This window comes from Mustela lutreola, chromosome 4 (genome assembly GCF_030435805.1).
Source record: "Mustela lutreola isolate mMusLut2 chromosome 4, mMusLut2.pri, whole genome shotgun sequence".
Taxonomy (NCBI): Eukaryota; Metazoa; Chordata; class Mammalia; order Carnivora; family Mustelidae; genus Mustela; species Mustela lutreola.
In genome coordinates, this window is record NC_081293.1 from 37,794,524 (window position 1) to 37,938,702 (window position 144,179).

Consider the following 144,179-nt stretch of genomic DNA (forward strand, 5'->3'; position numbering starts at 1 on the left):
CCCATGGTGCTCAGTGCTGAAAAGATCCTGGGGAATGAAACAGACCTGCCCCAATTTGCGCATTAAAAATGAGGCTTGTTTCTTAAAAGTGTGGGGAGATGGCTGTTGATGGAATGCTCTTTTCTGTGTGTCAAGAGGGTCAGGGTGCTGACTGAGATGACGAGGCCCAGAGGAATGCTCCTTCTTCAGGTCACATCCACGGCCACAGCTCCCTGTGCTGCACGAGTGCTTTTCCCATTGGCTTCTCTCTCTGTTTTCTCTGGGCCGGGAGCTGCTATGTCTTCTGGTAAAAGCATTTTCTCTTCTTTCCAAACCCGGACAACTGCATGTCCTTTGGAGCGAGCCTCCCCTCGGCCCCTCTGAACCGATAGCAACTTGACTCTCTGGCTGACTCATCCTCTGTTCGATTCTGTGGCCCGCAGGGGTGTCCATGAACTCTTCACATGGGGCCAATTCACAGTTAGACACCTCAAAAGCCAATGATTCTCAGGAATTCAATGGATAGATTAATCTTTCTTTGCATGAGTTGACCTGGAAGATGTCCCAGGGTCCAGACCCAGGGGAACTGAAGCGAAAACGGAGGCCTCCCGGGTTCATGGGTCCATTAGGGTTTTCTGACTGCGCCAGGCCCTCCCAAGCACTAATGTGACTTCTCAGTGTTAGTATCACATCACAGGTTATGGTTGTCTGATTAGATCAGCTTGCCAAGATAAAGGTCCTGATATATTGGCAGGAGACTTGGATTTTAGAAAACACATTTCCTCATATTTAAAGTTTTAAGCCGTCTTTTCTCTCCAGCTTTGTGGTAGAAAATACCTTTGGCAAAGTCGGGTGGGCTGGCGCCTGTATCTGCTCAGCCCCAGGAGGACTGGCTCCTGCAGGAAGAACCTGCTTCTTCCAGATCTGATCTAGAAGTCTCCTTAATTGTGTGATCCGTAGTCAAACATAACATCCTCTGGCCAATGTGCATTCTATCTACGTGGCTCTTTGGTCCCATTGCAACCCTGCTTTCACTTTGATTCTCTAAGCCAGGAGGTGGATGGTTAACTGAGACCTCTCACTAGGCCCAGCTGTGAGCTGGCGGGGCCCATCTAGAGCCAATGGGCCACCCGTCTAGGTGGTAGAGGGTCACAGTCAGGGGCAAGGTTGAATTTGAGGTTTGCTACAGTTTCTAAGTGAATTTTAATTTTATTGTCATAGCACCATTCTGACTCATTGACCCTCTAATATACTTTCTTGAGCAGGAGTAGAAGGGTCAGAGTGTCACGATGTGTGCCAGGAACTGCCTTTATCCTTGGGCTTCCCCAGAGAGTGTTGGCTTGGGGGTCCAGGGAGAGCAGTAGCACGAATGCTGGGGCTTCGAACACTCAAAGCCTGACCCCCTTTCTTTTTGTAAATAGCAAATCCACCTGAGATTCTGTACATTCTGAATGAAGAATGAGGGTCTTCCACTGTGTTGAATAGCACTGAAATAAATAGTAAATAGCATTTACAACTTGAAGTGTGACAAATTCACCACCAGCTGGGCACCCAGACCAAATGGCTTTCACGCCGCGGTCAGGCTGCTCTGGCGCAGGAGTTGGGGTGCGCGGCAGACCTCACACCTCTGACAATCTTAACCAGATGGGGTGAGGGCCCTTCAGGTGGGTATTTAATTTCTAGACTTTATAGTATAGCCACACCATGAAATCCTATTGCCAGTATTTGAAAACATGCTTTTGGAGTTATTTTAAGACACAGGAAGTTGTTCATGGTGCAATACTAAGTTTAAAAAAAGAGGTAAGATCCAGAACTTCTTATTCAGTTTTATGAAAGAAATAACAAAATAACTGATCCCAGTTTTGTTATTTCTATATATGTCTATGGCAAAACCATTCATATTTTGAATGACGAGTCTATTGTAGGTACTTTCCAATATCTTTCAAATGTGTATAATGTGCATGAATCGTTTTTATAATGAGAAAAGACACATTAATGAAATAGCATAAGATTAACAAAACTTTTATTATAGACATAGAACAATATACTGAGTTACCATCTGTGGCCCTATTACCCAGCTTAAAAAATGGCCAGCTCTTGGCTAATCTTGTTTCATCTGTGTCCTCATCTACTACCCCATATTACTATTTCATTAATTAACAGACTATTTTTAGAATAGTTTTAGTTTTACTTATTTTTATTTATTTATTATTTTTTAAAGGTTTTATTTATTTATTTGACAGAGAGAGATTACAAGTAGGCAGAGAGGCAGGCAGAGAGAGAGAGGAGGAAGCAGGCTCCCTGCCGAGCAGAGAGCCCGATGTGGGACTTGATCCCAGGACCCTGAGATCATGACCTGAGCCGAAGGCAGTGGCTTAACCCACTGAGCCACCCAGGCACTCCATTTTTATTGTTTTTTTAAAGATGTTATTTATTTGAGAGAGAGAGAGGGTGAGCAGGGTGAGGGGCAGAGGGAGCAGGACAGGCGTGGAGCTGGATGTGAGTCTCGATCTCAGCACCTGGAGACCGTGACCTGAGGTGAAGTCAGACAAAGTCAGACACTTAACCCACTGAGCCGCCCAGGCACCTCAAAACAGTTTTAATTTTATAGAAAAATTGAGTAAATAATATGTAGAGTTCTCACATATCTGCATTAGTGTGGTACATTTGTTATAAATGTGGAACAAATATTGATAAATTATTATTAACTGAAGTCCATGGTATATAATAGGGTTCGCTCTTTGGGTTGTACAGTTCTATGAGCATAAGCTTTTTATTCACAATTGATGGTGCCTAGGACTGTAAATATGTCTGAACTAAATCAACCACCTGAAGTACCTAAATTGCTTTCTACCAGTGAAGTGATGAAAAAGCCCATTGGAACTACCTGAAAATTACCAAGTTGAGAAAACAGCAGACCATGCTAAACATCACTACTCCTGGTGCACAAGAGAACCCAAGTGCAAGTCCTCAGTTGGCCAAAGTGTGGGAGGAGCTGCGGGTGGGGGAGGAGCCTGGGTCTGGCCACAGCAGGGAGGTGGGGGTTTGGTGGCTGGAGAAGACAGAGCCTCCTCTTCAGGGAACAGTTTCTTTAATTGGAGCACAGTTGTTGTTGAGGCAGTGGGAGCAGGAAGGAGAGTACAGAACTTTCCATGAGCAAGACTGGGGCCAGAACCTACAAGGGAATTAAAAAAATAAAAACGTAATCCTCTGGCATCCTAATTAAAATGAGGATTTCTCAGCAGAGGAATGGGGGGCGGGTGGGGCATGTGCCTGGTCATTACCTCACTGCTGCCCTACAGCTCTTTCCAGACACCTGCCAGATGCTAATTAGTCAAATCCTCTGGAGCTGGGATCCAGGTGGAATGCTGTGGGAGCAGAGGTCATTTCCCCCAGGACATTTGGAACAAGTCAGAGTTCAACGGCCCCTTCTCCCAACCAAGTATTAGACTATTTCCTACAAGCACGAGGGGATCAATAATTGTCACAGACAGCTGACTTAGTCCCTAAATCTGTCACACCAGTTGTTACAGAGACCATGTTGACTACTTGATATTCAACATCAGCAACAAAGCTTTGTTGTGCTTCTAGGCATGCTGGCACTGGGCTGGGCTGTGGTTATCCAGTGGGGACAAGGCAAACTAAGCGTATGCCGCATGGTGCTGACCTTCCATTGTAGGTGCATTCTTTTTTTTTTTTTTTAAACTTTTTTTAAAAAAAATTTCTTTTCAATGTAACAGAATTCATTGTTTATGCACCACACCCAGTGCTCCATGCAATACGTGCCCTCTATAATACCTACCACCTGGCTCCCCCGACCTTCCACCCCTGCCCCTTCAAAACCCTCAGATTGTTTTTCAGAGTCCATAGTCTCTTATGGTTCATCTCCCCTTCCAATTTCCCTCAACTCCCTTCTCCTCTCCGTCTCCCCATGTCCTCCATGTTATTTGTTATGATCCACAAATAAGTGAAACCATATGATAATTGACTCTCTGCTTGACTTATTTCACTCAGCGTAATCTCTTCCAGTCCCGTCCTTGTTGCTAAAAATGTTGGGTATTCATCCTTTCTGATGGAGACATAATACTCCATAGTGTATACGGGCCATATCTTCTTTATCCATTCATCTGTTGAAGGGCATCTTGGTTCTTTCCACAGTTTGGCGACCACGGCCATTGCTGCTATAAACATTGGGGTACACATGGCCCTTCTTTTCACTACATCTGTATCTTTGGGGTAAATACCCAGTAGTGCAATTGCAGGGTCAATTAGGAAATTGCAGGATCATAGGGAAGTTCTATTTTTAATTTCTTAAGGAATCTCCACACTGTTTTCCAAAGTGGCTGCACCAGCTTGCATTCCCACCAACAGTGTAAGAGGGTTCCCCTTTCTCCACATCCTCTCCAACACATGTTGTTTCCTGTCTTGTTAATTTTGGCCATTCTAACTGGTGTAAGGTGATATCTCAATGTGGTTTTAATTTGAATTTCCCTGATAGCTAGTGATGATGAACATTTTTTTCATGTGTCTGATCGCCATTTGTATGTCTTCATTGGAGAAGTGTCTGTTCACTTCTTCTGCCCATTTTTTGACACGATTATCTGTTTTGTGTGTGTGTTGAGTTTAAGAAGTTCTTTGTAGATCCTGGATATCAGTCTTTTGTCTGTACTGTCATTTGTGAATATCTTCTCCCATTCTGTGGGTTGTGTAGGCGCATTCTTTAATACACCAGGTGAGTTTCTGCCTCAGGGACTTTGCATTTGCTGTGCCCCCTTCCTGGGATGTTCTCCCTCCAAGTGTGTGCACACTCTGCTATGCCCACTGTCAACATGGACAAGGATGAGTTCTCTCTGTCATTTACTGAATCTAAGGACTTCCATTTCTGGAATATTGGGAATGCAAGAAAAAGTTTTGTCTTGAGCTGGAGAAATTGTGTCTTTCTGACCTTATGAAATCTCTTGAGAATACTTAGAGATGATTCTCCAAGGGGACATGAACTGATCTCCACTCTCTTAAGTGATCTACCAGGAGGAGAAGAGAATCTAGAACTTTCAGGAAAAACATATATTGGAATGGTGCCCATTCATATTCATTCAAAAAAATACCTCCTGGGACACCTGTGTAGCTCAGTTGGTTAGGTGGCTGCCTTCGGCTCAGGTCATGATCCCAGCGTCCTGGGATCGAGTCCCACATCGGACTCCTTGCTCGGCGGGGAGCCTGCTTCTCCTCTGCCTCTGCCTGCCACTCTGACTGCCTCTGCTCTCTCTCTCTCTCTCTCCCTCTCTGACAAATAAATAAATAAAATCTTTAAAAACAAAACAAAACAAAACAAACAAAACCTCCTGAGCACTGACCATTTGAGATGGTGAGTGAGAAGGTGTAGATACCACACAGAACCAAGTCCTTCCCTTAATGAGTTCATGGTCTAGACGAGGAGAGAGAAGCTAATTGAGTGGCCAAACAAATAATTATAAAATCATAACTGTGGTAAGTGCAGTGAAGGTGAGCTGGACAGTTCTAGGAGATCTGTCTGCTGGGGAAGCCAGGGAAGGCTCCCCAAGGAAAGGGATATTTGGCAAAGGATAGGAAAGATGAATTGGAGAGGTGTCAAATAGGGCTATAAGATTTCTGGCTTTTACTACTTGATGGATTGTAGGATGCCAGAAGATGGGAAGATCAGGTGTGGGTAGGGTAGAAAAAATAAGTTCTGCTTGCGACTTTAGTCTGGGGCACATTTGAGACACTAATCTTAAGAGACAATATCATGGAGACAATTGAATATTACTAGATATGTCACAGAGAATACACAGACAAAAATGTAGAGATCAGAGGAGTGACCTGTCAAATCACCTGGCAAGTGGTACTGAGCCTTAGGGGTTTACAAGTTGGTCTGAGCAAAATGTTTAGATGAAGAAGAGGGGCCTGGGGCAGCCTGAGGAGCTCCAGCTTTCTAAGTTGTGGAGGCCCAGCTTGCCAGGAAGGCAGAGGAATTCCCAGATCATCGGGGGAGAAGCAGGAGAGTATGGCATGAGTGAGGTTGAGTGGGAATTCTTTGTACTATTGTTGCAACATTGACCTAAGTCTGAAAATTCAAAATATACAGTAAAAAAACCTCACTTTTGTTAAGGCTTATTAGGATGGAAGAGGTCACCTCTCCATCTTGGATAATGGTCCCTTATCCATAGGGACCTTCCTTTATGGGCATTATTTCCCTTTACGTTCTCTTTAAAGAGACCATTTAACTCTCTGAAGTGTATATGCTCCTCTTGATGCAGTCACTGCTTCCAGACCACTTATCACCCTAGGAAATCAACTGTTAAAAAAACAGTAGATTATTTAATTTTTCACCCTTTATATTTAAAAAAATACTACTGCCTTGTTAAATGCACACTATATTTCAGTGTATCCCCACCTACTTACTAAACAAACAAAACTCCTATAGTGGAGAGCACTGGACAAATTGCCATCAGTGCATGCTGGTCAGGGCAGGCAGGTTTTGTGGTAACCAACACGGAATCCTAGTGGCAGCAAAGACCAAAAGTTGACTTGTTGCTCCAGTGTCACATCTAGTGATGTGATTGTCAGAGGCTCTGCTCATGGTCTCCCCTCCAGGACTTGGCTCCTTCTCGACACTGACCTGTGTGGTTACCACAGCAGATGGGGATAGATAGGGAGCCAGGCAGCTCTGCAGCTTGGTCCTCTAGCCCGGGCACTATGCTGTCATTTCCGCTCACCTTCATTAACTGCAAGTAGGCATGTGGCTGTGCCTATCTTCAAGAGAGCATGGAAGTATCTTTCTGTGTACCTGGAGTAGAAGAAATCCAGAATGGTGGCAACTTGTACCACGCATTTAAAGGTTCTGCCACAGAAATGATAAAAAATCATGACATTGTAGGGACCTCTGGGTGGCTCAGTTGGTTAAGCATCTGACTTCAGTTCAGGTCATGGTCCCAGAGTCCTGGGATCAAATCCCATGTCAGGCTTCTTGCTCAGTGGGCTCCCTGCTTCTCCCTCTGCCTGCTGCTCCCCACTCCCCTCTGCTTGTGTGCACATGGGCCTCTCTCTGTCAAATAAATAAACTGTTAAAAAAATCATGACTTTGCAGGGGCGCCTGGGTGGCTCAGTTGGTTAAGCAGCTGCCTTCGGCTCAGGTCATGATTCTAGGGTCCTGGGATCGAGCCCTGCATCGGGCTCCCTGCTTAGCAGACAGCCTGCTTCTCTCTTTCCCTCTGCCTGCCGCTCTGCTTACTTGTGCTCTCTCTGTCAAATAAATAAATAAAATTTAAAAAAAAAAATCATGACATTGCACCAGAAACAACCAATTGCTTACTCAGGATCATCCATTCTTCTCTACTTTCTTACTACTAGAACTTTGGTATGTCAATGCCCACTGAAAAGTAATAAGCTCTGCAGATTCCCCAATATCTATGGGTGGACATATGACCCAATTCTGGCTGTTTGGATAGAAACAGAAGTCACTAGGTAGAGCTAAAGCAAAAACAATTTTTTTTCTTATGGTCAGACAGGACTGGCCCATGCCTTTGGCCCTCTGTCCTTCACATCAACATCCATCATCCTTCTTCCATTCTGGTAAATGGACATAGTGCTTGGGAGTGCAGTTCCCCCCTGTAACAGACACAGAAATCTCATGCTAAGGATGATATTCAGGACCACAGATGGGGTTTGGATCCTGGGGACACTGTGAGCCTCCAGAGCCACTGTGGACTACTTCTCCCACATTGTTACAGTAGACACACAAGCCAGCACCGTTGGGTCTTTTGTTACTTGCAGACAAACCAAATCCTCAATGATGCAAATGCAGTATTTTTTATTACTATATGCCATAAGTAATGACTTCATATTGTAGCATTCTGTGCATTCAGAAAATATTTACAAAAGTGTCACATTCCCACCATGCTTAGCGAAATAAGTCAAGCAGAGAAAGACAACTATCATATGATCTCCCTGATATGAGGAAGTGGTGATGCAACATGGAGGCTTAAGTGGGTAGAAGAAGAATAAATGAAACAAGATGGGATTGGGAGGGAGACAAACCATAAGTGACTCTTAATCTCACAAAACAAACTGAGGGTTGCCGGGGGGAGGGGGTTTGGGAGAAGGGGTTGGGATTATGGACATTGGGGAGGGCATGTGATTTGGTGAGTGCTGTGAAGTGTGTAAACCTGGTGATTCACAGACCTGTACCCCTGGGGATAAAAATATATGTTTATAAAAAAGAAAAAAAAAAAAAGAAAAAAAAAAGTGTCACATTATCTTTGTCTTCTTCAGGCACTTAAATGATATATAACTTCCTATATTGAATTTAGAACAACTTTTATATTGTAAGGCTGAAGGAAAATTAAATATTATCAAAGGCCTACACAGAAGATCCACTTTGGAAAATGATGAGCTGTATACATTGATCTTCTTGGAAAAATGAATCAGTCTAACCTAATAACTTAAGGCATTAAATGTAGTTATTCAAACATTGACAGTTATAAATACAGCAATAGTTTATGTTCCTCCTCCAATTAATCAAGTCACCCATTATTAATATAAATTATTCTTAAGATTATGTTCATTTAGCAATACATGTATTGACAGCTTCCCTTTGAAAAAAATTTAAAAATAGGGAATGCAACATTAAAATGATACTATAATAAAAGAAACTTAGCTAACTGAGATAGCATTTTGGAAATCACTAAGGAAATAGCCCACTATTTGAAAACGAGACGAAAGTTTAGTCGGGACCAAAATTAAATTCGTTCCTTCCCGAATTTCCTACTAAACTTACATGTCCACATGAATGTCTGTTTCACCAGTTCTGCTTTATCATGAATTACATAAGAACTTATTTTAATGTGTTTGCTTTACCTTCTAAAAAGCATTACACTAGTCACCTCTTATCCAAGGTTTTGCTTTCTGTGGTTTCAGTTCCCTGTGGTCAACTATGATCTGAAATAGTAACTGGAAAATTCCAGAAACAGACAATTTATAAGTTCTAAACTGTGCACCAACCTGAGTAGCATGATGGACTCTTGTGTCGTCCTGCTCTGTCCTGCCTGGAACATGAATCATCCTTTCATCCACCATATCCACGCTGTATGCGCTGTGTACCTATTAGTCGCTTTGGTAGCCATCTTGGTTATCAGATTGACTGTCTCTGAACACACTGCTTGTGTTCAAGTGGCCCTTATTTTACTTAACAATGGCCCCAAAGTGTGAGTAGGGATGCTGGCAATTTGAGAAGTTGTAAAGGGCTTTCTCAAAATGTAAAGGTGTAAATGCTTGACTTAATAAGCAAACAAACAAACAAAAATCATTGTTACCCTTGCTAAGATCTATGGTAAGAATGAATCCTCTGTGAAACTATGAAGAAGGATAAAGGAACTTGTGTTGGTTTTGCTGTTGAACCTCAAACTGTAAAAGTTATGGCCATGGTGTATGATAACTACTTAGTTAAGATGGGAAAGGCATTAAATCTGTGGGTGGAAGACATGAACAGAAGATGTGTTTCTATTGATGGCAACATGTTGAGCCAGAGAGCATGGTATACCTGGGGTTTGGTGTGATTCATGCTTTCAGGCATTCAGTGGGGGTCTTGGAATGTATCCTCCATGGATATGGAAGGACTTACTATATATTAATCTTCTCATTGTATTGGCTCATATGTGGAGGACTCTTAGGAGAAGCAGTTCCAGGTGAAAGAGCCCCACAGCTACACCTGCAGCCTTCCTGAAACACCTGTGGAAGACTTTGCAGGTTGAGCTGTTATCTTCGTTTAGGCAATCTATCCAGGTCAGTGCCCTCTTTGCAATGTTTTTTTAATGACTTAGCCCTAGACCTCTTTGATAACTTGCTCTGGCTTCAGAAAGAATCACTCTATCTTATAATGTCCTCATCGAATCGCTGACAAGGGCCTGAGAATTGCTTTTTCAACGGTCAGGTGGGGCCAGTAGTTACTTTTGGATCAAGAGTGCAGTAAGAGGAATCCGGAAGGATTATGGTTGCTTGCAATTTTGGTATTCTTTCTAGATGTACCAGACTGGTTGGTAGGGGGAGAGGTACGTGATAGTGAGGGATGCTGGTTAGAAGACATGTCCTCCTGGGCTTTAGGCACCTCAATATTTCAACCCCCCACATGTCTACTACATTAGATTATTTCTTGAATATTTCTTGTTTTATTTCCATGAAAATGTGTCTTGCAGATGCACCATGTCATTGCTGGGTGGCCTGGATCTAATCTAACCTCCTGCAAGAGCTTTCCCAGACCTTACCTGTCATAGCTATAGATACCGTTAATCTTTTGTCCATGTCCTAGGGGGCTTGTATCTTGAGCCTGCTTTTTCACTGGACTGCTAGCTCTTAGAAGGAAGACTTTGTTCTTAACTGTCTCTGATGCGCTGGTGTTTGGCCCACAGTGTATGGACCCAGAAGGAGCTTCATCTGTGCTTGAACAGAAGGGACATTTGTGATTTTCTCCATCATGTGGTGAAAGACCCCTCCCCTAGAAAGACCCCTCCCTTAGTAGACAGATAGGATAACTAACCGCTTGTTTGCTTTTCTGTGAACCGCTGGCTTTTAGGCGTAAATTAGGTTATTAATTGCTCTTTTGCCCTTCTGTAACTGCTTGGCTTATAGAAATAATAGAAGGCGCCATGATGGCATTCCTACCTTCCCCCTTCTTGTTCCCCCTCCCTGCCTCTCTCCTCCCGCGCGCGGGCCCTCAGAACCAATCAGCTTGTACCCCCTTCCCGCCTCTCTCTTTGCGCGCGGATCCCCAAAGCCAATCAGCAAACTCCACGTATGCCTTTTTCAAAAGTTCTAACTGTCAACCAATCAGTTTCGCCCCACCCAAAACTTGTTTGTACCTGTTTATAAAAACCCGGCGCCACCACAGCCGGGTGTGCTCAGCTAGCAGGAGCTGCTGACCACCCGCAGGCGCCTGCGTAACAATAAAGAACCTCTTGCTGATTGCATCCAGTGGCAGTGTTGGATTCTTGGGTAAGGGGATCCGCGGGTCTTTCATTTGGAGGTCCCACCGAGATCATCGGACTCCTGCCCACGGATCCAACTGACTCCCACCGGGAGGTAAGCTGGCCAGCATTTAAATTTTAAGAACTGTGTGTTTTTGTCTCCTGTCTCGTGTTCTCGTGTTTTTGTTTGTCTCTAGTCTTGTGAGGCCTCTGTTTGACCTATACTGCAGGTAGCGGTATAGTGTTTGTACAACAGCACGCGTTGTTGGATTGTATTTGTAGGCAGCTTGAGAAGGAGCTGATGAGCTCGGACTTCTCCCCTGCCACCCTGGGGGACGCCCCAGGGATTAGAGGGGCCCAATTTTTTGGAGCCCCTCATTTGTCCTAGGGTTATATCCGTTTGTCCGTTCCAGAGGAACCCCTCGGCCCTGGACGGAATTTGTCCACCGCAGGGAGATCTCGAGGCTCCTCTGGGCTGGTGGAAACCTTGCTTTCGGTAGTATACCGAAACCGCGCAGCGACCTTTTTGTTAATGGTTTTGTGTGTCCTACTCGTTGTCCTTATGTTATGTCTTTAAATGTGGATATATGTTCCTTGTACTGGTTATGAAGGTTACATTCTGTTTAAAGGGAGGGTGTCTAACCCGTTTGAATCTGAGGAATGCCTGACTGTATGAATGTTTATGTGGCTCCACCGCTTCGGCTACGGAGTCTGAGTGGGCTGCACCCTGATTCTCGCGGAGCGTCATACGGCATAACGGTCATCTACTCCATGGAGCAGCCTGGTCCGGGGTTTATACGAATAGACCTTAGCTAAGACGCTCCTAAGTTCCCGCGAGGGACGCGAGCAGGACAGCACCTGAAAGAACCCCCTCCCTTTGTCTGCGACATCGTACATATCGGGAGGGAATATTAAGATAGGTATTAAGAGCTAAAACCAGATTCAATGAGTCAGCTAGTAAATTTCCTCCAGACTTATCGGATGATAATTACGTAAATGAGCCACCTTCTAGTAAACCCAGGTTGCTGGGCCATCCCTAGCAAAGGGGACTCTGGCTTTATTTCTCTCTGTTTCTCCTAATAGATGTGGGAGCTTCTCCCTCACTCACTTCCCATGTAAATGGCTAATACTGGAGCCAACTGGGGTTGGTCTAACTCGAGACAGAGACTATAAGGAATATTCCCAAGCAGCTGCCGAAACTCTCTTTGTTTCGGGGAAGTTTCCTTGTGTTCTCTGGCCTGACTTGGACTGCCTAACCCCTCCCCCCTTGCTGGTGGGAAAGCATGGCGTCTGCTCCTCTGTTGGGGCTTAGGAGCTCCAAAACCGGGAATCCCTTCTCTGCCTCCTGGCGGCGCTTTGTTTCTTCTGTTTCCCCCTTACGTGTTTCTGTACCAACGTGTGTGCAGCCTGCATGACTAGCTTCTAGATCATGCACCACGGCTCCTTCTCTCTCCACTGTCAAGGAGCAAGAAGAGTACCCCCTGGACCTAACACCCCCCACTCCAGATCTTCCCACTTGTGTCTCAGGTAAACATTAAAAATGGAGTGGGCCCAGGTGGAATGTAAATCAGTGTTGGAACTAAGTTAAGTTTATTAATTTAATTAAGATAAGACGTGTCTTTGAAGTTACAGCAGTAAATGTGAAACTTTTATTCTATCAAAGTTTACTGAAGGTCAAATAAGCTTGTGTTACTTGTTAAAATCTGTTAGCAAAGAAATGACTAAACTGATGGTTAATTGTCTATCTCAAAGTTCTAATGGGTAATTGCTAAAGTAGCTTTCAAAGTCTTTGGTAATCTGAAAGTTTTAAAGTTTTGCTTGGATGACAAATGGAATTAAATTGCGGACATCTAGGTCTTAACCAAACAGGATAAAATGCTAAGTCGTTAATTACTGAATGTAGGTTTGTGCTTTTGACTTCTTACTGCAAAGAAACTAAGAGTTTAAATCTGTTGGTAAGCTTGTTTTCTACTTAACTGATTCATAAATTGCCACCTGAAGAATTCTGTTGTAACAGTTCACAATTGGTTAATAACTAAAGGTGTTTCTAAGAATACAAAGTTCTGCTTAGTGTAACTAAGACTGATGGAAATAAAAGGAAACTCTGTATGTAGGAAAGTAGGAGATATGTAAGAAAGATTTAAGGAATGGGAATACATTTTGTTGAAGGTAAGGGAAGGTAATTTTGTCCTAAATGAGATGGTTGTTTGGAAGGAAATGGCTTGGGACAAAACCTGAATGCAAAGGAAAGTTGTAGAAGGTTTGTGAAGGGAAATCTTCAGAAAAGGAATTTTAGCTATGGTCAAGAATGGATTAAGATTGAAATGAATGGGTTTTAAAGGTACATTGGTACAAGACTGAAATTGTCTGTTCAAAAGGACAATGTTTTCTTAGATCAATTGATCTGCTGTTAAGAAAATGTAAATGGTTTTCTCTTTGCCTGCCCAGAAAAACCAGTTTCTATGTTCAGTTTTTTTTTTTTTCATTTTTTTATTTTTATTTTTATTTTTTTTTATTTTTTATAAACATATATTTTTCTATGTTCAGTTTTATCAGGTGTTTAACATCCCTAATTATATTTAGGCATGTGCTTTAAAACTTCATAAGATTTTAGCAAATGTTGACAAGATTTAAATTGTAAATCTCTTTAACTCAGGCTTTTCCTTGGTATGTGAAGTTGCTCATGAAGTACTACTGAACCAATGATAAACCTTGGATTACATTTGGGAAAATACTATAACTATTCTAGAGATTCTACGCACTTCCTAAAGTTTTAACGTTTTGAGAGACCACCGCTTGATACTGTAATTATGGAAATGTTATGTATCACAGAAATAACCTGATTTCCTTGCAGCTAAATTGTAAACTCCCATGTCTCTTTAGATCTAACCATATCTATTCTGAGTTTTTGTAATTTATAATTGTTTTAATTCTCTGGTAAAATGAGTTTTATCTTCAAGGAGGTTCCTATAAAGGACTTTCAGGACTTTCAGGACAAATACAGATATTTGATATACTTGAAAATCCTAAAATTGAAATGGGTAAGAATTTCCAGAACTGACTAAAGCCGAATTCACCAGAATTAGTAACACGGGACTAAATGAACTAAAAGATTATAGTGTTGTGTCTCTTAATGCTTTATCTTAACTTTAAACTTTGTTGGTTCTCTTTAATGTTTGCTCTTCCAGACTAGGGATACTCCCTCCTAGTTATCTGTAACTTCTAGAGATGTAAAAGTGCTCATTTGTAAAAGTGCTCAAAGCATTCAACTTTTCTCTCTATATGAACCCTCTGAAACCAAAAGGTCTCAGTAAGTATTCTTTCTTCCATGGCAATCAGTCATTTGCATAAGTTCAATAAGAATCTGTTCTCCTTGTAACAGGAAAGAATTGGAAACACGGGTTATTTTACCAAGGCTTTGACTGGGATGTCATATTTGAAAAGACTCAGATATGACCAGACAGCTTTAAGGAACTAAGGTTGACTTTATGAAACCTGGAGCCATAAAGCCCCTTGGGACTGTTGGCCTGATACCTTGCTTACAGAGTTCCCAGCAGCCTCACCAGGTGAGTAAAGAATGTCACTCCTTGGTAGGGCAGTCTCAGGAAGAGGAATTCGCCCAAAGGTATTGCAGGCATGCCCCATGGCAAGTACAGGGCTTGGCTTCTGGCCTGGAGAGGCTACTAAAAGTTCAACCTAGAGATTCCTTATACAAAGTTCCAGCAAAGCAGATTCTAAAAGATCTATTGATCACAGTCACTGTTCTTGCTGAGCTTATGTAAATAATTAGGCCAAGTTTGTTAAAACTGGACTTGTTTCACAAGTGAATTAGTCCTGATTTGGCTATCTCTGGAAATGAGGGTTATTTTAGAGAGAAAAATTGTTTTAGTAACACACCTTTATGGATGTTAAATTCTAGATTTGATTGTCTTTAAATGTTTGTTTACCTAAGCTAAACAATTTGAGGTAAACTTCAGAGAAGTTGTACAATAGCTTCTTTAGTCGATCTTACTGTTTTGTGGGGATATTCGCAGACCCCACGGTACATGATTAAACAACTGGAAAATGGGATTAATTCCCTACAATTATATAACTTAACTAACACCTTATGTGTGGCTGGGATAATGAAATTGCCTAAAAACCACCATACCACACTCCATAGGATTAACTATGGACTTGTGGAGATAATGGATGACCCCACTTTCTTTATGAGTGGATTGGATGATCCATGGGGGACTCCCCTGCTCTCTTGACAAGTTTTCTCACTTGCCAGTGATCCTATGTAATCAGGATATTGTTAAGGCTGGACCACTCAAAGGTCTTATTGGTTTCACCCCTTTGTCATATTTATCCTAGAAGCCACCTCTGTTGAGGTGCAATTGCAAATAGATGCTTTAGCAAAACCTAGAACAGCCCTCCTCATAAAAAGAGCCTCAAAGATCACTATAAGACAGTCCCTGACTGTAATGACTTCACATCAGGTCCAGATTTGTCTTAGGGATAAGTCTCTCTCTCTCTCTTTTAGTGATTGGTTAAGTTCCTGGTTTGAAGGAGGACTATGGCCAAATCTCCTTCTCGGGCATCTCATTTTTATCACCTCATTAACCTTAATATGTTGCTTTGTTCAATGTTTCTCTACTTGGTGCCGAGACTCCATTGCTGCAATGACTTCACCATGACAGACGATCCTTGTCGCATGAGAGGACGCCTCTTCACTGTCAGCACAGGATTCGGCTGCCTCCGCCTTTCATAACTCCCCTATACATTCCTCCACTGATCAATATTGACCCCAGTAGGTAGGGACAGCTCTACGCCCCTATTCAGCAGGAAGAAGTTACAGAAGATGAGACCTTCCACCTTCAACCACCTTAAAGATTTAAGAGTCAAAATTGTTCAGGGGGAAATGATAAAGAAGCAGGAGGCTGGCTGAGGATGGAGAAGGGGCTGATGCCTTGCACCCCCTCTTCACCCTTCTCCACCGCGAAAACTGGTTCAACAGATTGCCTTGGTTTACTACTTTGTTGTCATCTATAACGGGCCCTCTCATCATTCTGTTATTAATTCTAACTTTTGGTCCTTGTGTCTTAAACAGGTTAGTACAATTCATTAAAGATCGCCTGTCTGTTGTTCAGACTATGGTACTGACACAGCGATACCAACTCCTCAAACAAACAGAGCCCCGGACTAGCTCAATGCAAGGGCAGGGCATGCAAGAACAAGACGAACGAACGGATAGAAGATTCTATCCATGATAAAGAAAAAGGGGGGAATGAAAGACCCCTCCCCTAGAAAGACCCCTCCCTTAGTAGACAGATAGGATAACTAACCGCTTGTTTGCTTTTCTGTGAACCGCTGGCTTTTAGGCGTAAATTAGGTTATTAATTGCTCTTTTGCCCTTCTGTAACTGCTTGGCTTATAGAAATAATAGAAGGCGCCATGATGGCATTCCTACCTTCCCCCTTCTTGTTCCCCCTCCCTGCCTCTCTCCTCCCGCGCGCGGGCCCTCAGAACCAATCAGCTTGTACCCCCTTCCCGCCTCTCTCTTTGCGCGCGGATCCCCAAAGCCAATCAGCAAACTCCACGTATGCCTTTTTCAAAAGTTCTAACTGTCAACCAATCAGTTTCGCCCCACCCAAAACTTGTTTGTATCTGTTTATAAAAACCCGGCGCCACCACAGCCGGGTGTGCTCAGCTAGCAGGAGCTGCTGACCACCCGCAGGCGCCTGCGTAACAATAAAGAACCTCTTGCTGATTGCATCCAGTGGCAGTGTTGGATTCTTGGGTAAGGGGATCCGCGGGTCTTTCAGTGGTTAATTCTTTCTCTGTCCCATCAATAAGTGAAGATTAGTTTGGGATCTTTGGAGTGGTCTATGGACCTTGTAAAATTTAAAATGGAGAGAATCTTGGTTAACAGAAGAAATGGAGAAGGACAAATTTCTAATCGTCTTTGCCAAAGGTCAAGGCATTGCTTCTTCTCTGAATTGCTCTGTCTTGCTGAAGCTGAAACTTCCCTTACTTTGGGACTGATAAGAGTAATTTAGGGCAGATAAGATAAGAGCTTCTGGGAAGCTGTCACTGCCCACTGGATTGGCAGTAATGCTGCAGCAAAATGATTATCCAAGACTTTTTTTCTTTCTAGTTTGAGTTATTAAAACAACAACAACCCAGAATTACCTGATTTAAAAATAATAGATCAAGATCTCCTTCTGGCAACTACTGAAACTCAGAGTATACAAAGGGAGCCTCAGGGTGTCACTTGAGAAACTATTTATTTATTTTTATAAAGTTTTTTAAAATTATTATTTATTATTTGACAGAGATCACAAGTAGGCAGAGAGGCAGGCAGAGAGATAGAAGGGGAAGCAGGCTTCCCTGCTGAGCAGAGAGCCCGATGCGGCACTCGATCCCAGGACCCTGGGACCATAACCTGAGTTGAAGGCAGAGGCTTAACCCACTGAGCCACCCAGGCGCCCCTTGAGAAACTATTTAGACTGCCCAGCATTTGATGGATGTAATGATTCACCACCATCTCTTTGGATCTTTTGTCATTAGTTGATTATATGATGGAAATTAGAATAATCTTGTGCACTGGGGCCAAGACCTCCTAAAAGGGTAAGAGCAAAGTTATAAAAATTAAAAAAAATTTTTTTATTTTTTTTAAAAGTTCTAATTTTATTATTTGTTATTATTATTTTAAAATAATTTTTTATATATTTCTATAAACATATAATGTATGATTAGCCCCAGGAGTACAGGTCTGTGATAAAAGTTCTAATTTTAATTCCAGTTAGTTAACATACAGTGTTATATTAATTTCAGGAGAACAGTAAGTGATTCAACAGTTCCATCATCATCCTGCACTTATCACAAGTGCACTCCTTAATCCCCACCACCTATTTAACTCATCTGCCCACCCCCACCTCCCCTCTGATAACCATCAGTGTGTTCTCCACAGTTAAGAATTTGTTTCTTGGGGCGCCCGGGTGGCTCAGTTGGTTAAGCGGCTGCCTTGGGCTTGGGTCATGATTCCAGGGTCCTGGGATTGAGCCCCGCATCGGGCTCCCTGCTCAGTGGATGGCCTGCTTCTCTCTCTCCCCCTCTCCCTGCCACTCTGCTTACTTGTGCTCTCTCTCTAGCTCTCTGTCAAATAAACAAATAAAATATTAAAAAAAAAAAGAATTTGTTTCTTGATTTGTCTCTCTCTCTCTCTCTCCAAAGAACAAACTTTTATGTACCAAGTCAGTGAGGCTTATGGAAGGCTTTACCTTTAAAAAAAAAAAAAAGTGAAATTGACTATGTTAATTTTTAGTACACCAAAAGAGGTTGAAGTAATAACCTGAAAGGCACAATCTTAACTCCTTGGCCCTGGACCCCTCACCTTGTGTTCCCTAGCCTCAGCATGGAGTGTAGAAGACTGATCAGAGAGGCGTGTAGCACCCCAACCCTCTTCTCTGGACTGAGATGCCCCTTACAAAGCTGGATAAGGAAAGACCGCTTGAATCAGACCTCCTCTTGGGGTCTTATTTCTGTGAGGTGTCGGGGTTTATTCCATCCAGGGGAGTCTGGTAGTAGAGGACACGTGTCCTTCTGCATGGAACATGGGAGTCTCAGACCCATCAGGCCTAGTGGACGGGCTGAAGCCTGGGAGGCAGGCTTGGCCTGGGTGAGGGGAGGGTGGGGGGAATGAGGAGGGATGGGGGTGGGGCCTCAGCTCTGGGCTGGGCTGGGAGGGAGGAAGGGGTAAGACGGGCCTTCCAGGTGACTGCGGGGGCCCAGAAGACTCTGGAAAGGGCCAAGGCCAAGGCCAAAGCCTTGTGTGGCCCTTCTGGCAAGCACCAGTTTCAGGGATGTTTGTATCCATCTTAAAGTACTCTAAGATACCGTAATTTATTGCTCCACTCTGAATACCTTTCTGTAATGCTGTCCTTGCATTGGTACAGAATTGTGTGTTCACGGCAGCGCTTCCCATTCCCAAGGAGGCTGGGTAGTCCCCCTGACCCTGGGGAGGCTTCAGGGTGGCTCCTTTGGACAGTTTCAGGCAAAGACCAAGCACAGTCTGTTGTCATGAGCCACCGTTTGCTAAGGACAGTCTAGTTTCTGGAGGGGGGCATGGTTTTGCATGAGGAGAGCGCAGCTCCTTCCTGCTCAGACTGCACTAGGGCCCCCAGCGTGCCATACACCACACTTAACACCCATCTGTGTGTCCAGGGGAAGGACTCACTGCCTCTGCCGGTGGGCTGACTTTCCTTCCTCACCCCATTTACTCCTGATCCACTCCTTCATCCCCCGTCAACACCAGCCACACTGTGCCCTGACTTCCTCCTTTATCAAAATGAGATACTCATTTTGGGAGTAAGAAGGAGAGAGAATGGCTATGGATGGAAAGAACTAGAGAGTGCAAGTATCTGTGAGGCTAGGATGGGAGCCTTCTCCTCACAGGTGAGGGGGAGCTCCATGTGTTGTGCCCAGCATCACAACCAGCCAGGAGCAGGTGTCCCCTCACTGTCCATCCCATTGTTTCCTTGGAAGAGGCAGGTGTGGATACTGGTATAACAAGGTTTCTCGGGCTGTTCCCAGTTGTGAGCAGTTGGTATTTGGGAGTGTATTACATTTAGGAATGGGGTTGCTTTATGCTCTGGAGTGTCGGAGGAAGAAGGGCTTGGCTGGGACTGATAAGACCTTTATTTAGACATTATATCCTTTCTTTTATATACTCTTTGATATGTATATTTTATGTAACATATGTCTGTAATGAAGTCCAATGTCAAAATGACCATCCATGAACTTACCACACAACTTGAAAGGCTATGTTTGTGCTCTTTCCGGCTCTCATCCCTTCCTCTCATGAAATCTGAATTTTGTGTATATTATACCCATAACTGTTTAGATGTATTTTTTAGATTCTGCAGATGCTTGGCTTTGTTCAGGAGCATGCAGCACGGTAGTTGTAGGTGATGGTTTGGAATCAAACTAATTGTGTTGAAATCTCATAGGAACCCCTTGCTAGGGGTTATCTTCTCTGGACATCCTTCCTTCATCTTGAAATGAGAGTAATCCTTCCCACCTCATCTCCCTTTGAAGGTTGCCTGAGATGAATAGAATAAGCACCGTTAGAGAACTTGTATATTCCTGGTCCATGATGGATACATGCAAATGTTATCTCTTCCCCTCCTTCTGCCCCTGACATCCCTGGGAACTCTTACAAGGACACTCACCCTTCACCCTTCACCACTGGCACCTACCCTAAGCCACCAGCCTTAAAACAACAGAGAACAAGAAACCCATGGGGCGAACAAGAGCTCAAGACTGTATTTACAGCCCTTAATCTGTCCACACAGGGAAGACAAATGAGCTGGGTAGGGGACAGTGGGTGCCATTACCAGTTCATTAATTAGCAGCTTGATTGGCCTTGGCAGGAAATCATTCATCAATTTCAGAGGAGTAGAGAACTGCAGAATCTTCTAACTGTTTTCCCTCATTCAGATATGCAGTCTACCAGAGCATTCCCTCCCACGGTGCCTTATCGAGATAAGTGACAGGGGATGCTGCTGCCACGTGATCTAATGAATGCAAGAGCCCTGAACTCAGAAGGGGGCCGGGGCCAAAGGCTTCCAGGGCTGGAGAGCTAGGCCAGAAACCCAAAAAGATAAAGGATGACTTCTGGAACAAGATGAGATGAGTAAACTGTTTGCTTTGAGCATGGACAAGATGTTCCAGAAAAATCCATTTTGGCTGCCAAAGTAACCCTTTTGGAGTTCACAAAGAAACTCACCAGGGCTCCCATGTGCAAGCTCAGTGTGCAGGACTTACATATAATGTTTCATACAATCCACTGAAGCAGGCTTACTAAAATTATTGCACAAAGGAGGAACCAGAGGCCCAGAAAGTAATAGTTATTGTCCAAATTGAAATGTCTAGAAAGGCTAATATGGATTCCAAATTAACATGTGTCTGATCCCAAACTTCTGGCCTGCTCTTGACAGCATCCTGTATCCCTCAATAGGGTGACAGGTCACCATAAACAGGCAGCCGCCGATCAATAGGATCTTGACCACTGATTGCCCTCTGCCTTTAAACACCCATGGGTCCTTTGTGCCAAATAGATGCATCTTTGGACTCTTTACTTGTCTAATCTTTAGAAGTCCATTCTCTCTGGTTATAATGATTTCAGATTGCTGAAGGTTTATGGACAATGACACATTCATCATGAAAGATGAGAGAGGGAAGTCCATCATTTCCCCTGTGCTGAGAAGGTCAGAGAGACTGTCTCAAACAATTCATGTAGGCAGGAGACTTTCAGGAGAAGGACATGGCTGGGAGTTCTGACAGGCAAGGGAAGGAAGTGGAGTGGGAAGGAACAGGGGCAGCTATCTGTAGGGAATGTCCAGTCTAGGTTGGTAAGTACAGGCCGTGAGATGTCAAAAGAACGTGCAGGACACATTGCTTTGAGCCATCTGGACTAGGCTGGAAGGAGAGGAAATGCCACAACCTGGAGCTTCGTGGTCCTGTGACTGGGTTTCTGTCCTTCCAAGAGCAGCCTGTGCAAACTGTGGCACCTGGCCCGGGTGTAGGGGGGCAGTATGGTGACTGAGGTGTTTCCCCAACAAGTGACCTAGGGGTGGAGGGAGCTACTGGTTTTGCCAATCCATTGTGCTTAGGGTGAGGGACACATGAACAATATTTAGGAAATATCTAAATTAGTCTTATATTTAAAACTCTAATTATTGCCACAAAACCATATGTGATTTTTATTTTCTAATATAATTAGGAACCTGTTTATTAATATCTGGAAAGTAGATATTTAGACTTGGGAAACTGAGGTTAAGCATTAAGCTACAATTTCTTTCTTTCTTTCTTTGTTTTTGCTACAATTTTTTTCTTGTTTCACTTGAATTCCATCCCTTCCATCCTTAATCTCCTCAATGGATTATTTAAAAGAAAACCCAGATATACCATTTCACTGATAAATTCTTAACTATGTATTTCTAAGAGAAATGGGCTATTTTAACAAACATAACCATTTTACCGTTATCATACTAGAACTATGAAAAATCCTTAATATCATCTAATATCCATTCAGTGTTTAAATTTCCCTGATTCTTTTCTTAATTTAAAAAAAGGAAATAAAACAATGTGCACTAGATATATATCAACCAGAATTTCTTCCTCCTTTTTCCCTTGTTATTTATTTGTTGAAGAAGCCATCATTCATCTTGTAGAATTGTCCACATTCTGGATTAGTTGACTTCACTATATGGTGCTGTTTCTCTATCTTGTTTTATGTAAATTGATAATTGGATTTAGAGACTTGATCAGATTTGGATTTTTTTGCAAAACTATTTCCCAGTTGGTGCTGTGTCTTTCTGATTGCATCTCACCAGGAATACTAGAAAGCTAGTGACTTTCCTTTTCGGATGTGAAGATTCATCAGTGGGCTCAGGTGATGTCAGTCTGATCCATCCAATAAGAAATTTCTTATCAACTTTCCATCCAGTGGTTTTAGATGTTATTGATGTTCATTGTCAGGTTCATTTTAAAGTTAAGGTTGACACTTTAACACAGTATTTTGCATTTATTAGCTGAAATTATTCTATAAATAATAACTTTTGGTCATCAATGGTTGCTTTTCCCCAAAGATGGTTTATACAGGAAAGTCCAGATAAATGCTTAATTCTTTCTATTTATTTACTAGTTTTCTTTTCTTCTTCTTTTTTTAAAAGATTTTATTTGTTTTATTTGACAGATAGAGATCACAAGTAGGCAGAGAGGCAGGCAGGGAGAGAGAGAGAAAAGAGGAACCAGGCTCCCTGCTGAGCAGAGAGCCTGATGCGGGGGCTCTATCCCAGGACACTGGGATCATAACCCACTGAGCCACTTAGGCACCCCTTCCTCTTTTTTTTTTTTTTTTTTTTTTAAGATTTTATTTTTTTATTTGCCAGAGAGAGACACGGCAAGAAAGGGAACACAAGCAGGGGAGTGGGAGAGTGAGAAGCAGGCTTCCCACCAAGCAGGGAGCCCAATGCAGGGCTTGGTCCCAGGGCCCTGGGATCATGACTTGAGCCAAAGACAGATGCCTAATGACTGAGCTGCCCAGGCAGCCCTATTTACTATTTTTCAAAATAATAATCTGGTTCTAGTAATCTCCAATGTGACCAAAGCAGTCTTTTTGCTGTCATTATACACAAATGAAATTTAACTTCTTTGATATAGTTCAACTCATCACAAGCATTTTTTTTTCATGTTTAAATTGTCCCATCGTGGTCAATGAGAATTCTTTCAGATTAGCCTTTGGATCCTTTTGACATTTCTTTGGTAGTCTTGGGCGAGTTCTTTGTTTTCTGGTATAAGAAAAGTAGTCTAGAAACATCTTACATATTTTCTGCTGAGATCTGAATACTAAAGTCTGCGTGCTGGGTGATTATTACTATTTGGTTTTCATTGCTTCTAGACATTTTCATTGGAAATACATACTTGCACAGGACTAGAAAAGATATATTTCTTTTTATTAAAAAATATTATGAGTTCATACTTATATTTCTAAAACAAATGTAAGATTACAAGGATTTTGGGATGCCTGGGTGGCTCAGTTGGTTAAGCATCTGCCTTCGGCTCAGGTTGTGATCCCCAGGTCCTGGGATCAAGCCTTCTGGCTCCATGTCCACTTCTCCCTCTTCCTCTGCTCCGTGCCCTGCCCCCTGCTCATACACACTCTCTCTCATACGTTCTCTTTCTTTCTTTCTTTTTTTTTTTTTAAAGAGTTTATTTATTTATTTGACAGACAGATCACAAGTAGGCAGAGAGACAGGCAGAGAGAGAGGGAAGCAGCCTCCCCACCCAGCAGGGAGCCTGATGCGGGGCTCAATCCCAGGATCCTGGGACCATGACCTGAGCCTAAGGCAGAGGCTTTAACCCATTGAGCCACCCAAGTGCCCCACACGTTCTCTTTCAAATAAATAGATAAATCTTGAAAAAAGATTATAAGGAATTATTTAACTTATTTGATTTTATGTTAATTTTCTTCACTCTTACACTAAAAGTTGTTGATTTCCAATAACACCATGGTGTGTGTGTGTGTCTCTGTGTTCATGTAGCTTTAAAATAACAATATCAACAACATCATTTATTACCAATAAAAATAAGATTATTGAGTCCTTTAAAAATTTTCTTTGTATTCTTTTTGTCTTTAAGATAAATTTAGTAGAGGTGAACAGTTTCATTGAGTGGAGAGAGGGCTAGGAAGAGAGAAAATCCCAAGCAGGCTCCATGCCCAGGGCAGAGCCCGATGTAAGTCTCGATATAATGACCCTGAGATCATGACCTGAGCTGAAATCAAGAGTCAGAGGCTTAACCGACTGAGCCACCCAGGTGCCTGTCACATGTAAACATTTTAAAGGAATTAAATTTTGTTTTCTTCGTTTCATTTATTAAATAACAGAAAACAGTATTTATATTGTCTCCTTTCTTAGATAAGAGCTAGCATACTCTTCAGCACCTTGCCTTTTTTAAAAAAAGATATATAACAACATCTAATGAACTTCCTTACTTCTTTTTAGAGCTATAAAATCCTCTATTATGCAGATGTACCATCATTTATTTAACTTGTCCTGACTATGGGCATGGCTTACTTAGCTCAGTCCTTTTCTGTTTTATAGAACGTTGTCATGGCTTTGTGCATGTGTTGTTTTGCTTTCTTTGGTAACACAATGAATGACCTTAGAAGTCATCTTTGTTACAATATTCCAAGAGTTAGGTAATTAGAGTTATTCATATAGTATACAGAGATTTCTTGATTATTATTTTGCACCAAAGACTACTAGATTTGTGGAAATAGGGCTGGACAGAATGATGAGCCAAATGGGCATGCTTGTTCTCATGGAGCTTATGACTTAACAGGGAAAGCAAGTGATTAATAGTGGAAATAACATAATTAAAATGTGTGATAAACGATGTAAGGAAATAAAAGCAGCAATCTAGAAGAGACCAAGATTGGAATGAATAGCAGGGAAAGCCTTGAGGAAACAGCCATTAGGTAGATGACTGAAGGAGGAGTCAGGCATAGATCAGGCAGAGATGTGGAGGAAAGACTTGGCAGGCAGGGCAAGACTGGTGGGAAAAAGCGCTGAGGCTGGAGAAAGGATCAATTTCAAACAAAAGGACTGTGAAGCTGGATCTTATAAGCAAGAAAGAGAATGGTAGGGGGGTGACATTAGACTGATGAGACTTTAGACTTTAGCCTAAGTTAAACAGGATGCCACCAAAGAGTTTAAGCAGGTGTTATGAACCTTTTTTTTAAATTTTCAAAAAACCACCTTTTCTTTAATTGTGTTATGTTAGTCACCATACAGTACATCCTTAGTTTTTGATGTAGTGTTCCCTGATTCATTGTTTATCCACCACACCCAGTGCTCCATGCAACACGTGCCCTCCTCAATACCCACCACCAGGATCACCCATCCCCCGACACCCTCCCCTCCAAAACCCTCAGTTTATTTCTAAACCCTCAGTTTAGTCTCTCATGGTTTGTCTCCCCCTCTGATTTCCCCCAATTCCCTTCTCCTTTCCATCTCCCTATGTCCTCTGTTTTATTCCTTATGGTCCGCAAGTAAGTGAAACCATATGATAATTGACTCTCTCTGCTTGACTTATTTCACTCAACATAATCTCCTCCTATCCCATCCACATTGATACAGAAGTTGTGTATTCATCCTTTCTGATGCAGGCGTGATACTCCATAGTATATATGGACCGCATCTTTTTTATCCATTCGTCCATTGAAGGGCATCTTGAGAACCATTTTTTTTTTCTTCAATATAGTGTTCCACCTTGGGGCACCTGGTTGGCTCTTGATTTTGGCTCAGGTCAAGATCTCAAGGTCATGACATGGAGCCTTGGGTCAGGCTCTATGCTCAGTGGGGAGGCTGCTTGAGATTCTCTCTCTTCCTCTCCCTCTGCCCCTCCCCCATTCTCTAAAGTAAACAAATAAATCTTTAAAAAATATGTATTGTTCCATCTTCTATGGAAGGGATTGGGGAGGGATAAAAGTAGAAGTACTAAAGTAGCCGGGGGGATGATTAATTACAAGTGTCCAGGAAATCCATGACAGTGGCTCAGCCAAGGTAGGGGGCTGGTGGAGGTGGGGATGAGGGAATGGGTTGAGCCCTTTAGAGGTAGAATAGGCCATAATTATTGAATGGAAGGTTTGGACTGGATGAGAATGATGAAGAAGGTGTCCAGGATAACTCCTCAGTGTTGAGCACAAGAAACTGGCTTACTAAGATTGGTGACATTGAAGGAGGATCTGATTGGGGGTGGGAGAGACCATCACTCTGGTACATTTCGAGGTGACTATGAGACACCCAAATGGAGATATAGGAAAGGCATCTGAGTGCATATATTTGAACCTCTGAAACTATCAGTCTGGAGGCTGTAGACATACAGAGGATAGGAGAAAACTGTCCAGACAGAGGAACCAAGTGAGAAAAGGGGCTCCAGGACTTAATCTGAGAAATTCCAACAAGGGCTCAGGGAGAATGAGGTGCTGTCCAAGAAGGTGAGATTATTTTTAGCAATAACAGCAGTGAATTAATTTTTCTTAATAATTTATATTCACAACATTCTAGAACAAAATAGATCTGAGATATGTAGTCTAGCCTCACCAGTTAATTGAAACAAAGGAAAAAGAGAAGTTGGAGAATTCTGACATGATTATTTAGCACCATCTAGCCCTGTATAGATAGCCGTACTCTTGGGATAACATTGACCTCCTCACCAAAGGAGGAAATACTAGGTTCAGTTCTGCCCATGATTTCTCAGCGATTTCATCAACATATAATTCATACCTTATTTTTTCTATCTGCAAAATTAGTTCAATCTTTACTAATAGCTAATTCTCTGTGGTGAGTCTAACACAAGGTAGAAAAATTAGCTTGCAAATGCAAAAAAGAAATGTAAAGAAAAATTAAAACTATGTAGGGGCTCTAAGAAGCCCTTCTCTAGGGTGAAAGTTAGTTATGTGTTCCCTGGTGTGCTAAAAGTACTATGACTGTCCTTGAACGTCACCACAATCTTCTTTGGAGCAGTTGCCATAGTACTTGTAGGTCTTACTGGTCTGAAAATTGATCCTATTGACTAGAAGAGGCATATGAAGCTGTCTCTAGTCATTGTTAATCCTGTTTGCCACATTTTCTTCTTTTCCTTCCTTCTGAGCATATGAAGGATTATACTTCTTGGTTACCTTGTGATTGTGGGGCCACATAATTCCTTCTGGTGAATGAGTTATGAGTGGAAATGATGCTTCACCTCCAGGACAGAGCTTTCAGCTGCTGATGTGAGATAGTTTCTAGTGTTCTTGCCCTCAGGCACAGTGACTGGGATCTTGGAAATAGTGGCTCTCTATCAGACCATATTCCTGAGTGACTATGAGGACAAAATCCTCCTTGCTAACCCAAAGTGGACTTGTAGCAGGAACAAGATAGTAATTTTTGTTATTTTAAACCACTGAGATTTGGGGGTTGCTTGTTACTGTAGCATAACTTAGTCATGTGCTGACTGATACTTGGGCTATTTTATTGTGTGCTTTACAGGGGCTAAATGGGCAGATTCTACATTTAGTTCTTCAGGGAGACGTACATACTTCCATTTCCCTTATTCCAGACTTTTTTCTTCAAAGGCACTTCACAGGAAGCAGAAGTTCACATTACTACAGCCCCTTCATCTCTGGGCCTTTAATTTCTGAAAGAAAACCCAGATGTAATTTTTATAATTTGCAAAATTGGGTTCTAATGTTGGAGAGGAGCACCCCCACCCAAAGTCTGAACCAGGAGATCTGAGGTCACTTGAATAATTAGTTGCTATTGTTAATGATTGTATCTGTGATTATTATTTATATATGATAATTACTATATCATTATGCTGTGTAGCATCTGATGACCTTTTCATGGCCAGTCAGTTCAATATGTGACCCTTCCCATTAAAACCGTGGCTATGAGAATCAGCAGGATGAGGACACTCCTGGACGAGGCTGCAGGGTCCTCATAAACACAATCACTCCAAGTGTTGCATGGCCACCATGTTTTGTGGCCTGTCTCAGCTCAGACACCCAAAGGCTGATTAGAGGGTAATCTCTGGAGCAGAACATGTAGACAGCTAAGTGGAGCTCTGTATTACAAGCTGGGATCAATTAAGTCAGAATTCACTGGCAATAGGTCACAGGTAATGAGTAGGGATAGGGTCCCCAGAAGTGCCACTGAGTATGTGGCATTACATATGGGGCCCAAATATTGTTAAGTAGATGCAAGTCAGGAAAAGATATTCCTGAGGGAGGCCACTGCTTTCACAAAGGCTGAGTGAGAGCCCAGTGCTACCTGGCTATAGAGATTATGGATAAGTGGGATGGAAGATGGAAACAGAGGTCAGGGAGAAGCATGAATATTAGGTGTGGACAGCATGCTCTGCTCAAGACTTTGGGGTATTATGTGGTTAGCACATGTCATGGCAGATTAAGAGTCCATCAGAGATGTAAGAAGCTGAACTCAGGAAAACCAGCATCAGGAGTGGGAGGCCAATCCAGCCCTGTGGCAGAAGAGTTGAAAGGAGGCAGGTGTTGGTGTGGGAATGTAGAGGTGGAACTACATGAACTGGTTCTTAACTGGCTGAGGAGAATGAAGAGAAAGAAGTTTGGTTTCTGGCCTGAAGACCTGGGAGGCATGTGAAGTCACTGCAGGGTGTGTGACATGATGTTTCAAGGAATTCTGGGTGAACTCACATTGGGGCAGGTTGAATTTGATCTACTAGCAAAACTCACAAGAAGTTTTATGAGATGACAGTTTGATCACTGATACAGAGTTGAAGGCAGACCAATCATAGCTTGAAGGAAAAGGAGAGAACATTAAAAAAGAAATAGAAATAAGGGGGCATGAGACCAGGTGGCAGACTAAGACTGAGCACAAATGTCAATGAAGTCAACTGCTGCAGAGATTTCCTGATCCACACCTCCCATTTCTATTAAAATGCCCTGAAGGTACACAGAATCCCTGGAAAAGAAATGATAAGGAAACTAAGTCTATGTCACAGAGAGAAGTGGACTGAGAAATGCATCCCTGTAACCCTAACCAGGACTTTGAAGACAGCCACCAAGAAGCAGGATGGTTCTTTACTTGCCCCAGTGGCTGCCTGATACCCCTAGTGGGACTACCATGGTCAAAGTATCCAGGAGCCACCCCCGAACCTCACGGTGATATAATAGGAGCAGAGGAGGCCTGGCGCCATCACCCCTGTCCTGCATGCTCTGCTACCCATAGTCCTGCCTTTGTGAATCCGTTCCAAGGCAATAACACCCAGCCTGTGACTCAGTGGGGGCAAAGGGCCATGTGAGGGACAAACTGGGTCTCTGATTTTGGAGCTCCTTCCAAAAGAGTGATAATCAGGATTGTGATTAGTGATAATTAGTGATTGAATTCCATGTTTACCAGTTACAAACTGTGTGGAGCTGGCTAAGTCACTCAACCTCTTCAGCTCAGTTTTCTCATCTATACAATGGGGATGATAGTAATAGCACTTACCTCTATAGCATCATCATGAGGATTAAATGGAAGAATGCATATGAAGTCCTTAACATGGTGCTTTGAATATAGCAAGCGCTTAGTGACTGATGGCATTATTATTTTTATTTGTCAAAAGAGAAAGAGAGGAATCTAGAGGAGAAAAGATATGAGTGCTGCATGATGATGGGTACAGTTCATTCACACAGAACCCTGAGAAGGTTGATAGGCTGTACCTAACGCTCTAACCATAGAACCTGCTAGTCGATGGGGGGAAACACTGCCTCACTAGGATCCAAGATCCAGCTCCACCCAAGTGACTGCTCTGAAGGGAAAATAGGGCTAAGGGTTCTATCTCTCAGCTCTCCAGACAGTCTTTGGAGGGGACCATTGAGCTTCTCAAGGGGAAGGATTGGGGCAGTGACCCAGGGCAAGTCACATCTAGTGTTTGTTGGCAGGTGCCAGGCCTGGATACAGTTTTTTCCTGTGTGAGAAAATATGAAAAAGAAGTTTCCATGGAATGATTCCACAGCTTAAAGAGAATAGCGTGTTATCGAGAAGTCTTAAAGAGTCGGTCACTAAGATCATTCACAGGGAAGAGATGAATGTTTTAGAAAACATCTGTTTGATAGCCTCAAAAAAGGAGACAAGACTTAAAAATCTATGGAACAAGAACAAAAAGCCACAGGGAAAATATGAGTTATAGGGAAGGTAGCGCCAAACATCAGGAATTCCAAATGAGAAAGTTCAGGGTTTTGTTCACCTACTTTTATTTGTCTTGGTGGAGAGAGGTCTATGTGAAAGAAGATGCAGAGGCAGGATGGGCCTGCTTCTAGCAAGGGCAGCCTTGTGAGTGCTCCCAAGAAATATAGAAAATAAACTGCTTAGCACTGAGCTGAAACTTCTTGTTACCTCCATCTCCAATTCCAGATCCATCCCTACTGCCTACATACTACTGGAAACTCACCTAGAAATAGGGAGTGGCCCCAAATCTTGATTTTTCCATTCTTTGATGTTAGCTGGAGAGATTCTAACTGGAAACCAGCAGTCTTAGAGCCTCCCAAAGCTGTGCAGGCCTCCCTTTATAAGGATAATCAGGCAGAAAAAAAAAATCACCACACACCTGGTTTCATTTGGCCTCAGGAGCCATAGACTGACTCGAAGAAAGAGGAGAAATTTTGAAAATCTGGATTTTCTTTTCTTCTTTTTTAAAAGATTATTTATTTGAGAGAGAGGAGGATAGTGGAGGAGCAGACAGGGAGGGAGAGGAGGAGGGAAAGAATCCCAAGCAGACTCTGCACTGAGCACAGAGCCCCAGGCGGGGCTCTATCTCAGGACCCATAAGATCACAACCCGAGCTGAAACCACGAGTCAAACGCTCAGCTGACTGAGTCACCCAGGTGACTCTGGATTAGAATTTTCAATAAAAATGTAAAAGTACTGTGAATTTGTGAAGGAGAACAGTCTGTGACAAGAAATTGATGGGTTTGAGATGAAAAACAGTTACAAATGAAAATGGCCCAGAAGCAATGATGAACAGATCAGGTGTTGTAGAAACTTGCATGAGCAAATAATTGGTTGGCAACAGCCATATGGCTATTAAAGCATTACATAAAAATTCTCCCGCAGGAAAAGGAAAATTGTAGAGGTATAAAGATGATGAACACAGAGATGAGAGGCTGAGGTCAGATGCACGGAAGTCCACCTATATGTAATGGGGATCATAGCAGGGGAGCCACGGGTGAGGAGCAGCACACACACAGAGTTGCGGAACTGTAGACATGGGTCACATGGAAAGTTCAAAAATGTTCACCAATAGAACAAAACTAGAAATAAATGACAGAAGGGCAAGAAGACATATTGGAAGCTCAAAAATGCTTTTTTAAAAACCTCTTTATGTCACAGAGAACATCCGTATGGCAATTAGAGACTATTTAAGGAATGATAACTTGGAGTATGTGGTTGAAACTTAAGGAACAAACAATTATTTTACTGAAACTGTTCCAGAAACTGCTGCAAAAAGGAATAAAATTGCCCAATCCCTTTAATGGATATGGCATGAGCCTGATAACATAAAAATAGCATTAAAAAAAATAAAACTGCAGATAACAATCTTCAGGATGAATGCATTTAGTGTTGTATAGATATTGATTCTATTAATATGCTGTCTTAGTGTAACCCTAGTCTATATCCCAATGTGATTGTTTTTCAGAAATTAACCAAAAGAATCTAAAGTTTATCTGGAAATGAAACATGCAAGGAAAGCCAAGAAAACTCTGAGAAAGAAGAGGGTAATTATCTGGTAATTGTTCTATAGCCATTAAAGCATATCACAGTGTTTCAGTGATCAGAATAGCCTTGAACTAACCTCAGAGGAGAAGAACCAATGGGGAGAGATGGAGCAGAAACATACATCCAGAAACAGATGCTCCTAGGCAGGAAGATTTCTAAAATAGTAAAAATCTTGTTTAAATCAGTATGGCAAGGGTTTATTCCCCAGTAAACTATATCAGGACAATTACTTACTTATTTGGCAAAATACTAGCAACAAAAATTACAACAGCAGTAATAAATTTAGATCCTTATCAGATTAATTAAATATAAAATAACAAAGCCATCAAAATATTGAAAGGAAATCCAGGAGGATAATTTTATAATCTTGTGATGGGGAAGGCTTCTTGAATCAAAATTTTGAGTCAGAAACCTTAAATGAGACTTTAACAAAACTGACCTAAAAATAAGAACACTGGGAAACAGTGCTGTTTGGGAATGTAATGAACACAACATTTCTGAATGGAAATTTGGTGGGATGTGTCAAAATTTAGAAAGTGTATTTGCTTTTACTTGGCATTCTCTCTCCTAGGGACTTATCCAAAGGAGATAATTGTGCAAATGTATAGACAGATGCATTAGTCAAGATTCTTCAGAGAAACAGAACGAATAGGATATTGTTCTGTATTTCTTTTTTCTTCTTCTTTTCCCCCTCGAAGCAGACTTTCTGTCTGAGAGTACTTGGCAAGATGCTGGGTCCATCTGCAGGACAGACCTGCCTGTTAGTTTAGACCCCATTCCCCACCCTTTGCATAGCCTGGGAGCTCCTGGTGGTTGGATTGAAGTGAAGAGGATTTTACAGAGAACAAAGGAAGTGCCACAATAGTCTAGTGCCTAAAGAGAATCTGAGGTCTGTGAAGCTCCAAAGTGAATCTGAGAGTCCATCAAACAGAGAGTCTGGAAGAAAAATGCTAGTATAGAGCCCGAGTGCAGAGAGCAGGGTTTGGGAGCCTGAGGCATAAGGTGAGAGCAGGTGGGTTGAGGTAAGTAGGAAGAAGCTAAAGCCTCAGAGCAGTTCATGTTTGTGATTTCCTAGTAAATTCCATCCAGGGATTGGGTGAACTTAAAGGACCAGGAATGGGAAGCTTGCCCTTCTATATAGGACAGGGCCTCCACTACAAAGTTTTGACATATTCTAGGATATTCCTGATGGGATGCTGGATTCTGAGTGTTGCCTGCAACAAGGGAGAATGTATTCCCATTGCCATATCTTCCTGACTACCTTGCTACCATGGCAGGGGATTCTTTCATTTCACTATGGATTTATTTAGGTATCTAGAGTCCTATAAGTGAACATGAAGTACAATACTTCAATTAACATTTTTGGGCATACCTCTTGTGATAGTTAATTTTATGTGTCAACTTGACTGGGCCATGAAGTGCCCAGATACCGGGTCAAACGTGATTCTGGTGTGTTTGTGAGAGTGTTTCTGGATGACATGAATATTTGAATCCACAGCCCCCAAGTAAAGCAGATTGCCCTCTCCAGTTTGAGTGGGCCTTACCCAATCAGTTGAAGACCTGAAGAGAACAAAGGATTGACTAGGAGGGAACTCCTCTGCCTGACTGCCTTGAGCTGGGCAGTTTGGAACTACCCCAGTGGCTCTCCTGGGTCTCCAGCTTGCTGACTGCAGATCTTGGGACTTCCTAGCAGCCATAATCCTGTGAGCCAATTCCTTATGACATATATAACATATGTTAGCATCTATAAATATTCCTCTGTCCAGGAACACCTCACTAAATTCCTTCAGTGATTCTAGGTCTTCAAAAACAAAGCCCTGGATTAACATCCTGCAATTGATATCTACGCATCTGGAACATCTTTAAAAGTGTAATCTCAAAAGTGAAGGAAGAATATTCATATGGGGGAGGAAAAAATACCTACAACAAAACAAGACATATAATATCTCAATAAAGCACCCCTCACCCCCTGTATGTCTGGCTGTCCACACGCACCTATGTGTGAGCATACTCCTGCCTCTCCTCATGCAGGAATGTCACTGCGTGTCCTAATCATACATACTGCTGCTTCTGCTCCATCAAACCTGTAAATGTTCCTTGGTGTTTTGCTATTGGTTGACTTTATAGTTATTCCTGAATAATGTTCAATTGGCAAGAGGTTTTAAAGCAACAGAAAGCCCAAGGTTTAATGGATTTACCATCTCTGTCATTTATGTAAAATGGCTTCCAGTAAGGAATTCTGCTACAATTGGCTGCCAGTTTACTTAAGGTCCAATGGAAGATGAAAATAAACAAGGATTAATCCTGAGAACTTTTTTGTGGAATTATGAAAACAGTCTGTTATAAAACACATCCAGATGTCAGCCAGGACTGAGTCAATTAGAATAATAGCTTCAAGTAAAATCAACAAAGGTCAGCCAGTCAGGCTGAGGGGTGAAATCTCCAGAATGCCCAGTTCAAAGGGACAGGGGAGGCTGCTGTTATGCTCCAGCCTTGAGCTTTGTCTATGAAACATAACTGCTCAAATGATCTATAAAGAAGAATTTATAGATCAACATAACTTCTTAAAAAGATTAATTTTGTCACAGTTTAGGGCAGGTTTATAGAGGAACAAAATAAGAAAGAGTGTGATTTGAGAATGAGAAGAAACTTTAAAAGAGTAAAATTAAAAAAAAATCCTTCCTCTATATTTGACAATTATTAAATTTTTATATCAGTAAAAAAGTTTACTTTTATAAAGACCTATCAAAAATTTTCCTATTGATACACTAACCCAATTTCTAAAGATACACATAAAGATAGTCATTAGAATATTTAATATTAAAGCCTCTGAAGTAGTCGAATCTATGGAATATTGTTTACAAAATTATGGTACAATTGTATGGTAAGACAAAATGCAAATATGAAAGGGTGATAAACCTGTTTTTGAAAGATAAACTTGTGGAGATTTTCTGCTAGGAAGACATGCCTAACATATATTAAGTTTTAAAAATTGCTTTTTCATACTTACTATGTATTAGATTTTTTTTGTTAGACATTTGTGTGTGTGTGTGTCTGTCTGTCTGTGTGTGTGTATAATTATTTATTCTTTACTAATATTGAACTAGGTAGATATGTACCTCTCAGTCTTTAGCAAATAATGCAAAAATTTACACATATGTACAAATACATAGATGTAGTCATACAAAACTGAATATTCATGATTTCAAATTTGACAAACATTTTTAGGTAAAAAGTGGACTATTAATACTAAATTAACATCTCATTCAAAGTTCAACCTGAGATATAGATATATTCTATATAAGACTATAAAAAAGGGTAATATAAGTAAGTCATTAAATCTGACCACTTTATTAGGTTGAGGTGGAATGAAATACCTTCTGTTATCATGTGGAGAAATAAGCAATCAAAGCACATAATTCAGGCCTTAAAAACGAGTTTATTCTAAATTGCCCAATAGCAGGACCCAAAGAAAGTTATTCTGTCACTTAAAAGTAAATTGCTCTTTTAAGTACACTGTAGCTCACGCAGAAAAGTTCTTTATGCAGTACTTGTTTAAGCAGATCCTTTTGTACAAAATAGAACGATAAATACACCATTATTCATCCATCCTTTTATTAATAAATCTGTTATGGTTCTCTGATTGACCATGTAGGGAACATTCTAGAAAGAAGCCATTGTTTGTGATGGCTACCTCTGGGAGTGCAGGGGCTGAGGCAGAAGATCTATTTCTTTTGTATTACACTTTTCTATACTATATGAATTTTTTACTTTGAGCATTACTGCTCTTAGAAACATTTCATGAAGATTAGTTAAAAGGAGCAGGAGAGGGAAAGAAGAAAGAAGGAGGGAGGATCTATTGAAGTGGGAAACCTAACTAATGGGACGTTGACGATCTGGTTCTTAAGGGGAAGTAGGACACCTGTGAAAATATTGAAAGCCTCTGAAAATGTTAGAAGTTAAACAGTCACCACAAGAGAAATAGTTTTGCTCATTATGCTTTCTCCAATGAATGAGTAATTGCCTAAAAATAAATGTGTTACATCAGTTCAGCATCTACTGTGGATTCTGACAGCCTGTAGTATCTCATGTGTCTGATGCTGACTTGACTTGGAAATTTACCTTTTGTTTAAAAGAACATGTCCAATATTTCTGTCCGTGGAAAAGCTTTCAAACATTAAGGTCCCTGTTAACTATCTTATTAGGCTTATTTGCTACACTGGAAACCTTTGGCTTTCAAATACCTTGAGAGTTTTAGATAGAACATGGCTCTGTAGGCTCACTTGTCCCAGAAACCACCTGTGTCCTTGCAGACCAACCTGGAGCACAGCTGATGCTCTTGCCTCTCTCCCTATGCTATGTGTTCCAGCACGGATGACACATATTTTCTGCCAAGAAAGCCACTGGTTGATTATCAGTCTACTGATAATTGTGGATACATGAGACCAAATTAAACTTTTTTTTTTTTTTTTAAAGATTTTATATATTTATTTGACAGAGAGAGATCACAGTAGGAGAGAGGAAGGGAAGAGATCACAGAGAGAGGAAGGGAAGCAGGCCCCCTGCTGAGCAGAGAGCCCGATGTGGGACTCGATCCCAGGACCCTGAGATCATGACCTGAGCCGAAGGCAGCGGCTTAACCCACTGAGCCACCCAGGCGCCCCCAAATTAAACATTTTGATGTGATGTTTCACATACTTAAGCACAGAAGATCCTTCCATTTGAGGGAACTTAGGACTCATAAAAATGGGGCCCAAAGCATGATCCGTGATACTACAGTCTGTTTTCCACTTCATTTGGCTCTTGGTGACAAACTCTTTATCACAATGACTATCTGTGAAGGTTAAAATCTTTTCTTATTAATTTCCATGTGACAATAGCCTTTGAAAATATAAATATGCAGAAAGAGAGCATTCATTTTTACAGTTATATGATGGAGTGTGTGTTTTTTTTTTTTGTGTGTGTGTGCATGTGTGTGCTTATGTTTGTATACACGTATCCACAAATGGGAAGAAAGTACAATAAATGAAAAGGAATGTTTTTTTTTCCTGTTAGAATTTAAGAAAAATACCCAATATAAAGAATTTCCTTTTCCTTTCTTCCTTATACTGCTGGCAAATGAAAAAAATGAAAAGAAAAGCAAAAACTTTAAGCACTCAAGTTCTCTGGGCTAAGGGAAGGATTCAAATATTGTCCAAATCCTATATGGCCACAAGGCTTCTACAATTTATGTAACATGGTACAATATGAACTCCAAGTAGGCTGCAGAAGTTAAAGAAATATATCACCATTTCTTGAACAATTACTAAAAATGCAATGCAATGAGGTATTGCTAAAATGCCAATAGGTGAATTAAAATGGAATTCTGAATACTTCAAATAAAGAGTGAGGAAAGTTGAGGATAGTTTATTTAAAAATCCTTTGGGGTTAAATAACAGACCCAAGATGAATGCTGATAGAAAACTAAATTTGTTCAATAAACAAAAAAGCAAATGAATAGGTTGGAAACATTCTGTACCCCCTCTCCTGGAAAATTAAAGAATACAGTGTGCAGAATACTGATAAAAATCCTTCTGCTTCAGTAAGATACCAAAATGTCTTACCTAAATAAGAAATTTAACAATAACTACTTATACTCTCAAGCAAATGCAACCATGAGCTCTGTGACCTAAAGAGGAAAGAATGAAATGGAAAGAAAATTAATATATGAAGGAGAACAATTCTAAAATTTTAGTACTAATGACTTTTTAAAACTTGACATTTCAAAAATAGAACTGGACATGGAAATTAAAAGGATAATCAGGCCCAGAAATTTGATAACCTGTATGAAAGGCACTAATTTCTTTCAATAATTAAAAAAAGATTTTATTTATTTATTTGAGAGCATGTGCACCCACACGCAAGTGTGTGAGAGAGACAGCATGAGTGGGAGGGGCAGAGGGAGAGGAAGAGAAGATCTCAAGCAAACTCCATGTTGAGCGTGGAGTCCCACACAGGGCTCATGAGCCAGGACCCTGAGATCCTAACCTTAGGCAAAACCAAGAGTCAGATGCTTAACCCCTGCACTACCCAAGCACCCCTAAATTTCAATACTTTCATTTATTCTTGGTTTCATTTCTTGATTCTGTCTTGTTCTATTTCTTTGTTTACTTGTGTAATTGAACCCCTGGATTTAAATTATTTTCTAGTTTTTGACATCTGACAGGGCAAATCTCACTACCTTCCCTTCCCCCAACTATTTTTTTCCCCTAGTGCTTCAATTTATTTCAGAAGCTGCTTTAAAATAATTTTTTTCAGGCTATAAAGAGAAGAATGATGGTACTCAAGAATTAGCAGACCTACAATTTTAGCATTATGGGCAGTCACTTCCATACAATAGGAATAAATTTTATTAAAAAAAATTTTTTTAAAGATTTTATTTATTTATTTGACAGAGATCACAAGTAGGTAGAGCAGCAGGCAGAGAGAGAGGGGGAAGCAGGCTCCCTGCTGAGCAGAAAGCCTGATGTGGGACTCGATCCCAGGACCTTGGGATCATGACCTGAGCTGAAGGCAGAGGCCTAATCCTCCGAGCCACCCAGGTGCCCCTATTTAAAAAAATTTTTTATAAAGTCATTTTTATTTTTATTTGTTTTTAAGTTAACATATAATGTATTATTTGTTTCAGGGGTACAGGTCTGAGATTCATCAATCTTACACAATTCACTGTGCTCACCATAGCATGTACCCTCCATAGTGTCCATCACCCAGCCACCCTAATCCTCACACACTCCTCCACTCCAGAAGCCCTCATTTTGTTTCCTGAGATTAAGAGTCTCTTATGGTTTGTCACCCTCTCTGGTTTCATCTTGTTTCATTTTTTCCCTCTCTTCCCTACGATCCATTGCCTTGTTTCTCAAATTCCTCATATCAGTGAGATCATGTAATTGTCTTTCTCTGATTGACTTATTTCGCTTAGCATAATACCCTGTAGTTCCATCCACGAGGTTGCAAATGGCAAGATTTCATTTTTGATGCCTGCATAATATTCCATTTCATATATGTACCACTTTTTTTTTTTAAAGATTATTCTTTTTTTAAAAAAAATATGTATTTATTTATTTGGAAGACAGAGTTCACAAGTAGGCAGAGAGGCAGGCAGAGAGAGAGAGAGAGAGAGAGAGAGAGAGAGAGAAGAAGGCTCTCTGTTGAGCAGAGAGCCCAATGTGGGGCTTGATCCCAGTACCCTGGGATCATGACTTGAGCTGAAGGTAGAGGCTTTAACCCACTGAATCACCGAGGTGCCCCTGTACCACTTCTTTTTTAACCATTCATCTGTTGATGGACATCTAGGCCCTTTTCATAGTATGGCTATTGTGGACAATGGTGCTATAAACATTGGGTTGCATGTGCCTCTTCGGATCACTACATTTGTATCTTTAGGGTAAATACCCAGTAGTGTGATTGCTGGGTCATAGGGTAGTTTCATTTTCAACTTCTTGAGGAAGCTCCATACTGTTTTCCAGAGTGGCTGAATCAGCTTGCGTTCCCAGCAACAGTGTAGTAGGGTTCCCCTTTTCTCTGCATCCTCACCAACATCTGTCTTTTCCTGACTTGTTAATTTTAGCCATTCTGACTGGTGTGAGGTGATATTTCACTGTGGTTTTGATTTGTATTTCCCTGATGCCGAGTGATGTGGAGCATTTTTTCATGTGTCTGTTGGCCATCTGGATGTCTTCTTTGCAGGAATGTCTGTTCATGTCTTCTGCCCATTTCTTGGTTGGATTCTTTGTTTTTTGGGTGTTGAGTTTGATAAGTTCTTTATAGATTTTGGGTACTAGCCCTTTATCTGATATGTCATTTGCAAATATCTTCTCTGATTCTGTCAGTTGTTTTTTGGTTTTGTTGACTGTTTCCTTTGTTATGCAAAAGCCTTTTATCTTGATGAAACTCCAATAGTTTATTTTGCCCTTGCTTCCCTTGCCTTTGGCAATGTGTCCAGGAAGAAGTTGCTGTGGCTGAGGTTGAAGAGGTTGCTGCCTGTGTTCTCCTTAAGGATTTTGATGGATTCCTGTTTCACACTGAGGTCTTTCATACATTTTGAGTCTATTTTTGTGTTTGGTGTAAGGAAATGGTCCTGTTTCATTTTTCTGCATGTGGCTGTCCAGTTTTCCCAACACCATTTGTTGAAGAGACTGTCTTTTTTCCATTGGACATTCCTTCCTGCTTTGTCAAAGATGAGTTGACTATAGAGTTGAGGGTCCATTTCTGGGCTCTCTATTCTGTTCCACTGATCTATGTGTCTGTTTTTGTGTCATTACCATACTGTCTGATGATTATAGTTTTGTAATAGAGCTTGAAGTCTGGAATTGTGATGCCACCAGCATTGCTTTTCTTTTTCAACATTCCTCTGGCTGTTTGGGGTCTTTTCTGATTCCATACAAATTTTAGTATTATTTGTTCCATTTCTTTGAAAAATGTTGATGTATTTTGATAGGGGTTGCATTAAATGTGTAGATTGCTTTAGGTAGCATAGACATTGTCACAATATTTGTTCTTCCAATCCATGAATGTGGAATGTTTTCTCATTTCTTTGTGTCTTCCTCAGTTTCTTTCATGAGTATTCTATTTTATGAGTATTTTATGAGTATTTATGAGTATTCTAGTTTTCTGAGTACAGATTCTTTGTCTCTTTGGTTAGACTTATTCCTAGGTATCTTATGGTATTCGGTGCAATTGTAAATGGGACCAACGCCTTAACCTCTCTTTTTTCTGTCTTCTTGTTGGTGTATAGAAATGCAACTGATTTTCGTGAACTGATTTTATATCCTGACACTTAACTGAATTCCTATATGAGTTCTAGGGGTCTTTTGAGTTTTCCACATAAAGTATTCAAAGAGTGAGCATTTGTTTTCTTTGCTGATTCAGATGCCTTTTATTTCTTTTTGTTGTCTGATTGCTGAGGCTAGGACTTCCAGTACTATGTTGAATAGCAGTGGTGATAGTGGACATTCTTGCCATGTTCCTGACCTTAGGGGAAAAGCTCTCAGTTTTTCCTCATTGAGAATGATATTCACTATGCGTTTTTTCATAGATGGCTTTTATAATATTGAGATGTATACCTTCTAGCCCTACAATACGAAGAGTTTTAATCAAGAAAGGATGCTGTACTTTGTCAAATGATTTTTCTGCATCTATTGAGAGAATCAGATGATTTTTGTTCTTTCTTTTATTAATGTATTATATCACATCGATTGATTTGTGGGTGTTGAATCAAACTTGCAGCCCAGGAATAAATCCCACTTGGTCATGGTGAATAAACCTTTTAATATACTGTTGGATCCTATTGGCTAGTATTTTGGTGAGAATTTTTGCATCCTTGCTCATCTAGGATATTGGTCTATAATTCTCCGTTTAGATGGGCTCTTTGTCTGGTTTTGAGATCAAGGTAATGCTGGCCTCATAAAATGAGTTTGGAAGTTTTCCTTCCATTTCTATTTTTACAACAGTTTCAGAATAATAGGTATTAATTCTTCTTTTTCTTCTTGTTTTTTTTTTTAAAGATTTTATTTATTTGTTTGATAGTGAGAAAGAGAGAGAGAGAGAGAGAGTGCATGCACAAGTAGGGGGAGCAGCAGGCAGAGGGAGAAGCAGGCCTCCCACTGAGCAGGGAGCCCAATGCAGGGCTCGATCCCAGGACCCTGGGATCATGACCTGAGCCAAATAAAGACACTTAACAACTGAGTCCCCAGATCCCCCAGGTATTAATTCTTCTTTAAGTGTTTAGTAGAATTCCCCTGGGAAACCATCTGGCCCTGGACTCTTACTTGTTGGGAGATTTTTGATTACTACTACAATTTCCTTACTGGTTTTGGGTCTGTTCAGGATTTCTATTTCTTTCTGGTTCAATTTTTGTAGTTTATATGTCTCTAGGAGCGCATCCATTTCTTCCAGATTGTCAAATTTCTGGCGTATAGTTGCTCATAATATGTTCTTATAATTGTTTGTATTTCTTTGGTGTTGGTTGTGATCTTTCCCCTTTCATTCATGATTTTATTAATTTGGGTCCCTTCTTTTTTCTTTTGGATAAGTCTGGCCAGGACTTTATAAATCTTATTAATTCTTTCAAAGAACCAGCTCCTTCTTTTGTTGATTGTTATACTGTTCTTTTGGTTACTATTTCATTGATTTCTGCTCTGATCTTTATTATTTCTCTTCTTCTGCTGAGTTTAGGCTTTATTTTTTGTTCTTTCTCCAGTGCCTTTAAGTGTAAGGTTTGGTTGTGTATTTGAAACCTTTCTTATTTTTTTAGAAAGGCTTGTATTGCTCCTCTTGTATTGCTTATATTGTCTCCTCTTAGGACTGCCTTTGCTGCATCCCAAAGATTTTGAACAGTTGTGTTTTCATTTTCATTTGTTTCCATTAATTTTTTTAAAAAGATTTTATTTATTTATTTGAGAGAGAGACAGTGAGAGAGAACATGAGAGGCGAGAAGGTCAGAGGGAGAAGCAGACTCCCCATGGAGCTGGGAGCCCGGTGCAGGACTCAATCCCGGGACTCTAGGACTGTGACCTGAGCCGAAGGCAGTTGCTCAACCAACTGAGCCACCCAGGTGCCCTCCATTAATTTTTTTAATCCTTCTTCAATTTTCTGGTTGGTGCATTCATTCTTTAGTAGGATGCTCCTTAGCCTCCATGTATTTGAGTTCTTTCCAACTTTCTTCTTGTCATTGAGTTCTAGTTTCAAAGCATTGTGGTCCAAAAGTATGCAGGGAATTATCCCAATCTTTTGGTACCAGTTGAGACCTGATTTGTGACCCAGTATGTGATCTATTCTGGAGAATGTTCCATGTGCACTAGAGAAGAAAGTGTATTCTGTTGCTTTGGGATGGAATGTTGTGAATATATCTGTGAATTCCATCTGGTCCAGTGTGTCACTTTAAACCTTTATTTTCTTGTTGATCTTTTGCTTAGATGATCTGTCCATTTCTGTGAGAGGGTTGTGAAAGTCCCCTACTATTATTGTATTATTGTCATTGTGTTTCTTTGATTTTGTTATTAATTGGTTTATATAATTGACTGCTCCCATGTTAGTGGCATAGATATTTAAAATTGTTAGATCTTCTGTTGGATAGACCCTTTAAGTATGACATAGTGCCTTTCCTCATCTCTAATTCTAGTTTTTGATTTAAAATGTAATTTATCTTGTCTAAGCATTGCCCACCCCCACTTTCTTTTGATGACCTTTAGCATGGTAAATGGTTTCCCACTCCCTAACTTTATTTACTTATTTATTTTTAAAGATTTTATTTATTTATTTGACAGACAGAGATCACAAGTAGGCAGAGGCAGACAGAGAGAGAGGGGGAAGCAGGCTCCCTGCTGGGCAGAGAGCCCAATGTGGGGCTCGATCCCAGGAACCTGGGATCATGACTTGAGCCGAAGGCAGAGGCTTTAACCCACTGAGCCACCCGGGTGCCCCAACGTTTAGGCTCTCTCTTTGCTCAGAGGATCCCTTTCAATATTTCCTGTAGGGATGGTTTGGTGTTTACAAATTCTTGTAGTTTTTGTCAGTCCTGGAAGCTTTATCTCTCCTTCTGTTTTCAGTGACAGCCTAGCTGGATATAGTATTCTTGGCTGCATATTTTTCTTGTTTAGTGCTCTGAATATATCACACCAGTGCTTTCTGGCCTGCCAGGTCTCTATGGATATGTCTGTTACCAATCTAATGTTTCTATCATTGTAGGTTACAGACCCCTTGTCCCAAGCTGCTTTCATGATATTCTCTTTGTCCCTGAGATTTGAAAGTTTTACCATTAGATGTCAGGGTGTTGACCTATTTTTATTGATTTTGAGGGGGTTTCTCAGTGCATCCTGGATTTTGATGCCTGATTCCGTCACCAAATTATGGAAGTTCTCTGCCATAATTTCTCCAATATAACTTCTGCTCTTCTTCTTCTGGGATCCCAAATGTTCTAATATTATTTCATCTTATGGTATCACTTATCTCTCGAATTCTACCCTCATGATCCAGTAGTTCATCTCTCTTTGTCTCAGCTTCTTTATTCTCCACCATTAGGTCCTCTGTGTCACTAATTCTCTCTTCTGCCTAATTTATTCTAGCAGTAAGAACCTCCATTTTTTATTGTAACTCATTAATAGCCTTTTTGATTTTGACTTGGTTAGATTTATTTCTTCAGAGAAGAATTTTCTAGTATCTTCTAGCTTTTTTCACACCTAGCTAGTATCATTATAATCGTCATTTTGAACTTTAGTTCTGATATCTTCCTAATGTATATTGATTAGGACCCTGGTAGTTGGTACTGCCTTTTGTTCTTTTTTTTGAAGTGAGTTTTTCCATTTTGTCATTTTTTCCAGAGAAGAATAGGTGAATGAGAGAAGAAAATGCTAAAAGGTTAACAATGGCCCCAGAAAAATATACACGAAACAATTCAGAAGAGAACCAAAACTGGAGGAAAAGAAAAAAAAAAAGAATATGATAAGGTGGTGAATAGAACAGAGCCACACACTAGATTTTGGGTATATTTTGGTCTGTTAGAAGAATGTGTCTCCCAATATTTTAAAGAATGAAAAACTTACATATATGCAAAAAATAAGGTTAAATGCGATGAAGAGATAGAATATGACTGTAAAAATGAGAGATAAAAAAGATTTTAAAAAAGGAATTGATATTTGTTGAAAAAGGAAAGAAGAAAAATAAGAAAAAAATTAGAAAAAGAAAAATGAATAAAAATTTAAAAATTAACATTGAAAGACAAAAGGATCATGGGGAAAAAGCCTTGAATTCTATGTGCTCTATTCCCATAGTGCTGGAGTTTTGCATTTCTTATTAATTGGTAAACTTGGTCTTTTCAGGGAGGAGCTTGTTGCAGTGATTCTTAAATGTCTATGCCAGAGGCCAAATTGCACCACCCTTGCCAGGGACCAGGCTAAGCAATCTGCTCAGATTAGCTCTAGGTAGGTTTTTTCCCCTGAAGGATTTCTGCACAGCTTTGGAGGACAAGAATGAACGTGGCCACCTCTCAGTCTCTTTCCTGGAGGAGCTGAGAACTCTGGGCCCCCCTGCTCAGTACATCTTCAGAAAAGCAGTCAATCATTCCCATCTCCCTGGTCTCCAGCTGTGCTCTGTGCTCACCCAACTTGTGACCAAGCATTTCTCCCATCCAAGTACTAACCAGGCCCGACCCTGCTTAGCTTCCGAGATCAGACGAGATCGGGCGCGTTCAGGGTGGTATGGCCGTAGACTGTGACCAAGCATTTCTATCTCTGGCAGACAACCCCCATTTGGAGTCTCCAAATCCAGTAGATTCCTATGGTGTGCTCGTGCAGTGGGGTCCCATGCTGTTCCTCCTGGGGGAGGAAGGAAAGGGGAGTCTCTCTGGATCTGCCACTTGTTGGGTCTCTGCTGGAAGAGTAGTGGCATGACTGTGGCTCAGATCATGATTTATGGCAACCCCGAGCTGAGAGCTCACTGCTTGGCTCCATCTTTACAGCTGGCTTCCCTGCTCTAATACCTGGGAGCTCTGCTGCGCTCAGGTGCCTCTGGTCCTTCTGTGACCCCAAGGGTCCTGAGACCACACTGTCCCCATGAGGGCTCTGCCTCCTCCACCCCTACTAAACCACTAGAACAATGTCCCTCAGCAGAACAGGCTTCTAAAAGTTCTGATTTTGTGCTTAGCTGCTCTATCACTTGTTGGGAATTGTCTGATGGAGGCTCCCCCTCACCCCCTACCACACGGTCTTCCCAAATATTCCTCTGATTCACTTCTCTGCGTGTGTGCCTTCCAGAAAGTAGTCGCTTTTCTGTTCATAGAATTGCTGCTATTCTTTTCTTCAATCTCTTGATGAGTTCATAGGTGTTCAGAATGCTTTTTGATAACTATCTAGCTGAATTCCTGCAACCTTCCCCCAACTACTTATTTTTCCTGGTTATTATTGTATATCTAGTTTTGATATTAAAAGTTATTTTAACCAAGTTTCTAGAAAGGAAAATGTTTGGATTTTTATCATGATTGTATTAAATTAATTATTACTATATGACATATCCTGCGAGTTCTTCTTCCAGACAAAAGCATGTCTCTCCATTTACTTCAGTCTTTTATGTCTCTCAAGAGAGTGGGTGAGGCCTTTCTAAGCAAAACAAAACAAGACCTAGAAACTATAAGGGGAAAGACTAAAGGATATGAGTACATACAAATAAAAATAAAATTCACCAAGGAAAAAATGGCAAAAATTAAAAGACAATGTCAAACTGGAAAAATATTTGCCACACACAGCAGAAAAAGAACATGTTGCTAAAATAAAGCCAGAGATTACAAATCCATCACCAAAATACCAAAACTCAATGGAATAATTGACAAAGAACCCTCACAGGCAATCCATTGAAAAAGATGAGACTAAACTACCTCCACCACTACCACCAAAACCAGAGTCCCATCGTTCACCTAACAGACCGGCAAAGAGTAAATTTCCTTCTAATAGCTCATTTGGCAAGAAGAGAGGAAAATGCCTCCTACACTTATACTTTGGCAGGAGAGCACGTTTGTGCATTGCTTTTGGAGAGCACTTTTGTGGTTTCTCACAAACAAAGGACAGATTCTTGGACTGTACAATTGCTCCTCTAAGAGTTTATCCTACAGGCACGCTCTATGTGTGCAGAAAGGCACAGAAACAAGGGTGTGGCAGATCTGTAAAGGCAAAAGATGGAAAGCCCTTAAATGCTGATCTGTAGGTATTTGGTAAGATGCATTATCATTCCTCCATAAAATAAAATACAACACAGTCTTGAAAAAGAATGATTGGTCTGTAATTGGGCTGAAATGTATTATTGTAGTAAAGAAAAGCTTGATGCAAAAAAAGTGGGCACTGGTTGCTCTTATTTGATGTGAAAAGAATATGAAAAGATACACAAATGAACACAGGGGTTTGAATATGCAAGGACATTTTTGGAGGCACACAAACACTAATAGGATGGGTACATCTTACAAGGAGTTTGGGAGTCTGGTTTATGATGGAGATTTTTCTTCCCTCTTCCCTCCCTCCCTCCCTTTCTTCCCTCCTCTCTCTCTCTCTCTTTTACTTTTATGTAATATTCCTAACACATACTTATCTTACTTTTCAATAAATAATGGGGATTAGATAAAAATCCAAGAATGAATCAGAAATATGAATCATCCATGTTTGGCAAACAAAGAGCATAGAATCTCTCTTTCAGAAATACATTTCTAAATTTCTGAATTTGCAAAGTTGGTTAAGTTATGAGTTCCTAAGTTTTGCAAAAATTTTATTTTATTATTTTTTTAAAGATTTTATTCATTTGATTGGCAGAGATCACAAGTAGGCAGAGAGGCAGACAGAGAGAAAGGTGGAAGCAGGCTCCCTGCTGAGCAGAGAGCCCAATACAGGGCTGGATCCAAGGACCCTGGAATCACGACCTGAGCTGAAGGCAGAGATTTTAACCCACTGAGCCACCCAGGCGCCCCACAAATATTTTAATTCAATCCCATCATGCTTTTAAACTTTGGGAGCAGGTGGTTTGAAACCCAGATGTGAGGGGAACTGCTTGTAGGGATCAGATCACTTTCAACTGGAAAAAAAGAAAAGAGAGATTTAGGTTGATTAATCTCGGTGAGATTAACCTTTGCAGAGAAAGTGAGACTGACAGGGTGCTGGGGGAGGTGGAGGAGAGGGACAGGAAGCAAGACACAATGACAGGGCTGGGTGGAGTCTGCTATCATGCAGAAGACTCTTGTTGAGACTTTGCATTCTCTTACTTCAGCCTCTTAGGAATATGCATTTACAAATGATTCTCTGGGGGTGCCTGGGTGGTGCAATCAGTTAGGTGGTGGACTCCTGATTTCAGCTCAGGTCATGACCCCAGGGTCTTGGGATCAAGCCCTGTGTGGGACTCTGCGCTCAGCCAGAGAATCTGCTTCAGGATTCATTCTCTCCCTCTACCCCTCCCCCTACTTGCTCAGATTCTCTCTCGCTCTAAAATAAATAAATCTTTAAGAAAATGATTCTTTGTTCCTTTTCTGTAGCTGAGTATTATTTTTGTTTGAACTCTCTTTGGCATAATAATTTTAATTATTTCCTCAGCTTTTGGTTTGACAAAGGTTAGAGAGTCAATTTCTTCTTACTAAAATTTTCCCAGAATCCTGGCTGTAAGGCTATCTGTGGGAATCATATAGAAATAGGTTGTACTCTATGAATGATTGCTCATACATCCTTTGTGAGTTCTGAGAGTGCTGAGAGCTTTTCAGAATAGTCTGGAGATAATACCCTAGCCTTGTCCATGCTCATTTTTGAAATAAAGCAGATGTGGAATAATTAGTTGTTGGTTCCATATTTTTAGAAGACATGAGTGATTTTTTTCCCTCAAAGGATGCACAAAGCAGATGCATTTCACTACAGCAGGAGGAGCATCGTAATAGGAACATGCGCGGTGGCTTATGGGAATGGAGTGGAAGGAGAGTGGGAAGGACTCAGATGAGGAGGAGAAATTCACTCGGGGAGAATGGTTGCAGGATGGAAAAGGAATGGAAAATAGATGGACTGGAAAATGACCACAACCAGGTTAAAAACACATGTGTAAGAGACTCCTGAGGTCACTGGACTCTCACTGTCAGGGGTTCTTGGTAAGAGAGAGATGAGGATGTTTCCCACTCCTCTTTCTCTGCTAAGCCTCTCCCTTTGGAGGCACAGAGGCCTGGCTCTCAGGTATATCTCCTCTACTTACCAGGAGCAAATCATCTCTCAGAGCCTCCATTTTCTCATCAGTGAGATGGAAATATTTAGCACCAACTTCACAAATCGTGTGCTTGGCCCATAGCAGTTCCTTAGTAAATATGAGTTCTCTTTACTCCTCATGGATCCTTTCGGTCCTAAGTGTCACTTGTGAATCAGCATAGCATTCAGTCTGCCATGTTCTGAATTCTTATCTTATTGAGCAAATATAACCTTCTAACACCCTTAAGTATTAGTCCTTGACTTTAACAACGGAAATGACCATTATTCTAGCAATTACTCCTCACATAGGCTTCTAGATCCTTCTATCATATGTATCTTGTGGCCCTGCTAAGCTAGGATTAATATGGTGTCCAACAGATAAATTCAGAAATGGGGACTGAGGTGTAAGTGACAGGCAAGGTCATAATAAGTGATGAGCACAACCAAACCTCAACCAGCATCCTCTGATACTTACCTAAACTGGTAACAGTCCCTTAGGGAGGTCATTAGACATCAGAGTCATGTGGTTCTCCGCTTTTCAAATGTTCTTCCTTTATGCTTGTGGAAACCCATTTGTTTTCAGGATTCATCTCAAGGTTTTCATATTCCAGGGATTTTTCTGACACCAGTGCAAGGTGTGTGTGTGTGTGTGTGTGTGTGTGTGTGTGTGTGTGTTGACACTGTGTATAATCTGGATGTTCTGGCATTTTTGTAGGAGACCCTTTGGAACTCAATTCTTCCTTGGCATAAGAAGAAGATGTGGGTTACAGCAGTGATTGTGTTTTTTGTTCTTTAGCAAGGAAGAGTGAGGGGCTGTGGGCCTCTTCATAGAAGATGGATTTTGCAGGCTGTAACAGAGGAAAGGGATGTGGGAGTTTGTAGGTGCTCTGGGAGAAGTCTCTTTTTTCCTAGAAATTATTTATGCTTCCCTTTATAATGCTTCTGGAGGAAGAGAAAGAGAAAGTCATTTCCTGCATGAGATAAGAGAGTTTTGATTGGGTGTCTCTATTGAACCAGCCCCAAATGATAGGAGAATTATGCTTGGATGTCACTATTGGCCCATCATTTCAGTCCTAATAAAAGTAATAAAAGGTGCCAGAACCCCTTCACCCCATTTGAAATGGTTGGTTGCTGGTATACCTTGGTGAGGCTCAGCTTTGGTATGGGTCCCTCCCCCACCCCCACACCCCCGTTATCTTCCCAGTAGAGGAGACAAGCTAATTTGGTACTGGACCACTGAACATGATGTCTGAGTGTTCCTTGTCACCAAATTTGGTGATATTAAAGACCTTTTGTCTTGACATTTCCATCTCATTGTGATGAAAAGAATCAAAATGAGGTTTAGCCTGCAGGGGAGTTTTGGCATGTTGGAGAGCTCCTTAACCACAGTGAGCGTGCCTTTTTGGAGCCAGAAGAAGGGGACAGCTGCTGTGTTCCTTGCAAAGTGCTCTAACAACTCTGAAGCCAGAGCTGTACCTGGTGACGGTAACAGTGACACATGGTGAGAACGAAGCTTCTGTCTAGGGAAAGGTAGGAATAAGCATAGACCCAAGGTGTGTGCTAGCTGGAGTGTGAGCACAACACCAAGAGTCTGGATGCTGGAGGACAGAAGCCGAGGGCCTCCAAGGCCCTCCCGGGAGGTTTCATGGAGAAGGCTTAGACCATAGAGAGGATTTCTTCCCCAGAACTCATAGAAATAAAATGGCCTATGCTGAGTTTTAAGGTAGCACTTATCACAGAGTTTATAATGGATTAAAATCTAACATGGGAGAACTTGGGTCTAGGCTCAGAGAGCGGGATCAGAAAGCCTCCTGCTTCTATCACCATGAGGTGGAGTAGCCTCTGGGCCTATAGTCAGTGGCCACAGCTGGTCCCAGGGAGAAGGAGGTTCCAGGCCTCAATGGGAACCACAGGGGCATGTCAACTCTGCCAGGTCTCTCCTCTCCGGAGCTGGCCACCCCACTGGCGGCCTTGATTTCAGGGGCCCAGAAAGAGGGTGTGGCCCAAAGTGCAGCCCAGAGGGTCATCCAGGGCCCAGCTCCCTCTGTTGGTGTCAGCGAGAATGTGGAGGAGGCTGGGGTAAGGCCGTCTGTTAAAGGCAACTTGAAGTTAAAAACAGTTTCACAGAGATTGTAGGCAATTTATAGGCAAGGAAAGTGAGTTGGAGGAGTCAACAAAGAGTAGATTAATGATTCCATTATTAAATAACTTTGGTTTCTTTCTGGAAATTAGTGTTCTTCTCTTTAAAAAATGACAGCTGGCCTTTTCTGTAAACATTGCTGCCTCTAAGTTTTCTCTCTGAAGCCGGAGCTATTTGGCGCACTGTAAGCCTGTCAAATGTATGGAGGGACTCTGTGGTTCATCACGGAACTTCCAGAAGCAGTCATTTGTTTTTTTCCATTGGTTGTGACATTCCATAACTAAGGGATTAGTGGACCCTTTAATGTTCTCGGTCTTCCTAAAACCCTGAAAGGAATTCTTCCCAGACTCTGAAAGATGCCCCAGAATGAGTTTTTTTTTTTTTTTTTTTTTTGGTCTTGATGAAGCTTCACAAAAAGGAAGATAGATAGCTAGGGTCATGCATCATGTAAATTAGACACTGCAAGAGAATCTCTTTCAGCATGGAGAATGAGTTGGCTGTGGCAAGTCAAGGAAGGACCATTTGTTCTTCCTGGGAATCGTATCCCCTTTAAAGACCTTTAGTCAGTGAATCAGGAACTCCTTCAGACATAGCAGCCTGGTGGTACCGTTGTTTTGCATATAAGTTTTCAATGAAATTTCTCACTCTCGGTGATAATGGATAAAATCCTTCTTTTCAGGAATTTCACCATCTAGGTGAAGAAATGGGGTGAAGATAAAGGACTTTTGGGGAAGCACACACAACCTGGTGTTTATCCATGTGTTCTGAGTGCTATTTGAGTGGAGAGACAAGTGACATTCCTGTGGTCTGGGGTCACCAGGGACAATTACTTGGACTTGAGTCAGATCTTGAAGATGACATTAGTTTCAGCTAGACCAGGAGGAAAAATCACTTTCTCTGAAACACTGGGTGTCCCAAGGACCCCATGGGGCTGCTTTTGTTTTCACTTTCTAGTCCCTCTACCCCAGGGAACATAGCACCACTGGGGGTTGCTATGATCGATGTCCCTCAGGGACCCACCAGAGCCATCTCAAAGCCTACTGAGTCAGTTCAAGAGATGAAAGTGACACTACTCAGCCCAGCTCTTTCCTTTTCTGCAGCACTGAGGGGAACTACTCACCAGGAATCTAGAGTTCTCTGCTGCAGAGAAGCTGCTGACTTTCTGATAAGTCTTCAGACTGTTACTAGCATATGAGGGGAAACTATTTTTCTCATTTATTCTGACGAGGAATTAGACTTCTTAAGGTTTTTACCACTTCCTTATCCTATCACTTAGAGTTTTATAATTACATAGTGAAATCGCCCAAACTTCCTCGGAGACTTTGCTTTCTTTGAAAACACAAACATGGTAGAGAAAAGTAGGGAGCTAGAAAACCCCTCTTCTGCTCTGAGTATTAGAGGATATATATATATACTTTTTCCTGGGCAATTTTCTCAAGGAAACAAAGAAAAGCAAGCCAACTTTGGACTGTGGGTCTGTATCATGGCAGGAGAGTGAATGGCTGAGTTGTCTGGAATTCTAAGGTTTGTAGATGCATCAGGTAAAGGGTTGTAGGTAAAAAGAGGATGGGAGAGAGCCCCGGGAGCAAGGTGGGTTTCTAAAGACTTGCATGAACAGGACTAGGGGCCTCAGAACTACTGTTCTGTGTTTCTGTGGTGGGTGATAGGCTGGTCCAGCAGCTCTGCAGCTGGTAACGTCCCTTCAGCACAGAAAGGAGACCTGGCACCATGCACTCGGACATCAACTGCTTCTTTAACTTCCAGTGGGCCTGGAGGAACATAAGGAGCCCTTTCGTTCTCCTGCCCCTACTGTTGTGCACCACATATGAAAGAGCGAAGGACCCCAGCTTCTGAGAGGCTGGGTCTAGGGAGGGGCTGAGCCTGGCCTCAGACCAGCAGGGGGAGTAGGACACACAATGGTGGGGTGGGGTGGGCTTGGCAGCCCACAGCACAGTCTCAGTTAGGAGCAATGTTGCCATCCTACCAGTGCCCTCCTGTGGCAGTTTTAAAATACGGCCCCCAATTCTGTGACATTCCTCCTATGAAGAAGCGGGGTCTTTGATACCTCACCTTGATGTGGGTGAGTTTTGACTGTTTCTACCAATAGAATGTGGCAGAAGGGGAGCTGTGTCACCTTTGAGGCTGGACCATAAAAGCCTTCCACCTGGTTCTCTTGGAATGCTTGTTCTCAGGACATTCCCTCTGGGGACAAAGCCAGGACAAAGTCCTGATGTGAGAAGCCACACAGAGAGGCCGTATGCGGATGCTGCAGGTGACAGACCTTGCTGACCTCAGCCTTTGTGTCATCCCAGTCCAGATGCCAGAGGTGTGGATGGAGAAACCTCAGCAGGGATAGGCCTTTCCCATTGGTTCCTGTCTGAGCTCTGAGCCACAGAATCTGAGAGCATAGTAAAACAGTCATTGTGTGATGTCTCTGGTATGGGGACACTGGTCACATAGAAATAGATAACCCACACACAATCCAGACACTTTAGTTACTTCACACCTGTGGCATGTGCCTTGTCTGCTTGCAAACGATGAACTAGACCACTGCCATACTCACTCGAAGGGAAAAGAAAGGAAAAAGAAAATGTACTGTGCAGCTTGGGAGGAGCTGGGACACAAAGGAAGCTAGGTGTTACCTTGATAATTAGAAGAAGCTGATCAAGTAGATTAGAAAAGAAATTTTTTGGTGGGGGGGGGGGTAAAAAAAACCAACCCTAGTTATCTTCAGAAAAACACAGGCAGTCAAGGATAGAACGTGTAAAAAATAAATCCATGACCCCCTAGCATTAAAATTAGGAACAAAATTCTCTATGAAACACAGGCTAATTTTAGCCTTTTTCTGTGTGCAAATATGAGTGTAAGAAAATATTTCCACACATGCACAGCCCAGAAGGTGTTTCCTCTCCAGACCCCTGCCGAAGCTTGCATGGCTCACTGATGGATAAGTCAAGGGGAACGTCCATGAGAAGCTGTAGCGTGAAACAGCGCAGGGCTCAGTGATGCAGGAATAATGGGGGTCTTCCTGGGGTCTCCTCTCGCCCTGCCCCTCCTCCTGACACTGCTCATTTTAGTTCCTCGACGTCTCTTCTCCATCTCCTCCTACCTTCACTGCCTCACCCCTCTTCCAGTCCTCTGACTGCAGGAAGAATAACACAGAAGACTGACCACATGACTCTGAAGCTTAGAATGCCTCCAGCCTCCCTTTCCAGCCAGTGGTTCAACCCAGGGCTGGTTCTGCAGAGGACTGTCCCCTGTGGGCTCTTGTCCTCTCCCGGCGCAGTGGTCACCCCCCCCCCCCCCCCAGGGAAACCTCCCCATCCACACACAGCCCATGCCAGGCCCCACACTCCCAGCAGCCAGCATGTTCTCAGGGCACTGGCACAAGTGGTTGTACCCCTGAGGTCACAGCTGTTGCCACTGATGCCCTGGGAAGGCAGCATACTCTCAGGTCTGCCTGTTTTCCCAGCCTGCTTCACCAGCCCTGTGAGAGCAGGTAGCGCGTGTGCAGTCAGCACTGGTTAAAGAAATGAGCGATGAGCTTTGGCTTCAGTTCAGTCCCCTGCCATGTTTCCTCTTCCTGCTCGTTCCTGGGTGTCTCCACGTCGGGCCAGCATCTTGTCGGCCTTTGTGAGTGGTTTGCATGTTATGGGCCCTGCACAGGGTAAGTGTGCAGTGATGCTATGGGGTGAGGCAGACGCAGTTCTGGCTGGCAGTTTGGGGATGAGTAGAAGGTCACATCTTGACCTTTTGTCCTTCAGTTAGAGAGCCACCATCTGCAGGAAGTCTGCCCTAGCTTCCCAGGCAGGGACAGATCCCTTTCTGCTCCCTTGGAGCTTTGTAAAAAACTGCAGTATGATGCTGCTCAGCACATTGAATTTTAATGCGAGTTTACGTCTCATTTAACCTAAGCTGGGTGCATTTTAAGGCACCAGAATTGAGTTTGATCCGTCATGTGCACAACAGCATGAGGTCTCTGAGGGAGATGGATAAATGCTTGTGGAATGAAGGATTAGATCAGGATATTAGAGGAGATGCTCTATGGGGTGGGAGCCAAAGCAGCCCATATCCTGCCCAGCCTGTCTGACCAGAGGCTTGCTCTCCTGTCCATGTCCAGGCTCCTGCCTGGGTCACCTTGGGGAGCTCATTTGAGCTCTGGGCTTTGAAGACATGATCTTTTGCTCCTAGGTATTGCACAGGGAGAAACTAACAAAATCTGGGAAAAGTGGAGTATTGGGGAACTATCCAGATGGGCATGTGGGGTTGGTGTGTTTCAGGGGATACTGTCTAACCTGTCCCACCTGCCTGTGGAAGGGAGAGAACAAGTGTGTGAGCAGAGCCCACACTTAACCTTCAGAGGAGTTTCCCACCCCACTCTCACGAGCACAGGTGTCCCAGCACACTGTGGTTTATATATATATATTTAAAAAAAATTTTTTTTTTTTTTTTTTTTTTTTTTTTTTTTTTTTTTTTTTTGCATTTGCCTTTGTGCCTGGGATACAGATGCTAAAACATGAATCTAATTGTGCTTGGGAAAAGTTTGTCCAAAGGGAAAATAGATCCTGTGACTTTCAAAATTGATTTCTTTGCACTAAAATCACTGGGCTGCTCCTAGAGAGTGATGAAAGCTTGGGCTCTGGAGCCAGCCTGCCTGGGTTCAAACCCCAGCAATGCCACTTAGCAGCTGTGTGACCTTGGGGAAATTACTTAACCTCTCTGTGCTTTAGCACCCTCATCTATAAAAAGTGACATAATAGTATCTAGTTCCTGCTTGTTTCAATGATGAGAACTGGATCCAATCACCATTATATAGAAGTTAGCTTTTACTTTTATTGCTTTTTTAAAAATTTGATGCAGAATTCAAACGATTTGGTATGAATAAAAGCAGGGGGGCACAACTTAGAGGAGGTTGAGAGGAAAGTAATTTAATGATAAATCCAGGCAAAAAGCCTGTATATAAAATTAAACATGAAAAAAAAAATGCCTGGCTAATAAAAACAGAGTACTGTTTCTGGCAGAAACATAATTTTCCATTGTAAATACTATGGTTATTAAGTCCTTGTGTGATTTTTGGCATCTTTTCATTTTTTTGGAGGATATTTTCAATAATTTTGTTTCTGTCTGACTACCCTTACATGAGTTCATAATGCTATTTGGGAGAAATAATGGGAGCTGAGAGGCCGTAATAGAGAATACTGAAAGCATCATCTCAGAGTGTTTTAACAGCGTTGTCATTGGGGTTTTCAAAATACTGTTTCTGGTGTGTTTTTGCTGCATACACAAGTTGTGATGTTTTCGGAGAAATGGATTATATTTTATAATGTTATAAGAAAAGAGTCACAGACCTAGAGCCTATTACAAATATATTGACATTATAGTTTGTATTTTCTTTTTCTAATTTTATTTGCTAACTGTCTTCAGTGACAAAGAAGTCCTAGCACACAATGAGACTATCTAATATATTTGGAACCACTTAGAATAACTGTGACATAAGCACAGAGTATTTTTTCTAGGCTTTTATTTAAAAGGCCTTTCTCTAGTATCTCTCTAGATGTTCTTTTCTGACTGTGGGAAGAATAAGGGTAACATGTGAGACTGAAAATTCACCTCATTATAGAACTTGGCTATGTTTACCTGCTTTCAATAAAAAAGCTCAAATTAAACAGATATACCATTCCAGATATCTAGACAATTGACAGTATGTATGCAAAAGCAAACTTTTATAACTGAATTAAATTGTTTTACTTGTCTTTGGAACTGTGTGGACACATCCTTTGATTCACATCCTACCCATAAAGCAATTTTAAAGGGCAACAGGACCAGCAAAATTTATTCTCAAACAGGCATTTTCCTGAAAGTTTTGTTCCAAATGCCATTGCACATCTATTTCTTACCAAGCTTTTCTGGTTCATTTGCTTCAAAAGAAACATTTTAATTTGTTTTGTTTTGTTTTGCTTTGCTCTGATGGCTTTCTACCTGCCAAAAACAGTCCTCTAGTACCTTTTCCATATAAATAAGAATAGTCTTAAACTATTGGGCAACATTCATCTCATTCTGCCAACTTAGAGACCTTGCTTGGGATGTTGTCCAGGAGGTTATGGGAAGAAACTTGAAGTTGATTTAACATCTCATGGTTTCCTTGTTATTATGTAACACTTAAGAAGAGCTGAGACCCTTGTGGTTCAGTCCCAGAGCAGTGTTGTGGTCACATGAACACAGTCCAGCTACCAATGGTTATTTCAAAATAATCAAGTTCTTCTATTTCCCAGAGAAGAAGTGGAGGATCAGGAGAATGAGGAGGAGAAAGGGAAGGAGTAGGAGAAGTCACTGAGCTGGAAATGTTGCTTTGAGTCTCCTTTGGTTCCTCATGTTGTCTCAGGTTGTTAGGTGTTTGAACACCCCTCTTTAACCTCACCCAACTCCAGCCCCTCCAAATGTTCTTTTCTTCCCAGAATGTTTATTTAGCATTGCAGATGTGGAGTTAATAAAGTCATGAAGACTCTGCCTGGCAAAAAAGCAACTTCTCAGAGGACAGGGCTAGGGAGAGCATCTGAGAGAAGAGTGGGAAGAGGCAGACACCTCCTTCATGAGCAGGTGGAGGGAAGGCTTGGGATATGCTAATTTGAGAGAACATTCTTCTCAGACAACTTTGAAACTCTAGATTCCTTTTTTCCCCCCCTTCTAATAATGTTGTGTTTATTCACAACTGCAGAGAGTCCTTTCTAACACATTAGAAGGGGCCCAAGCTGTTTCCACGGGCATGCTTTCTTAGCAACAGGAAACCAGCACATCCCAGGAATACTCTTCAGGAACATTCACTGCTGCTTATCACTCATGTTTTTCCTCGTGGAGAAGCTTCCCCTCAATAATATTTATAGATAATCCTTTACAGGCAATGTAAAAGGAATTTTCCCGTAGCTTTCTGATTGTATAACTATAGGCTGATTATTACAGCTGATGGGGAGTTCACCTACTTTGTGAGGAAGGAAAGGAGAGAAGATATATACTAACTGTGATATTGCCGCCGGCCCCCCACCCCCGCCCCGGCCCTTGAAAAAGAAACAAAATGCTGGGGCCTGGAAAGCAGCAAGGGAAGAGAAATGGAACACAGCCGTATCAGAAACCTGTGTTCAGTCAGTGGGTCTCTATCCCCCCTTGGGTCTCAAAGCATTGACTTCTTTAGTGCAGCATGTCTGGGTCCCTGTGCTGCGTCAGGACTTCCTGTCCAGGTGGCCCTTCTGAATGCAGAGGAAGGCTCTTTGCAAACCAGTCTGGAGATTAGGAGCACTTTCCCCCTGAACCTGAACATTTGTTTCCTCACTCTTTGCACCCAGCACATGTGAGACAAACAAAGCGTGTTGTGCACGGGTCCCTGGCTCTGGTTGCCTTTGGTGAGTGTCTCTTTCCCCAGAGCTCAGCTGACCTTACCCGGGTTGGATATTCTTCTCCAGGTTCTACTTTATGTAATAGAGTCCTGACAGCTAAGTAGCCTTACTGTTCATGTTTGTCAAATGAGCCCATGGAAGCACAGAGAGATTTATGTCCTTTGCCGAAGGTGACATGATTTGGAATGGGATCTAAATCCAGGAATTTGGTGCCCAGACCTGGACTCTGACCACTTGGCCCTATCATAGTACAACAAACCCAGGCCAGCCCAGGACTGAGCCACGAGAAGATGACACCATGCCCTGCAGTCTCAGTCTCCTGGACAGCTGGAACGATTGGCCCGTGCCACAGCGTAACCATAGTGTTGTCAAGAAGAGGCTGCTTGAATGCGGCCCATCAAATGCATCTTCCTTGACCTCTATTGCCAGCCTATGCTTTTATGTGCCCATTCCGATTTCAGTAAGGATCTGGGAGCCCTCCGCTGCTCGGAGGAGAGGAAAGACTGAGCAAACAGCAGCTCTCACCTTGAGGCAGTGCCTGAGAGCTGCCGTTTGTCCCTAAGGCTGGCTCTGACTTTAGGAATTTGGGACCAAATAGTAGCAGCACCAGGGACTACAGATAAGGGTTCATTGCAAGGGCAGTGCAGTAGCTTGGGTGTGTTTTCTAGTAAAGCAACTAACGGCAAGAGTGCAATTGGTGATTTAAAAATTCACAAATACATGAGTTTATTCTCTTCAAAATATTCTTGCCACTAGGATACTACGTTGATTCTATAAAATGTGACAAATATTACCCACCCTGTAAGCTCTTTTCTGTGTGTGTGTGTGTGTATTTAGGATTAGAATTAGTGTATGTGAAATGCTTAGGGCAGTCCCTGATAGGGAATATATACTCAAAATAAAAGTTACTGCAAAAGTATATAATTTATCAGGCATTCATCCCCCACCCCCTAGCACTGTAAGCATCTTGTTGAACAGTTGGCAATTCCTCACTTGAAATAGATCATAAAGAATTTTGATTAATACAAACCATAATAAACTGGGGCACCTGCGTGGCTCAGTCAGTTAAGTGGCTGTGGTGGGCTCAGGTCATGATCCCAGGGTCCAGGGACTGAGTCCTGCCTTGGACTTCCTGCTCATCTGGGAGTCTGCTTTCTCCCTCTCCCTCTGCTCCTCCCCACACTGTGTGTTCTCTCTATCTCTCTCTTTCTCAAATAAATAAATAAAATCTTAAAAAAAAAAACCCAAACCATAATAAACCTTAAAACTCTAGAATGTAAGTTAAGGGTTGGTTTTCTGGTATGTCTTGACACGACTATCACCTTTCACCAAATTTCCAAATCAAAGAAGGAAAACAAGGGTCTTCTTGCTTGTGTCCACAAGACTTTCTCCAGGCATTTGACCACTTTCTAACGCATCTCACACCTATTAGCTTCTAGATATTTCACTGCTCCACTGTCTTTTCCCAACGTTTGCTGTTTGTCCAGATACTAGAAGCGTGGCTCCCACTGGGAAAAGATGCTGTTTTTTTTTTTTTTTTCCTCCAGAATTGCTTCCATTTTCCTTCCCTTTAAATTTTCCCAAAGGACTAAGAATTTACTCACTGAGTAATAGAACGTTCTTTCACACTGTCCTCAATTAAACCCTGGCCAGTTATTCCTTAGAAGTGATCAGTTTTATCATCCAAGGACAAACCCATCAGAAACAGAATTCTGGGGGCATCTGGGTGGCTCAGTTTGTTAAGCATCCAACCTTCAGTTTTGGCTCAGGTCATGATCTCATGGGTGGTGGGATCAAGCCCTGAGTTGGGCTCTGTGCTCAGTGGGGAGCCAGCTTGAAGATTCTCTCCCTCTGCACCTCCCCCCACCACTCCCTGGTCTGTCCCTAAAATAAATAAATAAATTAAAAAAAAACAAAACAAAACAAAACCGAATTCCTGGAAATAGCCATTCGCAATTCTTATTTAAAATGCAAACCAGTGTTCGGAATGTGGTGTCAAATTGTTGCAATCAGGTCAGATCCCTTATGCCATTGCCTGAGATCATATTTTTCCTAGTATTTGCCTAAGAGTGAAAGACTTTCCAGTTAGTCATAGGCATCAGACTTCCTCTCCATACTTTCTAACCTAGGAAGGAAAAAAAGAAGGAAAGAAAGAACGAAAAAAGAAGAAGAGGAAGGGAAGTGAAGGAAAATGAGAGAAGGAAGGAGGAAGGAAGGAAGAAAGGGAAAAAGAAGGAAGGAAGGAAAAAAAAAAAAGGTGCTCTCTAAGTCCAGTAATGCGATTTCCCTTTTTGGCAAGTATAACTGACTAGATATCTGGAAAGACCATACAGTAGAAAACATCTAAAGATGCTGAATAAAATGTTGAAAAACATTTTTAAATGCATAAACACACGTGACTATAAGGACCATTTTTAGTGGCCGGAGTGATGAGGAGGTTCAGAGCTGGAGAGGTGGGCAAACTTCATCTGGGTTTTTGTCCTGGGGGCAGAGTGGAGACAGGCAGTTAACCCCTATCAAGGGTAAGACCTGGAGGGTGGCTTTTTCTAGACCTCACAGTGGGATAAAAGAGAAATTCTAGAGTCTAATCCATTTCAGTGGATAAACCTGGAAAATAGCCCTTCACTAGAGCCACACTCTTCAACAGAGCTGTGCCGGTGGAAGGGCTCTGTCTTTGTACCTATGTGTGGGTGTTGAACACTTGAATGTTACTGGGATGACTGAAGAACTAAGATGTACATGTTATTTAATTTTTATTAATTTAAATTTAACTTTATTTATTATTTTTTTAAAAGCTTTTATTTATTTATTTGACAGAGATTATAAGTAGGCAGACAGGCAGGTAGAAAAGAGGGGGAAGCAGACTCCCTGCTGAGCAGAGAGCCCGATGTGGGGCTCGATCCCAGGACCCCGGGATCATGACCTGAGCCGAAGGCAGAAGCTTTAACCCACAGAGCCACCCAGGCGCCCCTAAATTTAACTTTAAATGGCCACAAATTTAAATAGTTAGTGGCTACCATACTGGGTAATTCAGTTCTAGAGTCTAGAGCACGGGTGTGTGAACTACAGTCTACATGTCAGGTATAGCCCGCTACCTGACTTTCTAAAGTTTTATTCAAACAGAGTGTAGGGGAAGAAAAAAACTCTACCATCTTATATTCAGTGGCTGGGTTTTGTGAATTAAATTGACAAAAGGCAGATTAACAGGAGAAAAGAGTATATTTAACATGCACCTGGGAGCTTGCAAGAAAGAAGTGAAAACCCAAAGAGCTGATCATCTGGGGGGCCTGTAGAACATTTTAACAAAGAACAATAAATTGTGGAGAAATGACAAGGAAAAGGTGTTTGGGCTTTTAGGTATGGCAAATTGTGGGAAGGTGGAGAGATGGGGAAGTTTACGGAAGATAAGTGTTAGTGAGGTTTTTACGCAGACTCAAGTTGGTGTCATCCCAGTGATAAGAAAAGAGTCATCAGCTCTTCCTGGTACAGGAGAGGGGAAAGGGAACATCTTCACAAAGGGAAATTTATGCCTGGCTTTTGAACAGAAAGTAGAAGTGCAGAGAGTTCTTTCTGTATTTGCTGTTTCTCAATACCTTTTAGCTCAGAATAATCTGTATGCAAAAGTGGCATAATTTGGGATGGTATGCAGGGATCCCTTTCAACAACCACATCTGTTTCTTAATGCATTGTCTATAGCTGCTTTTGCAAAACAAGGGCAGGGGTGAGTAGTTGGAATGGAGACCAAATTGGTCACAGAACAGAAAATATTTGGTATCTGGTCCTCCTCAGTAAAAGTTACTGACCCCGGTCTTGAATAATAGAATTGGGATAGATACTTGACTGACTTAGTCTTACTTCTGAGTGGAGGAAGGGATAAAGAAAAAATAAAAAATTCAATCCCTATATTCAGAAAGCTCAAGAAAACTGAGGCAGTTCCTCATTGGGATACATCACAGGAAAAAATCCAGAATCTCAAAAAAAAAGAAAAGATCTTAAATGCTAAGAGACAGAGAATAAAATATTGCCACTACATTTCATCAAATCTAAAAGGAACATTTTCTTTAATAATTTAAGATATTTACATTCATAATCTATGAACAAGAAAACATTGTGTCATAGTTTAATTGGCAGTGTTTTTTCTTTCTTAATAGAAAAGAGAAAAGTGGTTATATGTTGACTCTGATGAAATATGGTACCTCTGGTGGGGGGGGTGTTGGGAGAGCCTTGTGGTGGGTATTAAGGAGGGCACGTATTGCATGGAGCACTGGGTGTGATGCAAAAAAAGTGAATCTTGGAACACTGAAAAAATTAAAAAAAAAAAAAAGGAAAAATCCAGCATTTTCCAAAGTCTGACAAAAATTAAAAAAAAAAAAAAAAGGAAAGAAATATGGTACCTCCAATTGGAATGGCATCTAGAGCTGGTTTCTCAGGTGCAGAAATCAGACAATAGTAGCAGAACGTTCCTAGAAGCCAGGCACAGTCCTAGGTGGCTTTTAAACTGTCAATTAACAAAACCTTCACAAAATCTTATGAGGTAAGCTTTATTATTCTTTGGTCCACTTTATAGGAAAGGGGACCCAAAGCAGAGTCAAGCAGATTCAGGTAGAATGGCTTTAGATTCAGTGGTTTTTAATTTTTTTTTTATTCTAGTAACACTGAAATATAGTGTTACATTAATTTCAGGTATACAACATAACAATCCAACTTCTTTCTCTATTATGCTATGCTTACCATGAGTGTAGCTATTGTCTGTCTCCATATGAGGCATTACAGTATGGACTATATTCCTTATGTTGTGCCTTTTATTCCAGTGACTTATTCATTTCATAAATGGAAGCCTGTATCTCCCACCCGCTTCCCCTCTGGCAACCATCAGTTTTTTGTCTGTATTTATAGGTCTGATTCTGCATTTTTAAAAAATTCAATTGTGTTGTTTTTCTGATTCCATATATAAGTGAAATCATGTGGTATTTGTGTTTCTCAGTCTGGATTATTTCTAAAATTTTTTTAATAAGACTTTATTTATTTATTTGACAGACAGAGATCACAAGTAGGCAGAGGGGCAAGCAGGGGGTCAGGAAGCAGGCTCCCTGCTGAGCAGAGAGCCTGATATGGGGCTTGATCCCAGGACCCTGGGATCATGACCTGAGCTGAAGGCGGAGGCTTAGCCCACTGAGCCATCCAGGTGCCCCACTCAGTCTGGATTATTTCACTTAGCATAATACCCTCTATGTCCATCCAAATTGTCACAATGCCAACAAAACAAAACAAAACAAACAAACAAACAAAACCCCTCATCCTTTTTTATGGGTGTGTAATATTCTATTGTATATATATACCACATCTTCCTTATCCATTCATCTATTGACAGGCACTTAGGTTGCTTTCATATCTTGGCTATTGTAAATAATGCTAAAATAAACATAGGGGTGCTTATATCTTTTCAAATTTATGTTTTCATTTTCTTTGGGTAGACTCAGTGGTCTTAACAGCTGTATGATAATGTCTCAGTGAGAAAGGGGAGATGGTAAGATCAAAGGACTGAGATAAAATTGCATACCCAGTGGAGTTACTTTTTAAGAATGAGGAAAGGCAAATGGAAAGTTTCCACTAAGGAAACTTCTAGAAGATACACTTTACAAAGAAGGAAAATGATCTCATAAGGAAAGTCTCTGATGCCAGAAGAAATGGAGAACGTGAAAGCAGTAAAAATGAGAGAAAATGTACACAAACACAAGCTCTGTTAATAATGCCCAATTGGTAGTATTTAAAAGAGAACAAAATGAAATTAAAATACTGTCAAATAAGCGTAAATAAACTGGGAATGGAGTGAACAGACTTAAAACACTTTGAAGTCCTTTAATTATTTGGTGGAAGGATAAAAGTACTGGTATAATCTAAACTGTTTTCAGTAAGAGTTATCTGTAAAAATTTAAAGAATAAACATTTAAAAGTATAGAAATGAAGTATAGAATTTCTCAGCATATGGAAAAATGAAATGAGAAATGAAAAACAAGCCTAAAAGAAGGAAAATAAATGAAAGGGAAAAAATAGAAAAAGAAAGCCAAATAAAAAGCACAAACATAATATGGCAGAAATAAGTAAAAATATCCATAATCATGATAAATGTAAGTGATATTCTCTATTTATTTAAAAATGCATGTCAGGGGCGCCTGGGTGGCTCAGTGGGTTAAGCCTCTGCCTTCGGCTCAGGTCATGATCTCAGGGTCCTGGGATTGAGCCAGGCTCAGCAGGGAGCCTGTTTCCCCGCTCTTCTCTCTCTGTCTGCCTCTCTGCCTGCCTGTGATCTCTCTGTCAAATAAGTAAATAAAATTAAAAAAAAAATGCATGTCAGACTGAAAAAACAAAAATCTAGCCATAAAATGTTTACGAGACCCACCTAAAACATAAGAACACTGAAAGTTTGAAAAACAAAGGTGGAAAAATGTACCAGGTATATGCTAACTAAAGGAGACCTGGTAATGTTACAGTAGTACCAGAAAAAAGATTTCAAGGAAAAATGCATTACTGGAGAACCAGAGGATGAATATTGATAAAATATTCCATTTCTAGAAAGATATATTAAACCTGGGTTCACCTAATAAATCATTATTATACAGATAAGATTCTAAGTCCACATTATAATTAAATAAGAAATCAAACCTCAAGTGATATTTAATAAAATCATCATCTGCTTGGTAGTTTTAAGAACATACCTTTAAATAACTCACAGGACAAAGAAGAAATTGTAATGGAAATTCTTTAGGACTGAAAAATAAGATATTACATATCAAAACTTGTGTGTTATAGCTAAACTAATATTTAGAGAGAAATATATAGATTTAAACGTTTGCATTAAAATGAAAAGGGTAAAAACATAGACTTTTAGCTAATAGGACAAAGTAAATACTAAGGAGTAGAAACTAATGGAGAACTAAACTACTGGAGAACTAAACTAATGGAGAAACTAAAGAACAAAGATATAATAGACTAGATGAACAACATTAGGTTAATTTTTTGGAAAAGTTTTGAAAAATGGCAAAGTTCTGGTAAGACAGAATAAGAAAAAAGAGAAGGCATTAAAAACTCAACCAGGGGGGTGCCTGGGTGGCTCAGTGAGTTAAAGCCTCTGCCTTCGGCTCAGGTCATGATCCCAGAGTCCTGGGATCAAGCCCGGCGTTGGGCTCTCTGCTTGGCAAGAAGCCTGCTTCCCTTCCTCTCTCTGCCTGCCTCTCTGCCTACTTGTGGTCTCTGTCTGTCAAATAAATAAATAAAATCTTAAAAAAAAAAATCAACCAGGAATGAAAGAGGACTTAATCACAAATAGAACCAAGATTTAAGAAACACTAAAATGGAATATAATGAATACTTCATGATAATAACCTGAAATCAGATGAAGTGGAAATAATTATAGAAGATATAAGTGACCAAAAGTGATGCAAGATGAAATAGTAAACCTGAATCAGTCTATGTTCATGAAAGACATGAATTCTTAGTTAAAAAATATTCATCCTTAAAGAAAATACCAAGCCTAATTAATTTCATAAGGAGTTTGACTGAATGCTCAAGGAACTGGAAAGTCTAATCCCATACAAAGACTTTGAAAGGTTTACAATAAAACTATAAAAGCAATTAAGATGAATAAAAATTGGAATGAAAGAGTTATAAATATGATAATTGGCAGTTATACTACTGTCTGTATGTTAAATCCCACACATTATACAGTGAAATTAGGAGAATTAGGAAAGCCTGGCAAGGATACTGGGTAAAAAATCCATGTACAAAAATTGTTTTTATTTCTGCACACCAAAAATAACATTAGAAATTGATTAAAATAATAAATTTGAAATTAGCAGTGTAGTGATTGATAGCATGAACTCAGGCTCAAATTCCTTCCACCCTTTCTAGTTATATGACTATGGTGAAGTTATTTAACTGAGAGCAGTGCCCCATCTCTTTATCTGTAAAATAGGATAATGGGATAATAATTATACCTACCTGATACGTTTGTTAGAGGAGTAAACAAGTTAATGCTTAGAATGTTATTATATCATAGTCATTTGTATGTAACTTTATGTGAAAGGCAAGATTCAAAAATTTTTAGGAGAACACATACATGATTTCCACAGTTTGGAATGATTTTTCACACAAGACATAAAAAGCACACACCAGAAATAGAAAGATTAATAAATTCAACCACATTAAAATTAAGAACTTATGTTCATCAAAAGGTACCATGAAGAAAGTGAATAGACAAGCCAAAGAGAAAAAATATTCCCAATAGATATAACCATAAAGGGTTAGTGTTTAATATATATAAATAAACCTACAAACCAAGAAGAAGACAAAGAACCCAATAGAAAAATAACTGAAGATATATTTTGTACAAGAAGAAATATCAAAACTCATTGAACATATGGAAAATGCTTAACCTTATTAGCTATCAGAGAAATGCAAATTAAAATCACAACGTAAAATTTTAAATCCCCCAACTTGGTAAAAATGGAAAGTATGACCATACCAGCTGTTGGGTCAATAGGAACTCTTACGCATTGCTGGTTGGGGGTATAACATAATCATTTTGGAAAAAAAAATATGGCTTAACCTATTAAAGCTGAAGATATGATTATCTACTTAATCACTGGGCTTGCTGTTAAATTTTCAATCACATTTTTTGTAATTAATAATATAAAGTAGTCAAAGACCAGTGTGTTTGTATTTGGCTGACCACATGCCTGTCTGTCTATCTAGCTGGCCAGCCAAATGCTAACACTTTTTTTTTTAGTCCAATATTTCTGTTGGTACTGATAACTTACCTTTTCCTAGGAAAACTTTTTGATTTTACCCAAGTTTTCTCACTTATTTTATTTATTTTGTATGTATGTATGTATTTATAAAAGATTTTATTTATTTGACACACACAGAGAGAAATCACAAGTAGGAGAGAGGCAGGCAGAGAGAGAGGGGGAAGCAGGCTCTCCGCTGAGGAGAGAGCCCGACGTGGGGCTGGATTCCAGGACCCTGAGATCATGACCTGATAGGAAGGCAGAGGCTTAACCCACTGAGCCACCCAGGTGCCCCAGTTTTCTCATTTATTTACCAGATAATTGAACAAATAGTCTTTAACAATTGCTTTAATGTTCTTTTCATTTGGAATAAGCTTACCTTTCTTATTTCCAACTTAGAGATGTTTTCCCCCTCATATTGTTATTAAGTGATGATTCAGTAAGTATGTATTGAATGCTTAGCATACTATGATCACAGATGTTCAGAAATCTGTGGAATTAATTGTCTGGTGGGAGGAGAAGGACATTAGCCAGGTAAACATAAATAATGTAATTTTAAACCCTGATCAGTATCAATAACAAAACCTAAGTGGGGCAAAAGAATAGCAAATAAAGTGGAAGGGAAGCTATTTTTTTTAAAAAATTGAAGTATAATTGACATATTATATTAGTTTCAGGTATATAATGATTAGATACTTATATATTGTGAAATGATCACCATAAGAGGTCTAGTTCACATCTGTAACGGCACATAGTTACAAAAATACTTTTTTTTCTTGTGATGAGAACTTTTAAGATTCACTCTCTGTGTATTACATCCCTGCGTAAAACTTAAAAAATTTATTTTGGGATGCCTGGGTAGCTAAGTTGGTTAAGTGTTAGACTCTTGATCTCAGCTCAGGTCTTGATCTCAGGGTTGTGAGTTCAAGCCCTGCACTGGGCTCCATGCTGAGCATGGAGCTTATTAAAAAAAAAAAAAAAAAAAAGACTTATTTATCTTATAACTGGAAATTTGTACTTTTTGACTCATTTTGCCTACTCCTCACCCTTCTGCCCCTGGCAACCACCAGTCTGTGTCCTCTGTATCTATAAACTTGGATTTAAAAAAAAATTCCATATGTAAGTGAGATCATATGGTATTTGTCTTTCTCTGTCTGGCTTGCTTCATTTAGCACAATATCTACAAGTTCCATCCATGTTCCTGCGAATGGCAAGATTTCATTTTTTTCAATCACTGAGTAATATTCCAATATGTGTGTATCTATCTATCATCTGTCTATCACATTTTCTTTATCCATTCATCCATCATTGGACACTTAGGTTGTTTCCATGTCTTGGCTATTGTAAATAGTGCTACTACAAACACGGGTTGCATATATCTTCTCGAGTTAGTGTTTTTAGTTTTTTGGATAAATACCTAGAAGTGGAATTGCACAATCATAGAGTAACTCTATTTTTAACTTTTTGAGGAAAAAGCCACTTTTTCATACTGGCTGTACCAATTTACATTCCCACCAACAGTGCACAAAGATTCCCTTTTCTCCACATCTTGCCAGTATTGTGGTTTTGATTTGCAGTTCCATGATGACTGGGGATGTTGAGCATCTTTTCATGTATCTGTTGGTCATCTGTATATCTTCGTTGGAAAACATCTATTTAGATCCTCTGCCCAGTTTTTAATTGGATTGTTTGTTTTCTGTTATTGAGTTGTATGAGTCCTTTATATGTTTTGGATGTTAGCCCGTTTTCAGATGTATGATTTGCAAATATTTTCTTCTGTTCATTAGTTTGCCTTTTCATTTTGATGATGGTTTCCTTTGCTGTGCCAGAGGGGAAGCGATTTTTGATAATGAGGGCATCTATCAGGAGGTGTTCTTTTCTACCATTTATAACCTTTTTTTTTTGCTTGATACTTAATGATATATTATTGGACACATAAAGGATTAGGACAGTCATACTTTTTTCCTGGATTATATACTTCATTGTTATGATGTGGTTTTAGTGTCATTTTAATGCCTTTTAAGCTTTAAATTCAACCAGTTTTATCATCTTAATAGGGAGGGCCCTGGTTTGTTTTCATTACGGCTGGCTGGTTCCTGGTACACATCTGTCCTGTCTCTTCCAGCCTTTCTGAGTTACTTTGCTGAAGACCATCCTCATTCATGTAGCACATGGTAATTTTTTACCCAACCCGGTAAATTTTTACCCAATCAAATGCATCTCATTTACATATATCATTATAACATACACTTGTTCTTATTTCCAACCTCTTTTTCTATTTTGTGTTTCTTTGAATGGATATTTAATTTCTCTGTGTTTTGCTAAATGACATGTTCTCTTTGATTTTCCTTTCTTCTAGTAATTGGGAAAGTGTCCTCCCTCTGTGTGAGGCCACATTGAGGACTGGAGGGCCTTCAGAGCTCACTTTCTGAAGGCTGGTGCATCACAGGCTGGTGGGAGGGGAGGGGGCAGCAGGCTGCTGGGGACACACCATGGACTGCCTGCCAGTCCAGCCACGGTCCGATTGATCTTCTCGATCAGGGAACCCATTCCCATCTGATTCCCTCTGAAATGTGCTAACAGGCACTGTGGTGGCTGGTGTGGTAAGTGGAGGAAGGAATTGCCCATGGAATATGGGGTTGTGAGGGACAGACTGAGGAAAGAAATGCCATGGTTATGGGGTCATGGTTGGCAGGCAGAGGGAAGAAATGCCCAGGGAATATGGGGTCATGATAGTGTGATCTAGGTTGGGAAGAAACAAGGGGGGTGGGAATCAAGGCAGAGGGTGTTGTGAAGGGAGAGCCCATACTCAATGATTGCGCCTTTAAAACTAGACACTGGGGGAGGATAATCACACCAGAAGGGTGGAGTAGAAGCTGTGGACTTGCAGTCATCCCCTGCCCCATGGGGTGAGGGTCTGCTCCCTGTGAGCTATTTTCTAGACATGGTATAAGCATAGTGCAGGAGCTCCAGAGCTGCAAGGGACCTGCCCTGGAACAGGCTGTGTTGGCAGCTGCCAAAGGGAGAAGGTGCCAGCAGCTACTTCCAGGGACACTGCTAAGGAAAACCAACTAAAAAGAATGAACGACTGGAAGAAAAAAAGGGAAATGGGAAGAAACCGATGGAAGGAAGTAAGGAAAGTTGCTTCCTATGTGATCGTGTTACACGTATTATTTTACTTATTCCTCATAATCTCGTTTGTTGTCCTCATTTTAAAGATGAGGAAACAGGTGTCACAAGGGTAAGTCATGGTGACATCACAGGAATCGAACCCTGGCAGGTGGGATTCACATCTCTCAGCTCTGCTGCCTATAAAACAGGTAATGAGCGAAGTGAGTGGGATAGAGAATAAGATGTATAACATAAGTAATTTATTGATTGCACAAAGAATCATAAGGTGATTGTGATCTGAATGATCTATCATGGATTCATCTATGCTGTTAGAAAACAGGACAGTGGTTACCCTTGGGAATGCAGGGACTAGGAGGGCATGCCAGAGGCTTCCGTGGCATTATTCATTCTGTCTCTTGAGCTGGGTGCTGGTTAGTTGGCCCGAGACATGGGGAAGCTCGGATTATTTAAATGTGAAGTCTTAGTGGCAGGCATGGTGTCTTCGGGCAGTTGAGATTATGGCTGATGCAATTAGTAGAGTCATAGAATGTGTCACTGAGTTAATGGAGGCAGTGTTCCTGGAACGTGAGCGCAGTTTTGAACTTTCAAGATCTATTGCCATGGATGAGAGAATCTGTTAGAACTCTCCAAGCTCCGTGGGGCTAGAGACATTCGAATGCTAAAAGCAAGGCAGGTTGTTGCGTCGGTTCTGAGACACAGCTGCCAAGAGGCTCATCCAGCTGGCTTCGCGCAGGCTGGGATCGGAGAGTCATCCATGTACAAGCACTTCTGGACACAGATGCCTTGGCTTCAGTCTTTGGTTCAAACAAAAGGCATTTTTGTAAGCCTCTGTCTTCTTGCCCAGCTTTGAGTAAGTGCAGCTCCAACTCTGCGAGTTGCTTTTGGCTCTGGCCAAATTCTGCTGTTTGGAGATTTGTTTTGTTTCTTTTTGATGCTCTGTAAGTCAACAATCACAACATACACCAAGGAGAGAACATGTGGTGAAGACAATGAAAACCAGATCCATGGCTGCCAAATAAAGAGGTGAAAAGCCAAAACCTTCTAGTTACATAAGAGCACAGTTCAGGGTGTGCCCCTCCAAGACAGAATGCTCTCTGGCCTGGTGGTGGAATTCCTCATGGGCGAGTGCCTCTCTATATCTGGGTTCAATAAAGATAATTCACTTCATCTAGTGTAATCTTCAAGCATTCTGTGGCTTTTTTCCCAAGATCTTTCACCTACTTTTTAAGTGCAGCTGAGTGTGGATTTAGTGCTGGGCTGGAAGAAATGATGAAAAGTTGGCGATTTGGGGCTTTATGCTCCAAAAGCCATCTGCATCTCCCCATCGCAAGGCAGGCTTCTGAAATCCTTTTTAGTCATAAAAAAATCTCATGAAATCCCACGAACAAAAGAGGACATGAAACCCCACCTCCCACAGAATCTGCTTCACCAGGTGGATAGATGTTGGCATTCCAGTGATTTGAAAGCATTGCCAATCTGTAAGGCTGATTTGCATTTACAGACGGAGGCAGGAGCTCTCCAGTCTGTCACTCAGGCTTACAGTCATCAGTGAAAAATTTGAGTGAGATCCCCTTTGACATTAGAACACAGGACGGAAACACGTTATTTCTGACTTCTTGTAATCTGGCTGATGGTTCCAGTGGAGCAAGTGAGGCTACTAAGAAATGATTTATCCTCATGAGGTGAATGACACACTTTCACAGTTAATATAGCATCCAAAAACAAAACAAAAAACCCCAGCCTGGTGGGGTGGAAACAACAGAATATTCCTTCCTAACATCCTTAATTATTTTAAATTATATATCCATATGTTTATGTATTAGACATAACTATATATCATTATTTTCCTCCTGAAGATTGTTAGTTCCCTGAGGATGAGGCCTCTTCTTCTCCCTCTCCATTTCTGTTTCCCAGCTCTAAAACAATGCTTGGAAGATTGTAGCTGTGTAATTTATCTAGTCATTTGCTTATTTAACCAAGATTTATTGAGAGTCCACTATAGCCTGAGTACTGTTCTAAAGGATATCATAGTGAACAGAAGGGACAAAAATTCCTATCCTTGCAAAGTTTACATGTGAAATTGATGAGAAAAACCCCTCCCTCTTGCTCTCTATTCACCCCCCACCAAAAGGGAAGAAAGAAAGAATGTAAGAAATCAGGCAAATAATAAGGTAGGGAAGAAGGCTATAGATTATGTCAATATATATACTTACATAATGTGGAGGAATGTGGGGAGGTATTGTTGGAATTTATATACAGCCGTCTAGGGAAGTTTTCACTGAGAAGATGCCATTGTGTAGGATTATCAAGGAGGTATGAATTTGTTGGGGGAAAGCATTCTAGCTGCAGGAAACCTCAAGTGCAAATGACTTGCAGTGGAAGCATACCCCAAATTCAAAGACCAGCTCAGAGGTCAATATCTAGAGCAGTAGGATCAAGAGGAGGCAGAGATAATAGATGAGGTTGGAGAAGAATGGAGACTAGATCATAGGGGTTCTTGTGGCCATTTGATATTACTGGCTTTTATTCTGAATAAAATGGAGAGCCAAGGGAGGATTTTGAGCTGATGGGTAACTTGAACTGACTTGAGTGTAATGGGATCACTCTGGCTGAAAATACATTAAAAGGCAGCAAGAATCAAAACAGATAGACCAGTAAGAGGCTATTGTGATGGTCCAGGAAAGAGAAGATTGGGAAGTGGACCTGAGGTCATTGGTGAACGTGGTGAGACATGGTATAATTCTAGATATATTCTGATATAAAACCAGTAGGCTTTTAAGGGATCAGATGTGGTGTGAAAGAGACAGGAGTCAAGGATGGTTCTAAGATGTTTGATCTAAGCAACTGGGGAAATGGAATTACCACTTATGGAAATGGGGCATCTGTATGGGAGGCCAATTATAATGGTAGGAGGGTTATATTGGATTCTAGAATACCCTAGAAGTTACTGGATAATTTATGGGATATTTCCAAATTTCTCCCCCACATGGTTGTCTAAATTATAATTCCACCAGCAGGGTATGAACATTTCCATTTCTGTACTTTTTCTCCAAGGATTGCTGAACTGATGGCTATAAGGGATATTATATAGTCATTTCAAGTTGTGTTTCCCTAATTGTCAGTGAGTTTGAAGCCAGTTTCTACATTTATTGACCTTTTGGATTTCTTCTTTTTTGAACTGCCTATTCATATCCTTTGCCCATATTTTCTATTTTTATTTTTCTTATTTGTAAGAACCCTTTATATACTCTATACTTCTCTTCTAACTGTTACAAATGTCTTCTCTCAGTCTTGGGTTGATTTTAAATGTTAGTTTTGCTATCTTTAGTTGTAGAGATTTGTAAACTTTAATGTAGTCCAATTCTTTCATCTTTGTCATTATGTTCATGATTTTTGCGTCTAGTTTAAAAAATTCTCACTTTCCCTGATGTCACAAAGATATGTGCATATATTTTCTTCCAGAAGTTTTCAGTTTTGTCTTTAACATTTGACTTTAATTTACTTACTTAACAAACACTTCAATGTGCCAGATACTATTTTAAGTGCTTTACATATAATTTCTTCACTTAATCTTCATGACAGCCATAGGAGTTATGTGCCATTATTATTATTCCCATTTTACAGATGAGGAAGCTGGGGGATGGGGAAATTAAGCAATTTGCTAAAGATCACAAGTGGTGGAATCTTTAGTCTATCTGAAATTAATTGGTATAGTGTGAGATAATTTTTCTTTCTCCATACATACAGCTGGTTGTCATGGCACCATTTATTAAATAGCCCATTCTTTCTCAGCTGATTTATAATGCCATATCTATTATATTTCAAGTTCCCATAAATGTAAAGGCCTATTTATGGGCTATTTTGTTAAATTAGTCTCTTGGTGAATGCCATACTATTTTAATCACAAGAGCTTTTTCATAAGTCTTGATATTTGATATGGTATATCAATTTTTCATCTTATTCTTTATATTCTTTGACTTCAAAATTGTCTTGGCTATTTTGTACCCTTACTCTTTCAAATGATCTGTAAAATCACTCCAACAAGTTCCATGAAAATTCTGTTTGGAATTTTGATGGCAATTTCATTGCACATGTGAATTATTCAAGTGAAAATTGACATCTATATGATATCAAAGTCTTTACAACCATAACTATGGTGTCCAATCCAGCTTATTGCATCTTCTTTTATGTCTTTCAAAAAAGCTTAAAAAACTTCTCCATATGGATTTGCATCTCTTCTGTTGGATTTTTCAGCAGATTTCATAGTCTCTTGCTATTGTAAATGCAACCTTCTTTCTTCAAATGCATTTTCTATTTGGTTGTCTATAGCGAATATTTATTTGTATGCATATTAGTCTTATAGGTAACCACTTTTTTCTTAGTGGTCCTAATAATTTCCTAAAAACACTCTTGGGTTTGGGGGAGTTGCTCTGGCCTTATGCCACATGGTCTCTTCCATGGGCCTTTGGCATTTGCTACTCCCTTTCTCTATAAATCTCTCCCCTACTTTACCACTCCCAGCCAATAAGCCCCTTTCTTTCCATTGACCCATAAGCTCAATATTTATTTTGCTAAAAAATAAACCCCAACCTCCCTGATATGGACACTACCATTAGCATTGGGGGTTTACCACAGAGGCTTGAGAAAATAGTCTGTGTTGGTATAAACAAGATGGATAAATGAGTCCCAAACTAAACCAAACACAAGTACAACAAAATAAAAATTAAAAACATGGCTTCTTTAAACAACAGAGCAGTGAGTGACAATGATCCTTGGGAAATATTTCATAATGGATTTTTAGAAATGATTGTAAGCCACAACAAAGTGAAGCCATAATTATCAGTTGCTTTAGTAGGCATCAAATGACCATAAGACTAGGTTATTTTATTTTATTTTATTTTTATTTATTTTTTTTTTTAAAGATTTTATTTATTTATTTGACAGAGAGAGAGATCACAAGTCGGCGGAGAGTCAGGCAGAGAGAGAGAGAGAGAAGCAGGCTCCCGCTGAGCAAAGAGCCCGATGCGGGGCTCGATCCCAGGACACTGAGATCATGACCTGAGCCGAAGGCAGCGGCTTAATCCACTGAGCCACCCAGGCGCCCCTTTATTTTATTTTTTTAAAGATTTTATCTATTTATTTGACAGACAGAGATCACAAGTAGGCAGAGAGGCAGGCAGAGAGAGGAGAAAGCAGGCTCCCTGCTGAGCAGAGAGCCTGATGCAGGACTCGATGCAGGGCTAGATCCCAGGACCCTGGGATCATCACCTGAGCCGAAAGCAGAGGCTTTAACCCACTGAGCCACCCAGGTGCCCCAAGACTAGGTTATTTTAAATGAGTCGGTTATTCATTTGACAGGATCACTGGTCTGGGAGAGTTGGATTTTGTTTGGGTATTTGAGGTTTGAGACATCAATAGGGACCCTGTTCACTGCTTCAGTTAACCATTTTAGTCACTTTCATGATAACCAACATGAAGCACACATTTTACACTGGCTATCCCTTGCTAAATAATCAACTCAAAGTTAGATTTGTGTATACCTGGATAAGTGAAACTCTCTGAGGACTGATATTATGTGGGAGAGAAACTGTTCAGAGGTATTTTAGTGAGACAGTTGATGGCTTCTTGCCTTAATGTGGGGTTGATTCAAAATTGACAGAACTAGGAAATATGTTGGAATACAGTCCAAGATCGAAAAGGAATGTCTGTGGCAGTTGGCATGTGGAAGCAATTAATTGCATCTTGTCCAAGTGGAGGCCAACATGTAGAAAGAAGAACTGTCCAATTATGAGAACAGACATACTGTGACTAAGTTGCTTTGTAAAGCTGTGGATTCATGGGGCATGTTCAGGATGAGGCAGAGGCATTGCTTGTAGTTACAGTTGTGTGATACGTACTATCATTTTTAGCCATCACATTCCCTTCTTTATGAGATTATTACTAAGAGACCCAGAGGAAGATATTCCTTGCCCCACTTCAGCCCTGGTTTCACAGGCCCATAGACTGCTGTGGCCTTTGTTTCCTGCTATGTAACAAATACCCTTCCCAGTGAAGGAGTTTCTTTTTAGCATGCTCTTAGCAAATTTGTTCATACAATGGCAAAGGATGAAGTCAACAGCCAGAAGACCTGGCTGCCAGGACCTGTGATCTCGAGTGTGTTGATCCTCAGTTTCCATGTGTAAAGAAATGAATAATAAGTACCCATGGTGTTACTGGGAGGATGCAGTGAGATTACGTATATAAAACCTATGGTGGGCGCCTGGGTGGCTCAGTGGTTTGGGCCGCTGCCTTCGGCTCGGGTCATGATCTCAGGGTCCTGGGATCGAGTCCCGCATTGGGCTCTCTGCTCGGCGGGGAGCCTGCTTCCCTCTCTCTATGCCTGCCTCTCCATCTACTTGTGGTTTCTCTCTGTCAAGTAAATAAATAGAATCTTTAAAAAAAAAAAAAAAAAAAAAAAAAACCTATGGTGATGACAATTATGACAGCCATGAGATGCCAGAAATATTCTCACTGGTGCTTTTATTTGATAGTTAATAATGATTTGTTTTGGGGCACCTGGGTAGCTCAGTGGGTTAAGCCTCTGCCTTCAGCTCAGGTTGTGATCTCAGGGTCCTGGGATGGAGCCCTTCATCTGGCTCTCTGCTCAGTGGGGAGCCTGCTTCCCCTTCTCTCTCTGCCTACTTGTGATCTCTCTCTCTGTGTCAAATAAATAAATAAAATAATAAAAAATTAATAGTGCAAATATCTTCTCCCATTCTGTCAGATAAAGGATTAGTGTCCAGAATCTATAAAGAACTTAGCAAACTCAACACCCAAAGAACAAATAATCCAATCAAGAAATGGGCAGAGGACATGAACAGACATTTCTGCAAAGAAGACATCCAGATGGCGAACAGACACATGAAAAAGTGCTCCATATCACTCGGCATCAGGGAAATACAAATCAAAACCACAATGAGATATCACCTCACACCAGTCAGAATGGCTAAAATCAACAAGTCAGGAAATGACAGATGCTGGCGAGGATGCGGAGAAAGGGGAACCCTCCTACACTGTTGGTGGGAATGCAAGCTGGTGCAGCCACTCTGGAAAACAGCATGGAGGTTCCTCAAAATGTTGAAAATAGAACTGCCCTATGACCCAGCAATTGCACTATTGGGTATTTACCCTAAAGATACAAATGTAGTGATCCAAAGGGGCACATGCACCCGAATGTTTATAGCAGCAATGTCCACAATAGCCAAACTATGGAAAGAACCTAGATGTCCATCAACAGATGAATGGATCAAGAAGATGTGGTATATATACACAATGGAATACTATGCAGCCATCAAAAGAAATGAAATCTTGCCATTTGCAACAACATGGATGGAACTAGAGCGTATCATGCTTAGCGAAATAAGTCAAGCAGAGAAAGACAACTATCATATGATCTCCCTGATATGAGGAAGTGGTGATACAACATGGAGGCTTAAGTGGGTAGAAGAAGAATCAATGAAACAAGATGGGATTGGGAGGGAGACAAACCATAAGTGACTCTTAATCTCACAAAACAAACTGAGGGTTGCCGGGGGGAGGGGGTTTGGGAGAAGGGGGTGGGATTATGGACATTGGGGAGGGTATGTGATTTGGTGAGTGCTGTGAAGTGTGTAAACCTGGTGATTCACAGACCTGTACCCCTGGGGATAATAATATATGTTTATAAAAAATAAAAAATTAAAAAAAAATTAATAGTGATTTGTTTCAAATTTTTAGGACTCCCAACAGCTACACAGATATAAAAATTATTAAAGAAACTCATAGTTTTATGTTGGGTATTTTCAAAGGTAAGATAGATGTCTGTTAAGCATTTTGTGTAGCTACAGGGGGAAGAGATTAAATGATTCTAGAACTTTACCCCATGTTTAAATGTTAAATAGCTATGAAAAGGGAAATGCCAATCTGCTTGTGGCTCTCTAAGCCCTCAAATTCATGGGTCCTGAAATGCATGAGTCTTTTTACTGTTCCCTGGGCTTTAGAACAGCTCCCTCCACAGGGACAATAGGTATCCGCCAAACCTGACCTCTGCAGTTGTGTCCTTATGCTCATATCCTTATGCTCATACCTTAGCAGACACCACTGCAGCTTATGTATCTGCATCATTGCAACCCCTGCATTTGCTGAGGTGGCTGGAAAATGTCCTGGTGGTTACTAGGTGAGAGGAAGGGCAGAAAAATCTACTGCTCTATTTGTAGTCACCTTCACATACACACTGCAGACTCTTAAGGAGATGACCAGAGCATTAGTCAAGATTTGACCAAGGCAAGTTTCTCTTTCAACGTGCTCATGACGGTGTTCCCATGCCTATAGTCCATTTCAGAGTTGGAAATAATAAATTACAGGTCTCAGTTTAATTCAACATTCAAACATTTATGGAGTGTTTACCATGCTCTAGGTTTGAATTTGGAATTAAAAAAAACAATATTTCTACCAATCAGAATCTGGTGGAAGGGCAGACACACACACTACACTGTCACACATACAAAAAAATGCATGTGTTCTACAGGTCACAATACAGATGTGGTATAGGTAATATGCACTACGCCGAGCAATGTTATATTATAATGAGTAGGAGCAAACTGTCTGAGTTCAAATCCTGGCTCTGCATGTGAATTTGGGCAAGTTGGTTAGTCTCTTTATGTCTTAGTTCTTCATATACACTCCTCTCCACACACATATCCCACACACACCACACACACACATACCTCACACATTCCCATGCACTCTCCCCACAAAACACACTGCACATGCACACATACCACACCCACACACCCCTTCCACACACACCACACATATACAGACACCCTTCATACATATAGCACATGCATACATACAGCACATACACACATATACATCCCACACATAGAGTAAGAAAGTTCAAGAAGACAAAGTCAGTGAGAGATTATAAGGACCTAGGCTAGAGGTAGTGGAGCTATAGGGAAGCCAAGTAATAGTCATAAGTTATAATTATACTATGTGTATCATCGCATTCAATAATAGTTACCCAAGGTCACCTGTACAGAAATAAAGGAAAACAATGGGCATTGTGAATCTATGAGTAAGAATTGTCCAGACAAGGAGTGGGGTAATGTTCTTGGACCAAGAATTGGGACTATCTCCTTACTGCTAAGTCATCATAACTATTGTCAGCCCTGACCATGACTGCCAATCCAAGAGTTTCTTTTTTTTTAAATTTAATTTAAAAATTAAAAAAAAAAAAAACATATAATGCATTTTTATCCCCAGGGGTACAGGTCTGTGAATTGCCAGGTTTACACATTTCACAGCACTCACCATAGCACATACCCTCCCCAATGTCCATAACCCCACCCCCCTTCCCCCATCAGCCCTCAGTTTGTTTTGTGAGATTAAGAGTCACTTATGGTTTGTCTCCCTCCCAATCCCATCTTGTTTCATTTATTCTTTTCCCACACCCCAAACCCCCCATGTTGCATCTCCACTTCCCAAGACTTTGTTTTGATAGGCAAAGCCTATATTCCGCAGAATACCCTGAATTCACCCACCTATCTGCCAGGTTAACCTACAGGAAAAAGGGAGAGTTGGAATTGGGCTGTCAGTCATATGTCCTTGGACTGGAGATGAGTCAATAGAATCACAGCTATTTTATTTTATTTTTCTTTTCAAAGATTTGGTTTATTTATTTAGCAGAGAGCCAGAGAGAGAGCACAAGGTGTGGGGCAGTCAGAGGAAGAGGGAGAAGCAGGCTCACTGCTGAGCAAGGAGTCCAATGCATGGCTCAATCCCAGGACCCTGGGATCATGACCCAAGCCAAAGGCAGAAGATGAACCAACTGAGCCACCCAACTGCCCTGATCACAGTTATTTTAACAGTGGTAACACATGAGATTGTGATGAGAAAAGGGCACCCAAGGGAGACATGCCAGTGTTCTGAGTAACCAGGGAAAGAATGTTTCCCTGAAAATTATTTTACTTTTTGACTTAATTTAATTTAATTTTTAGAGAGAGAGAGAGCGAGCGAGCAGGTGGGGGGCAGGGGAGAGAGGGATAGAGAATCTTAAGCTGGCTCTCTGCCCAGTGTGGAGCCTGACATGGGGCTCAATTTCATGACCATCAGATCATTACTTGAGTCAAAATTAAGAGTCATATGCTTAACTGGCTGAGCCACCCAGGTGCCCCCTGAAAAGAATTTTATATCAGAACTGAAAATAATTTTAGAAGATGATGTGCTGGGAAAGTAACAGGGAAGCATGGCCTCTCTCAAGCTGATGAAAGGAGAATGTGAAAATGAAGGTAGAGGAGCTGTGGGAGTGGCTGGAACAAGGACAGCGTGCAGCCAGGATTGTCATGTCTATGCAGGATAACCATGCTGTGGTCACAGCGATAAAGAGGGCACATTTGAGCTTCATCATTTTCTCCCCAACTGCTAGCATGGGGCCTGTGCCTAATAAAGGTTTGTCAAAGAGAAATACCTGCAGGGATGCAGCCTGGCGCCATGTCTGCTTTGACTCTCAGCTTTTGAGGGTGGGAGTGGTGTCGAGTGGAGTTGGGAAATGGCACGCATGGCTCTAATCCTCATGCCTCTTCCATGCTGGCATCTATCCCTCTATCCTCCAAAGCCAAGGGGAAATATTATCTTCCTCCACAGTTAGTTCCACTCAGTCTTGTAGTTTCTTTGCCACTGGCAATGCTGAATGCCCTGGGGGGCTCCTCTGCAGGAGGAGCCAGCCCCCATCTCCAAGTTCTCAGCAGTGGTTGAATCAAGATTCAAACTCAAGTCTGTTGACTTAGACCTTTCTACTCCTTCCTTTGGGCCATCACCTTCTGTGGAGCAAGGAAGATACATTTGAGGCATAGTCATCTCAACTTTGATAGAAAATGTGACTTCACTGTGGAAAACAGTATGGAGGTTCCTCAAAAAAGTTAGAAATAGAACTACCTTACGATCCAGCAATTGCACTACTAAGTATTTACCCAAAGAATATAAAAATACTAATTCGAAGGGACACACGCATCCCAATATTTACAGCAGCATTATCTACAATAGCCAAATTATGGAAAGAACCCAAATGTCCATTGACTGACAAGTGGATATATATATATAGATAGATATTGATATAGATATATATAGACTATAGACTATATATATATCTATATCAATATCTATCTAGATATATATCTATTACTTGGCCATAAAAAAGAATTAAATCTTGCCATTTGCAACAACACAGATAAAGCTAGAGAATATAATGCTAAGTGAAATAAATCAGTCAGAGAAAGACAAATATCATATGATTTCACCCATGTGTGGAATCTAAGAAAAACAAATGACCATAGGGGAAAAAAAGAGAGGAAAACCAATAAATAGATTCTTATCTATAGAGAACAAACTGATGGTTACCACAGGGGAGGGAATTGGGGGATGGGGATTAAGGAGTGCACTTATGGTGATGAGCACAGGCTATTACTGTATGGAAATGTTGAATCACTAAATTGTACACCTGAAACTAGTATTACACTGCATGTTAACTAACTGGGATTTAAATAAAGACTTAAAAAATAAAAAAAAGAAAAGAAAAGAAAAGAAAATGTGGCTTCACACATTCTGACCACGACCCATCTTCTCATCTCTTTGGAGCCCAAAGTTTTTCTCTGAATATTTCAGCTAGATCCTAACAAGGCTGGGGCCACGGGTTGTTTTGAGAGAATCTAGGGGCAATTTCTCCTGCCAGAACTCTAAGTTTGGAGCTTAGTAATTCTATTTCTGATGACTGCATCCCACAATTACTTCTCCTGTCGTAAATTGGAACTTTGGCAGGTGCATAAAAGAGAGCTGATTTACAACACACCCCATTCTTTTTTTTTTTTTTTTTTCTTCTTCCCATCCCAGGCGTTCTTTTCATAACCCCTCCTTGAAATAGTGGTGTTTTTTTTTTTTTTTTTTTTTTTTTTTAGTGGTTTTTGGTCTTTGTTTTAGGTCTGTGTTTGTTTTTGCTGTTCATCTTCAAAAGAGAATTGGCAGACAGTGCTCTCTGGTTATTTCCTGATAGAATATCCACAATCCAGCAGATAGTCTTGTTCCTCTATTTTGGAAGCAGAAGCTCCCAGGGTTTTGTGTTTTCTACAGTGGTGTCAGGTGAAGCTTAATGGCTCAGAACCATTGGCAATCAATCCACAGTGGGAGCAAACCTGCCTCCCAAACCCTGTACAAGTGGACTACTCACTTCACCCGTGTAACCATCACCCTCCAATTCACCTTTCAGTTACCTAAAATTAACTCACTGACAAGACCCTGGGGCAACAGTTTAGTTTGCTTCTTCAGGGCCAGATGTCTTTAGTGGGAGAGATTGGGACAATGGAGTACCTGTTCACAGAGCGTCCTGCTTCCCAGCATCTCCCTTCCTTTCCATCTGGAAGCTGGCCCTCAGTCTACTTGCACCCACTGTCCACTGCGGAGAACACACAGGGTGGGATTCTGGCTCCAGCTCCTCTCTGGGGGGTGGGGGGTTTCCTTCAGCCTCAACAAAGGGCGCCTTCTGCAGAATTCCCCAGACAGTGTTAGGGAGTGTCCTCTTTTTAAAGAAAAATGTGCTATTTTTTCCTGACACATTCCACCCATATAACTTTTTTCCTCTGGCTTCCATCTGCCTAGATAGAGATTCTCTCACAGAGCTGAGAAGAATCCTGCCATTAAGGTTATTAACCATGAGTCTTGAGTGGGTGCTGATGAAGACAGAAAGAAGGGAGATTTGCATTTTCTTTTGTAGAGGATTGTAGAAAGAGGGGGCCAGGAGGGAGGAGAGAAGCAGATGTGCGCACTGATGTTCCTTCCTGGATTTGCCTCAGGCAGCAGATATGCTGGAAAGCAGAGAGCAGGGAAGGGGGCAGGGGCCTGCTTCAGCCCTGCTCCCTACTTGGGGAGCAACTGCCATGCAAGGGAGAGTCAGTCAGAGAAGGTTCTCGTTGGAGTCTCTGTTCAACCATGGGCTCCTGCTTGTAGGGGACACTGAGTTGAAAGTCAGGAGTCCTGAGACAGAGTTCATCTTAACAGTTACTCACATCAGAGGCTGGGGCTCCATCTGGCACCGGTGAGACAGGGCATGAGGCAGCATCACGGGGCAGTTAGGTGGTCAGCTGATTCAGCAGAGAGGAATGCTGGGCTCGACTGAGCTAAGGAAGGATAGACTTCCATGTGTAGCTAGTTTCTAGTACTGGGTCAACATGTTTCGCACACTAGAAATGTTGCTTGGCACCCGGGCGTGGGATGTGGAACTCATTGCCTGCCATCTACTGCCATAAGACTATGTGATTCCTCTCCACATTCACCCAGAAACTGTACTGGAGAGAAGACAGGGAGGGATGGTGGGAAAAAGAGAGAATGAATAGTTACCCTTATAAGGCATTATTACTCTGAGGGAGGCTGACACTCTGGAGTGAAAAAAAACGGGCACCTTCTGACTGAATGAACCAGGTCTGTAACTTACTGGCCCTTCTGTGCTTTACATAGTATCCATTTATTTTGCCTATTTTCTCCAACATTTTGAGAAAACAGTAAAGGACAAACTGAAAAAAAAAAAAAGCGCCAATTGTTAGAAACTTTCCAGAAGCTTCTTTTGACAGATTCCCTCTTTGTGCCTTGTCTCTCTAACAATACTTCCTGGAGGTGGAAGAAATACTCTCAGAGTCACCTTCAGGGCTCTGGTGGAGCCGGACCTACTAGTGGGCAGTGTCCTTGGGACGTGAACAGCATGCTCGTTTGCTCATTCATATAGTGGACACCTCCTGCTTCCTTCTTCCTGGGGCATAACATGAGGGCCACGGAGTGGCCTTTTCTCTCTCGCTCTCCTATCATCTGCTCACATAACAGATGTGATAACCAGAACCAAAGCCCACAGCCCTAGATCAAGCCTGACTGTCTGATGTATCTTGGTCCCTTCCTCTGCTCTGGGGGGGGGGGGCTGGAGTGAGGGGAGGACAAGGAATGTGTCTGAAGATAATGCGGTGGGGCAGTATGAGCCTTGGTTGTTGCTGCTCTGGAAATAGGAAGAAAAGAGACATAGATATGGTGGGTTCTGACACCCAGGCTTCCCAAATTTCCACAAGGATCTGCAGCTAATTTGTTCCCTTAATTACTAAGATCTGTGCAGGGGCTGCCTCGTCTACTCAGTTCCAGAAACAGTTATTGAATCCTTAGCATTCCCCACACAACATGCTAACAGCATCAAGATAAATGAGACTCATGCCCTGTTTTCAAGATGCTTGCAGTCAAGTGTGGAGAACAAAAGCTGAACTATCTTAATTAGTGCCCCAACAAAAGACATTACAGTGGTAGAAGGAGGAAATGATTGGCTCTAGAGAAGGATAACTTAATATATTAATATCAAAACATTAGGTAGGTGGTTCGGTGGCCAGGTCCTTCATCAAAATTTTTCATACATTTATTTTTGGGGGGCATTTAAAATCAGAATATTTTTGATGTATAAAAACCCAATAAACTCCCCTAGCACTTACACACTGTGGCTGTTGTATATTCATAAATATGCTCAGAATAATACATTTACGATGCCAAAAGAGAGACATGCTGAATTTATTGAGCAAACTAAAGAGAAAGAGAAGTTTCTGAGGGTATTTTTTAAACTACCTGGCATTGGGGTGCCTGGGTGGCTCAGTGGGTTAAAGCCTCTGTCTTTGGCTTAGGTCATGATCCCAGGGTCCTGGGATGGAGCCTGGTGTTGGGGCTCTCTGCTCAACAGGGAGCCTGCTTCCCTTCCTCTCTCTGCCTGCCTCTCTGCCTACTTGTGATCTCTGTCAGATAAAAAGTAAATAAAATCTTAAAAAAAGAAAATCTAAAAAAACCCAAACCACCTGGCATTAAGTGCTAAGCATGCCAAATACTAGGAAACTGGATAAAATAAATGTTTTTGACCAAAAATACCCTTTAAATTTTGTATTTGATATATCTTATTTCTTTTTCGTATCGGGTGTATTTTATTTATCCAAGCATTATTTTTATGATTTTTAAAGTGGATGAGGAAACTATGTAAAAAATAGTTACTCCTCACTGAGGACTGACCTCTGTGTTAAGTGCTCATTCCAAGAACAGGAAGCATTTGAAGAGAGACTTGAGAAGGAGGAGAAGTGTTTCTGATGCTAACAGCAGAGGAGGAGGTGGCTTGGCCTCGCACAGTGGGGCATGTCCGCCCTTGTTCTCTTGTCTGCAGGGATAAGAGGGGAAGCATCTGGTGAGGCTGCGAGGGGCAAAGGAGTGCTGAGTTTCTATCAGCTGCGTTATGGGGAGGGGGTCCCCTAGTCTGAGAAAGATGCACTAGGAATCAGGTACATCAAAACTGATCTGCATGACCAGTGGTCACAGCAAAGCCAGGCTCTTACCCCAAGGGAGGGCAATCTTAAAGCCAGCTGGTTTTAAATCATTTCCTAATCCAAGGGCAGTACAGTTCAGGGAAGTTCAACAGGAAGTGACAGGAGTAACACAGAAGCCAGCAAATGCAACCTGTATATAACAGCTTTGCTCAGTCCCTGCCATTTAGGAGACGGGCATCCTGAGGGAGAAGGAGCATGGTGTCTCAGGAAGAACTTGTGGTTTGGCGTGACCAGAGAGGGTTCTAGAGAGTGAGAGGTGGTGGTAGTTAGGGAGGAGCAGGGCCTCACAAGAGCTGAGGAACTTGAGGAACGCATAGGAACTTGAATTGTTCTTTTTGCTGTGGACCATAGAAGCCTGGCAGGTTTTTAGTAGGGAGGCTTTGTTTGTGCTTTAGAAACAGAGGGAAAAGGCTCAAAAATCCTGGAATTAGGATATCAGAGCTGAAGTGGTATCAGGCTTCACTGAATGCTAGTGCTCTCCCTGTATCACAAGTAACTTGTTAACATAATCAAACCCTGTATTTAAAAGCAAATCCAAACAAAACAAAGCCGAACAATACAACCACAAAACCCTTCCTGTTACTTGACTGTGGTTGAACATCCTATTTCTAACAGAGGCATCTTAGTTATTGGCAGCACAGCTTCTTGATTCTATCCCTATAGCAGGCCCGAGTTCTTACCATTAAAGAATCCTTCTAGAATGATAATCTGATGAACCATTTTTCCTTTACTCCTTAGGCTCTACTGACCCAAGGCAAAAATGTGATATTGGTGACATTTATCTTTCACTCTTCCTATAAGACAGTATGAATTAAATAACATTATTTAATTGTAAAAAAAAGTTTTAATAAAAACAAATTAAAAATGTTGATATAGAATGAAAATGACTTAGGCTTACAGGTAACTGGTCTAATCTCTTAAGCTAAAATATTTCCCCAGATAAGACCTAGATTGGTTATATGACTTTACCGAACCCACACAACTAGCTGGTGGCAGAGCTAAGTCCAGAAAACATCGTTCCTAATGTTCTTTCCATTTCACCAGATGACCAGATGTATACTGGTCTATCCATCATTACTTCTTTACTTTGGTATTGATTAAAGTGTATTCCTGTTAGCCATTGTTGCTTAGTACCTATCTAAAACTTAATGACTTAAAACAATAATTGGTGATCTCTCATTTTTCTGTGGTTGACTAGGTGGTTAGAGTTGCTGTTGGCTGGGGCTGTATTGATCTGAAAGCTCAACTGGGCCAGAAATCCAGGATGGCTCACTTGCCTGCCTGAGAGTCGATGTTGGGATTGTAGGCTGGAGCTCTTAAACATAGATGCTATGCGGCCTATGTGTTTCATAGCATGGCAAATGGGTTCTAATAATGAGAGTTCCAAGAGACCTATATAGTAGCTGCAAGGTTCTTTTTGACCTAGCTTTGAAGTCCCAGTAGTTTGCTTCTGCCGTGTTGTTTATTGGCCAACCAAATCACCAAGACTAGCCCAGATCCAAGGGGGGAAGATCAGAGCCCACTTCTTAGTGTGGGAGTGAATCACAGGAATTGCAGCTCTGTTTAATCTGCCACAGGGAAAGTAGAGAGAGTGCGGTAAGTAGTGATTATACAGAACAGCATAATTTGAGAACCGTGGCAGTGAGAGCACAAAACAATAGAAATGCGTTAAGTCAGTAGAAGGCTTGTGTCATAGTTTTAGGCACCAAGTACAGAAGAACCCAGTCTCTGTCTTTTAACACTCATATTCTAATAGGGCACAGACATTAGTCACTCAGATTTTCAGTGTTGTAACAGAACAACAGAAGTACTTGTTCATGAAAGCATCTACTCATCCATTCATCTGCCATCCTTTATTGAGATCCTGGAGCTAAGATGACTTGGGTCACTGAGCCTATATTCTACTAGAGGGGAGACAGAGCACAGCACACCACATCCAGAGAAGAATCATTGCAGGCAGTGATTTAAAAAAAAAAAAAAAAAAAAGTGAGATGGGGAAATGGAGGGGTTGGGGGTAATTAGGGAAATTCTTTTATAGTACAGGAGAGAGCAACTCTTACCTGAAGGATGATAAGAGCTCAGCCAGGTAAAGATCTGGGGGAAAAAAAAACCTTATAGGCAGAGAAGAGTAATAATAAAGGCCCTGAGGCATGAAAGGTGTTGGGGTGTTCAAGAAGCAGAAGGAGGGGCGGTGTGGTTGGAGCTCTGTAACTGGGGAGTAGGAAGTGTGATATGAGGCCAGAGGGCCTTCCTGAGCTCTGGGGTGCAGAAGGTTCTCCTTGGGAGTCAGTGCTCCTCACAAAGCAGGTGGTTTGTGAGTTGAGTCTTGAAGCATAAAAACTGCACTTGGGTCAGGTGAGTTTATGATGATGGGCGGGTCATGGGAGGCTTAGGTAGGAGGCAAGGAAGGATAATAATAAAGGGTACTAATATTTATTTGTCCCTAATTATGTTCCACGCACAATGCCACAGGCTTTATCCCACTGAAACCTTATAATCTCTTTATTAGATAGATCTTGTTATCCTTATTTTACCAAAGACTAAATGAAGGTCAGGGGTCAGATTTGGGGTTTGTTGACTTTGACGTACTCATAGGAGGCCTTTAGGTGGAGCTACATAAATAAACCATTGCTTAATAAACTGAAGCTTGCTCATATCAGGCACTGGGTAAATCAGTGTTGAATAAGATAGGGGTATATATGGACTTGGGAGCGAATCTTCAGTGGGTGGTCCTGACCTTGAGAGGGTAGATAAGTGCCTAGTTTGCAGCTTCATGAGCACCAAGATGGTGTTGCTTATATGCTAATTAAAATATGCTTTACTTTCCAATAACAAATTTTATGATCACTGTGGTGCCATGTGTCCTTTCTGGTCCATAAGTCTCTGAACCCCATTCCTGTGTTTAGGCAGAGCCTTTGTGCCTTTATGAGCAGAGCCTGCCTCCCACAGGAAGGGACAAGGCTCCTTTGAGCTAGTGTGTGGTCGTGTTACCCAGACTTTGAGAACCAGGTGCACCTGCCGGAGCTTTGAAGCAGAAGCTGGGCCATACAGCATCTATTTTTGAGGTGTCCTTAGAGGGACTGGATGTGGTGGGCTGAGGCTGCAGGAACAGAAGTTCCAGACAGGATCTCATAACCAGGGTTGGGGCCCTGGGGGTCTGAGATACAGACCTGAGCCCAGTAGTGTCCCTCTGGTCTATTCAAATTTTCTCATTTTGGCTTAACTTTGTTTATATTTGCTTTCTTAAAAAAATCGCCCAGTTCACTTACATAATTATATTTACTGTGTAGAGTTGAACACGGTCCTCTCTTTCAATTATTTAGTCTCCATCGTGTCTGTGTTTATTATAAATCCTTTGGTATTCCTTTTGTTTTACATTCATAAAGGGATGTATTTTATTGGAAGATTCTTATCAAATATAACAGGAAAAATTAAGAATGAAAGAAATATCAATTTTGTAAAACTTAAATGTAAGAAAATTGGCATATAAGTACTTTTTTCTCTAAGTGGTTAGATTAAGTTTTTTTTAAATGTCTTCTTCTATCTTACTAGATAATTCAAATTTTGTGTAATAAGCCCATATTTCCTGTGCACTCAGAAAAAAAATGAGATGTTATATGAAAAACAAACTGTGATCACATAGCAATAAACATCATTCTGAAAGTTCTATTTAGGTAAATATTTTATATAAATATAACAAGTATCAGATACACATCCTCATGCATCTTTAAAAACTTTTCCAATGGGGAAAAAAAAAAATACTTTTAATGATGCCAGTTTCCCTACTGCTTCCCTTGACCAAACTCCATAGGTTTTGGTATGGGGTATCCTAATTATTGTTCAGTTTCAATTTTGTCTCTATGTTTAAATCCAGATTTATTTGAATGTCAAGGTGCTTGGAGTTGTTGGCTCTTCTTTTGTTATTAATTTCTGGTTTTACTGCATTGTGGTTACAGAAAGTAGCCTGAAAGATTTTGGTTTTAAAAAATATATTAAACTTTTTTTTTTTTTTGGCCTAGAACATGATCAACTTTGTCAGTGTTCCAAAGATATATAATGAAATATATACTATCTGTCGGGGGTATAGTAACACACACATATATACGCACATAAACACATTGTCATGCATGTATATTTATATATCTGGTCTGCTGGTTAGCTGTATTTGCCAAGCCCTGGAGTCATTTCAACACAAGTTTGTTGAGGCAGACTTGTCCATTTCATTCTCAGCTCTGCCGCAAGTGCCTAACAGGACCTCCTTCACACAGGAATTAAATAAGTATCTGTTGAATGAATTAAAAAAATTCTTACACCCTTAGTTTTCTTTCTGTATGAGACATCATTTTAAAGTTGTACCAAACTCTTCTGTTTTGGCCATGTAATTTTGTTAAATTTGTCTATTTAAAATATATTTTAGTAAGTTTTTAAAAAAATATTTATTTATTTACCTTAGAGAGAGATTGAGAGAGGGCATGAGCAGAAGGGGCAGAGGCATAGGGAGAGAGAATCTCAAGTAGACTCTGGACTGAGAGCACAACATGGGGCGCAACTCATGACCCTGAGATCACGATCTGAGCTGAAACCAAGGGTGAGATGCTTAACAGACCATGCCATTCACGTGCCCTTCTGGTAAGTTATTCTTGAAGCTTTTGGGTGCCTAAAGATTTGTGATATGTATATTTGTATTCATTTCAAGAATACTTACTAAATGCTTGTTATGTCCTAGTCACTGTGCTAAGCACTAGAAATACAATGGCAAATTAAAAAAAAAATCTAGGCTTTCTGCTTTTCATGATTCATACATATATAATTATGGAAACAAATAACCAAGTAAATAACTAAGTAAATACTAATTTAAAAGAATTCCAATTGTTTTATGAAGGAAGAAAAGGTGCAGTTGTTAAAGGTGGTGAGGAGAGTTGAATTATTGATGGGATAGTCAGGAAGTTGCCCTCCCTGGGGTGGGGACATTGAATTGGAGGCCAATGGGCAAAGCGAGTCAGCCCCATGGAAGCTGTGGGGATGGTCCACCAGGCAAGGGAAGAGTACCTTCTATTAATATGAAATCCTTTCTCTCTCATGTGTTTCACTGAGTTCAGTTTGATGCTTCCTTTTTTTTTTCCCCCTTTTTTTGGTACTTACACGATACATGTATTAATCTGCATAATCACACAACCCATACAATTAGGTGTTAATACTTTTAAATGATTTTTGTTGGTCTTATGAACAAAATAATTTTGGATTCTGCCATACCCTCCCACACCCCATCTGTAATATTTTTGATTTGTAGTATGGGAATTTAATCTATTCCCATTTTTAATAATCTGATAGCTTTGGTTTCATTCCTGATATTTTCCTAGATGTTTTTGGATATTATCCTTTAGTTTTCAACATTGCTTGTCTTTTCCAGTAAGTTTTATATCAGGGAATTATTTATTTCTTGTCCTTGGGTGGTTCTCTTAGAGAGCAGCCTAGTTTCTGTGTTAATCCAAATAATGATCTTTGAATTTCTCTGAGGATAGTAACTGAAATTATTCTTCCTCCCAGCTTTCTTGGGATATAACTGACAAGTAAAAATTGTGTATACTGAAGGTGTACAGCATGTTTTGATATGTGTATATATTGTAAAATGATTACCACAGCCAAGCTAATTAACATACCTTTCACCTCATATAGCATAAGCTACCTTTTTGTGTGTGTGTGAGAACAATTAAGATGTAGTCTCAGCAAATTTCCAGTATGTAATACAGTATTACTAACTATAGCCACCACACTGTACGTTAGATTCTTTAGAGCTTGTCCTTCTCCCATAACTGAAACTTTGTACCTGTGACCAGTATTTCTAAGTTCTTTGTTTCCTGCCGTAACTGTTTCCTCAAGGGCAAATTATTCTACTGATCCAGCTTGTTGTATCTAATTCATGGAGTTGGTTTTCCTTAAGTTTGGGGTGAACATTTAGCATTCAACTTATAAAGTTCTGGATTGGACACTGGGTTGTGTACTATTGTACCAGTTGTGATGGTCAGAGTTCAGTTTCCCCTGCCAAGTTCTCCATCATGCCCCCTACCCAGGGTCATTCTTCCTGGCAATCTGCAAGGAGTAACCAAGTGAGCCGCCTTCTCACTCCTCACCTCCAACTCCACTCCTGCCATTGGGGCGGGAGTGGAAGTGTTGGCCTGGGGTCAGAGTGCCTTAAGAAATGTTAGTACTACTCCAGATGGACAATTCTTTTCCTTTTAACCTGTATCCACAAAGGTATGGGGACATTCTTAGGGTATTGTCATACTGTTTTCCTTGGCCCAGTGCTCTTCTGGGACCCTTCCCTGGAACTTCCCTCTTGACCCAGAGTCAGACATTCCCTGGAGTTTTTGGTCCTCTAATGAGCATCTTTCCTGTTGCCTGCTTTTAAACATTTGCTATTATCTTCATGATTTATATATATATTTTTCTGTTATTCCAATGGGATTTGGGGAGGAAAGAGAGAAATATGTGGCCTGACTTAAAAAAGAAAAAACAACTTAAAAAAAAAAAGTATGTGGCCTAATTTTCCATCCAGGTGAGAAATCTGCATATAGAATTTATTGGCTGATATAATATAGCAACAGATCCTGATATGCACCATTTCCTTTTTCAATTTGCTGCCCCCAACATGAAGGCCAAGGCAGAGATTCTTGAGCCAGAATTAAATCAATGAGACTTAAAGAATACAGATTTAAGAGTTTGCTGGTTTTTAGTTAATCCGTCACACAGGGTGTTTCAGGATTCCTACTCAAATAACTCAGAAGAAAGTTATTTTCCAGGTTCAGCACCAAGTCAGTTCTGCCACGTCACAGTTGCTGTTTCCTCCCAGCCAATGTTTAACCAGGATGATGGGGGCTGGTGAAGGTGGCAGAGGACAGTCCCTTGCAGGGGAGAGAAGGACAGGCGGACAAGAATAAGAGTGAATGGAGGCATGCCTCCAGTTCTGAGGAAATACAACAGGGGGAGAGAAAAGGAGAGAAATCTTATGTGACTGGAACAAAAGGAGGTATTGGGGGGATGCCACTGAGCAAGCTGGGTGGGTGGATCCAGGCATTTAAGAGCCTTTCTTGCTGTAATAGTTGGATTTTATTTAACAGGCAATGGGGAACCAATCATGTAAAGCTTTCAGGAGAACAACAGTATGATTGGAAAAGTGTATTGCATGCCAGTATATTCCATAAAGAATAGACACTGACTTTGAGGGACAAATATGGGAATGCTGGAGCACTTGGGTGGCTCAGTCGGTTAAGCATCTGCCTTTGGCTCAGCTGGGATCGATCCCCGTGTCTGCTTCCTTTCTCAGTGGAGAGTCTGCTTCTCCTTCTTCTTCTACCCTTCCCCACTGTTCATGCTCTCTCTCTCTCTCTCTCTCTCTTAAAATATGGGAATGCCTTTCAGGGGTGTTGACAGCAGCACTACTCAGACAAGTTGACCGACAGGAGGGATCCCATTGTCAGGGGCATCAGCCTGAGAGCAGAGCATGTCTGGACCCCTTTCTTGGTGTTGGGCTTAGGCTGAGAGAACAGTATAGGGCCAAGATGGGCTCCAGCCTAGAAGGGCCTGCTCAGGATCCCCACAAAAAAGCTTGCCCATGCACGTGAAGTTCCATCCTGCGTGGAGGGGAGCACTCCATAGGGCAGCCAGCAGTACCACTGGGATGGTGGTCAGTGCTGACAGGGAGCATCAGAGCTCTGGCATCACGGTGATTCAGGGCCCAGCATGATGGTGGTGGCTGAGTTCTCTTGGGACAACAGGTGGTGTTGACCAGGATGGGAAAAAGAGGAGGAGGGGCACACTTGCAGGAAGAGATACTGAGTTGAGTTGGGGGCATGTGGAGTTGGAGGTGCTAGTGGAACTCCCAACACTAGTGCCCAGTAGGCAAGTGGGAGCATCCAATTGAGGACTGGAAATGGGACTCTGGAACCTTGAAGAGAAGTCAGGAATTGAGTCATCTCCTAAGAGATGGTTGTGGTGGTGATGGGAATTGGTGAGATTCCTTAGGTCCAAGCAAAGAAAGCAAGCCAAGGAAAATCACGGTCAAGGCAAGTACAGTAAGGATCTACTGCATCCTTGAAGTATTTCTTTATCTATAAAGGGCATTTTTTATTTCATGTGCAATGAGAATTCCAGCATTTTATTATTAGTAGTATTTAAAATAAATGACTCAGAGGGAATTCTGGCCCAGCACAAGAAGTGCTAAATGGGCAAGGCTTGTTGCCTGCCTTTCTGAATTGCTTGTGGTACAATTGGGCCATTCACTCTGTTCCGGGCTCTCTGTATTTCCTCCTTTCCGGGTTAGACCTATTTTCTAGGGAAAACAATCCATTTCTCAGGGCTTCAGTTTTATGTACTGTTGATCTGTTACTTTATTTCTCTAATCTTTTTCCCACAGCAAATAGTTTTTATTACCTGGAGCTAAAAACAACCTACAGGATACCAAAGCACAAGTTAAGGAAAATCATCTATGATTCCAGTGGGAGGAGTGGGGAACAAATAGTCCACCTACTTGCTTGGAAGAGCATGTGGCCTAAACAGCTATTTGATTTTTGTATTCACTTTTCAACTTGTTGTATTGACCTTATGTTTTTTATTACACTATAAATCTCTTCACCATATTGAAAATTGAGGAACACATTTCTTCTCCTTGGTTCCATGCATCTGAAGGCCATGGGTAGACAAGTGTATAAGTGCCAAGGGAAAATAGCTTTTCTGGACTATCAGGTTTGGTCCTCAAAGATTAAGAGCACTCCATGTGGTGAGCAATAAATCTGGATTCTTCTGTGTTTAATTAAGGTAATTTTCCTTCTTAGCTCCAGATGTGGAGATGAGATTCAATTTTGTTGTATTTAAAGGACCGTGTCCTTCCAAACATGCATGTCACCAGCATGGAATGCAACCACAGACTGGCTTCCTTCGACTTGAGGAAGAAGTTCTAGCCCCATCTTCTGCTCCTGTGTTTTTCCATTGCATGGGTATGGGTTTGTGAGGTGATGGAATCCCACTACATAAATTCCAGATGTTAAAAGAAGAGCAAAGGAGGGCAAGAAGTTGAACCAGTAGAAGGCAGAGATTGTTACATAATACTTTTTTGCCAGGTATAGTATCTGTGAATAAAGACTTTTATTACAGAGAAAGACCAATGCTCCTGCCCTCTTTTTGCAAATTAATCAATAAATGTTAGGAAAATCACATAGTATTTCTTAGCTAGTTCCTGAAAAGACTCTCTGAAAATAGCAATATCATCACCAAGTAAACATAGCAAATTCTAGGACAAAAGAGAGCTAACAGTCCAGTTAAAATGTCTGAATTTCCACCGCAGTTTTCTTGTTAATGAGGTAGCCCGACCTATGCTTGACTACATCCAGAAAAAGGAAATGCATTGTCTCAAAGAGAAGCCCATTCCACTTCTAGAGAGTTTAGGCTGTTGAAAGTATCTTGCTTATATTGTTGTGACAAGTTCCTTCTCTTTGAGTCGTTCTCCCTTTTGTTCCAGTTTGTTCTCTTAGAGGAACACAAAGCAAGTAGAATGTTCCTTATTATCTCATAGACTATGGGTGTCCAAAGTGATAAATACATGTCCTTGTCCTCAAGAACATCATAACTGAGTGGAGAGAAGGAGAAGTCCCTCCCCAAGGTTAGGGGTCACTTCTTATTCATCTGTATTTTAGTGTATTTTTAGGTAGAACAGGTGGCATAAAGTAGGCAGTGATATTTTTGAGATATCTATAAAATACCAAAAATATTTTTGATCTTGTATTTAATAATATTAATAAATATTTGATAATCAGAAAAAGCAACATTGCTTTTCTCTGGTTCTTATATCCCATGTCAAACTCTGGGACTTTCTGAGTGATGTTGGGTGGAAATTAGAATTCTAGCTCCTTTCCTGCTCTCCTACCTGGCTTACAATGTCCAAACGTCAGTGCTCCATTCTGATTGGCCACATCACCCTTGTGTTTGTGTAGTATCTGTCTAAGGATCCCATCCCCCACGGCTTGATTGCAGTTAGCCTGGCCTAGATAGAGACTCTAGGGAATATTTGAATGTATGAGCACCTGTACAATGCATTCTACCACAGTGGGGTTAGCATTTTTTGGATGCTCCCTCTACACTGCTACTGGAAATGGGAAGTGGTCCCTGCTCTGTGTGAACTCAGTCTGTCTAGGGAGATAATATAGCTATGCCGGGAATCCCAAGACAGTTTTGGTGACAGAGGAGTGGTACAGATTGGCCCAAGAATGGAAAGGGAGAGTAATGTGCAGTGTTAGTGTGCTGTCCAAGAGTCTTGACATGACTAGAGGCATTTCATACCAGAAGGGGTAATTGATAAGACCACTGGCACATAACTTCACAAGGCTGGTTGGGGGAAGCCTCATGAAGAGGTGACACCTGAGCCAGAAGACTGACTGACAGCAATGACCAGCATGGTTTGGGTCATACAGGCAGGCATAATGAACTGGACATGGTACTAGACTCACCAGGGAGGAGACGGAGCACAGCAGTCTCCAGACCCTCCTCCACATTTGTGACCTTTCCGTCTTATGTAAGCAATCCAATGGCATTCTTTATTGATTAGCTCCTAGATGGGATGACCAGCTTAGCAAATGAAAATACAAGACACCCAGTAAAATTTGAATTTCAGATGAACAATAAACAATTTCTTAGTATGAGTATGTCCTGCAAAAAAGAAAATATTAGGATTCTCTGTTGTGGAAGCAAGTACAAAAGTGGACAGAAGAAAGGAGAGAGACGTCCCAGACACCATCCCAGTTAGAGGGAGGTAACGAGGTGGAAAATTCTGGGTTGATTGGCCTCCTCTCAGCTTTGCAGAGACCAGTCTAACCCTTGGCCAGTGTTGGACCGAGCCCAAAGTACAGACAGGTGGTTGCGTGGGGGAGTGTGTGGATGACCAAGCCTGGTCCTTCCCCCTCCCAGGACCCACTAGAGTTAATCAATGGTGGGGGAATCCCAGCCTCACCCTGGAGCCAGCCTGGACAGTGGTGCTGTCAGAACAGCTGTTCAGAGCCATGGCTGGGGGTGGGCAGTGCACTGAGCTGGGTTTCAGCAGGGGTGCCTTGGGCAAGCGATTGAGCTGAGGACAGCAATCCCTTGATCCATTTGAGGCAGATAAGAGAAGGCTAAATCCCCTCAGGTTGTTGTGAGGATTAAATGAATGAATGTAGAGAAAGGTATTAGTTAAATTCCTGGCCTGTGGTGACTATTTCTTTTTTCAGTATTTCTAAGAAAATAGAGTATCTGTTTGCTTCTTCAGTCAGACCGTATTGCAGATGACTTAAGACCGGGCAGCAAATTTGAGGTGGAGCCCATTATCAAAACGGCGGCCCAGACCACAAAGCTGATTTATCTGAATCATAGCAGCAGCAAATTCCTGTTATTGTAACGAATCACAGCATGTATGCACACAGAGGCAGGGGGCTGGGCCTTGCAGCCAGGGTAACGAAAAGCAGACACTTGCAATATCCTAATGATGTGTGTAGCAACCAAACCTGTAGCCTGGTTACACAAAACAGGCCATAATGAAATCCAGTTTTTTTTTTAATGGAATATTTTCCCTACATGATAAGGTATTGCATATGGTTCTTTCCCCCTTGCACAGCAGTTCCATCCAAAGCAAACATTTTAAAGATTTTAACTGAGGTTGGGAAACGAAAACTTGCCTCGGCATAAGAATGTCAAAGCCATCTGCTAGAAAATCACAGCTCTGCAATATAAAATATGAAGATCTGTGTTGCTCAAAATGATTTAATCATAAAATATCATTTCCTGGAGCTGAACAGAAACGTGTCTACTTGGCCACTAGAGCCTTCTGGAGAAAGTCACTATGTATCTGCAGCGTGGTAATAGTAATTTTTGAATTTCAAAGGGAAAACAAAGGAGGGACTTTGGAAAACATACTTTGAAGGGATCATCATTTCAATTCTTTGCAGATGATTTTGAAAGTTTTTTGTTAAAACAACTTTGACAGAGACGGAGAAACATAGCCATCCATTTGGAGGAAAAGAATCAAAATGTGCTGTTTGTATTTTATTTTGAACACATTTAATAAATAAGGACTTCTCTGTACCATGAGAGCAAAATTCCAAATCACCAAGGGATGGGGGGCAGTCAAGAGTCAGGCTGGGCAGCATATGTAACCCTGTGTTCAAGTGACGAGGACCATATTTTGGAGAAAAGTTTCTCTGGAAGGCCTCTATATATGTATGTATATCTATCTATCTATCTACATCTCATATATATGTGTATTTCCCCAATAGGACCTTTTTTTCAGAGTGATAATCTAGTTAGTTCTGGAAAATTGGTTCTGATACTGCTCCATTCTTTGAACATAAGTTTGATCTGATCTTATTTTAATATTAATTGGCAATTTTTCCTTAGCTTTTTTGCACAAAATGGTGCTCAGTGAACACATGGGGTTTTTAATCATGACATATTCCTATATTTGAAAAATAGTCTGTGCCATATATGCCTATTCTTAGTAGTTACGAACTTAAATGCAAACTTTTCTCTCTTTTAAGCACTCCTAAAATCAGTTGTGTGCATTAATCAATAATGAGCATCAATTTTTAAAATGGGCCTCTGATTTCAAAATTGAGAAAACTTCAACATTGTATTAGGTATTTATTTTATTTATTTATTTTTTTTAAAAAGATTTTATTTTATTTTTATTTTTTATAAACATATAATTTATTTTTATCCCCCGGGGTACAGGTCTGTGAATCGCCAGGTTTACACACTTCACAGCATTCACCATAGCACATACCCTCCCCAATGTCCATAACCCCACCCCCCTCCCCCCCAGCAACCCTCAGTTTGTTTTGTGAGATTAAGAGTCACTTATGGTTTGTCTCCCTCCTAATCCCATCTTGTTTCATTTATTCTTCTTCTATCCCCTTAACCCCCCATGTTGCATCACCACTTCCTCATATCAGGGAGATCATATGATAGTTGTCTTTCTCCGCTTGACTTATTTTGCTAAGCATGATACGCTCTAGTTCCATCCATGTTGTCGCAAATGGCAAGATTTCATTTCTTTTGATGGCTGCATAGTATTCCATTGTGTATATATACCACATCTTCTTGATTCATTCATCTGTTGATGGACATCTAGGTTCTTTCCATAGTTTGGCTATTGTGGACATTGCTGCTATAAACATTCAGGTGCACGTGCCCCTTTAGATCACTACGTTTGTATCTTTAGGGTAAATACCCAGTAGTGCAATTGCTGGGTCATAGGGCAGTTCTATTTTCAACATTTTGAGGAACCTCCATGCTGTTTTCTAGAGTGGCTGCACCAGCTTGCATTCCCACCAACAGTGTAGGAGGGTTCCCCTTTCTCCGCATCCTTGCCAGCATCTGTCATTTCCTGACTTGTTAATTTTAGCCATTCTGACTGGTGTGAGGTGATATCTCATTGTGGTTTTGATTTGTATTTCCCTGATGCCGAGTGATATGGAGCATTTTTTCATGTGTCTGTTGGCCATCTGGATGTCTTCTTGGCAGAAATGTCTGTTCATGTCCTCTGTCCACTTCTTGATTGGATTATTTGTTCTTTGGGTGTTGAGTTTGCTAAGATCTTTATAGATTTTGGACACTAGTCCTTTATCTGATATGTCGTTTGCAAATATCTTCTCCCATTCTGTCAGTTGTCTTTTGGTTTTGTTAACTGTTTCCTTTGCCGTGCAAAAGCTTTTGATCTTGATGAAATCCCAATAGTTCATTTTTGCCCTTGCTTCCGTTGCCTTTGGCGATATTCCTAGGAAGATGTTGCTGCGGCTGAGGTCGAAGAGGTTGCTGCCTGTGTTCTCCTCAAGGATTTTGATGGATTCCTTTCTCACATTGAGGTCTTTCATCCATTTTGAGTCTATTTTTGTGTGTGGTGTAAGGAAATGTTCCAGTTTCATTTTTCTGCATGTGACTGTCCAATTTTCCCAGCACCATTTATTGAAGAGGCTGTCTTTTTTCCATTGGACATTCTTTACTGCTTTGTCGAAGATTAGTTGACCGAGAACTGGCTTTCTGGGTCAAGTGGTTCCTTTCCCCAAGTGTTCATCGAACTATAAATACATTCTTGATATTACTCTGTGCCACCATGGGAATGCATCCCGAGGACTGGGACTCAGAACTGCACCTAAGATTTTATTGACAGATATTCTTTCTGGCTATCACCTTCCATTTATTCTTTGGTTTGCCTTTTATTATCAGGCTCGGTTTTCTAAGTGTCATTCTAAGAAAGGTGAGGAGTGAAGTAGGGACAGGAATCTCTATTTCCATCATGAAAGTCAACGTCAATCTTTCCTCTCTTGGTGACTAATTGATGCCTTATGTTTCTGGAAATATCGCAGCATTCCATTCAGATTTGAATCTGGATAAGCCAAAGCATTTCCTCAAAAGTCATCATTGGGATCAGCTCACAGACTCACTCATTCTATTTACCGGTGCTGTTCCCCAGGCTATTTTACACGTGTCATTCATTGGTTTTATCAGACGGGCTGCTGGTCTGCTGCTCTGCGTGGATTTGATTCTCCAGGCACCAGGAGCTTTTAGGTCTTCAGGCTCTGGTTTGCATGAATGTGTTGAAGGCTGATCTTCTCTCCACTGTAGCTGGCCTTTAAGTGCCCTCAAAAATAATACCTTCAGTCTTAGAATAGGAGACTTGGGCAACTCCTTCCCACACAAATTCACTCTCCTCGGGTAAAATGCAAAGCAAGCACAACTGGGCAGTGCCTTCCTCAGTTTCTTGGTTCTCAACAATTGGTCAGTTTCCCTGGATGGCTGGTAACCTATGAGTTCAGTCCTGTACCATCTTCTGGAAATGTCCAAGAAGACATCTTAGGGAATCTGGCTTTATCTTCATGTCCTGGATCATACAAGGGAACATTTTTCATTGTGGACTAGAACTTGAGTATTGACCAATGGGTGTATTTCCTGGAACTGTGCCTGTGTGTTCACTGAGGAGATTAAGATTCTGAGACCAAAGAGGTGATGTGACTGAAGAAAACTATTTTCTTACTTTCTCAGTGTTATGCACAAAATAGTGTCCAGTGAATCAGTCAGTAGGTTTATGATAGGTGACTTCTACATATTAGTAAAAGTTAACACCTTTTTTTCTTAGATCCATCTCAGTTATTCAATTGCTATCAATTAATTAATTAATTATTAATTAATTAAATGCAAGTGTTTAGTCTTTGGGATAACAAGTCATGAGATTAGGGCCAGCACCAGATTTCAAGCCTTCTGGCCATTAGTTGGCCAGTTCTGGGTCATGCACTAATAATTTTCTTATAGCACCTAGAGAAAACTCTCTGTACTTAACGCTGTTCACAAGACAACCTCTTTCTCATTTTTACTATTGATGAATAAATACCTGCAAGGGGAAGCACTGGGGCAGAGGGCATGAATGAGGTTTTTGTTACATACAAATAGGAAATGTGAGCCAATTTCCAGGCCCACCAGTAGTCAAGGGGAAAGGCAATCTCTGTGAGCTATTATCTGTGTTCAGACTGTCGCATTAATTCTTTAATATGATAATTTTGTCAATACTGTGTAGATATTAATGTTTTTAAAATATACACTGATTTTATTTATATATTTGTATATTTATTTATTTATTGAAAGATTTTAGTCATTTAATTGAGAGAGAGAGAGAGGGCGTGCTGGGGTAGGGGGAGGGACAGAGGGAGAAGCAGGCTCCAACTAAGCAGAGATCTGGATGTGGGGCTCGATCCCAGGACCTGGCGATCATGACCTGAGCTGAAGGCAGATGCTTAACCAACTGAGTGCCCCAATATGCATTGATTTTATCACAAATGAACCTGGCCTCAGGGTGCCTGGGTGGCTCAGTCAATAAAGCATATACCTTTGGCCTAGGTCATGATCCCAGGGTCTTGGGATTGAGCCCCAAATAGGGCTCCTTGCTGGACAGAGTCTCCTTCTCCCTCTCCCTCTGCTATCCCCCCTGCTCATGCTTACATGCTCTCACTCTCTTTGTAGCATGCTCTCTCAAATACATAAATAAAATCTTAAAAAAAATCCAGACCAAACCAAACCAAATGACCCTGGCTTCTTGTTTTGCCCTAACACAGATTGATCTTTATACCCTTTTCTTTCAAAATTTCCACTCATATTTTGTCCATTTGGACAGGGTGTTATGTTTTTTCTTACAGATTTATAAGGTATTTTTGATTTAATGATAATGCTTAGCTTTTTATGACCTGTACTTTACAAATACTTTCCCAATTCATCACGTGCATTTAAATGTTTTGCTAATATTTTTAAACATACACATATTCTTACATTTTATATGGTTTTATCTCCTAATCATTTCTCTTTCAGTTTCTGTGGTATATTCCTGATGAGACCCTCACTGTGCTTGGAAGCTCTTGCATTTTTCTAAGTTGGTAAGTTTATCTTGTGTAAAGGGAAAACTTTTCAAAGGAGAATCTTGACCATTTCCACTTGAGCTTAATGTTGCTTTTGGATTAAAAAATTCTATTCCCTGACATCATCACTTCTTCTCTCTCTCTCTCTCTTTATTTATTTTTTTTAAGATTTTATTTATTTATTTGACAGATAGAGACAGAGAGAGGGAACACAAGAAGGGGGAGTGGGAGAGGAAGAAGCAGTCCTCCTGCCAAGCAGGGAGCCTGATGCGGGGCTCAGTCCTAGGACTCTGGGATCATGAGCTAAGCCAAAGACAGATGCTCAATGACTGAGCCACTCAGGTGCCCTATCATCACTTCTTCTCAAACATAACATTATTAAGGAAAATGTTAAGCATACACAGAAGTAGGACAGATAGTGTAATGAAATCTCATTTCTTCATCTCCCAACTTCAATAGTGATCAACACTCAGCTATTTCATTTCATCTTCCCCTTCTTTCCCCCACGCCCCTTTGGAGGAAATTCTAGATACTATGTCATTTCATGCACAAATCCTTCATTTTGTATCTCTAACAAAATACTTTTTTAAAAACACAATCATTGTATTTTTTCACATTTAGTACAACAATCATTAATACTTTAATAGATATTCACATAAAAATTTACATCAAACTAACTTCTTACAGATGCTTTGCTGAATCAAGGATGCAGAGAGGATCCCCACTTTGCACTTAGGTGATGTGTTTCTTAGGTCTCAATCTGTAACAGTTCTCCCTCCCTTTCTTCCCAGTTTGTGGAAGAAACTGGGTCATGGGTCATGTCCTGTAGAGTGTATTATGTTCTGGATTGAGCTGACTGTCCTCTCATTGCACAACTTTTTCATCGTCTATGTTTCCTGCAAACTGGTTGTACCCAAGGCCCGATTAAGCTCATTATTATTTTTTCTTTTTTGGCAAGAATACTTTATATGAATGCTTTGTACTTCCTATTGCATCATATTGGGAAACAATCATGTCTGTTGATGTCACTTTTAATGGTATTAAGATTGATTGCTGAGTTCAAGTGTTGTGGGCCTAGGAGTCACCCAGTTGTCTGCATTTCCACTGATAATTCGCTCTGGGATTCAGAGCCAGTGTTGGATAGAACGGTCAAGAGTAATAGGCTGGAGTCAGAAACTTGGGTTCAAGTATTTGTTCTGCCAGTTACTTGTCCTGCCTGGGCTAAGTTCCTTGATCTCTCAGGCTTTTTGAGGCTTACTCAGTTTTGAGGCATGGATAATCCACTTTGTGTGTGTGGCTGCTGTTGAAGTTGGATACATTCTTTGTGCAGGGCCTCGGCATGGTGTGGAAGAATAGTAGCTGTGATTTACTGCCATTGGTGTAAGCAGATGGAAAGTGTCTAGATGACCTTAAAGGTCTTTCCAAATCTGAGGTCCTATCATGCAGCTCTGATAGCTGGGTGACCTGTGTATTCAGAGAAAATATGTGGGCAGGAGAGCTCATCAACCAGTTGTAATAGCTCAATAGAGATGACAATTCTGCCAGTTTAGGGTCCTGTAGGCAGAGCTGAGAGGTCTATAAATTCACATTTACTTTTCAAGTCCCATTTTATAACAGCTTGCCAAATGTGTCGCCAAGATGAAGATAGATTGTAATGACTATATTTTGGTAATTTCTTTCTTTACTGAAATCAATGCTCAGTCATGTTACAAGGCTAGTCTCCATCTGGTTTTAATCAATGGCAGAGGGAGCACCATGTCTGGACAGAAGGGCTGTGTCTGTGTCTATTCAGGAAAAGCTGCATGGAGAGAGCTCCAGCTGAGCAATTACACAACAGATAATGGGGTTGTGGGTGGTGTGGACCACCAGATGGGCTGGTTCAGGTCCCAGATAGTCAGGTCATCCTTTAGGGCCATTTGTTCACAAATATTGTGAATACCTACTATGTGCCAGGCACAGTTCTAGGTCTTGGGATAGCTCAATAAACAAAACAGAGTTCCCTGTTCTCCTGGAGCTGATGTGTACTATAATTGAGGGCTGTGTGAGGGGGCCCCCAACATATGATCAATATAATCCATAAATTAGAAAGCAAGTCAGAAAGCGATATAGAAAGAAAGAAAGTGTAGAGTGGACTAAAGGGGGTTTGAGGAGCCCTCGGAAGGGTGCGCATTGTGGTTTTAGGTGGGATGGTCTGGGCTGGGAGGCCTGGTTCACAAGAACAGGCTAATGATGGCTTCTTCAGATCTCATACACTCAGTAAACTATTTGCTCAGCCCTAATCTCTGCCCCAGATGAAACTGCCATGCTCAGAAGATCGACTGCCCTCTAACATCCCTGCCCTGGATTCCTCAATCACGGTGCTTCCCAACCTTCTGCTCTTTGCTCTCTGCACCCTCTAGGAGGTCCTGGGTTACCCTCCTCCCAGCCCCAGGCTTATCTCTGGGCCAGGATTCCAGCTTCAGCTCCCTCTGGGGTCACTATGTTTCATTCATTCCCTCAAAGTTCCCTCCTACCTTCTCCCCTAGCTCTATGTGGTCTAAGAGATTTCCTGGCCCCACAACTTTGCCAGGACAATATTGCTTCCTGGAGAAGACTGCCCGGGGAAGTTTGGGGCATTCTGGAAGATCATGATGTCATTGTCACTACCACTATCATCCTCACGACCATCACCACCACCATCACCCCATCTCACCATCTCTAAGAGTGTGACCAAGGAGAATTTCATATAAGCCACACATGGACATGGGTAATGAGCTCTGCCGAGTTGGTCGAATGGGCTGGGCTGGGTAAGGCTTTTGTTTGTCACAGGAAGACAACTTTGTGCAGGCCCTTGTTTAACCTGCTTTTCCCTCTTTAGAAAGAGAATTTCCACCAGATGAATCATGCCTAACATGTTTGCTGGAGCCAGAGACATTTGGCTTCCCAGGCTGTTTACTACAGCACAGACTTTGTCCCGTAAGTGTTCTTAGGAAATGACAACAGACAGAAAATTGTCATTGTTTTTGCTTAAAAAAAGTGGAGGCCTGGAAAGAAGCCAGTCCTGGGTAGAAGGGAGCTCCTATCTGCTGACCTATTCAGTGACACTTGGAACAGTAACAGTGACACTGGGAACAGTAACTCTGGGGCCACGGTAGTGACATGCCTTACAGGTGAGGCCTGCTGAGTTCTGCAGGAGATCCTAGTCACTGCCCCAGCAGGTGGTCCTCAGCCCTTCTTACCATTATAGGTGTGGCCCTCAAACTCAGGGCCAGTATATAAGTAGGACAGGACTGGAGAGTTGTTCCCTCATCCCACATTTGAAATTCTGTTTTTTTCAGAGGCAGGCAGGTGCCACTTCACTTGTTCTCTTTCTCTCTGTCTCTTTTTTTCCCTATGCGGTTTGATGGACTTGTACTTATCTAATTAAATTAAATTAATTAATTAATTTAAAAAAGATTTTATTTATTTATTTGACAGAGAGAGAGAGATCACAAGCAGATAGAGAGGCAGAGCAGAGAGAGAGGGGAAGCAGCCTCCCTGCTGAGCAGAGAGCCCGATGCAGGACTCGATCCCAAGACCCTGGGATCATGACCTGAGCCGAAGGCAGAGGCTTAACCCACTGAACCACCCAGGTGCCCCTCGTACTTATTTTAACATTTTACTCTTGAACAACTGAGACTCTAAGGACACCTGTTCTGTGGAAGTGGAGGGGACTGAAAGCTCTTTCCCTCTACCCTCCCCACTTCGTGTTTGCCAAGTAGGGCTGAGGAGGATTCTCCTGCACAGGCTGGCTGATGGCAAGCCTTTGACCTTGGGAAGCTTCTGCAGCCATGTTCTTCTTGCCTTTCTATTCTTACTTTGATGGTTAGCTGCCCGTAGCATGCTCTGGCTGTCCAAGGAGAGAAGCCATTGCTGACACACGAGGCAACAATCAGTATGTGTTGGTGTTTGACAGAATCAAGAAGGGCAGCTCTGTGCCGTGACTGTGCCAGTGGGCCTGGGCCCCCTCCCCCACCTGACTTTCTCCCACCACCTGCTGGTCTTTAGATAAGAAGGGACACTGATCATTTAGGGAGGGAGCAGAGTATGGTGGATGGGGCCTGGGCTTGGGTTTTGACAACCTGGGTTGGCTCCTGGTTCTGGCACTCAGGGGCGTGTTTCAGTGGTCTAGTCACTGAATTCAGAGCTAAATTCCTGTGCTCACTTTGCTTTGCTTCTGCACCTTGAATATGGTGTCTTTCCCTTCGTGATAGTAGAGGCAATCCCCTCTACATCCTGGAGTGGCTACTGGACTTACCTGGCATAGAAAGCATGTCCTGACATAGCTTCTGGGAGCCTCAGTGGCCCTTCAGAAGTCTCTGTGTCCCTCTGCACAAAGGCAGCTGTAGCCAGGTGAGGAGACACCCCATCCCCCATGGGGAAGCAGGAAGAGCAAACCATACCATGGGGACCTGGAGAACCCATCCAGGTGTGCTGACATTAAGGGCCAGGAGGCCTCAGGGTGCTGGAGCCAAGAAAAACTGTCCTATGATATTTGACCCTGTTTTCAGTCCCAAATGCTCTGTCTGGAGAAATTGCTTATATGTATTTGTTGTTTCGCGAGTTGGAAAATGTTTCATTGTCTTAATTACTGATTGATCTTTTTCTTTTTTCACATCTTTATTGGCCATTTCTACTTCTTGATATCCACATCTTCTCCAGTAAAAACACACATCAGGACAAAACAAGGCAGTTGCAGAATTCCTCTCCTTGGACTCCACTGAAGTCTCAGGCCATTTATCTTCCCAGGTCCTCTCTGCACCTTCTTCTCACCCTTCCTCCTGGCCCCCCTCTTCCATCTCCAGCCCTTTCCATCTGGGTCTTACTCCTACCAATGCATAGAAACTGTGCCCTCCATACCCAGAAGCCCGGAGGAGCCTCACTCTGCACCCTGGCCCTGGAGTCCCACAATGATGGCCGGACTCTCTGACCTCTGCGGGGTCGTGCTATGGAGTGTCCCTGCCCAGCCTGTCCCCTCTCTCTGTCTTTTTTTTTTCTTTTAAAGATTTTGTTTATTTATTTGACACAGAGAGAGAGATCACAAGTAGGCAGAGGGGCAGGCAGAGAGAGAGGGGGAAGCAGGCTCCCTGCTGAGCAGAGAGCCTGAAGCAGGGCTTGATCCCAGAACCCTGAGATCATGACCTGAGCAGAAGGCAGAGGCTTAACCCACCGAGCCACCCAGGCACCCCGTTCCCCTCTTTATACCTCTTCTCTCCTTCATCTGGTCCTTCAGTCCCTGCTAGTGACCGTGTCCCCACCTGTCCTGAGTCTTTCTGGGTGCCAGTCTGCAAGTTACAAGCCCTCTGAGCACTTCCCTGTGACATTCTACTGGGATCTAAAATGACAAAAGTGAACTACAGAGTTGTTATAGTTGTAAAACTACAGAAGTGAATTACAGAACACTACAGTGTTCAATATAGAATTCCTGGCCGCCCTGCCCCCAATGTGGAAAGTGGGGCCCCGCTTCTCCTTGCTGTCAGTCTCTGAGTTGTACTGGTACCTTCATCACCCAGCAGCCCAGGTAACCACGGAGTGCAGCTGCTTCTCTCTTTCCAACTCGGCTGTCATCCTTATTTGGTTCTCATGAACTCAGTGAGCACAACCGATCATCAGCCCTGCCTTCTCCACAGCCACTCTGGACAGCTGCCGTATCCTGGACCTCCTTCTTTCTTACAAGACTGTAGTATTCCCCAGATGTTGGAATTCCTAGCTCATTTTTTCCCCATTCCAAGTTGCCTAATCATAACCATGATCTTCCCTGAACAGAGATCTGATTCTGTATCTCACCTCATTTCCTCACCCGCCCCAGCTGTTCTCTGCATGCCTCCGAGTCTCTCTCTTCTGCCATCTATGGACTTTCTGGCATTTTCAGCATTGTCTACCAGGACAGCCTATGAAATGCTCTTTTTTTTTTTTTTAAACTTCTTAGCAGCTTTGGACCTTGTTCTGTCTTCACCCCTTGACATGCTTCCTTTTCTTGACTTCCGGATCACCACTCTCTCCTGGTTTCTGTTCTCTCTGCCAGCTCATTGCTCAGACAGGTAAATAATGGCATTCGACCAGGTTCAGCTCTGGGTCTTCATTCAGCACCATGGCTTCACTGAGCTCCCGTGAACGTTGAAATGTGGTATGGAAATCTTCTCCTAGATCTTTCTTCTCAGCTCCAGAAGCACATACCCAACGGCCTTCTATTTTTTTAAAATTATTTTTAAAGATTTTTACTTATTTATTTGACAGAGAGATCACAAGTAGGCAGAGAGGCAGGCAGAGAGAGAGAGGAGGAAGCAGGCTCCATGCTGAGCAGAGATCCCAGGACCCTGGGATCGTGACCCGAGCCGAAGGCAGAGGCTTTAACCCACTGAGCCACCCAGGTGCCCCCCCAACGGCCTTCTTGAAGCTTCTATTTAGATGGCACCTCTTTACAGAATCAAAACAGAATCTGACTTTTAAGCTCAGAGTCACTCCTAGTTCCCGTGTCCCTCGTGCTAGGAAATCGCCAGGCAGACGCTATCCTCTCAACAACTCCGCATGTGGTCTGCCCTGATAGTGTCACCTGCCAGGGATTCTCAACCACATCCACCATCATCCAGGGGCAGCGCCTTAGTGGGAGTGGTGGCATCTCTCTACTGTATCATGGAAATCGCCTCCATACCTTTTCTGTGTCTGCTTCTGTTACTTGCAACCCTTTTCCTATACTGAGTCTGGCCAATGAGATCTTTTTCAAAACTTCTTCATACCACTTCCCTGCCAAAACCCCTCAGTGACTCTATGTACTTCTTCGTTATTATTATTATTATTTTTTGTTGTTGTTTTCAGAAAAAGAGAAGGATCCCTAACTGGACCCAAAGTTCTCCCCAGTCAGGCCTCTGCCTCTCTTTTGGGGCTGTTCTCGCCCATGCCTTGGGCCTGGCCGCTCTCTGCTATTTAGGCTATCACATGTTACTTTGGTTGCCTCTCTGCACATCCCTCTTCTCTGGCCTGTTCCTATGCACTGTGCTCCAGACTTCAGTCCAAGAGTGATTCCTTCAAGAGGCTTTGCCTGAGCCTCGGAGGGGCAGGGGCCAATAGCTTCACGGTGCACAGAGTCACCCTCTGCACCCAACCACCGCTGCTCTATAACTCCTTACAGGTTGACCAGATGAGCAGAGGTCTTTCCAGGGCTGTGAGAATCGTGACTCATTGTCCTCTACCACTAGTTGAGAGAATAAATACTTCTTTTTCCAACACAGCTTGGCATCACATAGACCATATTTGATGATCCTCCATGTGCCACCACAGCTTTGATAAGCCTCTTTCATGGATGAAGAAAGCGAGGCTTGGATGACTTAAGGATCATCATGAATTAGGTTGAAACTCTAGAGGTTTTGGGTTCCAAGCCAGCAGGGCTGCCTTTCAGTTCTTGGAGTGTCCCAATGTGGCTCTAGTTTTCTGCCTGAGAAAAGCCAGAGTTGGGTGAGAGTGACTCACCCCGCGGCCCCTAATTGTGCCCGTTTCACTGGGAGGAAGCCGTGAACGAACACGGGTATCCTTGAGAGCCATTTCAGCGCTATCCGGAATGGGAGCGGGGTTCCTGCATTTGTGGTGAGCAAGTTCCTGGCTCCTTTCTGCCCTGCCCGTCCATCACCTTCTGTCTGTCTGTCCCTGTGACTTCCTTATTTTCCAGTCCCTCTGCCTTGGGTGGACCCACCCACGTCTGTCTGTCTGTGGGTCTCATTCTGTTCTGCTCTGCGCCCCCGCTCAGATCCTCCCCTCCCTGAGGGAATTCCTCCCCTGACCCGTGGGGGCCTCACCTCTGGAGGCAATTACTGCTTGGACCATGAAAATATAACAGGAGATTCGAAGAGCTATCATGTTACATCCTTCATATTTTACCAGCAATAAATCCAGCCCTTTTGCTCTTGAGTGGACTCGCAACTCTATAAATTAGGAGTCTATTTCTAAGGAGGAGGATTTCATATTCCCTGAGATTCCCTATGACCTGCTCATATTTCAAGTATTGTACCAGGGTTGGACTTAGAAGCCAGGGGCTTTCAGAATAAAAGGAAGTTATGCTCTGGGAGCTGAAACCACACGCTTCTTGCTTCTCTCCTTCCTGCCCCTTCTGACTTCAGCTTCTCTTGGATTTCTGTGCTGTGCTTTGGCTCTGGTTATCTGGCCTCAGGCCATCCTTGGATTCACTTTTGCTTTATAACTGGATCTTCAGAATCTTCCCTGGGAACACCTGTGCCCACGGGCCCGCAGGGCTTGCTACAGTGCAGCTTCCGCAGCTCCCTATGCCAAGGCAGGATCTCTGGGGCAGGGGCCTTGACATCTGCCATTTTTATCTCTTGCAGGTGATTCTTATGCATAATAAGGTTTTAAAACTGCTGCTCTATGTGCTAAGTTTTGGGATTTGAGTTTCATTTCCAAAAGCCTGTCTTTAGCTTGCTTCTTATTTTAAACTCTATGCTGTAGGTGCCAACCCAGTACCCCCCTACAAAATAGTTGTCTGGGCAGTGAGAGAACAGTCTTCTTTCTCTCTCCATCCTGTATACCTTCTCCCCCAGGCCCAGAGAGTACTGAGCTTCCCAGAGAACTCCGGGAAGGCGAGAATACCCCTGCCATCGGCCCTTTGGTGCCATGGTATTGCCAAGGGAGAAATTTTCCAGGGCAGTTCTAAAATGTGTATGGCCAAAGACAGAATAAATGTTGTTTGGAGAGTGGCTTGAGTCCTGAATAGAAAAGACAGGGACTGTAACTGTGTGAAGGGAAGACGCAGAGGAAGGAAGCAGAGGTGGGGATTCAGCAGAGGTGAGGAGAGAGGGGCCAGGAGTGGTGGCGCAGAGTGGACGGGGCAGACTGGCAAATGGGGTCCACACAGAGGGTGGTCCCTGACCGGGAGTCTGGCTCCTCAGGCTGTCTGGACAGAGGATACTGGGTCACACCTGTCCAACCCCCACTACCCCTGCCATTGCCTTCATCCTAGGATTCAGGATGAGGCATTACTACATCTCAAATGCTGGGAAGGCAGCACTGGATTTGAGACAGGCTGAGGGTGAGTGTTCTCTCGCATATTGTCCCTGTTCTGGGTTCCTTCAATCAGAGAAACTGCAGCTCAGAAGGATGCCTTCAAGCAGGCTGGCCAAAGCCTATTAGCCCCCTTTCTTTTGCCAGCTAAACAGCCATGCTTGTGTCTCTTCTTAGATTTTTACCAGTCTCAGAGCCCTCAGCAAGCTGCTTTCCTTTCTTTCCTTGCTTTCCCAGGAGGAAGCTCCATCTGTGAGCCTCTTTCTTGTATATACAAGAGACTGGGGGATGGCCTTGGTGGGGAAGGACAACACGTGGGGTTGGTAAGTTGAGACTCATTGGGGCTTTCCTGTTGGACCACATGGACTCACCCTATTTTGTTTGTTTCATGGACAGAGGGGATAGAGACCCACCATTTCATGAGCATATGGGGCTTAGACCTCTGGCCCCAAATCAGGCAAAGTCCCACATAACAGTGTTCCCGGGATGGAAGGTGGAGAGGATAGATGACTGTCCCAGTGATTAAGGACACTGATTTCCAGAATGGATTCTGATATGTGGGGAAAGAGGAGGTTAAGGAGGGGACTTCAACTTGGCTCAGATCCACAGAAGGACAATTGGCCCATAACTAATTCAACTACTTTACAGGCAGCAAGTGCTGTCCAGACGATCACTGATGTGAGTGAGAATAGTTGTGTTTGTTCCTGAGCCATCTTTTCTGCTGGGGAATGACTAGGCCAGTGCTACTTGAACTTCGGTTGGCATCAGGTTCACCTGGAGAGATCTGTGAACTCCCACGGCTCATGCCCCAGGCTTCTCTGAGGGGCCTGAGGCTTGTCGTCCCTGTGATCCTCCTTGGTGATTTAGACACAGGTCAAAGTCCAAGAACCACTGACTAGACAATATGGAGTCTTATGACATGTCTGTGGGACAGAAACACGCCCTGTGTGCATAGAATTGCACCCAGGCTGATGGGAAGAGCAACAGAGTTTGGTCAAATGTTTCTTTAGGGACTGTCAAGTGTTTTAAACCTGGATAGCTGTTAAAATCAGTGGGAGAGTTTGAAAAAATAAAGATGTCTGACTCCCGTCCTAGAGACATTCTGTTTTCATCAGTCTAGGGTGGGCCACAGCCCATGGTACAGCTAAAACTCTTTAGGTGTCTAGTGTGCAGTCATGACTAGTGAGAACCCTTGGCCCACACGCCTGCTGCCATTTTTATCTTGGTTTTAGATACCATCTTTGCTTGCAGGTAATTCTTGGAAAGGCTACTTGATAAACTGCCAACCTTATATTTTTATATTGAAAATCAGATATTGGGAATCATAACCATGGTCTTCTCCTGGGCATTCTGGGAGAAGTTTCTATTGTGGTAGAAATGAGGTATTTGTTAAAAGTTGATTTTGCCTTCACATAGTGCCATTCTTGCCTCCCCTGTGCCCACACATGGTAGGAGGAGGGTGACTAATGCAAATGCATGAACTTCCGTAGAGATTTGTCATAGGACTGAGAACATAAACCACTGCAAAGAAGAGGGTGGCGGATGGTGATGACAGTTTTAGCTGTGCTCATTTTGTTTCCATGGCCCTTTTACTAGAGGGTTACTACTTACCTATGTCTGTGTCTGAAAGGCCTCACAAAGATGCAGTCAGGGAGCACGGCTCACACAGAGCTGCTGTTGACAGAAACAGTCTTCAGGACTTTGCAAGCTGTTATTGTGCATTTTCATTCCCAAAGGCTCAGCCCCGGTGGAGACCTAAGAGAACAAAGGGAGCAGTGCTTGCCATGTGAGGCAAACGTGCTTCATGATCACAGAGGATGAGGGCTCAGCCAACATAGCCTGGAGCCTGCCAATTGCCTGATGGGCCCACTGGAGACTTAGTGCTGTGTGCACTCGGCTGACCTCCTTCAACTTCCCTAAGGGCCACGCCTTCGGCATTCCCACTGAAGTGGACTCCCTTCCTTTACCGACCTCAGAGTTGAGAGGAGAGGTTCAAGGTTGACCAAGTAGGAGAATGAGAACTCCCACAGTCACTTGGTGCTATGGAGGCCTGTACTATAGGGCAATGTGGACACTAGTGTGGACTTACATTTGTCTACAGGAGAATTGTTCATGGGAGAATTGTTCATTCTTGTATAGCCTCCTCTCTTCATATAGAGATCCTCTAGGGACATTGTGGTTTCCATAAATGACAGGCTGGGAGGATAAGAGAGTGGAATGTGACTTTAACAGATCTTGAATAAGGAAACCAAACATACTAATACACAAAATATTTGTTCTTGTCCAGGACAGGCCTTCTTTCTGAGATGTTCTTTGTCTATTCAGGCTGCCCAGAGGTAGATGATGTACTCACAAGGGAAGCTCTGGGGAAATCGAAGCTGTGACAGCTTTCCACTGGAACTTTATCATAAAGCTTCTTTTCTCCAGGACAGTGGTTGAAATATAGGAAAGACAGCAAGGGCAGCCTAATTCCTTCTCAGCTCTACTGTATCTACATTCAGTGCCCTGGGAGACAGAGCTTTATCTCCATTTCAATTCTGTCCTCTCCTCTGGGAGAGTGTTATGGTTTCAAAAGCTACTGCTAGGTGCTGCCATTTCTCTCGTTTTCCAGGCTACTGATGAGAAAGATTTCACAAGATCCCAAAGACACCTTATGCTTCTTCTATTTGAACGTGGTTAATAAGAATAGAAGAGGGTTAGAAATGAGACCAAGAACTAAATACTCGAGTGGGGCAGATTTGGACTCAGTCTAGAATTTTCAGTGATTGTAGTGGCTCACGTGGAGTACTCAGCCTGGTAAGGAAGCAGTGCCCTATATCACAAATACTTCAGTCAGAGGCAGACATTAGAATTAAATAAGTCACCAAATATCGAGTACCTTCTTTGTGCCACAGTGGGCCCTGGGGTGACAACAGTGAAGGAGAACACAAGGATCCTTCTCATCTTGAGTTGAGTGTGTAATGTGAGAGGCAGAGAATGTAAATATGGAGAAAATGCATCATGTAAGTTGGGTCAAGTGCCTGATGGAGGCAAATAGGATACAGTGACCGAGAATACTATGGGGAACTAACTTACACAGGGTTGTCAAAGACCATTCTGTCCAGAAGGTGCAAATGTAGCTGGTTATAACTACAGATTCGGATTGCAAAATCCCAGATCTGAAACTAACCTTGAGAGCAATTGAGTATAAATATGCGTGGTCACAGATGCAAAGATGTACAGGACCAAAACAGACTTACATGGAGGTTAGAGGGAGAGCGTGGCCAGGAAGCAGCATTCCGGGCTCCCAGTGTAGTCATGTCTTCTCCGTTGGACTTCATCTGTGAGTTCCCCCCATGTAAGTTAGGTTCTGAGACCTGATAGCTCTTTCCAATTCCTAGGTAGTATAATTTAAAAAGTTTGAGAGGCATTTATAGCACCTGGTTGTTCAGACAGTTAAATCAACCAATCTCTTTGTGGATTGAATTTTCTTGACTAACAAATTACGTTGATTTCAAATCAGATGGAGAGCAAATCATCTTGGTTTGCTATTCCATTGCTTCAGCAATGAAATTAGCTCATCTCCTGACTTGAAAGACAAAAATGGGTAATAGATGCTTGAGAGAGGCTTATGGGAAGCATCCAGAGAGCTGGTGACTTTTGCTAATAGTAAACTTAGCACGCTTTGGTTCACTCAGGCCTTCCCTCTGAAGAGCACATTTCTGGAGAAGACAAGCTGTTGGTTCCCAGCCCTTGGGCATGGGTGTTTTTGTTGGAGCCTGTAGTCTTGTCATTAGCAATGAAGCCACGCGTGGAGACCTAGACACTATTGGAAGGGACTGGAAGAAGAGGATCTGCCTGGAGCAGCTGGGGTGGATAGGGCTCCCACCATCCAGGAGCCTCTGCCCTACTGCCCTCAGCCATGTTCTAGAATGAAAGGCAAGGGACAAAGGCAGAGGCCTGCCGCTGCCTGTACTGAACCTCCTGAGGCTAGTTTACTTTTGTCAACCTCAGGTCCTCTTCGTGTGTCTGAGGTTCTCCCTGGAGCCACACCCTCTATCACATGGCAGATGCAGGGCTGTGCTCAGATCAGTGTTGGAGGGACTCTGGCACAGGGGGGAGGGAGTTTAGAAGCAGACTCAAGGATAGTCTACACACTGGATGCGTTTGACCCTGAGAAGAGATGATACAGAGGGAAGGAGTTTGGTTTCAACACCAGAAGGATTGCACATGGAACATTCAAGTCATTCAGTGAATGATCTTTGCATCTCTGTTTTCCAGGCCTAGCTCAGGTCCAGCGCTGTGATCTAGGTCCACAGGCTCTCATCAGGGTGCTGACAATCTAATTGAATGAGGGCGGTGGGAGACAATGAATAAGAGGAAAGTATGGTGATACTGGCAAGTGATAAGAGTAAGAAAGAAAAGAAGATCATGTGCTAGAAAGTTACAGATACGGGCTCCAGACTGGCAGCACTCTATGAGAACATGTCAGATGAGACTGGAATGGCATGAAAAATCCGACACAAGGAGACATGAGGCAGGAAAAAATGAACAGGGCAAAGGTCCCCAGGCTCCTGCTGGGGCTGGGACATTTGTGGACTCTCAGTGGGGTGGTGGTGCGGGTGAGGAGTGGGGAGTCAAGGTACCCCTTCTTATCTGAATCATCAGATATGAAGCGTGAGTGGGAGGGGTCACATTGAGGAATTCAGGTTGTCTTCAGAGGACAGGGGAAGCCACCCGGAAGTGTTAAATAGGGAGTGAAGGATTTTATTTGTGTGCCGGGGGTGGGGGTGGGTGGGTGGGCGGGGGAGAATGACTTGTTGGCGGGCAGAGGGAGAGGCTTGTCATGGAAGACCGAAAAGCAATTGCGGAGCCAGATATTGTGTTTGACCTGGAAGACATTGTAGATGAAGAGAAGGGGGCCCATCAGTGATTGATTTCTATAAACAATATGGATTAGGTGTGTGGTTTGTGTGTAAGGTGGATTCGATTCAGAAAGGCAAATTAGAGCCAATGGTGGACACTGGATGAAAGACATTTTTCAATTTTGGACATTGCCATTTGAGAAGAAATATAGGAGAAAGAGTGTGGAATTTGGTGTTTGTCAGACATGGATTCTGCCTCAGCCCTTTCATTCAAAAGGTGAGTGATACAGGGAAGCTCAATCTCTGGACCTCCATGAATCTCTGAGAGGAAGAGACCCAGATGCCCCTGCAGAGTGACCACAGCATGCGCTGGGCACACACTGTCCAAGGACCTCACCATTAGTCAGCCCCCTTCCCCTTTTGTTCCCTGCCCACAGGAAGTGCTCAGCCTTGGGGTGCTCCCCTGAAGGCCCTTCAAATCTGAGGGGACGTGGGACGTTCTCTCTTCTAGGTGGGAATTTGTACTTATAACTTTAAAGGTCCTTCTCTGTTTTAATGTGACATGGTTCTGTACATTAATTACATCTACGTTTAGCCATTGATAAATGCATGAGGAAGAGAGAGTTAAATGCTTGTTTTATGAAGCCTGTGTCAGAGTCTTCCTGGCACAGTAAGATCAGTGGCTGACAAAGCACCATGGCAGGCGTGAATTGCAGGCCTTGTGGAGGAGGGCCGTCATGTGTCACAGAGAGTTCTAGCATGAGCTGCCTTTTATTAAATGACCAATAATGCGTGATAGGGAAGTTTCTTTGAACTTTTCAAGTCAGTTACTAATTTTTTTGGTCTTGTTTTTAAGGTTTGGCTTTTAGAGATAAGGGCATTAAGTTTGGCTAAAATTTATTAAGTCTTTTGAAAGCTGCTGTGAAACGGATAATTGGATGAGTTGGTAGTAGTGGTTGAGTAAAACTGTTGAGTTGACACACATGTCACCCCCAGTACAATCAAGGAATTGTCTGCCGCTTAGAAAATCACTACTGTGAACAAAAATAAGCCCAATTATTTGAAATGATCATTTTCAGATTTTGGATTTATGTAAAAATGCAGGCAAATCCTGAAATTTTGTACACAGGATGAGCCCTGTTTTTTCAATACCTGGCAGTTCTAGGTCAGAGTGAATAGGAATCACTGATAATGGAAGGAGAAGAAAGCTAGAGACTTTTCTGGTTCAGCTTCTACTTAGGGAGGAGTTCTGGCATGGACACATTTTTTGAAACTGTGGATAGGTTATATAGGTTATATATATCTTAGAAGCCAGAATTCTTGAGGTTATAGTACTCTCGAGCTTGAGCTCCTAGGAATTCTGAAGGGTAACCTTGATTCTTTAAAATGGATAGAGGCTGAATTTATCTAAGCCCCAGTTTCTCTGTGACTCAGTTTCTCCCTCTGTGAAGTAGTGGCAAGAACACTTGTTCCTTTTTACAGTTCTTAAGGATGGTTTAGAGTAATAAAAGGTTAAATTAAAGATTTTTAGAGTAATAAAATAATTTGATATTCTTAAGTAAAATGTGCTCTAAAACTGTGTTTCTCTCCACGGAAATGAAAATTAGCTTGTTCACTTTTTTTTTTTTTTTAGCTGTAACGGCCACTGGGAGATTAAGCTAGAATAAAGGAGTTTTAAAAATAGTGCTGTTCAAGGGCATTCTAATTAGATTACTTCTTGTGTAACTTAAGGGTGAGTTTCATTAACTCTGATTTTCACAAGTTGGAGGCAACTTCTGTTGTGCTCTGGTCAGAAGTCATCTCTAACATTGCTTATGGATAAGCGGACAACTAATTGTTAGAAATGCTACGAGTAGTGATGAGAAATGTTATGGTGTGGCCTCTTAAGGGAGTCCACACTACACACATTTAAGGTTAATGAAAGTCATGAGCTTTGATAAGGGTGTGTTTATGTCTGCCTTTCATGAAAATTGGTATTCCTCTCATCTTTTATTTCAGCAAGTATAGTTAAACAATGAAATAAACTTGACAAACTAAGTGCGAGCATCTTGCTTTCTTAGATCCAATATCTTTGCAGCTTGTAAGGAAATTTGAGATGATACAGTTTCCTGCAAATCATGTGGCACTGCCTCCAATTTTCTCTCCCTGCCACTAGCAACCTTCCAGCAAATCGAAGTGGAAGTTAAAGAATGGAATCTTCTCTTTTCCCTTCACACCCTTGGCTGCTATAAAGTCATATTATATAGTTCTAGTGTATGACAGTTGAAGACATGTTCAGGGAGCTGAGGAAAGGGAAACACGAGTCTTCTTGCTCTGACCTTTAGCTGCCTTCCTTCAGGATTAATGGTAGAGCTCTACATCACAATTTATTCCCAGCAGTTAGTTGTTGGGAGCTCGGGACTCCATGTATTAAGAAAACAAAAAGATGGCACAAACGATTTGGGCTGTTAAATGCAATGAGAGGACCATTTCCAAGTCTGCTCAGTTGTGGTTCCTCTGGTTTTAATTCTCAGCCATAAGAAGGCCTCTGTGACCAGAAGGAGGGGACCCTGTCATTCACTCTGACATGTTTGCTTCAGGTGGCATTCGGCCATAACCCAGAAGCTGCTGGACACTGGTGTCCTCGGGCTCTGGAGACAGAGGAGTTGGAGTTGGGTGACTGGAGTGCTGTCCTTTGTGTCTTCCAGTCTGTTGGCCTCCCTCTCCCCACCCTCCTTGGCCTTCACTAGTCCACAGGTGTCAGTCACATACCCGCCTTGACTAGATGCTGAGGATCCCCAGAGAAACTGTCCTTCTCCCAGGAGAACCACTCATTCATTATGGGACTCCGTAAAAACTGTCAGGAGAACTCAGCTTAGACCACTGCAGAAATGCTAACGAATCCAGAAATTCAGTTACCGGGAGTTGATCCTTCTGCGTTTGGAAAGACCCCCCATTTCAGGGCTGGGGGCCCGTGCGGTGCAAAGGCTCCATAAAGTCCATGTTTACACATTCCCACTGCGTTGAACTACACACAGAAGACAATTAGTAGCATTTCTTATACCTTGTTATGCAACTTCACTTGTGTTTGTGGCAGGATTTCTCTCCAGGTTTCTGACAGGAGAACGTCACTCTTTGTCCCGAGCCACAGCAGGAACAGAGAGACCGGGAGACAAGGATGGGTCTGAGGCTGCTTGACAGTCACAGCCCGGGCTTGGCTCTGCAGACTGACTTCCTGCCGCCCAGGCTGCCTGGCGCTCCATCCAGCAGGAGCTGCCAGGGCAGCTGAAGCTGCTGATTACAAAGCCGCAGCTCATAGGTTAATAATTTTGTCTGGACTTCTATCAAGGCCGGGATACCGGTCAGCAGCAAATGCAGGAAATTTTAAGAGATCAAGAGCAGTTGACAACAAAATCCATTCTGGGATGTTTTTAACAAAACAAGGATTCAGCACTTCCTGGGGGTGAGGACCAAAATGGAACATGACTGGTAGCCAGACTCACCTCTCCGATCTCGCACGTCTGTTTTGAGCCATGAGGAATGGTCTAAAAATAATGCCTGGGCCTCCCAGTATTAGCGCTTTTGTTATTTATCCTTTTATGCTTTGGTCCTTTTTTTTTTTTTTTTTTTTTTTTAATGCTTTGGTCTTTTGAAAAAGGTCTTTATATGGGTTGAGAGTTTCCTATCATTTGTATTTATAGAGTCCTTTATTCTGAAGGCTTCCAACTGCCTACTCCCATTTCTGAGAACTAGGTGGCAGGTCTTCCCTGGGGGAAGCATTCAGATGGGCTATAAAGAGAGTGGTGGAAAAATGAGATGAGAAGGCCAATCTTTTGGTGACTTAGGGGCCAGCTTGCTCATCAGTTGCTCTGACTTTTCCTAAGAAGGGATAGCACTCCCTCTTGACTTCACCAGGGCTGGGGTCCCCCACTCGAATCCTCCCCTCCCCTCCTGTCTAAAGTATGCCTTTCCTACTTGGCCTCATGGAGTCGGGCCTGCCCTACCCTTTGTTTCTGACCACTGCTCTTCCCTTCTCTGATTTTTGAGGGTTTTTATGAGGGTTGTGGCCCCTCACGCCACCTTCAAGTCATATTTCACATGCTTCTGTCTCTCCAACATGACTTTAGGCCCTTTGGGGAAAGACACCTGACTGGTATATTTTTCCAGATGCCCAGTGCCCCTAATGTGACAATAGGGCCTTCACATAACCAGCAAGTCTGAACAGAAGTCATTCCTAGTCCTAATGCCCAAGATGATTCAGACCCAAATCACGAAAAAGACAACCATCTAGCAACTGACCCCGACACAGTGAAGTATAGCTTGTAATACCTGTGTTCCCTGCATTACTGGATTATTCATGGCCCACTGCCTCATTTTTCAGCATTTCAGTTCACATCTGAGTTACAATAAGATACTGCTGAGAATTGTGCTTAGAGACTAAAAGGAAGCCCTCTGCCCTTATTGGAAGAGCTTCTTAAGTGTGGCATAATTACGATGAGCCAATTGTCCTCCTAGGAACAATGGAGGGAAAAGCTGTGGCAGAATGGGACACCCCCCCCCCCCCAGTGGCATTTGGTTAAGATCTAACACTGATTTAAGAACACTGATCACAGCCATGGGACATGAGACTGAAGACAATGCTACCCTCCTTGGGGGTAGTTCACAGTTTACTCCACACGCTGGTTTTTTTTTTTTTTCCCCATGAAAAAACACCTGGCCTGATGGACATAAAATAAGGTGCAAGCTGGACGGATCACCGGCGGGGAAGGCTCTGGTCTCAGTCCCACTGTCACAGCCAGCAGCTCCTTGGCCCCTTGATTCTTCCAGAGCCCTGGCCACCCCTGGCCAGATATGGGATGCATCCTGATGGGCCAAATACAGCCCTGTCCCTCAGATGTCTCGTGGTCTGGTCTTGCTTTCTCTGTTGATCCTAATGCGTCTAGTGATCTGATGACGAACAGCTTTCAAATGGGCACAAGGAAAATAAGAGTTAATATTGCCTATTGAACATGGAAGTAGCAAACTTACTCAGGAAAGGAGGGAATATTGGAATGGGTTGGAGAGAATGTGAACATGTGGCGAGGCAACACTGTCCAGATAAAGACATGGGAGATTGGAGGCCCTGTGGGTGGTCATGTGTGAAGGGGGTAAACTGGTGAAAGGACTAGGTCCCAGATTCCTAATACCTGTGTGCCTAGAAGAGCCATTGCCAAGAGCTGTGGAAACAGCACAAGATAACAGAAATAGCTCATTCGGAATCAGAGGTTGTTCTCAACTACTTTATACTACTCTTCTCCCACTTGATTGCTTAATATGCCCTGAACAATTTATTAACTTCCCTCAGCCCTGATTTTATCATATGCAAGTTGGTGGTTAATACGTAACCTCTCCAGCAATAAGAAAATTTAATGAGAAAAATCACAAAGAATGACAGCAAATGCCATTAAACACCTAGAAGTATTTTTAAGGAAAATTGATGTGATCAAAATGAAGAAAATGAGAAATCTTTACTGAATATAGAATGTACACATAAAATAATATATACATTTGAACAAATGTTATATTCCCAGATAAGAAAATGGCTATTGTGAAAATATTGTTCCCAAATTAATGCACAACTTTAATGTAAGTCATTTCAATATCCTCATGGCTATTTTAGAAACAGAAGAAATTCTGAGATTATCAATGTGAATATTTCAAATAAATCTTTGAATAAAAAGTAAAATCAATTTAGCTTTATAATTATTAAACTCTGTTATAAAGATACAGTTCTCAAAACAATTTGTTTTTTGTTCATGAATAGACAAATCAATGAAACAAAAATAACTCAAACATCTCGATACATAGACATAAAGATATACTGATATGTGAATGAATGAAGGGCTCTATGGTACATAAAGCAATATGAATAAGTCTAAAATATATGTATTATTCTACAAATCACATAGGAATAACCTGTTAGAAAATAAGGAGAAAAAGCAATTAGTCTTAAAACAAACACACTAGGTAAAGTTCAAACTAATATGGAAGTTAAAATATAAAATAACCAAAGACAGATGAAAGGGAAAACTTCATCAAATATTTGGAGAAAAGATCTGCCCTTCATCCTGTGGGCTCAGAAATTCATTTTTAAAAAATTGTACCAGAGTTTATCAAACCCCTGAATGCTGCTTTGAGCTGTTCAAACTCATAAAACCAGTATATACCACTTAGTGACAACTTACTAATTTATAGGGGGATGAAAGCTGTCTTTGGTCCCACAGGACACTACATGGTGAGTGTGGAGTAAGAGCAAGGAGAGGCTGAAACCTGGCCTGGAGTTTAATATGCACCTGCTGGACCATCTGGAAGTTAAGGATTGCAAATTGCAACACACTATCAGATAATCAGATGGTATCACATTCCTTTGTTTCACCAGATTCGCCTAAACCGGCTTGAGCACTCCTCCCCAGCACTGGCAGGAAGTCTGTTGCGATGTTGGCTTGCTCTTTGGATTTCTGGATCATTCAAGAAGCCCAGAAAATCGTGGTGATCCCTCCATCTCTCCAGGTAGAGGGATCTGGCCCTTCAGCTCACGGGTGCCATAAGCACAAGGCAACTCTGAGTCCAGGCCTGTGAGGGGATGCTCTGGGTGCCCCCACTTCGGCTAGCTTGGTGTGGTTTCAGAATCTCCCCACCCCCCTCCTAGACGTGGTAAAATGCTTTCAGTTCTTTCCAGCTTGGCTTTCCCAGCATCTGTGCAGTAGAGAAACCGGTGACTCTTGCCTTTCTTTTCGACTCCCCTTGCCCCTTTCCAGGCCTTGAGATGGGAAGGTATCAACCCCAGCCTTTTTGTGCAGATGAGGGCACATCTTTCTGGTCGCGTAGAAGAGGGAGACCTGGCATTGTCAAATCATCCATCAGAGGGTGACCATGTAATTTATTTTCTGAAACAATACAGTTTGCGAGCGAAATGGAGGCGAGTGAAGGGTATTAATCATGCTGAGAAAATGGGAGTAAAGCAGGACTATTTAGCTCTCTCCCTTACTTGTATGGTCTTGTATTTTCTGGGCTCGCCTGGCCAGCCCAGTGCTACTTCTGACTGTGACATACTTTAGCTACATTGATTCCATGAATACTGCTACATTCTTCCCTGCCTCCATCCCTTCAGGGTAACATCTCAAATTTCTGAACTCCCTGATTATGGGTCGGTTATTATCGTAGAACTCTCGAAGGAAATCTTGTCTCCAAGTTCCTGAGGGCATCTCAGGATGGTTGTCCACCTATTTCCTCTTGCCTTCCTTTTTCCTCTCCCCTGCCCACCGGAGGGGATTTATCGGAATAAAACAACCTGAAATTGTAGTATTATTTAAAATAATGCAGTAATAAAATCCCAGGAGCAATGCAAATGTTCTACAATAAGGGAATGTCCAAATAAACTTGACAGTATCTGGATGATTAGCTAATATTTAGGAAGGTGATGATTTTGAAGAATTTGACAACATGGAAAATGCATATGCGATAATGATTATAATGCTATAATGGTTAGTGAAAAATTAAGAAGGAGGCTATAAAGTTGTACCACTCTGACTATAATTATGTGAAAATAATAACAAATATGTTAAAATGTCAGGATGGAAAATGATGCCAAAATGGTAACAATAGCTTTGTTTCAATTATGGAATTAGGAGTGATTTTTTTTCCTCTCTTTCCCTATTCTACAATTTTTCTGGAATGTGGTTAATATAATGGAAACAATGTCCTCTCCCTCCCCTTCTGCAGGAATTAAATGAGGTAATTATTATGAAGTGCCTTTCCTTTGTTTCTTCCCTCTCTGTAACCCCATTGTATCCTTACGACCTTGTCCTGAAAGAGAGAATGGGGTTTGGGTGGATTCCCTTGTTGATAGGGAGTATTCTCAGGGCAAGGCTTTCTCCTGTTTTCTCTCTTGTCCTCCAGCTATGTCAACCTTGAGTCACAAATGACATGTTCTTGACAACCCCACTGGACTTATCTTGGGGACCTCCTGCACCTGCAAAGCAAAAGCTTCCCTATCACTTCTATAGAAACTTCAACCCTGTCAAAAACAGCTTTGTTATGTGAAGTTTTATTGGGAAAGGAAATGTCCTGAGAATTTTCTACAGTTCAGTGTGTTACGAAAGTTCACTCCTTCTTTCTGACACTCACTCAGATTTCTGGCCACCCTGGTGGTCCTGGCTCTCACATGTTGAACTATGATTCCCTGCTCAGGTTCTGAATTCTGAATTTAGCTTCATCTTGGTGGATGTTTTCCACATCTTCAATTTTATTTTATTTTTTTCTCAACCATTTGTGAAAAGGAAAGGGATTCTTTTTGAGGATGATTCATCTTTCTGCCATCGATTAATGAAGCCATCTCCAAATAGGATCCCCCCTTCCAAGACAATCTTGGAAGAACCGATGTGTCCTTGGAGGAACCTTTGCACAGAACAAAGGGTAGGAGCCTGGGAGAAGCCAAGGTTCTGCTGTCAGATTTTCTCCCATGAGCCAACTGAACTCAGAAAATAGCCCCTTAGAAATATTTCCTCCACCTTTTGGCAAATCCTGACCTCACTAATGTTAAAGAGCCTTTGAAGAATTTGACAAGAATTTGAAGTCCATCTCCAATATTTCAGCATCGCTTCTAAAGCAGACTATGGGCTCATTCTCATGACCATCAGGAGAGGCTGGTTCATTCTAACAATAAGAGTTCTAATTTAAAAAGTAGAAGTCTGGGTGGCTCAGTGGGTTAAAATTTCTGCCTTCGGCTCAGGTCATGATCCCAGGGTCTGGGGATGGAGCCCCGCATCAGGCTCTTTGCTCAGTGCGGAGCCTGGTTCCTCCTCTCTCTCTACCTGCCTCTCTGCCTACTTGTGATCTCGTCTGTCAAATAAATAAAATCTTAAAGAAAAAAAAGTGAAGTACAGAGCTATATGTGCCTTGAGGTGTCATTCATATTAAAATGTATTTAGCATGTATATATTTACATGTGCATAGGATATTCCTGCAGCGATGAAATCAGTAACAAACCTCCTCTGGAGTGAATAAGTGGAAGGCTAAAAAACAACAGAGACAGATATTTATGTGTATTTTTAAAAAATTTCTTTTGACTTTTGTGTATCTATTTCTGTATATATATTTATATCTGTATCAGCATTCCTATCTATTACATATTTAATTTTTTTCTAGTAAATATATGTATGGAAATACGTATATACATATCATATTTATATTTACTAGAAAAAAGTTAAATGTACAATTGGTGGGAATGCTAAAGAGACTTTTCCATTTGGGTGAATAACCCCTTAGGACAATTTTCTTATTTTCATCTATCTGCATTAAAAAGGGAAATAATTTCCATGCCTATATCTTTGGCAAGCCCTCTAACCCTACTTTCTCAAATTGCTTCAGGCTGCTGCAAACACATTTAAGGTTTGCTTTCTTTGCTTTTCAGCTCCTCACTCTCCTGGGAGCCACTTTACAAATTTTCTGGCTAAGAACCCACCCCACCCTTCCTTGTCCCACCAGCAAAAGGTACAAGAAATCCAAAACATAAATACTGGAAAGTGGATTTTTGATAAGAACTTAAGACATAATATTTATATAAACTTCAGCTCCTACAAAGTGCTTCGAATAGTCTGGATGTTGAACGATAAGGAGAATGTAGTTTTCAGCAGCAAAGTCAAGGTGATCTAAAATCGTTTACACATGGACAGAGGAATTAGTAAGTGGATGGTGTAAGTTATGAATTGCTCCTTCACATTCAGGTGCAAGAAGCATCACATTTCTTTATTTTTCTAAATCAAATTACACCTGGCTCCGAGCATCTATTCCCCTTACTAACAGGGTTAGCAAGAAACACAATACTGGCCATTCTTGGGGCTCCCTCCCCTTCAGTTAGATTGCACAAGGATCATGGGGCTTACAAATCCAAGGAAATGGGGAAGCTGCTTCTTGGCCTGTCTGTTCGGTATAAGTGTCACTGTTGCCTTCCCTCTGCTGCATGATTGTCCTGTCACCTGTGGGACACCGGGGCCTGGAAATGCTCTCACACCATATCATTGGCCAGAGAGAGTGTTTGCCACTCACTGGGCTCAGAGGCAGCAGAATATAATTTCCAGGGTCCCCAGCAGCCCTGAAGGACTAGCTCCCCTACTCTGGGAACACCATCTCCCTCTTTTTACTTATACAGAAGCACAATTTCTTTTGAGTACCCAGTTTTCTGAAATAAAAGCTGGTGTCTTCAAGGCTGCTGTCCTACCTTCTGAGAATTGGGACTGGGGGGTTGAAGTCTCAGGAACACAGTGGCTGTTTCTCTGAGTCGAAGTTTTCTCTGGCCCTCGTCGTCAGCAGCAACAGCATCTCTAGCGAAATGCTTGTTTTCCTCACTGTCCATCTTCCTCTCTCCTCTCTCAGAGACAAGACTGTCTCTTCCTTGAACACTTTAGTTCCTCTCTGGTCCTAGGTCTTCGAGCTCAGTCACTCAGTGCTTGGATGCCCAAGGTTCCTGGTATTTGTAGGTCACCTGGGACTAGCAGGTTTTATGGGTCACGCTTGGGCAGCAACACCCCTGTCCTCTTAGTCACCATGTGTGCAGGGAAGGAGGTGCCTGCAGGATGTTTGGAAGCCCTCATTTGGGGCTTTGTCATATCTGGCTCACCTGAGCATTTGCAGTCTAGAAAAGTGGTTCTCATACTTTGGGTGTGTTAAGAAACTACCTAAAAGGGGTGCTTAAGGAACACAGTATCTGAGCATCTTGAGACAGTAGTAGGCCATGTGAAAGATGGCTTTTAACCTCTCTCATAGTTAATTCTAATGTGGCTGGCCCATGAAAACATTCCTTATACTTTCAAAAGACAAGTCTACCTTCTCACGTACTCTAGAATCTCCACTCATTTTTCCAACAGCATATTCATTTCCAGAAAGTGGTTAAGTAGGGCCTGTCAGTGCCCTAATTAGCATTATTCAAATAAGGTGTGATGAGCTCTTCTGTTTGCTTTCATCTACCATGCTCTGCTGAGAGCTTCTCCAGCTGTTCCTCATGTCCTGGCAGAGAGGGTGGGCTGGGATACTGAGTGCTTCTTCTATGACCGAGGGATGGACTGAGGGCAGGTGCATAAAGCAATTAGCTGTAGGGTGCATTGAATACTGGAAAATGAGAGATGAAAACAGAAGGACAGAGAAACTAGCATTCTGAAGAGAACTTTAAAGATTATTGCCTCATATTGTTGAAATCTGCTTTCAAATTTCATTTTTTTAGATGATAAAGAGTAATTATGTATTCAAGCTCAATTCATACAATACAAATGTGCATGAATAAAAAGTTAATAATGCCCATCCCTTCCCCTAGACTCACACCACAGAGGTAGCTGATGTTAAGGCATTGCTATGCATCCCTCCATGTTTTTCTTAGTGATCTGAAAGTTATATAAAGAGAGAGAAGGGAACTTTTTTTAATTAAAAAAAAAAAAAACAAATAGAAAGTGAAGACATTATTTTATTTGTTTCTGTCACCTAACATTAAATAAATGGACCCCTGTCACCTAAGCAATAAATCATGGACATTAGTTCTAGGTCAATTCAAATAGATCTTTACCACTTTGTGTAGTCGCTTTCACTCTCCCAACATATTCAAGTCTTCATGAAAAAGACCCCTGACCAATGCATATGCACACTTTAAATTTTAATAGCTTCTGTCAAATTACATTATAAAGAGTTGTATTACTACAATGCATGCAACTCATTAACCACACTCTCGGTAGCATGAATTTCTCATTTGCATATAAATGCTTTAAAAATAATGTTATTGCTTCATTGCAAGATGATAGAAGCCCATCGCTAAAAATCTCTAGACCCAATAGCGCAAGGTGGTCATTGTTAACACTCAGATCAGCATTTGTTTTGATATTTCTTTATGGCCATTGACACATACGCCAAAACTCTTAAGTGAGTGGTATCACGTTAAACAGCTATTGTCTGACCTGCTTTTAAAACTCAGTGCTATGTTGTGAACCTCTTTCTGGGTCAACAAATGGAGATTTGCACCATCAATGTATTGGTGTAATGGGGGTACCTGTATTGTTCCAGAATTCCCTTACTTTTTGTGTACGTGCGTTTCCAACTCTCACTTTCTGGGACACATGTGTTCATACAAATCCCCATTTCTTTTTTTAAAAGATTTTATTTATTTATTTGACATAGAGAGAGAGAGATCACAAGTAGGCAGAGAGGCAGGCAGAGAGAGAGGAGGAAGCAGGCTCCCTGCTGAGCAAACAGCAAGATGCGGGGCTCAATCCCAGGACCCTGGGATCATGACCCAAGCTGAAGACAGAGGCTTTAACCCACTGAGCCACCCAGGTGCCCCATACAAATCCCCATTTCTAACTACTGGAGGTACTCTGTTTTAGGTTTCTTTTTTCACAGATTAGAAATAATTACATTTGAAAATATCTAAAAGTATTTGCTTTTCTTCAAAGATGTGAACTACTGTTAAAACAAGTATTTGGATCTTCGAATTACTCATTTTTAAAAAAGGATTTTGTTTGTTTATTTGAAAGAGAGCAAATAAGCAAGAGCAGGTGGGACAGAGGGAGAGAGAGGGAGAAACCCAAAAAGACTCTGCCCTGGGCACAGAGCCCCATGTGGACCCTGATTTTAGGACCGTGAGATGAGACCTGAGCAGAAACTGAGAGCTGGACACTTAACTGACACTAACTCCATTTGTTAAATGGAGCTTATACTATGCTTTATTGATTTACCCTTAGTTTTTAATTTTCCAACATGTTCTATGTTTACTTTTTTAATTTGGAAGGTATAGCATTTTTTTTGGTTCTACATTTATAATAGTAAGTAATAACCTTAAATCTACTTAAAATTTTTTTTTTAAGATTTTATTTATTTATTTCTCAGAGAGAGAGAGAGAGAGAGAGAGAGAGCACAGGCAGACAGAGTGGCAGAGGGAGAAGCAGGCTCTCCACAGAACAAGGAGCCCGATGTGGGACTTGATCCCAGGACGTCGGGATCATGACCTGAGCCGAAGGCAGCCGCTTAACCAACTGAGCCACCCAGGCGTCCCTACTTTTAAAATTTTTAACAGAATTATTAAATGTTTTGCTCAATATCCAATTTTAGAAATAAATTACTATTACTCTATTATTTATAGAAATAAATATTGTCACTTAAGGTGAAGAAATAAGGATATATAATTATTACTCACTGCCTGTCATGCCCTAATTTGTTATTCCATGTTCTCGAAGTTTTGCTCCATGGTACTATTGTAAATTATTAATATTTTTACATTGAGAGGGTATTCCTTTAAAGAATGGAAACTCTAATTACCTAAGTTAATTATATTTAATTATCTTTATTTTCCCTTATTATGGTATACTTCAATAGGTAAGTTGTACATGTTTCAAATGTACACGTTGAAAAGTTTTGATATATGTCTGTGAAACCATCACAGCAATTAAGGTAATGAGTGTATCACTCACCCCTAAAAGTTTCCTTGTATCCTTTGGTAATCTGTACTTCTTGTACCGCCCTGGCCCCCTCTTCAGATGACAACTGATTTCTTTCCTGTCACTACAGACTAATTTGTATATTCTAGATTTTATATAAATGGAGCCATTTAGTATGTAAGCTTTTTGCTTGGCTCCTTTTATAGTATAATTATTTTGAGATTTATTTATGTTTCCATGTGTATCAATAGTTAACTGCTATTTATTTCTGAATGTATTCTGTTGTACGGATATATAGTTGACCCTTAAACAGTCTAGATTTGAACTGGGTAGGTCCACATATATACAAATAGGACACTACTATAAATATATTTATTTTTTTCTCAACAGCATTGTCTTTTCTCTAGGGTCCTTTAGTGCAAGATTACTCTGTATTAATAAAATATGTGTTAATTGACTGCTTATGTTGTTGTTAAGGCTTCTGGTCAAGAGTAGGCTATTAGTAGTTAAGCTTTTTTTGGGAGTCAAAGTTATACATGGATTTTCAATTGTGCAGAGGGTTGGTCTCTCTAACCCCCTTATTGTTCAACACAATTGTTTATTTATTCTTTTGTTGATGTCATTTAGGTCTTTTTCAGTATTAGGCTGTTACAAATAAATCCACTAGGGATATTTTTGGTGAGTTTTGTATAGACATGAGCTTTTATATTTTTTGGAAAGATAACCATGGGGCATGGTTGCATCATATAGTAGGTGTAATGTTTCAAGAAACTGCAAACCTATTTTCCAGAGTAGTTGTGCCATTTTACAATACCAACAGCAGTATATGAGAATGTTAGTTGCTTGGCATCCTTGCCAACACTTGGTGTCTTTTTAGTTTCAGAGATTCTAATAGGTGTGTAGGTAGGGGTCTCGTGGTTTTATTTTTTATTTTCCAAATGAGTAATGATGTTAGGCATTTTTTCACGTGTTTGTTTTCCACCCACCTATCTTCTTTGGTAAGAGATCTGTTAAAATGTTTTGCCCATTTTTCTTGGGTTGTTTGGTTTCTTATTGTTGAGTTTTGAGAGGTCTTTATGTGATTTGGGTGCAAACATTTAATTATTATGCAATTATTTTCTTCCATGACTTGCCTTTTAATTCTCTTAATTGTGTATTTGAAAGAGCTGAAGTTCTTAATTTTAATGAAGTCCAGTTTATCAATAACTTTTTGTAGATCATTTCTTGCTATCGTATCTGAACTGTCTTTGCCCAATATAAGGTCACTGTGGTTTTCTCCTGTTTTCCTCTAGAATTATAATATTTGACTCCCTCTCTCTCTCTACACACCCATACACACACACACATCTATGGCTCATTTTAAGTTAATTTTTTTATGTACAATGCAAGGTATGGTTAAATGTCATTTAAAAATATAGATTATCTTTTTTCCCCCAGTACTATTTGTTGAAAAGATTATCCTTTGCCACTGAATTTTCTTTGCACCCTTCTTGAAGTTCATAAATGTGTAGGGCTATTTTTGGATCTTAGATTCTACTCCACTGATCAATTTGTCTTTATGCCAATTCCACACTATCTTGGTTACTGTGCTTTGATAAGTCTTGAAATCAGGTGATATTAGACCTGCAAACTTATTGTCTTGTGGATTTTTTGGTCTGTTCCAGGTCATTCACATTTCCACTTGAAATATTAGAATCAGTTTGATAATTTCTACAAAATTCTCTGCTGCGATTTTGATTAGGATTGCATTGGATCTGTAGATCAACTTGGAGACAATTTTTATCTTAACAGTATAGTCCTCTGTTTATTTAGTCTTTTATAATTTTTCTGAGCATCATTTTGTAGATTTTAGTGTATAGGTCTTACACATCTTTTACTAGATATTTACCTATGTATTTCATATTTTGTGTTGTTATTGTTAATACTATTAATTTTAAAATTTCAATTTCTGACTTTTCATTGTTAGCATGTAGAAATACATTCTATTTATTTATTTATTTATTTGACAGAAAGATAGAGATCACAGGTAGGCAGAGGAGCAGGCAGAGAGAGAGGGGGAAGCAGGCTCCTCACTGAGCAGAGAGCCTGATGCAGGGCTCGATCCCAGGACCCCGAGATCATGACCTGAGCCGAAGGCAGAGACCCAACCCACTGAGCCACCCAGGTGCCCCTACATTTGATTTTTGTGTATTAGTCTTCTATCCTGCAATCTTGTTAGCCTTTCATACTAGTTCTAATACCTTTTTATAGCTTCTACAGGATTTTATGTATAGATAATGGTATTATCTGCACATAAATATAGTTTTACTTCTTCCCTTCCAAGCTGGATGTCTTTTGTTTTTTTTCTTGCCTCACTGTCTTGGTTAGAACTTCCGTCTTGATGTTGGATTAAAAAAAAAAAAAGGAAGGTGATGGATATGGTAATTAGTTTGGTTGTAGTAATCATTACAAAATGTATACACACATCAAAGCATCACATTGCACAGCTTAAATACATACAATTCTTATTTGTCAGGAAGAAAGAAAGAAAGAAAGAAAGAAAGAAAGAAAGAAAGAAAGTGTTAAGAGCATGTGTCTTATTTTGGACCTTGGAGGAAGTATTCAGTCTCTTACCATGAAGTGTGAGGTTAGCTGTGGTCTTTTGTAGAGGCCTTTTATCAGATTGAGGAAATCCTTTCTATTACTAATTTGCTGAGCGTTTTATTTTTGAGATAATTGATATTCTAATTTAAGAAATAACACAGAGAGACCCATAAACCTTCACTGTTTCCCCAATGATAACATCTTGCATAACTATTGTACAAATTCACAACCAGGAAATTGACATTGATATGACCATTGACCTTATTCAGATTTTACCAGATCTATGATTTCATTTGTGTGTGCGCGTGTGTATGTGCATGTGTGTGTATATGTGTGTAGTTCTAGGCAGTTTTATTGCAAGTGTAGATTTTTGTTTTCACCCACACATTAAAATACAAACAGCCCAGGGAGGAGTCAAGATGGCGGAGAAGTAGCAAGCTGAGACTGCTTCAGCTAGCCGGAGATCAGCTAGATAGCTTATCTAAAGATTGCAAACACCTGAAAATCCATCGGCAGATTGAAGAGAAGAAGAACAGCAATTCTGGAAACAGAAAAACAACCACTTTCTGAAAGGTAGGACCGGCGGAGAAGTGAATCCAAAGCGACGGGAAGATAGACCCCGGGGGGAGGGGCCGGCTCCCGGCAAGCGGCGGAGCAACCGCGCACAAAATCAGGACTTTTAAAAGTCTGTTCCGCTGAGGGACATCGCTCCAGAGGCTAAACCGGGGCGAAGCCCACGCGGGGTCAGCGTGGCCTCAGGTCCCGCAGGGTCACAGAAGGATCGGGGGTGTCTGAGTGTCGCAGAGCTTGCGGGTATTGGAACGGGAAAGCCGGCTACAGAGACAGAGCCGACAGTAAGCTCGCAGCTCCGTGTTACCTTGAACCGGTCGCAGGCTCGGTGAGCTCGGAGCGCGGCCGGAGGTCAGGCAGACGGGAGTAACTGGGCGCTGTTCTCTGAGGGCGCACTGAGGAGTGGGGCCCTGGGCTCTCGGCTCCTCCGGGCCGGAGACCAGGAGGCCGCCATTTGTATTCCCGTCCTCTGGAACTCTACGGAAAGCGCTCAGGGAACAAAAGCTCCTGAAAGCAAACCCGAGCGGATTACTCACCCCGGCCCCGGGTAAGGGCGGTGTAATTCCGCCTGGGGCAAAGACACTTGAGAATCACTACAACAGGCCCCTCCCCCAGAAGATCAACAAGAAATCCAGCCGAGACCAAGTTCACCTACCAAGGAGTGCGGTTTCAATACCAAGGAGAGCAGCAGAATTCCAGAGGAGGAGAAAGCCAAGCACGGAACTCATGGCTTTTTTCCTGTGATTTTTTTTAGTCTTGCAGTTAATTTAATTTTTTCTTTTTCCTTTTTCATTTTTTTTTTTTTTTCTCGCCTTCGGGTAAAATTTTTTTTTTTTTTTAACTGTTACCTTTTTCTTTTTTAACGATTTTTTACTAGTTTATCTAATATATATATATATATATTTTTACATTTTTCTTAGGTGTTTTCTTTTTTTAAAAAAATTCTTTTCTTTTCTTTTCTTTTTTTTCTTTTTTTTTTTTTTTCTTTTTTCTTTCTTCCTTTTTGAACCTCTTTTTATCCCCTTTCTCCCCACTCACGCTCTGGGATCTCTTCTAATTTGGCTAAAGCATATTTTCCTGGGGTTGTTGCCACCCTTTTAGTATTTTACTTGCCCCTTCATTTACTCTTATCTGGACAAAATGACAAGACGTAAAAATTCACCACAAAAAAAAGAACAAGAGGCAGTACCGAAGGCTAGGGACCTAATCAATACAGACATCGGTAATATGTCAGATCTAGAGTTCAGAATGACAATTCTCAAGGTTCTAGCCGGGCTCGAAAAAGGCATGGAAGATATTAGAGAAACCCTCTCGAGAGATATAAAAGCCCTTTCTGGAGAAATAAAAGAACTAAAATCTAACCAAGTTGAAATCAAAAAAGCTATTAATGAGGTGCAATCAAAAATGGAGGCTCTCACTGCTAGGATAAATGAGGCAGAAGAAAGAATTAGTGATATAGAAGACCAAATGACAGAGAATAAAGAAGCTGATCAAAAGAGGGACAAACAGCTACTGGACCACGAGGGGAGAATTCGAGAAATAAGTGACACCATAAGACGAAACAACATTAGAATAATTGGGATTCCAGAAGAAGAAGAAAGTGAGAGGGGAGCAGAAGGTATACTGGAGAGAATTATTGGGGAGAATTTCCCCAATATGGCAAAGGGAACGAGCATCAAAATTCAGGAGGTTCAGAGAATGCCCCTCAAAATCAATAAGAATAGGCCCACACCCCGTCACCTAATAGTAAAATTTACAAGTCTCAATGACAAAGAGAAAATCCTGAAAGCAGCCCGGGAAAAGAAGTCTGTAACATACAATGGTAAAAATATTAGATTGGCAGCTGACTTATCCACAGAGACCTGGCAGGCCAGAAAGAGCTGGCATGATATTTTCAGAGCACTAAACGAGAAAAACATGCAGCCAAGAATACTATATCCAGCTAGGCTATCATTGAAAATAGAAGGAGAGATTAAAAGCTTCCAGGACAAACAACAACTGAAAGAATTTGCAAATACCAAACCAGCTCTACAGGAAATATTGAAAGGGGTCCTCTAAGCAAAGAGAGAGCCTACAAGTGGTAGATCAGAAAGGAACAGAGACCATATACAGTAACAGTCACCTTACAGGCAATACAATGGCACTAAATTCATATCTCTCAATAGTTACCCTGAATGTGAATGGGCTAAATGCCCCTGTCAAAAGACACAGGGTATCAGAATGGATAAAAAAACAAAACCCATCTATATGTTGCCTCCAAGAAACACATTTTAAGCCCGAAGACACCTCCAGATTTAAAGTGAGAGGGTGGAAAAGAATTTACCATGCTAATGGACATCAGAAGAAAGCAGGAGTGGCAATCCTTATATCAGATCAATTAGATTTTAAGCCAAAGACTATAATAAGAGATGAGGAAGGACACTATATCATACTCAAAGGGTCTGTCCAACAAGAAGATCTAACAATTTTAAATATCTATGCCCCCAACGTGGGAGCAGCCAACTATATAAACCAATTAATAACAAAATCAAAGAAACACATCAACAATAATACAATAATAGTAGGGGACTTTAACACTCCCCTCACTGAAATGGACAGGTCATCCAAGCAAAAGATCAGCAAGGAAATAAAGGCCTTAAACGACACACTGGACCAGATGGACATCACAGATATATTCAGAACATTTCATCCCAAAGCAACAGAATACACATTCTTCTCTAGTGCACATGGAACATTCTCCAGAATAGATCACATCCTCGGTCCTAAATCAGGACTCAACCGGTATCAAAAGATTGGGATCATTCCCTGCATATTTTCAGACCACAATGCTCTAAAGCTAGAACTCAACCACAAAAGGAAGTTTGGAAAGAACCCAAATACATGGAGACTAAACAGTATCCTTCTAAAGAATGAATGGGTCAACCGGGAAATTAAAGAAGAATTGAAAAAAATCATGGAAACAAATGATAATGAAAATACAACGGTTCAAAATCTGTGGGACACAACAAAGGCAGTCTTGAGAGGAAAATATATAGCGGTACAAGCCTTTCTCAAGAAACAAGAAAGGTCTCAGGTACACAACCTAACCCTACACCTAAAGGAGCTGGAGAAAGAACAAGAAAGAAACCCTAAGCCCAGCAGGAGAAGAGAAATCATAAAGATCAGAGCAGAAATCAATGAAATAGAAACCAAAAAAACAATAGAACAAATCAACGAAACTAGGAGCTGGTTCTTTGAAAGAATTAATAAAATTGATAAACCCCTGGCCCGACTTATCAAAAAGAAAAGAGAAAGGACCCAAATAAATAAAATCATGAATGAAAGAGGAGAGATCACAACTAACACCAAAGAAATACAAACTATTATAAGAACATACTATGAGCAACTCTACGGCAATAAATTTGACAATCTGGAAGAAATGGATGCATTCCTAGAAACATATAAACTACCACAACTGAACCATGAAGAAATAGAAAGCCTGAACAGACCCATAACCAGTAAGGAGATTGAAACAGTCATTAAAAATCTCCAAACAAACAAAAGCCCAGGGCCAGACGGCTTCCCGGGGGAATTCTACCAAACATTTAAAGAAGAACTAATTCCTATTCTCCTGAAACTGTTCCAAAAAATAGAAATGGAAGGAAAACTTCCAAACTCATTTTATGAGGCCAGCATCACCTTGATCCCAAAACCAGACAAGGATCCCACCAAAAAAGAGAGCTATAGACCGATATCCTTGATGAACACAGATGCGAAAATACTCAACAAAATACTAGCCAATAGGATTCAACAGTACATTAAAAGGATTATTCACCACGACCAAGTGGGATTTATTCCAGGGCTGCAAGGTTGGTTCAACATCCGCAAATCAGTCAATGTGATACAACACATCAATAAAAGTAAGAACAAGAACCATATGATACTCTCAATAGATGCTGAAAAAGCATTTGACAAAGTACAACATCCCTTCCTGATCAAAACTCTTCAAAGTGTAGGGATAGAGGGCACATACCTCAATATCATCAAAGCCATCTATGAAAAACCCACCGCAAATATCATTCTCAATGGAGAAAAACTGAAAGCTTTTCCGCTAAGGTCAGGAACACGGCAGGGATGTCCATTATCACCACTGCTATTCAACATCGTACTAGAGGTCCTAGCCTCAGCAATCAGACAACAAAAGGAAATTAAAGGCATCCAAATCGGCAAAGAAGAAGTCAAATTATCACTCTTCGCAGATGATATGATACTATATGTGGAAAACCCAAAAGACTCCACTCCAAAACTGCTAGAACTTATACAGGAATTCAATAAAGTGTCAGGATATAAAATCAATGCACAGAAATCAGTTGCATTTCTCTACACCAACAGCAAGACAGAAGAAAGAGATATTAAGGAGTCAATCCCATTTACAATTGCATCCAAAACCATAAGATACCTAGGAATAAACCTAACCAAAGAGACACAGAATCTATACTCAGAAAACTATAAAGTACTCATGAAAGAAATTGAGGAAGACACAAAGAAATGGAAAAATGTTCCATGCTCCTGGATTGGAAGAATAAATATTGTGAAAATGTCTATGCTACCTAAAGCAATCTACACATTTAATGCAATTCCTATCAAAGTACCATCCATCTTTTTCAAAGAAATGGAACAAATAGTTCTAAAATTTATATGGAACCAGAAAAGACCTCGAATAGCCAAAGGGATATTGAAAAAGAAAGCCAATGTTGGTGGCATCACAATTCCGGACTTCAAGCTCTATTACAAAGCTGTCATCATCAAGACAGCATGGTACTGGCACAAAAACAGACACATAGATCAATGGAACAGAATAGAGAGCCCAGAAATAGACCCTCAACTCTATGGTCAACTAATCTTCGACAAAGCAGGAAAGAATGTCCAATGGAAAAAAGACAGCCTTTTCAATAAATGGTGCTGGGAAAATTGGACAGCCACATGCAGAAAAATGAAATTGGACCATTTCCTTACACCACACACAAAAATAGACTCAAAATGGATGAAGGACCTCAATGTACGAAAGGAATCCATCAAAATCCTTGAGGAGAACACGGGCAGCAACCTCTTCGACCTCTGCCGCAGCAACATCTTCCTAGGAACAACGCAAAAGGCAAGGGAAGCAAGGGAAAAAATGAACTACTGGATTTCATCAAGATCAAAAGCTTTTGCACAGCAAAGGAAACAGTTAACAAAATCAAAAGACAACTGACAGAATGGGAGAAGATATTTGCAAACGACATATCAGATAAAGGACTAGTGTCCAGAATCTATAAAGAACTTAGCAAACTCAACACCCAAAGAACAAATAATCCAATCAAGAAATGGGCAGAAGACATGAACAGACATTTCTGCAAAGAAGACATCCAGATGGCGAACAGACACATGAAAAAGTGCTCCATATCACTCGGCATCAGGGAAATACAAATCAAAACCACAATGAGATATCACCTCACACCAGTCAGAATGGCTAAAATCAACAAGTCAGGAAATGACAGATGCTGGCGAGGATGCGGAGAAAGGGGAACCCTCCTACACTGTTGGTGGGAATGCAAGCTGGTGCAGCCACTCTGGAAAACAGCATGGAGGTTCCTCAAAATGTTGAAAATAGAACTGCCCTATGACCCAGCAATTGCACTATTGGGTATTTACCCTAAAGATACAAATGTAGTGATCCAAAGGGACACATGCACCCGAATGTTTATAGCAGCAATGTCCACAATAGCCAAACTATGGAAAGAACCTAGATGTCCATCAACAGATGAATGGATCAAGAAGATGTGGTATATATACACAATGGAATACTATGCAGCCATCAAAAGAAATGAAATCTTGCCATTTGCAACAACGTGGATGGAACTAGAGCGTATCATGCTTAGCGAAATAAGTCAAGCAGAGAAAGACAACTATCATATGATCTCCCTGATATGAGGAAGTGGTGATGCAACATGGAGGCTTAAATGGGTAGAAGAATAAATGAAACGAGATGGGATTGGGAGGGAGACAAACCATAAGTGACTCTTAATCTCACAAAACAAACTGAGGGTTGCCGGGGGGAGGGGGTTGGGGAGAAGGGGGTGGGATTATGGACATTGGGGAGGGTATGTGATTTGGTGAGTGCTGTGAAGTGTGTAAACCTGGTGATTCACAGACCTGGGGATAAAAATATATGTTTATAAAAAATATATGTTTATAAAAAATAAAAAATAAAAAAAAAAAATAAAATAAAATACAAACAGCCCATCACAAAGATCTCTTAAGCTAATCTTTTGCTTCATAGCTGCCTCCTTTCCTATTCTCCTTCCCAGGGCCTGACAACCACTAATCTGTTCTTCATCTCTGTAATTTTGTCATTTCAAGAATGTGATATAAATGGAACCATACAGTGTGTAACCTTTTGAGAATGGTTTTCTTCATTCATCATAAGGCCCTGGAGATCCACCCAAGTTATTACATGTGTCAATAGTTCATTCTTCTTTGTTGCTGAGTAGTATTCTGTGGTTTGGATATGCTAGGTTGTTTCAGTATTCACCCATTAAAAGACACTTGAATTGTTTCCAGTTATGGTTATTACATATAAAGCTGCTATGGACATTTGTGTGCAGCTTTTGTAAACATAAACCTGGGATAAATTTCTTTGAGATAAATGGTTAAGAGTATAATCCCTGGATCAGAAGATAATCCTTTTCTGTGAAATGTCTCACTTTTTTTGCCTGTTTTCTAGTTGGATTGATCTTGACTATTGAGTTTTGAGAGTTCTTTATATAGTCTAGATACTATTCTCCAGTTGGGTATGTGGTTTGGAAATATTTTCTCCCAGCCCGTAGCTTGTGCTTTTACCTTCTTCATACAGACTTTTGCAGAGCAAAAAGATTTTTACTTTTTACGAGGTCCACTTTATCAATTTTTTTTGCCTTTTCTGGACTACTTTTAGGGTCAAGTGTTAACAACTCAAGTTTCCAAAGGCTTTCTCCTGTTTTTTTTTTCCCCCTAAAAATTTTATAGTTCTACATTTAAGTTTATGATTCATTTGGAATTAACATTTGTACAAGGCATAAGGTTTAGGGGCTTCTGCCCCTCCCCCCCATTAATGTCCAGTTACCCTATTGTCTTTTGTTAGAATTACCCTATTGTCTTTTGAATTGCTTTTTACCTCTGTCAAAGATCTATTGGGCATATTTGCATGGGTCTACTTCTAGGTTCCATTGATATAAGTGTCTATCTCTGCTAATACCAACTTTCTTATTTACTGTAATTGTATAGTAAGTGTTAACAATGGATAGGATGATTTCTCCCATTTACTTATCCTTTTTCAAAATTGGTTTCACTACTCTAGGTTCTTGCCTTTCCATATAAATTTTAGATAAATTTGTCTTATTTTATTTAACTATTTTTGTATTAGTTTCAGAAGAAGAATTTAGTGATTCGTCAGTTGGATATAACACCCAGTGCTCATCACATCATGTGCCCTCCTTAATGCCCATCACCCAATTACTCCATCCCCCCACCGACCTCCCCTCCAGTAACCCTCAGTTTGTTTCCTAGAGTTCAGCATCTCTTATGGTTTGCTTCCTCTCAATTTTCATCTAACTTTATTTTTCTTTCACTTTCCCTATGTTCATCTGTTTTGTTTCTTTAATTTCACATATGAGTGAAATCATATGGTACTTGTTCTCTGACTTATTTTGCTTAGCATAATAGCCTCTAGTTCCATCTGCATCATTGCAAATGACAAGACTTTTTATTTTATTTTTATTATGTGCAAGGCTTGAACTTATGACCCTGAGACCAAGACCCTGAATGGGATCAAGAGTTGGATGCTTAATCGGCTGAGCTACCCAAGTGTCCCAGGTTTGTTTTATTTTAAAATCTTGCTGTAACTTTGATGGAAATCGCATTAAATCTAGAGATTAATTTGAGGAATATTGAAATCTTTACTATATTGAGTCTTCCAATAGATTAATATGTTGTGTCTCTATTTATTTAGGTCTTCTTTTATTTATTTTGCCACATTTTGTGAGTTTTAGGAGACAGATTCTGTACATGTTTTGTTAGAATTGTACCTATATATTTCATATTTGGAGAAATGTCAATTATATAGTTCCTTTCATTTCAGTTTCCAGGTGTTCATTTTTTTGTAAATAGAAATGTGATTGATTTATGTTTTTTTGGTCTTTTATCATTTAACTTTGCTGAACTCAGTTTTAGGGATTATTTTATTTTATATTTTTGGTAGATTCCTTAGGGTTTTCTATGTACACATTATCAGTTATCAGCAAATAATGGTTTTAACTCTTACTTTTCAATTTGTATGCTTTTTATATTCTTTATCATAATGCTGGCCAGGACTTCTATTACTTTGTTTAACAAGTCTGGGGAGAGAGGACATCCTCACTCTATTCCTGATATTAGAAGTAAAGCATTCAATCTTTCACTATTAAGTGTGATGTTCTTATCGGTGTTGTGGATGCTCTATAAAAAGTTGAGGTAACTCCCCTTCATCTAGTGTGCTGAGATGTTTATCATGATTGTGGATTTTAGATTTTTTCTTTTTTTATGATGGCTTTGGATTTTGTCAAAATCTCCTTCTGTATCAGTAGGTATGATGATATAACTTTTTCTCTTTAGCCTGTTGATATGTGGATTATACTGATTGATTTTTCAAATGTTGAGCCTGCTTCATATTTTATGGTGTAAGTTCTACTTGGTCATGGTATAAAATTCTTTTTATTCTTTTAAGATTTTATTTATTTATTTGACAGACAGAGATCACAAGTAGGCAGAGAGGCAGGCAGAGAGAGAGAGGGAGAAGCAGGCTCCTCTCTGAGCAGACTGCCTGATGCAGGGCTTGATCTCAGGACCCCAGGATCATGACCTGAGCCGAAGGCAGAGGCTTAAACCCACTGAGCCACCCAGGCGCCCCTAAAAATTCTTTTTATAGATTGCTGAATTTGATTTGCTAATATTTTGTTGTAGATTGATGTACCTAAGTTTCTGAGATAAATTATTCTGCAGTTTTATTGTATTGTTAAAATGAGTTGAGAACTATTATTATCTCTTTTTTTCCTATAAAGATAGTGGAAAATTGGTATGACTTCTTTAAATGTTTAGTAGAATTCTCCAGTGAAATCAACTGAGTCTGCATATTTCTTTTGGGAACTTTTAAGTTACAAACTCCATTTCTACCATGATCATAGGACTATTCAGTCTTTTAATTTCATCTTGGTAGAGTTTCAATAGTTTGCGGTTTTCAAGAAATTTAGTCTATTTCTTCTGAGTTGTTTAATTTAGGAGTGCAAAGTTATTTATAGTATTTCATTATTACTCCTTTAGTAGCTGTGGGAATCTGTAGTGATAACCCTTCTTGCAAATCTGACATTAATGATTTAGGTCTTTCTACAGGTAATGTTTCCCTGCTTTCAATTTCATGTATTTCTGCTCTTATCCTCATTATTTTCTTATCCCTCATTATTTTCCGCTTGCTTTGTACTTATTTTGCTCTTCTTTTATTAGTTTCTTGAGGTAGGAGCTTAGATTATTGATTAGAGACTTTTCCTGTTTTCTACTGTAAGCATTTTAGTGTTATAAATTTACCTCTCATCAGTACTTTAGCTGCATTCCACATGTTTTGACCTGTTGTATTTTAATTTTCATTCAGTTTAATATATTTTTATTTCCTTTGAGACTTCCTTTTTGATATATGGATATATTTAATTTACAAGTGTTTGGAGGTTTTTCTGTCTTTCTAATGCTGATTGCTTATTATTTTATGTATTTTGAATGTAGCTGCTCCTGATTTTTAAAAACTAGTTTCCTTAAAGTTTGCTGTAGGTGTGACAACATATCTTGCAATAGTTTACTCTTTTACTAGTTCAAATGACAGCAGAGACCTTCTTTTCTCTTTCTTTCTTTCAACAATTTTATTTATTTGTCAGAGTGCGCGTGTGTGCGAGATAGAGAGAAAGAGAGAGAGAGCAAGCAGGGGAAGAAGCAGAGGCAGAAGCAGGCTCCCTGCTGAGCAGGGACTCGATGTGTGACTCAATCCCAGAATCCTGAGACCATGACCTGAGCCGAAGGCAGCCACTTAACCTACTGAGCCACCCAGGTGTCCCAGAAACCTTATTTTCATTAGGTCCTTTTATCCTTCCCTATTCTTAAATATGATTGTCTTAAGCATTTCTATTACATATACTGCATCAGAAAGTGTTATAATCTTTTATTTACCTATCAAATATGACTTAAACTCATGAAAATTATATTTGGCCTTCTTTCAACCATTCGGATATTCTTTCCCTCTCTGTCTTTTTAAGTTCTGTTATATTTTCCTTTCTGCTTAGAAAACTTCCTTTATACATTCCCTAAAGATAGACTTGCTAATGATGAATCCTCTTAGTTTTTCTTTATTGGAGAATTTCTTTATGTGTCCTTCCTTCCAAAAAGAGGTTTTAGCCAGATGTGGAGTTAAGAGTTGATTATATTTTCCTTTCAAAATTTGAAAAATGTCATGCCTCTTCCTCTGGTCTCCATGTTCCAGGTGAGAATTTCACTGTCATTCAAATTGGTGATCCCTTATGAATAATGTATCCTTATTCTCTGGCTGTTTTTCAAGTTTTTTTTTCTTTGTCTTTTAGATTTTGGAAATTCAGTTATGATGATATGTCAAGGTATGGATTTCTCTGAGTTTATTCAATTTGGATTTCACTCAGTTTCTTAAATCAGTAGATATTTTTTCATCTTTGGGAAATTTTTATCCATTATTTTGACAAATACTCTTTTAGTCCAATTGCTCAACTTTTTTGTTTTTTTTTTTTTTTTTGCAACTCCCTTGATAAAAATTAACTCTTTTGTTATTGTTCTACAGGTCTCTGAGACTGTGTTTACTTATTTGAACTATTCTCTCTCTATTGCTCAGATTGGGTAAATTACTCAAATCCACTATTCTATCCTCTGAAAACTCCACTCCACTATTGAATCTATCCAGTCAGTTTTTTATTTTAGTTATTGCATATTATGGACAGAGTTGTGTTCCTACAAAATTCATATATTGAATCCCCAACTCCAAGTGTGACTGACTGTACATGTAGACAGGGCCTTTTTTTTTTTTTTAAGATTTTATTTATTAATTTGACAGAGATCACAAGTAGGCAGAGAGGCAGGCAGAGGGGGGGTGGAAAGCAGGCTCCCTGCCGAGCAGAGAGCCCGATGTGGGGCTCGATTCCAGGACCCTGGGATCATGACCTGAGCTGAAGGCAGAGGCTTTAACCCACTGAGCCACCCAGGCGCCCCTAGACAGGGCCTTATAAAGGCTACTAAGGTTAAATTGGAATCTTAAGTGTGGAATCTAATTCAAAAGAACTGGTGTCCATATAAGAGGAGTGAGGGACACTGAGGCTCTCTCTCTCCCTCTGAACATGCACAAAGGGCATGGGAGGAAACCTGTGAGATGATGGCTGTCTGTAAGCCAGGAAGGGAGTTCTCCCCAGAAACAGAATATTCCAGCACTTTGATCTTAGTCTTCTAGCCTCCAGAACTGAGAAAATAAATTTTTGTTGAGTTATCCAGTGACTTAATATCACACAAGTGGTATTTTGCTATGGTAGCTCAAGCAGACTAATACATTACATTAGTTCTATAATTGCTATTTAAAAAAAAATCTTTATACCTTCTATTTATTTGTTGAGATCTTCTATTTTTCATTTTTTTTTTTCAAGAGAATTGGTCATTGCTGATAGAAGCATTTTTATGGTATTTGCTCAAATATCCTAGTCAGATAATTCTCACATCTGATTTATCTGAATGTTGTTCTGTGTTACCTCCCATTCAAGTTGGGATATTCTTTGCCCTGGGTATAAGTGATTTTTCAATTGTATTCCAAATATTTTAGATATTATATTATGAAACTCTGGGTTTTATTTAATTTTGTTTT